This window comes from Pipistrellus kuhlii, unplaced genomic scaffold, assembly GCF_014108245.1.
Source record: "Pipistrellus kuhlii isolate mPipKuh1 unplaced genomic scaffold, mPipKuh1.p scaffold_m20_p_7, whole genome shotgun sequence".
Taxonomy (NCBI): Eukaryota; Metazoa; Chordata; class Mammalia; order Chiroptera; family Vespertilionidae; genus Pipistrellus; species Pipistrellus kuhlii.
In genome coordinates this window covers 24799372-24910193 of record NW_023425573.1, presented here as the reverse complement: position 1 = coordinate 24910193, position 110822 = coordinate 24799372, and the positions used below count along the sequence as shown (strand labels likewise).

Genomic DNA, 110822 nt, shown 5'->3' with positions numbered 1-110822 from the left:
CCATCCATCCATCCACCCATCCATCCATCCACCCATCCATCCATCCACCCACCCACCCATCCATCCACCCACCCGCCCATCTATCCACCCACCCGCCCACCTATCCATCCATCCATCCATCCATCCACCCACCCATCCATCCACCCACCCATCCATCCATCCACCCATCCATCCATCCACCCATCCATCCATCCACCCACCCGCCCATCTATCCACCCACCCGCCCACCTATCCACCCATCCATCCATCCACCCACCCACCCAATCACGCTTGGATTCAGCCCTCTTCAAAGCCTTGTCCCTTCCAGCTCTCTTTCCAAGACCAGCCTCCCCAAACACACAATCTGTTAAAACAGTGTTTGCTAGATAAATGCAGTTCCCAAAGTATTTTTTAAATTGATATTTAGAGAGAGAAGAGAGAGGCATCGATATGAAACAGAAACATCCATCCATTGCCTTCTGCTTGTGCCCTGACTGGGGATCAAACCTGCAACCTGGGTGTGTGCTCTGACCAGGAATCCAACCAGAAACCTTGTGGTGTTCGGAGGCTGCTCCAACCAACGGAGCCGCTCAGCCAGGGCCCATCACAGCATTCGGCACCCCCGGGCCACCTCCTCCTCTGGGACCTCAGGGCTGCTGAGCAGTCAGTCCCAAGGCAGCCCGGGCAAAGGGTTCCCCTGAGTGTGGCTTTGTTCTCAGTCATTTTCAAAGCGAGGACCTTGACCAGCAGCACCGGCAGCACCAGCGACCTTGTTAGAAAGGCAAACAACCTCATTCACCCTCTTCCTGCCTCTTCCTGTCCTCTCCAGACCACCCTCTCCCCTCTCCTCAGCAGCTGAGCTCTCCTCTTCACGGAGAATCTGGAAGCCATCCTGTGAGAGCACCATAGTGCTGCCGGCCAGGCCCCCCACCAGCAGCTGCCCCTGTGGCTACTGTGGTCCCTTTTGGCCCTTCAGGTTGGAGGAGGCAGATGTCTTTGCTCTTCCCTTAGGTTCATTCCACCTTCGTGATGAAGACTGCAAACCTCCCATCATCTCAGATATCTTAAGTCCTGCCCCACCCCCAACCCGTCAGGGATGGCCCTTTACCCCAGCCTCAGCTCTCCCTTCAGTCCTATCAGATCTGGAATGTGCCTGCATTAACCGTGAAAGACAACTGAACCAAACACCTCCGTTAGCCCTTTGTCCCCTCCCCTTGGTACTCCATTCCTCTCATTTTCTCCTTAGCCAAACTTCTAGAAAATTCAGTCTCCATTTCCTCATCCCCCTCCACACTCATCCTAGTGGGATCTGGCTTCTGTCCTCATACTTCCACCTGGTTCTTAATCATCATTTTTTTTCTGTTGTTCCTAATTTGCTAATCCTCACCAGAGGATATGCTCTCCCCACTGATTTTTAGAGAGAGTGGAAGGAAGGGGGTGGGGGGCTCACAGAGAGAAACATTGATGGGAGAGAGACACATTGATTGGTTGCCTCCCACCCATGCCCCGACTGAGGCCAGGGATGGAGTTGCAACCCGGAGTTGAACCCCAAACCCTTCAGTCCACAGGCCGACTGACGCTCTAAGCACTGAACAAAACTGGCTGGGTTAATCCTCATTTTACTTGGGATGCCTTATGGCGGCTTTGCCATGCCCTCTCCTGTGACTCTGCTCCCCCACTCCCTCGCCCTGCCCATTAACCAAGTTGAGGAGGGGGATTGGCCCCAGTGGGAAGGTTTCCTGGAATCAACCCCAAATGAAACAATAGTTCATTTTAAAACTAAAACCCCAAATGTGAACTTTTACATGAGTTTACTTCTTTCTCCAAATTGAGTAGTTCAGTATTGTCCTTAAAGGATAGCTGGTTTGTGAGCATGTAAAGGCTGGTTATTGGAGACCTACGATTCTAGTTAACCTTGGATGCTCAGGGTAGGGGCTTGCTGCGGATGCAGTGACCACAGACAAAGCTATAACCACTGCCCTCAGCGTTCTGTCAGCTCCCAGAACTTAGCTCATCTTGTAACTAACATGTTTTAGCCTGTGATAACCACTATTCTACTCCCTGCTTTTCTGAGTTCAACTACTTTAGATCCCACATGTAAATGAGATAGTACAGGGTCTATCTTTCTCTGTCTGGTTTATTTCACTTTGTATGATATCCTCCAGGTTCATCCATGTTGTCACAAATGGCAAGATTTTATTCTTTTTTTTATAGCTGAATAACATCCCATTGTATCCATGCACACCACATTTTTTAAATCCGTTCATCCATGAGTGGACACCTAGGTTGCTCCATGTCTAGGCTATTGTGGCTAATGCTACAATGGCCACGGGAGTGCACATGCTTTTCCAGACACTGATCTCATTTCCTTTGGATGTAGTCTACCCAGCAGTGGAATTGCTGGGTCCTATGGTAGCTCCATTTTTCATTTCTTATACCTGATAAGTATATTGAAGAGATAGTTCCTCTGAAAAATCAGTAGAAAGAGACAAATCTCTGGAAAATCTAATTAATAATAAGGTAGAAAATATTAATATGAGAAAGAAGATATAACCACAGATAAAGTGGATATTACATGTTATAATATACTATCTATGCTCATCTAAAATAAATATGAATGTTCCAAAGTGGATGATTTTATGGAAAAGTAAAATCTAATAAAAGGGTAATATGCAAATTGACCACCACTCTGACACCAAAGATGGCTGCCCCCATGTGGTCAAAGTTCTTGCCCCCATGTGGACACAAGATGTCCACCACAAGATGACCAGCAGGGGAGGGCAGTTGGGAGGGACCAGGCCTGCAAGGGAGGGCAGTTGAGGGTGATTAATCCTGCATGGGAGGGCAGTTAGGGGTTACCAGGCCAGCAGAGGAGGGAAGTTGGGGGCAACTGAGCCTGAAGGGAAGGGCAGTTGCGGGGGGACCCAGGCCTGCAGGGGAGAGCAGTTGAGGGGGACCAGGCCTGCAGGGGAGAGCAGTTAGGGGCATGGTATATTAGAACAGTGAAGTGCTACCAAGTAGAACTTCTGAGAATAAAGACATAGCTTTCAGGTTTAAAAATCTATTGGGGGAGAAATTGCTTTGGAAAAATAATGCTTTTAAAGTAATAGCTATTCAAACTTAAAAAACATAAAGAAAATAAAACAACAGCCACTGTTAGTACTTTGTTATTTTTTCTCCAATTTTCTTTACTTTCTAAGTGAATGTGTGTGTGTGTGTGTGTGTGTGTGTGTGTGTGGTATGTATGTGTTTCACTAAACTGGGACAACAGAAAGAGAAGAGAAGAGAAGAGAAGAGAAGAGAAGAGAAGAGAAGAGAAGAGAAGGGGGGGAGGGAGAGAGAAAGAAAGAGAGAGAGAGGGAAAGAGAGAGAGATTTCAGCCAAGGATGAGCTAGGGGTGATTTTGACCTTTGGGGAATATTTGGCAATATTTGTCACAACTTGGGTTGTGGGGAGGTAGGTGCTGTTGTCCTCTAGTAGTTAGAAAACAGGGCTGCTGTGTATAGGACAGTCCCCACAACAATTATCCAGTCTAAAATGAGAAACTCTGGCTAATATCTTGCTGCTTTTTTTTTTTCCTTTTTAATTTCAGCATTTTCTCATCTGGTAGGCAGGCAGAATGCTCCCCCTCCCCCCCAAGATATGCATGGCCTCACCTTTGGAATCTGTGAATCTGTTACCTTACACTGTGGAAAGAACTTTATAGAAGCTATTAAGATTATGAACCTTAAAATAGGGAAATTATAATATTCTGGTTTTACCTAAGTGATGACGTGAGTACTTACAGGCAGAGCATGTTCTCTGGCTCGAGTGAGAGAGATGTGGCGGGAAATTCACGGAGATCTGAACCATGAGAAGGACTGGGAATGGTGTTGCTGGTATATAGATGGGGGAGGGGCAATGTGACATGCCTTTAAAACGCTAGTTACTGAAACCAAGGGTACAAGCCACACGTGCGAGACAGGTGCTGGTGAATAAGGAAAGAGGATTATTCCAGTGTCACACCTCTGAGACTATGGGGGACTCTTGTCACAAAGACCATCCTAACATCTCAGTGCGGGCAGAGATTTTTGTAAGGAGGGAGAGGGAAAGCAGAACGAAGGGATCAAGGGAAGGAGGTTGGAAAGTTCTCTATGTGCAGACCAGCACAGTCCCTTTCAGAAGCACCTCGGAACTGGTCAAATGATTGCCTGGAATGCACCATCCCGGTCTTCGTCATCCTAGTTCTATGACTGAAGATCAGCAAATCCCCCAGACGAGGATGACTGAAGGTCAGAGTCTGTATCTTCTGAAGTTAGTTCCTAGGATTCTTATACAAACATGCTGTTTACCTACAAGCTACATATTAGTCAGAGTCAGCATTTACAGAAACAATGTCAAAAGAATGGTGGGGTGGGTTACAATTCTCCACTGCTACACACTGAGAGAAACAGAAACCCCAAGAAAATGGACACCTCAGTCCTATACCACACGGAACTGAAATCTGCCCACAACGTGAATGAGCCTGGAAGTACCCTCTCCCCGCCATCTCTGCCATCCCCCGGAGCCTCCAGGCAAAGAGCCCAAGCTGGTGGGCACCTTGTTTTGGCCTTGTTAGGCAGGAACAGAGGATACAGAGCCCACCTGTAGTGCCGAGTTACAGAACTCTGCAGTAAGGAATTCATGAACATCCTATCTCCTCTCTGTCTTAATCTCCACACCGAATCCATCAGCAAGTTCCCTGGGCTCTGTCTCCACAATCTATCCAGATTGGACCGCTTTGGTCCACACCATCCTCCTGTCTTAGCTGGTCTCTCACCTGGATCTTCCCAAGGTGTCTCCAATTCCCCGCAAAGTCTGTTCTCCCTGCAGCCTCCAGAGGGCGCATTTAAAACGTCAATCAGACCATGCCCTACCTCTGCCTAAAACCTGCTGACTTCCCAGTACCTTCAGAATAGGGTAACACCCCCTCAGCCCCCACCCCCACCCCCGCCCCAACAAGCCCCACAATACGTTCACTCACAATGAGCCCTGGCCAAGGACATCTAGATCCTATCCTATCAAGTGCTGCCTGTATGCTTTCCCAGTTTTTCTGTTTGTGTGTTTATCTTCACAAAAACAGAGAAGACCCTTTGTACATTAAGAATATTTGCTTTTCCCTAGCTGGTTTGGCTCAGTGGATAGAGTGTTTGGCCTGCAGAATGAAGAGTCCCAGGTTTAATTCTGGTCAAGGGCACAACCCTGTTTGTGGGCTCGATCCCGAGTAAGGGGGATGCAGGAGGCAGCCAATCAATAGTTCTCTCTCATCATTGATGTTTCTATCTCTTTTTCCCTTCCACTCTGAAATCAATCCTATATTATGAAAGCCTAGGTGGCAGCATATGCGACATCATCACAAGATGGCCACCACAAGATGGTGAGCTATCAGGTCAGCAGGGAAGGGCAGTTGAGGGTGATCAGGCCAGCAAGGGAGGGCAGTTGGGGATGATCAGGCCGGCAGGGGAGCAGTTAGATGTCAATCAGCTGGCAGTGGAGTGGTTAGGGGGCGATCAGGCTGGTAGGCAGGTGAGCAGTTAGGAGCCAGCAGTCCCAGATTGTGAGAGGGATCCCAGATTGGAGAGAGTGCAGGCTGGGCTGAGGGACACCCCTCCATGCACAAAGTTTGTGCATCAGGCCTCTAGTAAAAATATAATTAAAAAAAAAAAGAATATTAGCTTTATTCATCAGAACTCACTGGTATTTTTTCCATTTTTATACCTGCCTTTTTGTTGCATTCATGGACTGTTTTGACATATAAATCCCTCAAAATTTCCATTATGATTTCTTCCTTGCCTGCGCACGTAGAGAGACTCTCTCCCCTTTAAACTTATATTTTCACCAGTATTTTCTCCTAGCATTGTTATAAACACAGAATATCAAAATTGTTCGTCATCACTTTTAAAGATCTTGACAATTGTAATGCATTGCCTATTCAAGACAAATTTTAGAATGATTTTCCCATTTGTCTGCAAAAGTCTTGGGATTTTTATTGGATTTACTTTAATTTGGGGAAGAGTCGGCATTCCTAACCAGAAATATGATTTTGTTTTCCCATTTACTTTCAGTTTTATGGCCCCCAATAAAGTTTTGTTTTTCTTCACGTGGGTCATAAAACTGATTCCTAGAAATTCTATATTTCTTTCTGGGGACACTGCAGGCCGAGCCTCTGTTCCTGAGGCCGGTACCTGGAGAGCGTGAGAGGCATGTTTGGGGACGGAGAACTGGAGGTGGCAGTGGGCAGCAGGAGGCCCCTCCTGCTTGTGGGAGCCCCGTGGTGCCCACGCTAAGGGTCTGCCTGCCTCTGGCTGCTTTGGGAGATTCGGAGGCGCCCCCTGGCGGCCACCTCCAGGGCTTCTGTTCTGCTAGTACCGTAATTCAATTTCATTTTAACATCACCTCCCCAGACTCCCCTTTCCTGCTAGCTGATGGAGTCACCACCTCTCTTGAAGGAAGGCAAAAGATTTTGAACATTTCAGATTCAACAAAATACAATTTGAAATGTTGACATAAAAAAAAGTTACTCTAACGCCTAATTGACTTTAAAATTTAGCAGCTACAGGTACTTATTCATCCGCTCAACACCTGCTGGAGGGTATGTTACTTGTCAGGCTGTGGGGATTCAGGGGGTGAACCCAGACAGAGAGAGCTCCTTGTGTCTTATGTTCTAGTGAAAGGAGACAAAAACCAATCAAGTAAATAAATGTGATTATTTCCAGGAATAGAGAGGGGTGGGGAGACCAGCACTGGCTAGGGACCAGGCAGACTTCTCTGCGCAGGTGCACTGAAGGGGAGATGAGGAGGGCTCAGTGTGTGAAGATGGGTGCCCTACAGATCAACCCCCTCTTGTCAAATTCTACTTTTATGTTTTTTATAGATGTAGACATTCAATCAGGAAAACAGTGAACTATATGTGTCCTTATCGCCTGTCCATTCTTTCATATTCATATATTTCTCAATGAAGTTATGTCTCACCCACAAGGTGAGGGTGAAGTTCCTGTTTGTCCACAGGGAGGAGAGGGGCTGCAGGCCCAGCAAACTGTATTTGTTTAGGGATATGGCTGTTGGCAGCTTTGGCTTGTGTGGGGGAGGCATTTCTCGTTAGATCTTAAGCTCTCTTTTGGGATGTGCTTAAAAACTTTAAAAAAATATATATTTTATTGATTTCAGGAGAGAAAGGGAGAGGGAGAGAGAGATAGGAACGTCAATGATGACATTGGGGATCAAGCCCGCAACCTAGGTATGTGGCCTGACTGGGAATCAAACCATGACCTCCTGGCTCATAGGTCGATGCTCAACCGCTGAGCCACGCCAGCTAGGTTTAAGGACATTTTTCTTTTTTCTGCTGTAATTATTGTTAGTACAGAAGAGCAAGTCTAGGAATTAATAACACCTAGTATTAGGGGCTAAATCATGCCCCATCCCCATTCATATGTTGAAGTCCTAACTGCCCAGTATCTCAGAACATGACTGTAGGTGGAGATAGGGTCTTTAAAGGGGCAATTAAGTTAAAATGAAGTCATTAGGGTGGGCTCCATCCACCATGACCGGCCACCCTCTCTAGCGGTCCTCTTGGCCTCTACCGATGTCCATTTGGAATGTCTGGGATGCAAGGTTAATTTTCAAAATATTAACATTCTTCCTCAGCAATTTTTGTCGGATGTATGAATGTTCTTTTCTCAAATTATCAAGGTTTCTTTCAGCTCATTATCATGAGCTTTTTCTTGCATTAGAAATAAGCTGGTTTCCGTGAGAGCTGAGGTTCTTTTGAAATTTTCTGACGGAATTTTGGCTTATACTCTGCGGATGTCCAGCACGGCAGCTCTCACCATCTGCTTTGAAATGATTCTCCTCTAATGTTAAAGAGCACATTGTCTCCAGATTGGACACTTGGTGAGCACTCAGTGACTGTTCTTGCTATTATCCAGGGGGGACTTGACATTATGCTGGTGCTACTGCCTCTCCCTTGGTGTTTTCCTAACTTCAGTCAAGCTTTCTCAGCTTTAAGACTTTAACTAGGAGTGTATTGATTACTTCATTTTCTTCACTAATTTAATGTATATTTGATTTCTTTGTAAGTGTTTTAAAATAACTTTTTAAAAAAAATATGTTTTTATTGATTTTAGAGAGCAAGGGAGAGAGAGAAACATTGACCGGCTGCCTCCTGCATACCTCACAATGGGGAGCATGCCCACAACCAGGGCATGTGCCCTGACTGGGAATTGAACCATGACCTCCCGGTTCATAGGTTGACGCACAACTACTGAGTCATGCCAGCCGGGCCGAACTGACAATTTTTTGATGCATGGAACCAGCTCACCCAACTGAGCCACGTGGGGCTAAGTTAAAATAACCCTTTGAGTGACATCAATCAGTTTCTTCAAAAGTCCTTCAGATGAATATTTTAGGATCTCTGTTTCTGGTGCATTCGTTACATCCAATCCTAAATTCCCATCATCCATGTTAGTGTTCTCCCAAGAAGGCCACGTAATGCGTCCTCTTTAGCAAGCAGACACATAGAAACTTGATCTGATTCCCCCCCGTTTTCTAACATTTCATTTTGTTTGATATTTTCATCACTCTCCCTTTCCCTTCTTTGCTTCTTGTGAAAGCAGCTCACACACTCATGAAGATCGTTTTCATCCAAAGCATATGTTAGCCCTGTCTAAAGTGTGTGTGTGTTTTTAATTTTAATCCTTCTGATGTATTTTGAAGGCTGTTCCAGCTGCAGGTACTAGATATTAGATACGTTTTGGTGCATCCTCTAAAAGACTGGATTCTTCTTTAATGCTAGCCATTAGCACAGCTTGTCCTGAATGTTTATATTTCTTTTTGAAGCATTCTTTTCTAAAAGCCTCTATTTTAAGCTCAAGGAAAGACTTAGTGGTTTCCAGCTCTTTGTTAATGGTCTCTGGTTTTTTAAAAAAAGATTAACTTTTTTTAGAGCAGTTTTAGATTCAGAGCAAAATTAAGGAATACAGATATTTCCCATAAACCCCTGGCCCCCATAGATGCACAGCCTCCTCCACTATTAGCATCCCCCCTGCAGAGTGGTACTTTGTTACAGTGGATAGTCACCCAAAATTCATACTTCATCTTAGGGTTCACGCTTGGTCTGTATTCTATGAGTCTGGACAAATGCATAGTGACATGCATCTATCATGTCAGAGTATTTTCACTGCCCTACAAATCCTGGTCATCCTATTAGGTGTGTAAGGTATCGCTGTTGTTTTTATTTGCATTTCTATGATTATATCTGATGTGAAGCATATTTGGTTTTGAGGCATAACAAACAAAATTTGCTGAGAGGAGGAGGTGAGCAAGAAGGCAAGAAATTGAGGGTGATTGTTGATGTAAGAAACTAGAGCTCCACCCTAGCTGGTTTGGCCCAGTGGACAGAGCATCGGCCTGCAGACTGAAGGGTCCCAGGTTCTATTCCAGTCAAGGGCATATGCCTGGGTTGTGGGCTCAATCTCCAGTAAGGGGGGTGCAGAAGGAAGCTGATCAACGAGTCTCTCATCGTTGATGTTTCTACCTCTCCCTCTCTCTTCCTCTCTGAAATCAATATTTTTAAAGAAAAAAAACTAGAGCCCTGAGCTTGGGGGCCTGGTGGGTAGGCCTCTGTGAGTTCCTTTTTGGACCTAGGACTTCTAGGCTTCTGAACATCCATATGCAGCGGTCCTGGGTAGTCCCCTCACACCCTGAAAACCTTTGGCCTTGTATTCAGTTCCATGTACTGGGTGTAATTCCTCCACCTTCCCCAAGCCATTCTTTTTAAAAAATCACTTTTGTTTCTACCATCTCTCTATATAAAAGCCCAGCAATCCTTATGATGGATGGACCAGAACGACTGGTAGCTATGATGCGCACTGACCACCAGGGGGCAGATGCTCAATGCAGGATGCTCAATACTGCCCCCTGGTGATCAGTATGTTCTCAGAAGGGAGTGAGGGGAAGCACTCAGCCAGAAGCCGTGAAGCTGTGGTGGTGGGAGCCTCTCCTGCCTCCACAGCAGTTCTAAGGAATGGTGAGCCAAGTGGTAAGGAGTGAGCAGATGGGCAGTTAGGAGCAAGTAGAAAGGCAGTTAGGAGTGAGGGGGTCTCAGATTGCGAGAGGGCACAGGCTGGGCTGAGGCCTCCCCACCCCCGACCTGAATTTTGTGCATCGGGCCTCTAGTTTCATTATAAAAAAATTTTTAAGTATACAGAAAACTGGAAGAATTTTACAGGGGAAAGTGGTATAACGGGAGAAAAGAGACCAACCTCCTGTGCAAAAAATTCCAAATAATTGATGCTGTCAAGGAGGTGGAGTCCCCCGCCATCCTGGAGTGTAGGGTGCACACAGTGGCACCTTCCTCAGCCAGGACCGTGGTGCTGTGCACCTTTAATGTGATACAGTGACAACGGCATGTGATTTGTGTGGTCCTCTTCCCAAAACCCAGTCTCATTCTGATCATGAGAAAAACACCAGACAAATCCCCGCCAATGGGGATTCTGCAATCTGCCAAACACACCAAAAGCAAGGCAAGCCTGAGAGGAGCCCATGAGGACAGGATGAGTCAATGCCGTGTGGGGTCCTTGAACAGAAAAGGACATTAGGGAAAACGAAGGAAGTCTGAATAAAGTATAGACTCCATGGGTCCATTGATTATGACAAATGTACCAAACTAAGTTAAGACGTCAACAATAGGAGAAACAGGCTGGGTTTATGGAAACTCTGTACTATCTTTTTGGTTTCTCTGCAAATCTAAAACTCTTCTAAAAAATAAAATAAAAACCCCACCACATCCTACCACCTACATCCTACTGGTCACATTTTATAATCTTTATCACACATCTGTCTCTTTTTTTAAAAAACCTCTCATGACTATCCACTCCTTTTGCTCAAAACGACACCCAGGAAGCCCTGGCACACAACACACACAGGGGCTCAGGTCCCTGGGTGTTTGTCACCTTCCTTTTACTCTCCATGAATACCCAGGCTTAGTGGCTGCTAGAAACAAGGAGCTCTACTGCCACCCAGTGGACATTTTGAAGTAAAGCGTTGCCTGCTGGACAAGCTGGAAGAGGGCCCTCTGCCGGGCTGGGCGTAGTTTCTGAGTTTAGGCTGCACATGAACCAGCCCCTTCTCCGGGTCCCCCATCCCAATTCTTACCTAGATTTGGACTTTTTCTAACTCTGCCCCAATTCCAAACTGTGCAGTAATTTTGTATTTGTCAACCTTCTCCATCTAAGTCTACTTCACGTTTCAAGAAAGTTTTTTTGGGGGGAAGGAGATAAATCATGAGGGAATTGGGCATTTTCCAGTCTTTGTGACTGTGAAGAGTAATTTCTGTGCAGAGGTGTGGCCTGTCCAGCTGCTTTTGAGAGTCTGAAGGCTTCAGCTGGCTGGACATTGGGGAATGGGGGACGGCGGCCTGGGCTTGGCCTCAGGCAGAAGCTGTGGTCACGAGAGGCCTTGCTGTGCTGGGCCACACGGTACCTGTTGTCAGCCAAGCTTTGACGCGCATGTGCTTCCCGAGGGAGGTGGGGGGCAGCGGTGCTTTGCATTCATGGCCACCTCCATGCGGCCGACCACAGGCATGGCTGCTCATGCCTCTGGGTTAGAAGAAACCCAACGAGCATGTCTAGTTTGGGTTTCCCCGGAAGTAGAGCCTGGGACAAAAGTTTGAACACCATTTATTTGGGACTTGGTCCCGGGAAGCCCTGGTACAGTGTGAGATGTGAGCCAGGGGAAGGAGTCAGGTACAAGATAGGCCATGAAACTGTTCATGTGGTGTCCTTGGAGCTGCCTGCTGGCGAGCACCCCAGCCAGGGTCCAGGACACCTGGGTGGGGGCTGCTTCTGGCCACACCAGCTTCACATCTGATGCCCTGGGCTGCAATAAGTAGCTTTCAGAGGCAGAAGAGGGTGCCAAGGGGGTGAGGTGGGGCGCTGCTAGGACCTCTTAGTGTGCTCATGGGATGGGGCTCAGCACCCAATCCCACTCATCCCTAGTGTATGCCAGTCCCAGGCGGGATGGACAGTCCAATGGCTGGGGAGAGCGCAGGACCACGCAGTCAGCTGAGCACAAGAAGGCTCAGCTGGACTGAGTGGGGCCCTCATCGCCCACATACAAGTGAGATTTTCAAAGATCTTTGGTGTGTGGAGTGTGCTGGGCAGCCACGGGGTGTGTGTGTGTGTGTGTGGGGGGAGGGGTGTAGAGTTGGGGGGGCATACAGGGGCGGGAACCAGCTGGGGAGCAGCCTTGTCTGGAAGCTTCCCCTGGGTTGGGCTGTGGCACTGTCCACTGCTCCAGCTGCGTCTCCACCAGCTGGAAGACCCAGCTACTGAAAACTAGAGCAGGAATTTGTTATTTCTATGGCACACCAAGTATTTAGGTGATAAAAATGTATTACCAAGAATGGGAGTTCTGATGAGCAAAAAAAAAAAAAAAAAAAAAGCTCATTTTGTAGAGAATATTGAAAAAGATAAAGCTTTCCCCCAAATCTCCACTGTCTTCCTGAAGTTCTACTAGATGAAAAAAATTCACACTCTCCTGCAGACACCTGGTGGTCCTGGGGAAGACCGAGATCCCCGACAGGCCAGACACCTGCCCTTGCCCGAGGACCACACAGGGACCAAACCTGGGCCAGGTCATTGTCATGCCAGCTGTGGAGCGACTCACCTTGTGCAGCCCTCAACACCATCTCTGGTCAGCATGAACTGTGGGAGAAGTCCTTGCAAGGTTGGAAGGCTTTGTCCCTATAAATTATGCCTTGGTGGTGGAGTGTGGGTTGACCAAAGTGAAGTGTTGGCAGGAGAAGCTGATGGTCCTTTCTTGTAGCTGAGGTGAGATGTGTTCGCTCTGCTCCTGAGGCTGGTTTTGGGAGCCAACCAAGATCACTTTCAGATTGTAGAGTGTGTGTTGGGGCGGGTCTTGCCTTGTCCTTCCACCTTCTGGAAACCAGGTGGCCAGAAAGGGCCAATTAGGCTCTGGAAGACGTGGTAAGGACACAGACTAGGCCAGAACACCCTCTACAAATCCAGGAGGAGCTGAAGGGGCAGCGGGTCGCGGGCCACTGTCCTCTGAGAGGCATTACTGGTAAAGTCCCAGGTGGGGTCACTCACCACTTTGGGGGGCTTTAGCCCCAGAACGCACAAACTGTGTGGTACTGCAGCCTCAGAGAGCTGTCGGTGACCTCAGGGGACCCTGACTTTTTGGAGAACACCTAGAAGAGATAACAAGTAGGATGACATCCAGACATCTTGTGTGCTTGTGCATCTTGCCGTCACCTGATAACGGGGTCCCACTCATAACAAGGGTGGGAACAAAACTGAGGGCAGGTGGTGGCTCCAGGGTCCAGGCAGCCCGAGGACACAGCTTCGTCCAGATGCCACTGAACACCGTGCTTCTGTAGTCTGTCACCTTCACGGTAGCCTCACTCTAGCTACTTATAAACACTCTTGCCCAGGGCTTTAGTTTTACCCTAGAGTATTCAGAATAAAGGGTCTCAGAAATGAAGAGAAAGGATGCTCCCAAACCATGGTGTCAAAGCGGTGCTAATAAAAGGCCTGATGACATTTAACTGGAAGGAAGGGTGAGGTAGCTGTGAGCCCTATACAGTGAGTGAAAATCACATTTGACAGCAAAAAGCAAACCCTGGGGGGGGGGGGAGGGGGGAAAGAGGCGCGTGTATGTTGTTTCTGGTTCCAGTTTGTGGCAAAGCTGTCCTCACGCTTCCTGGTGGGGCTGTTCACAGCAACACGAATGCAACGATCTGTATGACAGTGTAAACATGCACAATGCCGTTTCTCCAAAATTTTATTTTAATTTAAATTACAGGGCCAGCCATAGTCTGATAAGAAATTACTTTTCCTCAGGAGAAAGGAAATGCTCTCATGGCATTGTTAACAGGTGTATCCATCTCCACCTCTTTCTAAGGGTTAAAAATCACATGGAATAACTGACTTAAGTAAAATTAAACCTTTATAACACAAAGAGAAACACTTTCAGTATGATAGTTTTGGTAACATGAATATATTAAAGGATCATAACTTCAAATGCAATTTTTCAACTTTGAATGTTTTCACATTTTTGTTTAAAATCAAACAAAACAAAACAAAACAAAACAAAAAACCCAAATCTTAACTATGTCCCGATTCCAATGCGATGCACCACGCGGTGTTGTCTACGATGACATCACGGAGTGGAAGCTGCTTGTCGTTTCCAGTTCTAAGAACCAGCTTGGCAGGAAACCTTCCTTCCACCCGGTGCAGTCACTGCTCCCCGGAAGCCCGACACCCAGCACTGGCCACAGAGCCAGGAGCTACACGGCCAGGCCTGCCTTCCCGAGCGTCTTGGTATTTTCAAATCAAGCAGCTTGGATCACGCCCCCTACTTCCAATGGAAAAACTTGAATGATTTTACACAGATTTTGGTAAAGACAGCCTCAGGAAAACCAATGCCGACTGTCATTTAATTAAACAGAATAAAATGCATCTATATTTTCTGGAGCTATTTTCCTAACTGGTGTTCCTATTGTAGAAGGAGGTCTTGCAACCTGCTGAAGCATCACTTGGGAGTTTCTTTTTACTGGCCGAAAAATAATTCAATTAGTAAGAGAGGCTAGCAAAGAATAATCATGTAAATTTCTTAGCCACAGCCATGCTGAATTCGAACTGGCAAACTCTGATTTTAAGTTGTTAGTTGTGATCTTTGTATCACTAAGATGAACAGATACCATTCTAATAACTTTACATAGATATATCCTAGGAGACGCTGCTCTGCCGTGGTCACAGTAACAAAAAAGTGGTGCAAAATCAGTTACTTTATAAATACTGATAATTTTCAGCATTAAGGAATAGGACATTAAAAAAAAATTTCCCCACAGGACTCCTGTGACGAGGAACTCTTTTGCTAAGAGAAGCCAAAGTTTAATGATTCAGTCCCGTGACTGCTGTACTGGATTACTTACTCTAAAGAAGAAAAGGTGCTCTACTGAGGTTTCCCACACAGAGAATCAGCGTTAATTGATCATAAACAGTATCGTCCATAGATCAAGGAAACTCATTTTAAATGAATAAGGCCAGTACTATGCAGGAAAGAGGGCTGACTGAGTTCCAAGTCTATATTATACCCTATGGATGGCACCCCACTAGATAACGGAATACAAAGGATTGGTTTACTTTTGTCTTTTAATGCTGTGATACTTAAATGTTAAATCAGCATTTTCCTGTGATCTGAAGTATTTCAATTACATATGAGCATTCATTTTTTTGCAAAGATTCAATATTAGGTAATAGTTACATACTAATACAATAACATTCCTCTGCTGTACAAATTAAATCATTTAAAAGAAATGAGCATTCTAAGAATTATATACAAAAGAAACCTATAAGCACTGTTGAAATGAAATGTGAGGTGTCGTTGCTAGTTCTACTGTTTGAAAAGACCTTCCAAAAGGGAAATTAACAAATACCTTCCAACATATCCAGGTTTACGAGTCTCAAGAAAATCAAATGTCAAAAAATTCTAGAAAGCAGTGAAAAGCGTATATACATTTTCCTTATGAAGCGTCACACTTTTAAGAAGTTGCTAAGTTTCAGTATCAATTTATTCGCACGTCAACTTTAACCACCCCAAAAGCTCACATCGTGGCTACAGTTCCCCCGATTCCAAATATAGCGCTGCACGATCTTCCTGTGTGAAGGCAGACAATCTCACCAAGAATCCACGCCCAGCTCTTTAACCTAAGTGCAAACCTGCAGGTTTAATCTGACCCCATCGCGCCTTTGCCCCTCATCATACTATCACCCCTACATTTGCCCTCACGAGCCTAGCTGTGTTCAGAACTCCTACAGCAAACAGGGTCTCTGAATTCTGAAATGACACAAAGATCAAGAGAAAGTCCACGTGTGCTCTAGTGTGCAAGAAAGCAGCAGCTACGTTCTCCAAGATGGACTAAAAAAACAAAACAAGATAAAATGAAAAACCGTTCACTTAACAGCAGACTAGCATAATGTTCCTCATGAATCGGTGAGAGTGCCTGATGCTGACGAGCTAACAGCAGGTGCTGGGTTTGGATTTAATATTTTGGATGTTTATGGGGAGTTAGGCTTCTTGCTGAGCTGGTCTCTTCAAGTCCCTGATCTGTTTAACTAAATAGGTCTTCTCGTCGTTAAACTGCTCGTCCTCGGTCCTGTCGTTCTGAAACTTGCTGAGGAACTCTATGAGCTTGGTCTGGTTCTTGAGGAGGATGTCTAGGATGGGCTGTGTCTTGTTAGGGTTGGCAACAAACACCTGCCGGAGAGAAATCTGTATCAGCTACAGGAAAGAAGGAGGCAGGACACATCCAGAACTTCCCTCCCTGGACACAAAGTGAAGTCGGGATAACTCGGTCAGAGGTTTGTGCTTCAGGATATCTTATTTCACAATTTGAAAATTAAAAAAAAAGACTTACATGCTTTAGCACAAAGAGGACTAGTACTTTCCACCATGCTCTGAAACTCAGTAGTTAGTATTAAAATACAGATGTAGATTTTAGGATAAAATATGCACAAAAGGTCAACATGAATTTTGAAGATAAAAACCTCTACAGAAAGAATTAAAATATGGGTTACTCCTTAACTTTCTGATTAATAATTTTCTATGACAAAGACAAATGGCACACCTCTGCAAATAAACTTATTCTGTTCCCAAGTTGAAATGTTTACCCTGTTTCTGGTCTATTTTTCTGTTTAAATGTTGTACCACACAAACATGAAAATTAACTGAATTGTGTAACTTAGATTACCAAAGTGAGGCTAATACTATTTAGAAGTCTGTAAAGGAAATGAGACTGAAATGAGGAGGAAATTTTGCGTGTGGTTTTAGCACTCTACCTTAAAAACGTGAAAGGCCTCGAACTGGATGTTACGACTTTTGTCTCGGAGAAGATTCATCATTAATTTGAGGTTCTCGGGTTTACTGATGTATTTTGTCATAATTGTGAAGTTGTGTCGGTCTAATAATAGTTCACCGAGAAGCTGAGAAGACATTTAAAGAATCACTCTACATTATCATTAAGATTCTAAGGAAAATCAAAATCTGAAAAATAATTCACTTAATAATTATCATTATTAAGTACAGTATCATTAGTCCCCCCCTCAAAGACCGATGAAGTGAACCAAACTATGACCTAAAAGCTATGGAGTACCTACTGTACGCCACTCCGACACCCACCTTTCCCTTTAAATGGTGAGTCTGACACTGCTCTCTGAAGAGAATATTCAGGCACATTTGGCCCCCAATTTGAGACTGTCAGAACTTGCCTAATCTTTAAATAGCATTTGCATTATCTTCACTAAAATGAAACTATTGAAGAAAATGTTTAGACGTTCTTAATAATTCCTGTTAACTAACCACATACCTTAGCTTAACTAAAAATTAATCTTTTTATTTTTAAATTTTTTTCATTTGGATTTCATAGGACAAAGGATCATGTCCAAAGTTTTCATACACTAACCTCTGCACATGCCAAAATTATCACATCTGATTCAGAAAAGCTGATAAAAATGAAAAGTTTTCTGTACATTCTTCAGCTAAGTATCCTGAAGATACTCCATTTCTTCCTTAGTGACTCCTCATCACTAATAACATCAATTAAGCAGAAAAGAAACTTGTGTCTTTGGGGCTTACTGAATTTACAGAGGTTGGTTATACCTTATCAGTCCTTAATTTTTCAATTGTTGTTGCTTATCCTAGATTTTCTTTGGCAGCCACCTCTTCACGCCATCAGTGCCCACATCTAGTGCAGATCGAGTGTGTGGTGGTATGGCCTGCAGTGGGGGAGGGCCAAGCTGTGGCCCTTGTGGAAGAGGCAGAAGCAGAGTGGGGGAGAGGCTAGTCTTGCTTCCCTGCTCCTTGTGAGCTATGCAACCTCGAGCATGCTGCTAACTTCCAATGGAACTGTTCATTCCTATTTTGATACGGAGCAGCCAAACCCATCTATGGTCCACAGTCTCACTGCTCACTCTGTTCCCCTCCCCTCACACAGCAAGCCCCTGCCATTAAGGTCGCCTCCTGGGGAGATAACACCTGCAGTGTCTTCATCTAACTGACATGATTCTAAGTTTTAAAAATACGTTTCAAATCTAAAACACTGCACTGCTAAGAGAGAAAGCCCTCTTCAAAATTCTGTATTGCATTGGGATCTCTAACTTACAGGGAGGTGGGCAGGAGCCCTGTGTGGATCTCTGCTGAACCCCACCCCTTTCCTCAAAAATTCTGACCATGGGCAAACATTTTCCTCCAAAGGTCTAAGACCCACATGCTAGCATAACCCACTTCCCCCAAATCCAAAATTCAAAGACAGGGTGAAGAGAAGTGAACTACATAAAATAACCATCTTACCTTGAGTGACTGTCTTTTTGTCACATAATTTTCTGAATGAAGTAACTTCTCATACTCACTGAAGAACTAAGACAAAAAAACACATATCAGAGTTATTTATTTACTAGTTTTTTGAAGACGGGTAGATAATGTCAGAAAGTTTGAGTTCCACGCCCTTCCTCTGAGGCACTCAGAGAGGCTCAGGGTGATACCTGCTGATTAGCTTGGTGAAGAGGACTCCTGGGACTGATCTCCTCCCAGCTCTAGACAGGCCCATATATAGCTTAAATCTGGTCCTCTTCTGTCACCCAAACTCCATATTCACAAAACAACTCCCTTTCCCCAACCGTTTCCACATTGTTGAGTCAGCTTATCTTTTCTTGGTGTTATTTTAGCAAATTCATATTCGTTACAGAGGAGAACTCAACTAGTCCAAAGCATAAACACAAAGAAAAGCTACCTGTTCTTTCAACACATGAAAGAGAGTAAATAATTAAGAACAGAAGAGAGAGAAACTCATACTGTATTATACTGTAAGAGGTCCTACAGAAAGTAGGCTTGGACTCAAACTTGAATAATGGGAGGAATTTCACTTAGAAATGGGGGGAGGAAAGGATTCTTAGGGGATAAAAAGGGAAGGACACAGCATGAGTAGAGATCTGCAAAATGCTACAGATTTAGGAACTGGCACTAGAATCAGGTACAAATCTCAGGGGACTCTATTACCAGGAAGTCTGACATCCAATTGATCTCACTGCTGGGCTATCCAATGTCCTCATTTTAGAAATAAGGATGGACTCTGAGTCCCCGAGTGGTAACGGCCTTGGAGGTGACAAGCTGTAAGCTGCAGAGCAGGGGCAGAACCGGGTCCTGCCTCTAGGCAAAAGCTCGTCTCACCCTATCGGTGCTGCCTCCTTTTTTTTCCCTATTTAGTAGCACAAATGGATAGGAGAGTTAAGAAGTCAAATGATATTTTTCTTTTATCTCAACCATGTATTATTATTCAGCACCAAAGTGCTTTACTTTCCTCTTCTAAAGCAAGAAAAGATACAAATGGCAGCGTGTCAATCAAACAGATAGTCTGCTTCTGAGCAGGTAACGCGCTAAACCTGGTTTCAGCAGAGAAATGGTTATGGCACTACCTTATAACTTTACATTAGCAAAATAAACAGTCTAATTTAACCTTTCATTTTTGTAAGTAATAAAACTTAAAATTTGTTTTTATAAAATAGTATTTAATATACTTACTCTATCATAATGTTGTTCCAAAAATTCTGCACTGAGCAACTTATGTCTTGTAAGCAAATCCTAGAAAAAGGAAATATATTGTTAAAAGTTGTTCTTGCATTCAGGTTCTTTTAGAAAAGAGAATCCTAAAACATTCCACGCCATTTTACCTAATAAAAGCTGTTGTTAAAATTACTGTACTTAAATTGAACATGAATTGTATTGAGGACATTGATTTTGTATGAGTAAATAAAATCAATAATCTGAAATTGTGATTTTAATGATTATGATTAGTCACACATCTATAGCTCTTGGCAGGAAAATTTTAAAAACAAACATATAAGGCAATGGAAATATATGTTCAAAGAAAGAGAATAAATAATTGAAGTGAAATAAAAGTAAATAACTGCAACAAAATGTCAAATTTAAACTGCTCCTAGGGGAGAAAAAGAAATTTCTTTAATTAGAAGAATGGAGGTTCCATTTTCTTCCTCCTGAATTTAATTGCATTCAGTTTCATATCTAATGTAACCTTTTGCAGAGGTAAAATGTTTTTGAAAAGCCCTGGCATTTTATAAACATCAGCTCCTAAGTACACAGAATAACACTGCAGGAATGTAGGAACAAAAATCAGTAAGACCTCGAGTCTAAGTGCGCATTACTATAAAACAGAGCTTAGGTCTCACCCCACGGATTCCCCTGGAAACAAGTCAAGGATCATTCATTCAGAAAATATCTACCATGTGCCAGGTAACGTTCTAGGTGCTAGGGTTACAAAGAAGAAAGATGTGGTACCTGCTTCCAAGGACCTGGAAGTTAGCAATGATTAACCTTGGTCTCACCAGGTTGTGTGTGTGTATATTGGGGAGGGGGGTGGGGTGGTGGGGGGTGGGGGAAGGGGTAGAAAGGTAGGGGTAGGGGAACATGTTACAGCAGGAATGGCCAGTCAAAATATTTGGGTCAATTGCCAAAGTCGGTTTGGCTCAGTGGATAGAGCATTGGCCTGCAGACTGAGGGGTTCTGGGTTGGATTCTGGTCAAGGGCATGTACCTTGGTTGCAGGCACATCCACAGTGGGGGGCGTGCAGGAGGCAGCTGATCGATGTTTCTCGCTCTCCATCTCTCTCCCTTCCTCTCTGTAAAAAAATCAATAAAATATATTTTAAAAAATATTTGGGTCAATCAATGCATTACATTCCTTTAGAGTCCCCTACCGGAGAGGTTGGTATCAATAATCTCTCTCTCACCACCAACTTCCTTTAACTTGTATTCTTTGCTATCTATGCTTGAGTTACCAAGGTTACATTGAACTAGAGTTTCCTAAGTACATCCAAGTGCCATGGAAATGGGAAAGCTCTGAGAAATGTTCCATGGTCAAGCTGACATGGAAAGCACCACAGCTCTGGTTGCTTCATGGGGCTCCATCTGGCAGCAGGAGATACTGCAGGGAACTCTGTCGCCTTTTGTCAGCACCCTTCCCTGAATGGCCTCCATGGCACAGGCTTGCCCCTCTCTAGGTACCTACTACCTTCGGAGCTCCACTTGTCACTTCCACAGGGAGCTCTTCCAGACTGGTCACCAGATGACCAGTATGGCTGGTCATCTGTTAGATGACCTGATGAATGCTTCCTGCCAGATTGCACCTTCTGTTAACACAAGGCTCGTGACAGACTGCATATTCTGTAAACACAAGGCTCATGTCTCTTTTAAATCTTTAAATTCCCCAGCACCTATGCAGTGCCCAGCACATAGTAAGGGTTTAATATTTAATAAATGAATGAACCAACATAAGCACATAGTAAGCTTAATATTTAATAAATGAATGAACCAACATCAGCACATAGTAAGCTTAACATTTAATAAATGAATGAACCAACATCAGTGAACATGTTTGGGAAAATGTCACACTAATCAAGGTTCAACGTATGCTTGTTAAGGAGGCTTCTAATTCTACCCTAAAGATTTACAGGTGTTTAAACTGCTGGATAGGTTGTGTACTGTATGTTCAGGAAAAGTCCTACCCAATTTATCCTAAATCCCTCTTAGGGAATAAACCGGCAAAACAGAAACCCTGGAGCTTATCTGAATACCTCAAGAGTTGGGTAAGAAATGCTATGAGGTACTCAGATAGGGAAGGAGAGATGGCAGGGGTAGAACTGATATTATCTCAGTATATTATGGGGCCAGATGTAAAGGAGAGAGGAACATGAGAACGTTAAGGGCATATACCAGCTATGCTTGTTAGGATCACTTCCCTCCTTCTAACATGCTACTGTGGCCTGTTTATGGTGGTCTCCCTGTGTAAGAGCCTCAAGGATTAGGGGGTCTGGCTGGCTCACTGCTGAACCACACATCTATAGAACAGCACCCAATACAGGGCAGACACTGAGAGGCTGGTGGAATGAACTGAACAAACATATGAATAAGCGAATTAAGGGATTAATGAGTCAGGATCTGTATGAGACTGGATGTCATTTTGGAGGCCAGTATGAGGAAATACAGCAAAAGAAGCCGAATGCTTACTGCTCGGTCATAATCTGACCACGGAGACCAGAGGAGGGGGTCTGAGAAACAGTGGCTCTCACTTGGGGCTGTGTTCTTAGGAGCAGGCAGGTAGAAAGTATTGCTCTAAAAAACAGGTCCTAGTAAGGGGACTATTTTCTCTGAGGCTGTATCTCAAGCAGGAGCATGAGGCTCACAGTGGAGCGACACATGAAAAGGGGGACAGCCCACATCTCCCAATTTAGGGGTGTCTCCTTGTTATCATCTGGTTTAAAGAGAACATGAAGCTCAGGAAACCATTGCCAATTTAGGAATCAAATCTCAATGGCCTTGGTAAGAGAGAGAGAAAAGGGGTGCGCTGAGACTACTAAAGTAGGAGCTGGCCCAGGGCCCCAAAGAATGAAAGCCCTTGTTAAGAAAGGCATGGCAGGGCAGGGCCTGGAGGGGACAGTGAACATTAGTGGGAGAGGAGCAGTGCTGAGAGCCAAGCCCTTTTACTGAGCTGGGAAACGAGGAGATGGGGACTTAGGCTGTGCCTCTGTCTACTGAGAGGTGAAGAACTTTACCTTAAGACTACAGCGGAAAGCTATGGATACCCCAAACCAGGGTGTGGGGAAAGAAACAGAGTAGAAGATGAAGAGAAATGGTTTTGAGGTCAGTATCTGCTCAGTAATCTGCAAAGTTTATAGGTGCATGTGGTCCCAGACATGCAGAGTTGCTAGGTTGGCCAGCTGGGGGGTAAAGAAAAGGACTTCTCATTTCCCACCTACCTAAATTCCAGTACATCTAAGGCCTTGGTATAACTTGGAAGAAAGGTCAGGAATCATTTCCCATGTCCAGCAGTTTAAGCAGCCAGCTTTTAGAGTAGTTGAATTTAAAGATTCCTAAAAAATATGTAAGTTTGGGCCCCAAATATCATGTGACAAAGACAGCTCTGGAATCCAGGAACAAATGCTGCTAAGCCAGGGGCTGATTTTCAGAGCAAGTTTCTTGGCTCAATTCCCTGTTTCATGCTTGAATATGTATGCCCAAGGACACAAAACTCAATTCTTCTAACTGTATGGTTCACCTCTGGAGCTCTCAAGAGTTAGAATGTTTTTCCTGTGCTGAGAGTCAAAGCCTATGCCCCAGATACTTCCAGAAACAGGTTTAATCCATTTTCCAGAGAACCCCACTTCAAATACAGCAGTGCTCTCATGGCAAATCCCTACCGAGTCTTCTCTTCTTCAGGCTAAATAGGTCCAGTTTCTTTAACCACTCCTCGAATGACAGGTTCTGAGTCCCCCTCACCATCTAATGTCTTCTGAAAGTCATCTATTTGTCTATGTGCCTCTTAAAGTGTAGCGCCTGGAATGGAACACATTTATGTGCTGTTACCTGGTAAGCTTATAGTGGGGTGAGACCATCAACAGCTCCTTAAGTGACACACTTTGTGCTCACATGTAGCTCTGGGGCAGCAGCATCAAACTGCCAATTTTAATGGATAAATTCAGAATTTTGTTTACTCATATTGGGCTCTTTAGTCCGACTGCCTGGGTTCAAATTCTGGCTTGCCCATGTATTGTCTGACTTTACTCAGCATTTCTAAGCTTCAGTGTCCTTATCTGTAAAGGAGATAACAATATTTCCTTCATAGGATTGTTCGAATGTAATAACTTGCCTATATTTTAGTAACTATTATAGTTGGCATTAACTATTATTATCATGCCTATTCCCCCATCCCATATTTATATGGTTGGGTCCTCAAGTAGACAACTTTGGTTATCTATAATTAACTTTATCCTATAATATTCAGGTCTCTTTGGATTTATGAAGCCTTATTTAGGCTGTTATTTATCTTGCCCTTAATGGCTGTCACTGACACATTTGGTAAGTATGCCTTGTCACCCTCTATCCAAGTCATTAATAATGTTCGACTTGGCTGAGCAGAGATCCATTAGAGTCTCTCTAAAGGGTGATAGTGATCCATTTTCCAGCACTATAAGGATATGGCATTTAATTAGTTGCAAATCACCATACTGAAACTCCCTCCATCTAGCTCCTAATCTTTTTATTGTTTCCATGAAAATAGGTCTGTATAATTATTTGACATCCAGTATATCCTCCTCATAAAGGAATCCTACTATTATTTACAGTACTCATACTGTGTCAGGCCACAATAACCAGACACACTAGTATTATTACCCACATTTCAGCATATGAAGACACAGGTGCAATCAGCAGCAGAGCTGGGAATTGAACCCAGGCAGCCATGTCTTTAGGCCCCTGATCTACTGGCATCAATGAGATTAGTATGACTGAACTTACTCTTAGTGAATCCATGCTGGCTGTGGGCACTCGGTTTCCTTTCCAAAATGCTCAGATATCATCTCTTTAGAAATACTTTCTAGAACCTTACACAGGTATACCATCAAGCTCCAAGCTCCACCAGCCTCTCTGGGGAATCTACCTTCTTTTACTCTGGAAAATTGGAAATATATTTGTTGGCCTTCTGATGCCCCTCCCAATCTCCTAATTCCTTAAAAATAATCACTAACAAATACTGGACCACTGATTTAACTATCTCAGTACCTGTTCATTTGAACTACAAATCTTAGGACACATTTAGAGCAGGTAGTTTTAATTTCCTTTTAAGACTCGGCCCTCTTCCAGGGGCTTTGAATCCAGAGTTATGGATGAGCTGCATTACTGGAAAGTTTCTCTAGTCACATTCTCAAAGGAGAGCACGAACCATGGATCTGTTCTCTTTCTCCTTATGAAAGTATTCTCAGCAAAGAGGACACGAGTAAACTGGGAGAGAGACAGGCCCCTTCCTTCCGCCAGCGCCTGTGGAGTGAGGTTGAGACTGGCCCCTGCCTGACTCAGGTGGAGTTTCTTTTAGGCAGGAATGGGGAGGTAGCTTTGGTCTGATTGCTAGGTCTATTTCTCTTTCTCTTGTCTTGATTTTGGCCTCTTGTCTTTTTCATTTCTTGGAGAGCTGTCTTTAATGAGCTTTCCACTGTCCTTGCAACCAGCAGCAGCTGAGATACAGAATCCAAGCCAGTTTCTCCATGCTTTCTCCTCTGGAGCTCATCCTTAGACAGCTCTGCTATTTCTTAAAGTTTCCTTCTTCCGGTAAGGACTACCACCTGCCTCTGCCCAGTCTTTCCCTCTGTGGCTACCATGACCTGATCCGATAGGTTGGCTTTACCACAGTGATTCCATCACCTCAGTATGAATTTAATTCAAAGAAGCAGCCCTAATTGAGATAAAATAATCAGCAAGGCCAATCAAAATTTTGTCAGACACTGGGAATCACATTTCTGGCATATAATTAGCACATTTCTCTCACCTCTTGGTCAATTTTGCCATCTGTGCCAGGAGCATGCCATTCATGTCCTCCTTGGTCCAGCAGTCTGGCTGCATTCTCCCACACCACTGCCGCCCTCTCTCTTCTCTGCTTACCCTCCTACTCCCAGAGCTGCACTCTTGGGCTCACGGCTTTTATTTCAAACAGGAGTGTCTCCTCGTGCTGACACATGATGCTACCACACCTCCCTTCATAAAGGTCTGCTGCTTTTGAGTGAGGCATTCCCTCCATCCTAAGCAAGAGTCCTACCACACCAAGGGCGGTGGAACTAAGCGTCACATTTACCATTCTATGCTATCATCTGAACTGAATTTCATTTTGCTGTGTACACTGACAGAAATAGCTGAGGTCTTACCTAAGGCTTCTGATACCCTTTCTAATGGCTTTGAGAAAATAAATTCCTAGACCTTTCACCCTATTATTTTATTCTCATTCAATGTGAAATCCTAGTGGCCAAGGTGCTAGGCTTTCATCCTATTTGAGGGACATATTTTACCCAGAAACCAAAGACTGTGCTCACCTCAGGCACTCTTTATAATCATAAAACTGGACATTTACAAGAGAAGCAGCCACTTGTCACTATAATAGTATTCACAGTTTTTGAACATAGCAATCTGCAGGTTAGTACACTAAATTCCGATTATATTAAAATATCAGTTCTAAATACTGACTTAAGATGTCACACATTTTACATAAGGGAATGTTAACAGAAAGATTATAAAGATTACTGCCTTGTTTATATACCTTAAACAGCACAGAAACTTGCAATTCAAAACAAAAATGTGCGTGTTGCACAGTGGTATCCTATATATGTGCATTTAATTTAAACAAATATACAACAGGGAGATAAGGCACAAAGGGGAGAGGCTACAAAATAATTTGAACAGTGCAGCTGATTCTGCCCACCATCACCCCTTGTGGTTAATAAACAAACTCTGGCATGAGCATGAGATGGGAGAGGTAAGTCCCTGGTTCCCTTGGGCCTGAACAGAAGCCAACTACTTCATCTGGTGCTTAACCGAAGAAAATGCTCAACACAGGAGAAAAACCTGGCTGTTATATCTATTACTGTACTTGATGGGTAATTTAACAAAAAAACTATATCCTGCCTAAAAATTATAACTTTTCTACCCTTTAAAACTGTGACTTTATTTGTATAAATACATATACAGGGGTGGGGCAAAAGCAGGTTTACAGCTGTTTGTATGGAAGAATAAACAGTATTTAATAAATAACACAAGAATAAACTTTCACATACACTGTAAACCTGCTTTTGCCACACCCTTGTATATATGCTGTCTTCTTTGTTCCCACTAGGGGGCAGCAGTATATAGACAAGGGCGTTAGAGAAGGTTTAGGAAAAACGGCACACCTGTTAATCGAAGTTGCAAGTATAGTTAGAAGTCTACAGTTTTTATATATGTTACCTTGAATGTGGCAAATGCATCAGAAGCTATGTCAAATGTTGACATTTCGACATATCTGAAGAAATCATAAAACTGTTCTGACCACAAAATGATTTTTGCAAGTGGTTCATGTCTGATGCACTCTCTTAACATTATTCCACAATTTAGAGCTATTTCAGGAGATTCATACCTGCAAAAAGAAAACAAACAAACATGAATTCTCTTTTAAAACTCCAACTGAACAGTTCACATTTTTAGAAAAGGACACTTCAGGAAGTGCCCTGAGTGACTAGAGCAGATTACATACAGTATCTCTCATGTACAACATGTGCTCAGTGAATTTTCTCTAGTGAGCACACACACATTAGTTGGTGAAGACAGCTTCAACCCAAAGAAAAATAACAGCTATGAGAGTGATCATGGAAATAAAAACTCATTTCAGGTAAAAGTTTTGAAAAGAAGCATTTAGGGTCTCATATAAAGGTTAGCTTTACATGTGGGGTGCTCTCAATACTTCAGAAAAACCAAAAGCTGAATAAAAAAACAATATGAAATAGTTCTCTAAATTCATAGTCTATAAAAGGCTCTAACACATGTACAGCACTTGTATTTCACTGTTTCAACTTAATACTTAAAATAAAACTTTCAAGATTACTGGCAACATCTAAGCCCTACAGACTTGAAAGCCTGGTCCTGAGGATGTCAGTCAGGACTCTCTCAGTGGGCAGAGGGGAGTCACATGCAGCCTTCTTCTACATCCATCTTGGTGTTTCTAGAGTCTCCCTTCCCTATGACCAGAAAGAAAATATCATTTCCCTTTGACCCAGCAGGCCTTTCCCTTCTGACATGCACCAACCCCCTCAGACCGGCTGTGCTGTGTTCAGCTCAAACACATAGCTTTTCCCTTTATTTCCTTCCAAGCTGCTTGCATGTTTAATGTCTTTCCCACACAATCTGCTGCAGTCAAAATTCCATTTCCCAACATCCTACCAGCAAAAACCTCTCCTGGACAAATCCACCTTTTCTCCTAATACAGAGTCCTGGCAGTGCTGATCTTCACCTCTCTCTCGCTTTCAAAGAAAAAAAACACACAAAAAACCAAACTCTTCCAATTCTCCTTTCCACTCCTTTGTTCTATTTTTTTTTTTTTTTTTTTTTGGCCTGGCCTCCAGTCTTGCTAGCAAACACCCATACAATCTCCTTGCTTCCACCATGACTCCTATAGATCTTCTTTCTCTTCAGGTCTACATCTGAACTATACATTTCTGTTGTCTCTGGGCAACTTCAACTAAAGATCTACTAATAACTACACATTTTAAAATAAAATCTCATCTCTCTCCATAAAAGAGGCCGCCACCCCTGCTTCCATTTAAGTTGGCATCACTGCTGTATTTTTGATACCCCAGTCTGAAAGTTTTGAAAGAACTGTCTGTGATAATGGTAAAGGATTTATCCGTGCTGTCCATTATGGTAGCTACTAGGCACATGTGGCCACTGAGCACCTGCAATTTGGCTTAAATGACTAAGGAATTAAATTTTAAAATGTCATTTAACTTAAATTAATTTGAAATAAAATAATTACATGTGGTTAGTAGGTACTGTATTGGAAAACACAGTTCTAACTATGACTTTTTTTTTTAATTTTTAGAAAATAAGTCTTCATTGTTGAAAATATTACACATACCCCCCCCCCCCTTTTTTTTTCTAATTGATATGAGAGAGAAACATCCATCAGTAGCCTCCCAGGGAGCGCCAACTGAGAATCAAACCTGCAACCTGGGTATGTGCCCTGATTGGGAATCAAACCTGTGATCCTTTGGTACACAAGACGATGCTCCAAAAAGTTGAGCGACACTGGCCAGGGCCCAACCTTACCCTCTTTCTCTGCTCCCAATCTTCCCATCTCCAGTGCGTTTTAACTGCTTCTTTGTAATATCTTAGTTTCAGTTACTGTTATCTTTTTCCCACAGTGGCATTAATGCAGATCTAGAGAAATGCAAGTGACCCTAACCAGCACCTATGTTCAAGCTCTGTCTTACCAAATCTACCCAACACACAAGTATATCAATAGCACTTCCAGCTTAGGAGTTAAAAATGATTTCTTCTTGCTGATCAAATAAAGACAACTTTAGGGGCTTAATGCCTATCTCGGCTTTGCATTAGATCTATTCCTCTGGCACAGTGTCACCTCCCACTCTGCCATAAAGCAGCCCCTCTTCTTACTGCTGCCCATCACTATGTTCTATTGTGCCCCTGTACCTACTCGCTTTTTTTCTGCCAATTTAAACCATCTGAAAATTCTCTCTTATGTTTCATCTTTTACCAACCCTTGCCTTATTGACTAACCCCCCTCCCCATTTTATCCTGAAATCCTATAGTACTAATTGTTATCTAGTAGCATAACAATTGTGTGTTGTATTATCCTTTTGTTGTACATAGGTTCATATAAAAACCACATGGCTTTGTATCATTTATTATAAGTCAACTAGATGGCTGACTGTGATTAAAATGTCTGCTCGGAAAATGGCTAATCATACAATTTATCTTTGCTGATCTTTAGTAAGGAGACTAGAATTCAGGGGTAATACAGTTTTGTACAACAAGTTGAGCAGGTTTTAATGGCAGTTTGTCGAGCTTATCTTACACGATTAAAGTATAAACCAATGATTACAAGGCAAACAGTTATGCTCTATAACCTGTTAGCACTCGAGTGGAGGGCACATTAACATTTAAATCACCAGAGAAGAAACTGCCTCCAGATGCTGTCTAATACTAGCAAAAAGAGTATTTTCAAATACAAATTAACAATGGCAACCCGAATAGCTGGAAGTATGCATAGCTAGAGCAGATAATCACATCCTATGGAAGTTGTCTAGACTAACTGACCAACAGAAGGACAACAATCTTAAAAGTAAGGTCACAGGGCTCCTTAAAGAAATGGCTATTTCCAGGACCGAAGACAGAACTCACAAAAAGTAAGCCAGGGACATCATGTGCTGAAAGCACAGAAACATCAAAGACTGATGCGGTTTGCTAAAAGGAGTCAACTTAAAGGAGAGGAGCTCTCAATGGTCCAAGAAGGGGTAGTTTGGACATAAAATTTGTGATTTTTTTTTCACACAATAAAATGACCCAGTTACTTCAAGAAATAAATGGTGCATTTTAAAAAGGGGTCAGGAGCTATTACAGATGAAAAGGGAGTTAAATAAGAATTATATCAGCCAAATTCAGTTTGTGGGCTTTGCTTAGAACTTGACTTGGACAAACTAACGGAAAATGCCATTTTTTTGTGGAGTGAAAATCAAGAAAACATTAACACTGAGCATTAGATAATGTTAGATTTATAAATGGTATTACGACCACGTTAAAAAAAATTCTTAGATGTATCATCTTACTAGGGATGCAAACTGAAGTGACATTGTCTGAAGAGGAAAAAAAGGGAGGAATACATGAAACAAGGACACCGTTTAAGAACTGCTGAAGCTGGAAAATGGAGGAAGGGTTTGTTGTATTATCCCCTCCAGTCTGATGTGTATGTTCCACAGTACAGGCTAGAAAGGGTCCCAACACCAGCAGCATTCTGTGTCTTCTCCTCTTCTTTCCAGCTGAGGTTTATGCTCTGCCTATCTTGGATGGATGAGAGCTTTAAACTTTTTCTTTAAATTGTTATCTTAGTATTCTTACTTACATGATGTTTAACAATGTTCTGTTCATAACCTTGGCTATTCTAAAGGGAAAATGTAAACAGAAATAACTAATTTATAAATTTTTTAAAAAAATATATTTTTATTGATTTTATACAGAGAGGAAGGGAGAGAGATAGAGAGTTAAAAACATCGATGAGAGAGAGTCATCGATCAGCTGCCTCTTGCACACCCCCTACTGGGGATATGCCTGCAACCAAGGTACATGCCCTTGACCGGAATCGAACCCGGGACCCTTCAGTCCCCAAGCCGACGCTCTATCCATTGAGCCAAACCGGTCCCGGCGTAATTTATAAATTTTAATAATGATGGCTACTTATATAAAAGCAAATTATTAGCTTTAAAAGTACATAAAGACTCCCTGAAGCTGCCTGAAGAACACTAAAATTTGCCCTAGCCGGCTGGATAGAGCATCAGCCTGTGGACTAAAGAGTCCTGGATTCAATTCCAATTAAGGGCATATACCTGGGTTTGTGGGCTCGATCCCCAATAGGGGTGTGCAGAAGGCAGCCAATCAATGATTCTCTCTCATCACTATTTCTATCTCTCTCTCCTTTCTTCTCTGAAATCAATAAAAATATATTAAAAGAAAAACAAAACACACCAAAATTTCAGACTATTCGCTACATGTTTATACACAAAACTCTGTACTGACACAACAAAAAAATTAGATACCAAAAGTTCTGTATGGCAACATGTGAAGAAGCAACACAGATAGTTAGAAATAGAAAGAAAAAAAAAAAAAAGAAACAGAAAGCTCGTGTCCATGCTTTGACTCATGCTTTGTCTAAGCAAGTTTGAACTTGAGAGAAGTGTTAAACCCCAGAGATAGGAATCAAGTGAGACAAGTGGTACAACTAGTGGTAGGAGAGCAAGCTGATTCACACCAACAGCCATGCCAGTAAAATGCCTGCCTGCCAATTTAACAGGATATCACCAATGTTGGGGCAGACACACACCATACCCAAAGCTGGCCAACAAGCCTGGTGTGAACTGACAGGAGGTTACCTTACCAATCAGGGAGGCTCAGTGATGAAGGATCGGTTTTGTTTTGAAGTTTAAGCTTTTAGGCTTTGGGGATTTTTTTTTTTTTTAACTGACAAATTACCCAAACACAAACGCCTGCTTAGTCCAGGAGTAATTCCAAGGAGATACACTGTGCTTTACCAAATTAAATGGGTTAGTGAGAGGACACACGTAAAAAGCAAAGGGTACTACTTCACAACCATGTTCTTTGTTGACTGACTGAGTTAAGCTATACAGCTCCAATTACTAGGGAGCTTTTACTGCCTTCCAGGGTGCAGGTGTACCCAAAGATGTCTTTAAATACATGATTTAACTGACATTTCATACACTTAACTTTTTAAATCTTAGAGAACAGAAGACCACAGAGGACTTTTATTCTTTAGTTACGTATAATTTGAAAATTTAAAGCCTCGTGATTCACCTACCTTTAAACTTCTACGGACATTTTTTTCAAGTTTAATTTAGCTCACAGGCTGAATTTTAAGGAGGGAAATATGTTCAAGAGTTATAAAAAATCGAGCTGAGGGAACCATAGAGAAAATGCTTTCCCATATTCACCATCCTGATTTTGCCCAAGACCATCTTTCCTTTTTATTTCTCAACTGAGAATATAAATTTTATTACGTTGTACATACCCTTTCAATAACATGAACAAAATATTCTGTTGGGTGCAGATGTATTCAACAGTAGGAGTTCTTGTACCAATTTGTCTTCTGAGAATATTGTTGAAAATTTGAGCCACATCTTTTTTGCCCTATTAGGAATACAATCATTAAAACATTTACCTGACTAAACATTAAAAAGCCCACCCACCCTCCCAGATACACTCAAATCAAGGCATTGAATATTTATAATTATGACCAAATATATGACCTTAAAACAGTCACAGACATTACATTTTCTTTATAGTTTTAAATTCTAAGTTTTAATAGTATACAATTTTTAACCTGAGCAATGTGTTGACAAAGTGAAATCTCACTACATATAATTTCAACCATTTCTCTCAGAATCATGCTCAGATATGAAAAACAAAGCTTTACTCTGTTTACAATGTTCAGGAACCTCATTCCCACCCAAATGGAACAAGCGGCCTAAATAGGATGAGTTGTAAACACTACACATGTTTTCCTTTTATAGTGAAGAAAGGAGCAAGTGTATGCTGTTAATATAATAAAATGAAAGAATTCTATCAATATAAGAAGCTGAGCTTTAATGCTAAGTAGACACATGTCCTATTAAACTAGGCCTACTTAGGAAATAATATACAGATTAATAATGAAGGTGCTAAGTATCACATAATGTTCAGAGGTCAGAATTACACCACTGTACTTGACTAAACAAAATAGACGGACATTACTGCTCTATAATAAAACTGAAAAGCTGTATAAGAAAGTAACAAGTGCAGCACTGGATGGCAAGAGATGTTTCAGAATGGCCACTTGTTAAGAGCCTGACAAGCCTGCAGGAGACATGGAGTGAGCGAGAGCTTTCCAGCACCAAAGATCACCCTGTGGCCCACCTAGGTCAGGAGCTATAATAGCAACTGCTAAGAACCAGTCTTCAGGGGCACACACTTCTTTAAAATTTGTGTCTCCAAAGTCCCAAGTGAATATTAAATTTCCTGTCCAGTCTGGGGACTGGGATGGGTGAACAGAGAAGAAACTAGATGATCCAGTGCATTTCCAACATTGCAGAGGAAATAAAAACTGTTGTTGAAATTTGATACATGATTAAAAATACATGAAATCAGCTACATAAATGGAAATATCAGTTCTACTTGTTCTACAGGATAGAAATAAAACTTTATTCTCTTTTATTATCAATATTATATTGGAGTAACCTCTGAACCCACCCTCAAATCCTTCTCCAAAACTGGATCTGGCTATATTGCCCACTATTTTCTCCCCTGGTTTTGCAAGCACCTGGACAGACATCCAAACACTCAGGATGATAGACACTGGGGCTATCATAAAGCATACCAGAATCAAGAATCAAGAATCATGACCATGCCAGGGCCCCTCAGTACTGTGTGTGTGTGTACACATATATATTATATATGTATATATACTTCTCAGATTGGTACCAAGGACCATTATTCTCACTGTTCCCTGACTAAATAACATGGCATGATCAGCTGTGTAAGTTTGGGTAACAATCTCAAAAGTATACTAGAGCTGGGCAGGAGATGCAAATGGGAAAAGCAAGGGAAAAAAGCAGGCTGCGTGGTTTGCCACACACGCAAGTGTGGATCTCCTGCGTCACGGGTAGTTGCTCCTCTGCTCCAGCTAAGGGGCCATGGAGGACTACAGGCCCAATGTTACCAGAGTCCAAAGTTTCAAGAGAAGCCAGAAATTCAAAATTGTGTATGCCTCCTGTTACTTAAATGACATCATCGTTTAAACATTTAAAAGCGGTGCCAAGCAAAACATATATGATCTCTGTTATAAAGAATCCTCAACAGTTAAAAACCAAAACCAAAATAATAACCACCATAATGATGTTCTCAGAGATTTCATCTACCTCAGAAATTCTAACATTCTAGGTCCATCTTTAGATTGTTTATTCCTTGAGAACCAAGGGCCAGTGAATTATGTAAAACAGCAGCTGTTAATTACAAACAACCTAAATAAAAGGGTATAATGAACACCTAAGAACCTTCCTGGATGATGTGGGAAGATAAGGGGAGAGAAGCCTGGGGCACCCTGAGTCCCTGCCCTGGCCCTGCTAATAGGAGGCAGTGTGGGCATGCTTATAGGTCAGCAACTGCTGAGTCAGGAGCCTGGCAGGCATCTCAGATGTCTCAAAGGAGGGAGGCGCATGGAAAAGGACTATGAATGAGGTGCTGTTAGTAAAAAGCTAGAGGCTGGTTTCTTACCTCAAAGTCAATGAGCTGCAGGTCTGCCACCAGGGTGCTCAGGAGCCCACTATTATACAGTTCTTGAGCGAGCTGTGCCACTGCTTCCGTCTGCGGCTCTTTTTCATTTGTGCCATAGAGAATTTCTTTCATGGCAACCAGATTTTTGGAAACTTCTTCTGTGGCCTGATTTTGAGGGAGAGGAGAAAAACAATTCATTTCAACAAACATATATAGCACACCTATATTTGTTATGTACCCATGGGCCTATGTATAAGCACTAGAAGTGGACAAGCCCAAGACGCCCTCAAGAGCTTAACACTGTGCATGTGTGTACACATGTGTGGGCCAACACACATGCTCAACAGGGAAAATCAGCAGATTCACATGTACACTTGAACACTGAAAACAATATAATGATAGAAATGCAACAGGAAGAAAATACTCAATTCTGCATCAAATGGGAGGGAAAAACAAGGAAGAGGCACATGAGCTGACCCAGAGATTGGAGACACCAAGAAGCAAGAACTGGGGAAAAGGAGACTGTGGGGCAAGAACTGGCATGAGCCAGGCATGAGGGGGAGGGAGAAGCACAGGGTCTGTTAGAGAAAAGGTATGGACGGAGTTAGGGAGTGGCAGCAGAAAATGAAGCTGAAAGAGGCTTTAAAAGCAACAGTAAAATATTAGCGATAAATAAAACGTCACTTCTGGCCAAGATGGAGGAACAGGGGCTAGATTTCACCATTCCCATGAAAAAGACTAAAACATTGGAGCTAAAAAGACTAAAACAATGAGTTCTAAACATTGAACTTCAGGCAGTATAGGACAGTGACCCTTAAGAGAAGGGAAACAAATGAAATGAACCTCACAATTGCCCAAGTTGACTATCAGGAGGGGATTTCCAGGTCACAGGAGAGGAAGCCAGGCAGAAGAGGGGGCCTCCATGAATTGAGCGGAGTTGAGATGATAGAGCTGCGCATCTGCAGAGGCCAAGGAGACGAGCATTCGCAGCAGGGCAGAGTACGAGAGAGGAGAGATCTATGTGGAGGAGAGTTAGACATCTGCAAAGACTCGCTTGCTTCTTCAGCAGAATACTGATAGGCATACACATGCGAGGGAAGTACCCAAGGCCAGGGAGTAGTACCATGGAGCTCACACAGGCTGGAAACAGTTCTCATTCCTAATCAATCTGAGGAAAACCTCCTGTTCAAAGGACATAAAGCAGAGCATTCAAAAGATTTTTATCTCAGTCATTACACAAAATTAGTCCTAGACTAAACTCTATTCTGGTCCCATACAAAGCTTAACAGCAAGACTGAAAAGGAACAAACTGGAAACCATCACCAATAAAGAGGAGAAAAAAAGCAATCAACAGAAACAGCTTTGCTAGCGATATGGGTGGCAGAATTAATAAACATGGATATTAAAAGTTACTATAACTAGCCCGGCTGGCATAGCTCAGTAGTTGAGTGTCGACCTATGAACCAGGAGGTCATGGCTCTACTCCTGGGCAGGGCACATGCCCAGGTTGGAGGCTTGATCCTCAGTAGGGGGTGTGCAAGAGGCAGCTGATCAATGATTCTCATCATTGATGTTTCTCTCTCTCTCTCTCTCTCTCTCCCTCCCTCCCTCCCTCCCTCCCTCTCCCTTCCTCTTTGAAACAAATAAAAATATATTTAAAAAAAAGTTACTATAACTTTAGTCCATATGTTTTGGGGAAAAATAAATAAAGGTATGGAAAACATTTTTTTTTAAAAGACCCAAATCAAACACTTAGAAGTAAAACTACAATGTCTGAAGTAAAAATTACACTGGATCAAAGGATACATTTAACAGCAGATTAGACACTGCAGAAGAAATCTCTAGTAAACATAAAGATAGAGCAATAAGAACTGTCCAAAATGAAACACAGAGGGGTGAGGAGAGACAGCACAGCAGTGAGTTATAGGAAGACTATAAGCAGTCTAATACATGTGTACTTACAGTTCCCAAAGGAGGGAAAGGATAGACAAAATAAATGAAGATATAATGGCTGAAAATTATCGAATCTGATGAAAAATATAATCCCACAGAACCAATAAATTTTAAAAAAAATCCTAAACATAAGAAACAGAAGGAAAACTACACCAAGCCATGGAATAATCAAATTACCTTAATTTAGTGAAAATTTAAAAGCAACCAGAGGGGAAAAGAACACTAGAAAACAAATCAAATAATGACAACAGACTTATTGATAGAAATGAAGCAAGACTAAAGATAGTGGAGGAACATCATTAAAGTCCTAGGAAAAGACAAAACAAAATTACCTTATAATTCTATACCTAGTGAAAATATTGTTCCCAAAACAAAACTAAATAAAGAGTTGCTGATAAGTAGACAAGCTGGAGAATTTTGTCACCTGCACTAATAGGAAATGATTAAAGAAGTCCTATAGGCAGAAGGAAAAATAATTCAAGATGAAAACCTGCACATATACAAAGGAATAAAGAGCATTGAAGATATTTCCCTATTATTTTTTAAAATGTCTTTAAAGGGTAACTGGCTGTTTAAAACACAAATAATTGTATTCTGAGGTTATGACCCATGCAGAACAAAAATATGTGACAATAGCAACTCAAATGTGGGTAATGGAGATATAGTGTTGTAAAATTCTTATTATATATATGAAGCAGAATAATATTTCTTGAAGACAGACTGCAATAAGTTAAAGTTATATACTGTAAGTCCTAAAGGAACCACTAAAAAAACAAAACAAAACAAAACAACAACAAACACAAAAAAAACAAAGAGTTATAGGTAATAACAAAGGAGACTCAAGTAGAGTACTAAAGATATGTGAAAAACATAAAGGCTATAAAAGCCAAAGTATTTGTGCAGGAGGCAGCCAATGGATGATTCTCTCTCATCATTGATGTTTCTAATCTCTCTCCTTCACCCTTTCTCTCTCTGAAATCAATAAAAACATTAAAAAAAATTTTTAAGTATCCCAGATTGTACCTTTTCTGGGCCAGTAGATCAAATCATTTATTAATAGTAAATGTTCTCTTAAATCTAGTTATATGTGCTTTTTCAACTTAATTTTACTAATTTTAATTCTTAAGATATTCTCTTTGACAGGGAAGCATATGACATTTAATAGGCTTCCTGAGTCTATTTTCTGTTGATTTCACACCAGTGACCTTAAGTAGTAGGTCTCAGTCCCCTCTGCTTCTCTGGTTTTGAGGCTCATAGCAATCCTTCATATGCCTCACTTTATACTCTTCTCTGAAATCATATGGTTTTAAATCTAATTTAGATCATATTCTAGGCTCTCTTCTGAGAGCAAAAGATGAATAAGAAAGGGGAGAGGTGAGTGATAGCCAGAGTATGGGGTTTCTTTTGGAGGTGATGAACTGTTCTAAAACTGACTGTGGTTATGGTTGCACATTATGTGTGAATAAACTAAAAACCACTGAATTATACACTATAAATGGGTGAATTATATATATGAGTTATGTCTCAACAAAACTGTTTAAAAAAACAGGGAAGGGATGCCAAAACTGGTTTGGCTCAGTGGATAGAGCATCAGCCTGTGGACTGAGAGATCTCAGGTTCGATTCTGGTCAACGGCATGTGCCTTGGTTGCGGGCACACCCTCACTGGGGGGTGTGCAGGAGGCAGCTGATGGGTGTTTCTCTCTCACTGATGTTTCTAGCTCTCTATCTCTCTCCCTCTCTCTCTGTAAAAAATCAATAAAATATATTATTAAAAAAACAAAACAAAACAGAGAGGGGAGAAGCAAGGAAATAGAAAGCTACTTATGCTAATTCTGAAATAAAAGCCCAATTGGATTCACTTTTAAATTCCTCTTCTTACCTTTCCTGTCACATACATTATGGGTCAGGAGGAAATACTAATGGAATTCCCTCATCTGCTAACTAGTTCACTCACCTCCCCATGTTAATCCTCCCTGCTTCTGGACTCCATCCATCTCCTGCCTTCTCAGAACTCATCCTGTCAGTTATCTCATCTCCTAGATTGTCAACTCCCCTTTCAACTTAAAATGTGATCAAGACTCCCATGAACAAAAATCAAACTCTCCTTTGACTTCATAATCCCCTTCTAGTCACTGCCCCCCATAACATCTACCGTTTTGCTATAGTCCACATATCTTTCCTATTCACTCTTCAATCCAAACCCATGTGACTTCTACACCTAGTTACCAATGACCTGCCTGCCATGAAATGCAAGTCTTCATTACATGTGAGCTCTTGGCAGCATTTGCAGTTGTTGATTATACCCTTCTTTTAAAACCACCCCTCCCTTGTCCTCAGTGACTCACCACCACCCTAATTTTTTCCTTCCTGTCTCCTTTTTGGATCAGCCTCCTTGACTAGACCATTTAAATATTGGAATTCCTCGGGGCAGGGTATAAGGCCCTCTTCTCATTCTATCATCTCTCCCTAAGTGATCTCACCCACACCCACAGCTTTAATTAACACCTCAATGCAGACGCCTCACAGATTCCTATCTCTAATCCAGTTCTTTTACTAGTACATCCAGCAGCCTACTCAAAATGTCTCCACTTGGATGTCTTAAGGCCCCTCTAAACTAACATATCTAAAACAACTCATGATCTTGCTCCAATGCCTGGTATTCTTCCCTTGCTCCCTATTTTAGGGTGTGATACCACTATTGATGTGAGTATACATGTTAAAAGTTAGGAATCATCCTCAACTATTCCTTCTTCCCCACCCTGTCCCAATATATTATTCATCACAAAGTTCCCCTATTCCATCTATTTATCTTCCCCATCCCCACTATCACTACCCAAGTTAGAGTCCCCATAACTACTACCTAGTTGGCCTACTTAGTAGCCTATTGACCATTTCCTTGAATCCCTTAGAAACCACTCTCCACACCACACTTACAACACTTACAATGATCTTTTTATAACGCAAATATGATTGTCATTCTCTCTGCTTATAATGCTTAAATTACTGACTGCTCTTAGGATAAAGAAAATTTCTTCTTAAAAAGGTCCATAAAAACACTCATGGTCTGATCCTACCTTTCTGACTTTATACCTGCACTACAATTACTCCCCGACTATTGTTTTGCTACTCCTCTGGTCACATTGGTCTCCTTTCAGAATCATTGCACATATGGTCCCCTATGCTTTGAATGTTCTTTACCCTGCCCCACCTCTTAGCCAACTCCTATTCTGCCTTCAATGCTCAGCTCAACGATCTCTTCCTCAGAGAAGTCTTTCTAGGTAAATTTTATCACACATTCTCCTACCACCATGTACTTTTTCATAGTGTTTCTTTAGTTGTATGTAATGCTGCTTTACCTTGTGATTCTCAATTAATGTCTGCTTCCTTTTGTTAGGAGCCCAGTGCCTGCAGGTGCTCCACATGCATGAAGAAGGGTTGAACATCAGCATACTTGATCACTGGCATATAAAATTCATATGTAAAGAAATGTGTGACACTGTAAGTCAATGAATTCCCCCTAGATGTAGTATCGATCGATACAAGGACCTAAAGGAAAGACACCTTGAAACCTCTCTCTGAGAAAGTTTGATAGATCCTCCCTTCCCTCAACTGATGGACGGAGCATGGCGTAAACTCCACCTGCAGCACGGACATTCCTGAACACCTAAGTTGAGGGAACTCCCTTCCCTCAACTGATGGACAGAGCATGACGTAAACTCCACCTGCAGCACGGACATTCCTGAACACCAATGTACAGTCCATATAAGGCACCTTATATGGACTGTACATTGAACCACCAATTAGCACCTGATTGTACATTGAACCACCAATCAGCACCTGCCAAATACCCCAAGCCTCCAATTCCTAAGTCCCTAATTATGTGCCTTATATGAAACCACCAATCAGCGTGTGCCAAGTACCCTAAGCCTCATCCCTTCCCTTTCCTTCCCTCAAAAGGGGCCTTCACCCCTGCACATATGCTCTTTCTCCCTTTGGAAAGTAGCCCGGCAGGGGTCTTCTCCTCTAATAAAGCCTGTATCCTGGTTCTCCAGCTCCTCTATCTCATCTTTCAAAGTTAAGGGAGTTTACCTGACAGAGTTAAGTGGCAAGCTAGGAACCTCCCTGTGTTCTCACAGGAAAACCAGTTTGACAGTATAGTCTGTCTATGGAGAAGGGTAAGAATAATACTTTCATCTTTCACTTGCTCTATTTCAGATTTATTTGAATGCTTTACAATTCACCTTTTGTTTTTTTAAAAAGCAAAAAGATAAAAAGAATGAGACAAATATAACAAAGTGCTATGTTGTACTAATCTTCTACTTCTGTTTCATCCCCTTAAGACACCCCCATAATTTTTAATATTTGTAACAAGTAACTAAGTTTATGTCAATGCTATAGAGGCCTGGTACACGAAATTCATGCATAGGTAGGGTCCCTAGGCCCTACTGGTCAGTACATGTAATAGCGAGCGATCGAACTCCCGGTCGGTCAAACTCCCAAGGAGACACTTTGCATATTAGGCATATATATATATATATATATATATATATATATATATATATATATATATATACACACACACACACACACACACACAGATATGTTAAGTAGGTCAACCTTAAAAAAGAATGCCACAAATGATGCAAAATAAAAAGCTAAAGACTGGAATGGGTCTTAACAGTACAAAGCCTGACTCAAATGATTCAGAAATAGATGATAGCATTGGGGACAAGAGACTTCCAAACCTGGTCATTTCCATAGTTAGTCACCATTTATAAAATAATCAACAGCATGATATAAAAGAAAAACGAAAATTCATCAACTTTATTAGCAGTCCTAATAAGAGATTAAAACTCACATTTCAATAATTTTTGTTCCCACTATATGAACAATTATAAGTTAAGCAAAAGCTTTAAAAAACTGTTCAAATATTACTAAGAGATAATCAGAAAAACTTAAGAAATCAATTATTGCATGAAAAAAGGCAACACAGCAAGTATTTATGGGCTGAAGATGCCACACACAGAACAAATAAACTTGACCTTGTTTAATTTTGACCTGGTTCCCTTTGCCAGCATTTACCCTAATCACCCTGTCCAGTCCCCCATCTCTGGCCTGTCTGCATCATGTCAGTATGGTCTCTGCCTCTCTGACCACATCCTCCTTATCTGTCACCTTCCTGTCTGTCCCCTCACACCTACTGAGTCAGCTATTCACACTTATAGTGCCTCCAAACACTGTATCCTTTTCAAGCTGCTGAGATCATCATGTCACCTAATCCACTGGGCTCCTAATACCGTGTTACCTGTCCTGCTAAGACCGCATGTTTCAGTGCTGCCATGTTCTCAGTTCCAGGTCTCCTGATCCCTTAATCAACATTGGATATCCTTTACCAAAAACTTTTCCTATTTAGGCTCCCAGGTTCTCAGCACTGTACAAAAAGTGACACACCTGAGCACTCTTGGTTCACTGAAATTCATGCTGTCCGAGTGCCTTCAATCCAGTCAGAAACATTCCTTCAAACTAGATTGATTTAAAACCAGTAACTCCTGGTAGCAACTATTTCAAAATTTCTCCATTTCCTTCAGGGAGATGTTAGTGTCTCTCTCTCTCTCTCTCTCTCTCTCTCTCTCTCTCTCTCTCTCTCTCTCTCTCTCTCTCTCTCACACACACACACACACACACACACACACACACACACACACACACACACTATTCCACATTACCTATGTTGTACTAATGAGTGCTTATGAAAAAGGAAAGAGGAAAAAGTTGAACATTTCATCCCCCCCCCCACCCTCCCCAATGATTTCAAATAAACAGAGCTTTGGCAAACAGATGCTGAAGTAAGAGAGAAAGAATCTGATGACTCTTAGGTTTAAGCCAGAGATATAGAGACAACACTTTAAAAACAATCAAGAAGAGAGAGACCAATGCTGGGGTAGAGAAAATAAATTCTGTGTTGAAATACTAAGTTAGAAGTGATGCTGCAGTATGGAATCATAGCATCTTAAGTGTTGAAAGAGATGCCAGAGGTAGTCTAAATCAGTAGTTTTTAAGAGCTTTGTGGGTCACTGATATCCTATTCCTACTCCTGCCTGCCATAATTTTTTTTCAAAGTAAAAATCTTATGTAGAATCCCAATAAACAAATTAGAATAAAGTAAAACTAAGAAAGTGAATGAAGGGAGAAAAAGTATCTGGAACCTATTTCTCTAGAGCACATGTGTCAAACACAAGGCCCGCGGGCCAAATCCGTCCCGCCAGGCCTTGCAATGTGGCCCGCACCGCGCTGTCATCACTGCACTCCGCTGCGTTTCCATCACAATGACAGTTTATGACTGTTCAGTAAACCATTCGGCCCGCGATTTAGGCTGGATTTTAGATTTTGGCCCCTTCTCTGATTGAGTTCGACACCCCTACTCTAGAGCATTCTTTGCATATATGTGGAACATTAAGTTTAAAAGCAAAACATATACTTACTTTCCCTGCCTGCCCCCATTTCTAACCAAAATAAGAATTCCTGCTATCTGTCTCATGAGAGTATCATGCTTCTCTAGATAAGTAGGTAGCAAACTTGTGGGTCATATGGTCTCTGTCACTACTCAACTCTGCAACTGCAACAGGAAAGCAACCATAGACCGCAGGTCAATGAATGGGAATGGCTGTGTTCCAATAAAACTTTCTTAACAAAACCGGGTAATAGGCTGACTTGGTCCACAGTTTATTGACTCATACTGTAGACAATACATGGTGAGTAGAGAAGATAGGCCAAAGGGTTCGTGAACCTGAAATTAATTGTAGACAACCATCAAATCCTCTCAATTGTCCCTCAGAAATATCTTCTCATATCTTGCTCCTCCTTCTTACCCTTAGTTTTCCTTGTCACTAGAGTTCTCTTAGCAAGTTCGTCTTCTGCCATTACATCCATCTTCCCAGACACACTTCTAATCTCATCTCATCTCTGACTGAATCATTGCTAATAGGAATGTAAAATGGCATAGCACTCTAGAAAAGAGTTTGGTGGTTTCTTACAAAACAAAACAAGTGTTTACCATGTGACCCAAGATAGTATTCTGGGCATTTATCACAGAGGAAGGAAAACTTAAGTTCACACAAAACTGGTATAAAAATGTTCATAGTAGCTTTATCTGTATTAGTCCAAAACTGGCAATAGTCCAGCTCTCCATCAGGTGAATGGCTAACCATAATGTGGTAAATCCAGAGAATGGAATACTATTCAGCAATCAAAAGGAATTACTGATACACTGCTTGCATGGGTCTCATGGAAATTTAGCTGAGTGAAAAAAAACCAGTCTTAAAAGGTTACCTACTACATGATTCTATTTAAAAAACATTCTTTAAGTAACAAAATTACAAATTTGGAGAACAGATTAGGGGTTGCTAGCAAGGGTTAGGGATGTGGGGGAGGAAACCAGTGTTGTTATAAAGGGATAGCAAGAGGGGGCCTTGTGGTGATGGAACAGTTTTGAATGTCAAATGCGATAGTGGTTACAAAGAAACCACATAGCTATCACTGATAAAGCTGGGTAGAGCTCCTTACCTACCCATACACTCATATACATCAATCTACAATATAATAATTAAAGCCTAAGCGACTATCGCAACCAAACAGATGACTGTACAGGCTGTGTGGGGTGACTAGGCCCACAGGGGGGACAGTTAGGGGTGACCAGGCTGGCAGTGGGGTGGGCAGTGAGGGGTGACCAAACAACTAAGCAGCAGGTTGCGTGAGACAACCAGGTGGGCAGGGGGATTAATGAGGGGTGATCAAACAACAGTACAGCAGGCTGCATGGGGCGACCAGGCCTGCAGGGAGGGCAGTTGGGGTGATCAGGCTGACAAGGAGGGGACAGTTGGGGGTGACCAGGTCAGCAAAGGGGGGGCAATTAGGGGCAATCAGGCAAGCAGTTAGGAGCCAGTGGTCCTAGATTGTGGAAGGGCCTAAACCGGCAGTTGGACATCCCTAAGGGGTCCTGGATTGGAGAGGATACAGGCTGGGCTGAGAGGGGACTCCCCCCACCCCCCATGCATGAATTTCATGCACTGGGCCTCTAGTGTGTGTGTGTGTGTGTGTGTGTGTGGGTGTGTGTATTAAAAAAAAGCTAAGTGACCATCCTACCATCCGGTAGGTATGATGCACACTGACCACCAGGGGGCAGATGCTCAATGCAGGAGATGCAGACTGAGGTGACTTGGCAGCAGCAATTCTCAGGTGACGCACCCCAGAACTAGAGAGGAGGGAGCCCACTTCTTCGTGGGACCATGCAATTTCACCTTCGGCCATGGGTTATGTTGTTGCTGGGGCACTGTTGGCCCCAAATCTGGTTTAGTGCACACTTCCACACTCTGTATGACAGCAACTTTGCAGTCCCTTCTTGCACTCTGGGATCCCTCAGGGATCTTGATAGGCCTGATTGAGGAACCCCACCTGCTGGAGGGACTCCTACTCACTCCGCAGATGCTCTTTCTGAGCCACAGCACTGACCCAGGTGTGGCCAGGGGGGGAGGGACCTTGGAAGGTTGGCTCCAGGGCATGTCTGACTCATCTCACCCAGTCTCACTCCACCAGCCACCTTTTAATTAATTTCCTTTTAATGTGCACAAATCCATGCAACGGGCCACTAGTATATTTATAAAACTGATGAAATGTAAATAAGGCCTGTGGGCTGTTCTCATGTCAATTTCCTGGTCTTTATATTGTATAGTTATGTGAGATGTTACCATTGAGGTAAACAGGGTAAAAGGTAGACAGTAGTTTCCTTTGTACTTTTGTGCAACTCCTCTGAATGAATAATTACTTAAAAATAAATTCTTAAAAGAAAGTAAAACAACAGAAGATTTCTTCAGCTCTCTCAGTATATCTTTAAGCTGTATGCAAGGCTCTTTTCAGTCTACCACAACTTACATTTTAGCCTCACTTTCCACCATTTATATCTTATCACCTCTATAAAGTCACCATGAACTTGTCCCTGTTCTTCTGAATATGCCAGATTTTAGGCTGTTTCACATTCTGTTCCTTCTCATTCTTTGCCTGCCAAACACCTTAAAATCCAGTTCAAATGTCTCTTTAAACTTAATGCTGTCTCTGAAGAGGTACGGACTGCTTCATCCTTTTGATTCCCACAAAATATACTTATTTCCTCTCCTAGATTATAAACTACTAGAACAGGGAAAAACTTTTGATCCTAGTACCCATCTATCTGCTCCAATATATGGGGGCACTAAAATTTCTGTGGATTCAATCAAGTTTGGAATCTTTTACAAAAAAGATTACTTGCATTGTCACTTTTTGCAAAAGACTCTCTTGCTAAATAATGTACATATGCAACTCAGCATAATAAAATTCTCATAATTGAGACGGGAATTACTGTGTATAAAGTTGTTTTTAGAAACCATTTTAAAATAACCTATTTAGGAAAAAATTCCACGTTTCTGTTCACCATTAGCTTATATAATCAAATTTATTATAATTTACATGTAAGTAGTTATTAATGAGAAATGCCTCAAAAAAACCCAAATTTTGGGGGGGATGGGGAAGGTTTAGATAATTTATTATTTATTTCTTCATACCTACTCTTTAGAAAAGAATCAATTTAAACAAGAGCTCTCTGAATATATATATACCAATCTATATGTAATGCCTAATATCAGTTCATCCTCAAAAAACTATTAGATGATCTCAGTGGAAAAAGGAAGTTCTTAAATCAAAGTAAATTAAGATAAAGAATGTGAGATGGAATCTAAAAGTAACCTGAGAAATATTGTTGGTGCCAAATATATAAAGAGAGCAATTCTCCCAACATATTAATTCCTGTATTAACTTTTTTTTTTTTTAAATTCCTGTATTAACTTTTAAAAAGAAGTCCTACACACACGTGCAGGCACACACGACACTCTGTGGGAAAAAAATCTGAGTATTCTTCTTAGCTGAAAGATCATGGACTAAAAAAAACCTATTAATAACCTTCTGGTGTTCAAGATTACTCTAAACAAGTTTAGTAACCATGAGTCACTGTTAAATGGCCACCCTATGAAAAGACTCCTCCCTTCCCCCTCTTAAGTATGCCAGCAAACTTACTTCTCTCCTGAAATGAGTGAATACAGCTATTCAACACTGTGAACACACACATTCACAGTGCTGAAGGGAACCAAGTGTGTGCTGAGCGAGGCAGCCATACCTTCTTTATATAGCATGCAGTGGGCAAAGAGTGTATAAATAGCCACTTCGTATACCAGACCTGTGTGGCTGTCAGCAATGAAAGAACAAATTCCACCCCACCCACTCAATTTCACCCTCATGCCCCAAATATCTAAAAATAAAAATTGTAAGAGAAACCTTTTTTCCCCCAAAGGTATAAGAAAAGTAGTTTTCAAATTATTTAAAAAAGGTATGGCAGCGTTCCTATCTATTTGTAATATACACAATTCTTTTAAAAATATATGGGGTTCAGTGCAGTCAGAGCTGGGGTTCAACGCAGCCTGGAGCTTTTATCTCGTTCCCTCTAGAGAACACCAGCCAGGTACTCAGCCGCCCCCTCCATTCCGGCTCTGTCCTCTCCGCACTCGAGCGCCTGTCTCCATAACTCAGGCTTTTACAGCTCCTCTGATTTTCCTTGTGGTTTTCTTTCCCTCTAGTTGTAGAATTTCCAGTTAGCCACCTTTCTTGTGGTTCTGGATGATGTCCGTTTTGTCTTTTAGTTGTATTTTTGAAATTGTTGTGCGAGGCTGCAGTTTAGGTGTTTACCTATGCCGCCATCTTGGTTTCTCCAACCACAGGCTTTTTATATAATAAATGCTTTGGTGTCATGTCTAAATATCCTTTGTCTAACCCAAGGCCATAAAGATTTTCTCCTGTTTTCTTTCAGAAGCTTTATAATTTTAGGTTTAACGTTTAGTTGTGTGATCCATTTTGAGTTAATTTTTATGTATGGCATGAGGTATGGGACTTTCTGGCATATGTGGCTATCAAATTGGTTCAGCACTAATTGTTAAAACAACTATTTTTTCTCCATTGAATTGCATTTGCACCTTTGTCAAAAACTTCCTATATGTGGGTTTATTTCTAGATTCTCTATTGTGTTACACTGATCTATACATCTGTCTTTAAGTCTATACCACACACTTATGATTACTGTATCTTTATATTTCTTGCAATTAGATGGTGTGAGCCCTACAATTTGGTTTCCCCCCCAAGTTATTTTATTATTCTAGTTCTTCTGCATTTCCATATAAATTTTAGAAGCAACTTGTCAATTTCTATAAAAAGTGTGCTGGGATTTCAATAAATCTATAAATCAATTTAGACAGAATTGACATTTTAACAATATTGAGTCATCAAATCCATAAACAAGGTATTATCTCTCACTTACTTAGGTCTTTCTTTCATCTCTGGTGATATTTTAGTTTTTAGTGTACAAGTCTTTCACTTCTTTTGTCAGATTATCCCTAAGTGTTTCATATTTTTTGATGCTATTCCAAATGTGTTTTTCTTATTTCATTTTTGGGTTTTTCATTGTTATTCTATAGAAATATAATTGCTCTTTATATATTGATGCTGAAACCTATAACCTTAGTAAAAGCACCCATTAGTTCTATGAGCTTTAATAGATTCCTTTAGCTTTTCTATGTAAATGATCATGTCATCCACAGATAAAGACTTTTTTAAATTCCTTCCATGTCTTTTATTTCTTGTTCTTGTTTGACTACACAGGCTAGAACCACCAAATACACAGGTGAGTATAAGTGGTGAAAGTGAACATTCCTATATTATCCTTGATCTTGAGATAAGCAATTCAGCCTTTACCATTATGTGCAATGCTACTTGTAGTGTTTCTGTGGATGCACTTTATATTAGGGTGAGAAAGTTCTCTTCTATTCCTAGTTTGCCAAGTTTTTATAAAAAATGAAGGCTGCGGTTTTTTATTTTCCCCCCGTCTACCGATGTATAAATTACATTGACTCATTTTTGAATGTTAAACTAGCCCTTCATTCCAGAAATAAATTCCACTTGGTCATGATGTATTATCCTACTGTTAGATTCAATTTGCTAACTTTTTGCATCTATGTTCAAGAGAGATACTAGTTTATAGTTTTCTTGTAATGTCTTTGGTTTTGCTATTAGTATAATCCTGGCCTCATGAAATAAGGTAAGAACATTAAAATCTTCTGGATAAGCTTGTACAGAAATTGTGATTTCTTACATGTTTGTTAGAAATCGCTAGTGAAGCCATCTGTCTAGCTTTTTCAGGATGGTATCCTGCAACAGATCACTGGAAACTCAGGGTAATCCAGTGATCAAATCCACTGGGTGTAATTAATCATACAAAAAAAAAAAAAAAAAAAAAAAAAAAAAAAAAAAAAGTCCTGTCCTTTGAGCATCCTGAAGTGTAGAGGGAGTTAATTAAGAACACAAAACTGAAAGCTACTAGGACCAACAGGATAGACTCTTGAGAAGAGTAATTTAACTCACTGCGATACTTAGCCAGCATCATAAAATTCAGAACATACCTGGCTATGATATCCTCTTACTAGCCATAAACTCAACATATAAATCATTACAATATTCCAATAACTGTTTTATTCTATTCAGTAGAAATTAAGAAATCAGAAGAATCCTAAAGTGACAATGTTTCATGTTAGTTCTGCTTTGTATTCTACTTGAATAAATACAAATAGTTATTGAGCTCTTTCTTTGGAAGGCTTATATTCTAACAGATATATTAAACAAACACCGTTAAGTACATTAAAAATAGTAAGTGCTAAGTAGGTAAACAGAGCAAGATCAGTGAGAGCAGTAATGTCAGAGGGCAGGGCTGCATTTTACACAGGGGATTGTTGGATCAAGCGTGACACTGAGCAAACATTTGAAAACAATAAGGGAGTAAGCTGGGAAAGAACATTCTAGGCAAAGGGACAAAAACCTGAAGACAAGAGTGTGACTAGAGTGTGTGAGAAAAGGAAGCCAATGTAGGGGGGAGTACTAAAAGAAGGAATCGTTGAGGCCATAGGCCAAGGGTCGGCATTTATTTTTCTGTAAAAGGGCAGACAGTAAATATTTTAAGCTTTACAGGCCACTTAAGTTTGCATTATTCTTCTTTGTTTTTTAACTCAACCCTCTAAAAATGTTGAAATCATTTCTAGCTCATGAGCCTTTACAAAGACAGGCCTAGGCAGGATTTGCCCTGTAGAACTTAGTTCGAGCCCTTGGAAGGACTTTGACTTTTACCCTAAAGAAAACATCATTTGATTCATGTTTTAAAAGACCAACCAATTAGAAGAGGTCAATGCAATAATCCAGAACAGAGATAATGACAGTTCAGACCAGGCTGGTAACTGGTTAGATTCTGGCTTTTTTATTTTTCCTCCCAGATAAAGTAGATGGATTTGCTCATAATTGGACTTGGGAAGTGTGAAGAGTCACAGATGAGTCAAGACTGTGGCCTGAACAACTAGAAGGTTGGAGTTTCATTAACCATTAGGAGAAGATGAAGAGTAGATATATAAAGTATGTGTTTTACTTTAAAACAAAGTAGAATTCCTATTTCTTAGATTCTGCCATAACTTTGAGCTATTGTTTTTATTCTTCCATAACTTCAGAATCATTTTTGTCAAATTACAAAAAAGATCCTGTGATTTGAATGATTAAAGATTAATGTGAGAAGAAATGGCATCTTAACTATATTCCATTTGATAACACAGACCAAGTATTCATTGTGCCTCTGAATAAGGTTTTACAATTTTTTTCATAAAGGTTCTTGCATACTTTCTGATGAAAGTTTTCTCAGACATCTTATACATTTTTGTTGCTATCATAAATGAAATGCTTAAAAAATAATTTCTAGATAGTTCTGATTGGTATTTAAGAAAGCTATGAATTTTCTATTTATTTAGCTGCTCTAATTTTTGCATTGATTCTCGTGTTTTGTATAGTAATTTTCCTCTCTCTTTGTAAAAACTGTTTTTTATTTCTAAACCATTTTTTTATGCTTCGGACATAAATTCCAGACAAAGCTAAATAACAAGCCATAGCAAACACTCTAGTTTTAATGGAACAACTTTAAACTTTTCAGTCTTTCGTATGATATCAAAGTGCTTTTCATGGTTTTTAATTTAGTGATTAGATTTTTTATTTTTCCACTAGAGGCCCAGTGCAGGAAATTCGTGCACAAGTGTGGTCTCTAGATCTGGCAGGTGATCAAAGCCTGAGTGTCTGGTGTGGAAGGGCAGGTCCCAGATGACCTCCGGGCCCTGGGCAGCACTGGGCTCCTGAGTCCCCATACTTCCCCCTCTGCCTGAGTCCCCATGCAATGAGATGCAGTGAGCATGGGTGAACACCGCAGGCTGGTGCGCTGAAGCTGGGCAGGCAGCACACTCTCTCCTGGCCAGCCTCGCAGACCAGCTCCTGCGCAAACCCATGGGGAGCCCTTACGGTCCCAGTGGCTGCAGTCTGGCTTACTGGGAAGAGGCCACATGGGTAAGGGACGGGCTCCTTGGGTGCTTGGCACCTGAGTGCACAAGCCCTTGCGTACTGGGGGAGGGTAGCAAGGAGAGTGGGAGTGAGCTTGGCGGACACCCCGAATTCTCACTGCATCTCTGTCCCTGTCATCCCCGCCCCCAAGTAGCCGGCAAGAGGTCACAGCCCTCTATCCAGGCATCGCAGGAGGTTGGTTGTTGCCCCCCCCCCCCCCCCCCCCCCCCCCCCCGTTCTCTATCGCAGCTTAGGGCTCGCCCCCAATCAGGGCATTCTGACTGCTGGTTGCCAACTAGAGGGCAATCAGTAAAGCGATTGGGCCCCTGCTCAGACCTGCCTTGGCCTGGTGCTGCCCGCTCACCTGCTCCACCATCCCACTGTTGTCTCACTCAGGATGGGCAATACCTCCACTGCCACTGGTTGCCAGCATGTTCTGCACCGCCCCCCTAGCAGTCAGCGCACGTCATAGCGAGTGGTTGAACTACCCGTCAAACTCCCAGTTGAGGGACAATTTGCATGTTAGGCTTTTATTATTTAGGATTGTTTTCAGGTCTCAGTTCCCTCTGATCACCATTTGATTTAGTTGCTACTTCCTTTTGAATCTTGATAAGAAAGTGAATCAGAAATTTCAGGGTTTTTCTCCCTATTCTTAATCTATTTCAGAATAAGTAGATTTTGCATGGGTAGCTCTTCAGAGTTGCCACATTCTTTTGAAATAAATTTTATTTAAAAAAAATTCAACTATTTTTCTTTGCCTTATTATAATAGCAGAAATGTCTATTTGTGATTAGGTATAGAGCAGGAGTTCCTGACATTTTGGGCCATATAATTCTTGGGGGTGAAAGAGGGGGTCTCATATTTAGCAGCATCTCTGGCCTGTACTAACCAGATGCCACTAGCAGCTTCCCACTGGGTTATAACTGAAATGTTTCTAAACATTGTCAAATGTCCTCTTGGCAGGCAAAATTGCTCGTGGTTGAAAACCACTGATTTTAATTAAGTACATGATATGAACTACATCAGTGACTAAGCTTTATCATTATAGGATTCATCTCTGATGTCACTTCCTCTGTAAGAATTCCTCCATATAACCCATCTAAGTTAGGACACTCTCCCTACCCAACGCTACCATACATACACACATGCTCTTTTCATTAAATATCACAGCAGATTTCAAAGTGTGGACCCCTTTCAAGGAGTTTGTGGGGTCAAAACTGTTTTCAATCAAACTAACACACAATTTGCCCTTTTCCACTATATTGTCATTTGCACTGATGATGTGGACCCTTAGCCAGACTCAAAGCAGTGACACCAAACTATACTATCTTTCATTGTAGCTTTTATCACAATGCATTAAACTGCAAAAGAAAGAAACATATAGGGAGGGGGGTTCTGAAAGATGAATAGGGCTGAGGTGGAAATGGATCAGGGGTGGGATGGGGAAAAATCAGACAAAGGCATGAAAAACAGTATAGCTGATTATGTGCTTTAGTTACTTTCAATGGACAGAGGCAAGTTAACCTGTTAACCGAGCGGGACCTATAAATATGTCAAACGTAAACAATTTCGGGAACGGGTAGGACATATGAATACGTCCTTGAAATAAATGTTGCGCCCTGAAAGGGACGGTATATATTTTTTGTAATCTTTAAAACTGTTTGTAAAATTTATAATTTTTTAATTCGATGTCTCCATTTTTTTGTTGGTATTCTTTTCTATTTGTTTGTAATTTTATATTTTCCTTTGTGCTTTATATATAAATAAACGAAAAAATATATTTCATTTATTTTAATTAAGTATAGATAAAAATAAAATAAAATGAAATTACGTCCACCGGGTGTGACATACTGACACGTCATAGCGAAAGAGTATGCGCCCGTTATACGTTGCGTAATTAAAAAGGGAACTCCTCGGTTATTAAGATGCTAGAACACAAGAATAAGGGATGGGTTGAAATTCACCTAGAGAACAGAGATCAGGTCACAGAGTTATGTGCCATGCAAGGAGTCTGCACTGAAGGTTTAAGGCAATGGCAATATTTTAGAAATAAGGAAGGTCATGAGGATCTTCACTAAGTAGGATTGGAAGGCATAATCAATTCATAAACCCCTCAGGAAGTAGGGGTTCATACTATTAGCGAAAGATGACGTCTTGAAGGAGAGCAGGGAGACAAGATTGGGATGAGTCAGATTTGGGCTGTGGCGACTGGGTAGAGGGAGATACTCATCATGGAAACAGGGAACACAGAAAGAAAATAAGAAGAGGTTAACTCCCTAGGAAGACTATTGGTGAAAACACTGATTTTAGGAATCAGATAAATCATTTCAACAATGAAAAAAACAAAATTATTTTTAAATAAACTTGGAAAACTCAAATGAAAAAAGTTAGAAATACGTTTGGTAGACAGCAGCGCAGGAGAAAACCTGGTGTTTAAACAGCAGCAAATGTCGCATTTTAAAATCCAAATTAGAATTTATTAATTTTTTTAAATCACCTCATCATTTATTTTATACTTACTCCTAATCAAAAGATTGAAAATATAAAATAATGCCAAATACATACCTTTTCTGCTTTTTTGTCAGAAATGTCTTGCTTCTCCAGCACAGCCATGCTCTCCTTCAGGTTCTTCACGATATCTGCTGGAGACTTGTGAGACTTCCCAAATGGGAACGGCATGGCGGCGGCGGTGACAGGCGCCTTGCTGCACTCTGCCTGCTGTAGCTGGGGACACAATACAAGGTACAAGTAAGAAGAAAGTAATGTCAATTAGAAGACATACTTTCTAAATCAGTAGGAACTGGGAAATCTACCGGTATATGCGAGAAATGATAATACAGTTATATCTTAGAATTGTAGAACACTTCTACTTTTCAAAAACATTTTTTATCACCTGTTCTTCCAACCACCCATTTGAGGAGGAACATGCAGGTGCTGACAATTTAGGGGCTATCTTTCACATGGCACCTAGTTCTGCCAAGCCAATGCTGAGAACTAAGTGGCAAAACCAGCTCAGGTCTGTTTTGATCCAAAATACCCTTAATAGATATCTCTATTTTATAATTGAGAAACTGAGTCAAGAAGCCTCAAAGTGTAGGTAAGGAGCTTAGTCAGACAGCACTAGCAACAGGCCCACTATCTGGGTCTCTCCAGGGGCCTCTCTTCCAGTGTCCATGCTGTTCCTCCTAAGTAACCTGGTGGGCACACACTTCCACAGCCCACCCACTCTCCTTTTCCTCCTCTTCAGTTAGTCACAGCATAAGAATTGGAGAGAACCTTGAACAAATCTCCCATCAGATCCTCAAATCCTTTAAGTGCCAGTTTCAACATGTACTCTTTCTACCTAGATACAACTATCTCTTATGAAGGGACTCGCTGGGCAACACCTTGCAGATAATGAACTTCTGAAAGTTCTTAATTTTTGTGGGCAGCAGAAAACAACATTCCCACCAAATCAACCACAATATTACATGGTACAAAAGGAGACATCAGTCTGGCAGGTGTGGCTCAATAGTTGAGCACCAACCTATAAACCAGAAGATCATGGTTCGATATCTGGTCAGGGCACATACTCCCGGTAGCAGGCTCGATCCCCAGTGGGGGGCATACAGGAGGGAGCCAATCAATCATTCTCTCTTTGTTGATGTTTCTATCTCTCTCCCTTTCTCTGAAATCAATTTAAAAAAGACATATATATATATATATTTTTTTTTTTTTAAAAGGACACATCAACTATTCCAAGTACTCACCTTGAAAAAATAAAGTTAACAAGACAAACAATGTAAGTAACTTGGGAACATGTCAGAAGTGACTCAGTGGTATGAACCAGGAGGTCATAGTTCAGTTCCCAATCAAGGAATATGGCCAGATCGCAGCCTCGATCTCAATCAAGTAGGGGATGTGCAGGAGGGAGCTGATCATTGATTCTCTTTCATTACTGATGTTCCTATCTCTCTCCTCCTCACCTTTCCTCTCTGAAATCAATAAAAAAAATTTTTTTTAAAAAAGTTATTTCACTAAATAAAATAAGTTAAAATCATAGGCATTAAACCTTGTATAAGACACCAAAAGATAACACTTTTGAGAAGATCCTTACGGATCACTTAGGTCAGTGGTTTGCAAACTGTGTTTCAAACTCTTATATTTAACTACCCATGATTCCTATCCCACCTCTGTCAAATTAGAGAGGCAAATATGAGATAGCTCAACCCTACTTTGTTGTCCCCTCCCCATATCAACATAAAATTTCTTTATTGCATAGAATTATAATACTTCTTTTGAACTTTGTCTAAGACTTCATTTGAAAAAAAAGTATTTGAATGTTTTTCTCTAACATTTGAGATACAGTGACCTACATATCTATTTACAAGTAAGCATTCAGGAGAGAAAAAGCATGCAAATAAATGCTAATGTTAAACTTACAATGAAATCATGGACAGGTATGTTATTTAGTGACTTATGGATGTGTTTGATTTGAGCATTCTCTATACCCAAATATCACCTACCTAGCTCTCCCTTTGTCAGCTTGTAAACCCTTCATTGTTTAATTCACACTTCATTAACCAAAAGAAAATGCCCTGAAACATAGGTTCTCAAAATTCAAAGGTGCATAAATTTACTTCTGAATATCTTTTCAATGACAAGAATTGTGGGTCAATTATAGGCGACTTACTCCCGTAGGATTGTTACTTTTTTTTATTTTTATTTTTATTACCTGCCTACATGCAACACAAATCCTGGATAATTATTTTCCATCATGCTTTTCTTAACTTTTTTTGCTTTGTTTTGTTTTAGGGGGGTGAGGGGCAATGCAGCTTGATTCTCCATAAACATTGCGGGTCCACATAGTCAACTCTCCGAAAATATCTTTTCTAGTTGTACTCTACAATGAATGGCAGTGATGCCATAGTCAATGCTGGGTGGAGGGTGGGAATGAAACAGTATTTTGCAGGAAGTGTTATGGTGCTATGCAACAGAGATATTTTCAGCTCTGGCTCAATGGTGGAAGGAGTGACTTTCCAGGGCAAAGGGGGTTTTAAAAAGTCCTACCATACGCCAAATACTGATCATAGTACAGAGTACAGCTGCCAAAGAGAACACAGATAAGGAGAGGCACAACACATTACTCTTTGTAGTTAGTACAACAGACAGCCAAGAGTTTGCCGAACATATAAACTAATAAGACTGTATTTTGAGGAAATACAGTGAACAAAAAGTACCCGAAACAAGAAGTGGCCACACCTCAGCAGGATCCAGTCACAGTGGTGAAGCTATTCATGACATGCTCACATTCGCTCCTTCTTCTCCTCTCCCTTTTTCCCTCATACTTCGTATATTCCTTTATGACAGTGTTTCTCAAAGTATGGTACGCGTACCCCCAGGGGAATGAGAAGAGTTTGGTGGGGGTACGCATTGCACCGGAGTTTAGTGGGTATATGCACTGCACCGTGCTTAGCTGCGCCTAACTCTATGTTCTCATGAGTACGAGGGGTACTCAGCGTTACGAAAATTATAGAAGGGGTACATATATGTCAAAAGTTTGAGAGACACTGCTTTATAATATATTATTTTAAAAATATAGTTAAAAAATTAAGTAAAAAATAAAAACTATACAAATAACTTTATTATAAAACATATAAATAAGAACGATATAGTTCTTATTTTGTTTATTGATTGATTAATTTGAGAGGAAGAGAGAAACATTGATTTGTTGTTGAATGCCTCCTGCATATGACCTGACCAGGAATTAAACCCACAAACTTGAGCATTGGAAAGAAGCTCCGACCAACCGTGCTATCTGGCCAGGACTATATGGTTATTAATTTAAATTATTGGTGTAATAAATAAATCCTTTGCTTTCTTTCATTTAGGTCCTCAAATTCACCAATTCTTACACAACTCAACCATCAAAGATTTTTCAGGGCAAAGACAAGGAAATAATACCCCTTATTAAAACTTTTGCCTTAGAATATGTTTCTTATGTCTAAGTTTGCCATGTATTAAACTTAAATATTTTATACTAATGTATGCTACTCAGTGATCCAACTTTTAAAATAATTGACAACATAGAAAAGTTTAAAATTAATGAATGGCTCTTGGGTGAAGATCAAGTGGGTAGAACATTGCTAAAATGGTAAGAAGAGTCATGCTTTATGAAATAAAGCTCTTATAAATATGTTAACTTAATATGCATAGAGATACTGAGTATTGATTGTTACTGAATTTATGAGTGTAATAAAGAAAACATAAGGAGCTTGAAGCAGATGTTATGAGTAATATGGTGAAATCATGGATGTGTCATACAAGTATGCTTATTAAAGTTGTGGGAAAAGATACCAAAAACAATCAATCCAAAGAGTTAGATAGTGGAGAAGGAAAGGGGAAAGAATGGCATTTTTTTCTTATAAGCCCTTTTTGTAACTATTTGCCTTCCTTCAATTATACGCATGTATTATTTTTTACACATGTATGATTTTGAGAAATCAATGAATTATCTAAAACAATCCATCCTTAAAAAAATCAATAAAATATATAAAAAAATAAAATAAAACAATCCATCCATCTTTAATACATAAAAGGTATTATCTGTAACACAATTAAATGGAAAGCTAAATGAAAAGTAATGCTACCAATGAATCGCATTAATTGTGAAAGCTGGATAGAGCCAGTGAATCAGAAGTGTTTTTCAAACTTTGATCATGATCTACAAGTAAGAAATGTATTTAATTACATACTTGTGCATGTGGATGCATGCAACAAAGCTAAAACTGACTTTTTTCTATTGAATTCAATTTCATTTAAAAAAAAATACATGATTGAACAGATTCATGAATCACTAATTGATTAAAGTATATAAAATATAAAGAGGAACAAAAAACTTGGAACCAAAAACAAACTTAGTTTTAAAAAGAGTTGAGCTTCAGTGCTTCAACTCTTGCTTCGTTCAGTCTCCTCATTTCAATCTTTACTCATAAGAACCAGAAGTTAATCCCTCTATGGAGCACTAAATGACTATCCAACAATGCTCAAATAATAGTAGCAACGGCACCACTAATGGACTCTTTAGGCCACACCGCTTTTTCCCAGAAGTAAAGAAATGCCTTCAAAAGAACCTTGTCCATCCTCAAGCAATACAGAAGCAGTACCATTCAAAGTGCTCAGGAACCTAGAAAGATGTGAAACACAAAGACACATATCTGAATTTCTTAATTGAGAATTCCAAATGTATGGAGATTGTCAAGCTAAAGGTAGCAATGGTTAAAAACAAGGACTATGATGGCTAAAAGACACCTTTCACCATAACAATCTGCCTGCCTTTCTCATTTCCCCCTGCTTCCTTTATCATCAGCAGTATTTAATTAGAAGTATTAGGGAAAAATTAGGAACTAAAAATAGCAAGAACCCATTGATTAATGCCCTTCAGTAATTTTTCATTGCCCTTTTAATAAAATCAAAATTCCTTGCCAGGACCCTAGGCTTTGCCCATCTTCAACTCACTGCACAGCCCTCCGGCCTCTCATTACAGAAGTTCATCCATACTGAGATCCTTCAGTTCCCTGAATATGCCTATTACTTCTAAGCAAATATGGTAAGACCTTAATTTTTAAATCTTGATGGTGAGAACATGGGCTTTTATTGCTACTCAACTTTTCTGTATATTCAATTTTTCTTTCCTTAATAGTGTTTTAAAACTGCCTAAACTGTGTTTTGAACATAACTGGAGTTCATTTAGAAAATAGACAAAAATAAATATAATTGAAAAAATTTCCCCGTCCTGCTAAAAAAAAAAAAAAAATTAGTTCATAATAAATCTCAACAGGACTCCTTATGCTGAGCCAAAATTATTAATGCAACTGGGAGAAAGCTAGGCACTGCTAGGATTCTAAAGAGGACTTGAAAACCACATCTCTCAAACTGGAGGAAAGCATGCTCCTGAAGGCAATCAGGGATGTACACGTGAATCCCAAAAAAGAAAAGGAGCCTCGGAGGGCAAGTTTAACTTGAAAATTTGGGGGGTGAGTGAGGAGGGTAGGGGTGAAGAATAATTTAACATTCTACTTTTATATTAAAATAGACATTTATGGAATTTATTAAGTCTGCATGGAAGGAATTTGCATGTCTATTTAGCACTGCACACCTCTTAGCTTTCATGCATCACTCTCCTCTAATTGTATTCCTGTCTCTCCCAATGCTCTTTCTTTCTGCATTTAATTCAATGACTCATCTTTATGTCCTTCAAGGTTCCACCCTTGGCTGTCTTTTTACCCTATATTCTTTTTTTTTTTAAGTACACTATTATTTTTATATTTTATTGATTTTGTACAGAGAGAAAGGGAGAGAGATAGAGAGTTAGAAACATCGATGAGAGAGAGTCATCGATCAGCTGCCTCCTGCACACCCCCCACTGGGGATATGCCTGCAACCAAGGTACATGCCCTTGACCAGAATCGAACCCAGGTCCTTTCAGTCCCCAAGCCGATGCTCTATCCAGTGAGCCAAACCGGTTTCGGCTTACCCTATATTCTTAGAAATAATCTCATCTACCCCTGGTTTCAGCAACCTGAAATCTATTTCATGCCCCAACCAATCATCCTACTGCTACTCCTTATTCTGGTAGATGTCTTCCAGAGAACTCAAACCTCATTCCCAAACTCTGCTTCTTTTTCTGTTCCCCTTTCAAGGGAACAGATACATTATTCACCCAATCACAAAATGTGGTCATCATACTAGACTCTCCACAGGTTAACTCTTCCATATACAATTAGTTCAAGATTTTAGTCAATTATATTGTCTACATCTCTCTAATCCTACATACATCAAGTGTGTGGACCTTCACTATTTTCCACATTGGGCGGGAGTTGTTGTCAATGGGGCCAATATCATCTGTAGGGGATGTTTGAAAAATTTATTTGTCAATGACTGTCACATCCACTAACCACTAAAATTTATTGTGTGTGTGTGTGTGTGTGTGTGTATTTAAAAGGCAGCATTGCTTTTTGTTCACATAAGCATAGCCTTCTGCTAACTATAGCCTTGCAGGGAAAGGGGTTAGGTTATCTACTCCATCTGCACTCATAACTGAGAATTAAACTTCTAGCTTTTGGGTCCCTAGGCCTGTCCTGCAATCAGGGTCCAAAAATGGTTATGTTGCTTAGTATGCAAAATTCAAACATTAAAGGACCAAATAAGAAAGAAAGTGAAAGTCACTGCAAAGCCTTTGGAAACAACTGATACTAACAGTTGGGTATGTATTCTCCTTTTTATTACTTATGCTCTATATGTGCAGTCTTTTGTATTAGAAGTCTACTCCTTTCTTCAAAATCAATGAAGACCAGATGATACTAGAAATGGCCACTTCCATTTTAGAAAGCACAAAAGTTCAAGTCACTGCTCTGTTAATACTCTTAAAAGTACAAGCAGCTCCACCCCATGAAAGTGCTAAACATTCAGAAAACTCACTGAAAAATCAAAACCTAACACCATTAGAGTTAGGACTGTTAGGCAAGCTGATTGCTTTTGGCTTGTGCAACATACTCCTAAATCTAACTCTATTCACCTATATATTACAAATACTGAAAAGTAGTCAGGACATTCAAATACTAACTGTGCTCTCACACTATATGCCACAAACTCAAGAATTACATCAATAGTACCTTCTCTAAAGAGGACAACTTTGTGGTGTGTGTTGAGTAGGCAAAGGTTTTAGAAATAATAATGAAAAACTGCTGAATGAGAACACATTCCTAGACAACTGAGTTCATAGGCCTGGACACTAACATATGTTAAATTTAACTCATAAACTTGGTGGTCAAATGCAAAACTGCAAACAAACAAAACGCCATATCTATAATAATAAAAGCGTAATATGCTAAGTAGTCCGGACAACCTTCTGGACAAAGCCATGGCTATGAGGGAAGCCCGGGTCCCAGGTGCCAGAGGGAAGCTGGTGCTGACAGCTGTGGGAAGGAAGACCTGCTCTTGCATGAATTTCATGCATCGGCCTCTAGTCTATATATAAAAAAGCATAATATGCAAATCGACCAGATGGTGGAACAACGACCGGTGGCTATGATGCACACTGACGACCAGGGAGCAGATGCTCAACAAAGGAGCTGCCCCCCAGCTCACAGGCCCCAATCGCCTGCTGGCCAACCTCTCGGTCCCTCCCTGCAACCAGCAGGCTCCTATTGCCTGATGGGAACAGGGAACTGGGGGTGGGTGACAGTGGATGCAGGCAGCAGGGGGATGGGGCTGGCTGCTGGCAGCCAGGGAAGATGGACCCTGATTGCAGGACAGGCCTAGGGACCCTAGCCGTGCACGAATTTCATGTGCTGGGCCTCTAGTACAATAATAAGATTGTTGCATACAAGAACTATTAAGGTTCTTAATTAAGCAGTCACAGAAATGTGCAATTTCAAAATAAATGCTGAATATCTACAACATGACAGATATTGTGTTAGATGCACTAGACCAGTGGTCAGCAAACTGCAGCTCATGAACCACATGCAGCTCGCAAGCTGCAGTTTAGTTTGCCACCCTGTTGACTAATGAGTTTGCTGACCACTGCACTAGACTATCCATATGAAATGATCTTATCCTAACTTTTTTTAAATTTTGGCATCTGAAAGTTTTGATTCAGCTTTTGAATGCAGAGAAACATCGATGTGAGAAAAACTGAACAGTTGCCCTGACATACTGACCCCAATAGGGGATTGAACCCACAACCTAGGTATGTGCCCTGATCAGAACTGAAACGGCCACCTTTTTGGTGTACAGGATAACACTCCAACCAACTGAGCCACCTGGCCAGGGCAGGATACATGCTCTTCTTAAAAGGAAATAGATATAATAACTCAGCTCTATTAAATAAACCAAGAAGCAGCTCAATTTTGACTAATTACCAAAGCTACGAAATACATAGTTCATCAACTATGTCAAAAACAAAACTAAGTGTTCAAAAGCATTTAAAACTTAGGAATGTGTTTTGCAATTAGTATATCTTGACCAGATTTTCTGAGACCAATGATGTTCAACACTGGATACTATGCAGGAATCAGAGTGACACTCTTTTACAGCCTAGATGATAGAAGTATTTAAAAGAATGTAAGATCTAGACAAACAGTTTTGGTTCAGTCCTTGGGATTCTGTTTCAAGAGGAATCTGCAATATTAATAAGCACCTCCAGCAACTCCCCTGCAATGATTACTTCTAATTACTGCTGTAAGCCAACCTGCACTAAGTCACTTAGAGTGAGACTCTCTCCAACTCTTACTTTTGTCTCTCCTGGGGATTTTTCAATAGGAGAATTATATATTTTTGCATGTGATATGCTCCAATAATTTCTTCAAAGAAAAGTGACATGATTATAATAAAAAATAGCAGCTGCTATCTTTGAGTTCCAACTACACATCAGAGATCTGGCTCGAAGCTTCATTTGAAATAATTCATCAAGTTTGACAAAGTATAACTTCAACACTAGCATTGCTTAGTTGTGGGACAAAGTCAATCAAGAAATCATAGGCCCCAGGTCTTCCTTTGAGAAGAAATCTTTGATTATTCATACAAAATGAAGTTGGTGGAAGGCAAATCATAATCTAATTGTTTTTGTCTAGGGCACATGTGTCAAACACAAGGCCCGCGGGCCAAATCCGTCCCGCCAGGCCTTGCAATGTGGCCCGCACCGCGCTGTCATCACTGCATTCCGCTGCGTTTCCATCACAATGACAGTTTATGACTGTTCAGTAAACCATTCGGCCCACGATTTAGGCTAGATTTTAGATTTTGGCCCCTTCTCTGATTGAGTTCGACACCCCTAGTATAGGGCAAGAGTGAATGTTACTGATGAAACAAACCCTGAAAAGAAAAATAAAAATCACTATATCATGAATTCCTGAGCTTTCTCCAGTTATCAAATAATTAAGCTACTGAGTGAAGGATGAAATTATAAATCCATTTTTCTTTCTTATATTTACTACTCACTTTGCCACAGGTTGTATAAAACATAGCCCATATGATCATTGGTAAACATCATGACCTAACCAGCATTTTGGTAAATAAGAAAAGCAAATAGCCAATTCTGTTCTTTAAAAAAGATAACTCCTTAAAAAGAAGACATAGTTCAAACTTGACCTGTAAGCAAATAAAAAGCTGAAACAAAGTTAAAATAAAAATAAAAAAAATTTTTTTTTAGAAAATATTTTGTTTGCCAAGCAAGACATATTAAAAAATAAACTGCTGTGGTTCTAAAAAGTTACACCTGAGAAGAATGAAATGATTTTTATTTTTTCCTTTTAGTCATTTTGATGAAGATACAGTATTCTGAAAAACACACACACAATTTCCTTTTTAAAATTTACAACCTTAAAACTCATTTCTAGAGGATCAGATGTAAACCTGGAAAATCACTCCCCTTCAAGGTCCCAGCTGCTATTTCTGTTCTGGCCCAACGCCCATAAAAGCACCAACATGCCAAAAAACCAGCCTTAGCGAAAGCACCATAGTTGGAGATTTGAAGGTTTGTTTTCTTTTTAAAATGCTCAAAGGCCACCTTGTGGTGGTATTTATTGTAAATAGACTTTTTCCAACAGAAGTATATTTAGAGCCGCAGAATAAACAATGACATGTCCCTGTAGAGATCACGTGGAACATTTTGCCCAAGGATGATTTCTCTGAGACTTCTAAACAGTCATATATCCTTTCCACCCCTCCATGTCAACACTCTAGTATATGGAGTCTTGATCTGGGTTGAGAAAAATTCAAGATGAAATAAAAAGGCTATAAAACATTTCATTTTAGAGGAAGTAATTGAAATTTAGGTGACAAATGATTGGCATGAACAAATATAAAAGCTCTTGCTTGCCTTTTGGAGAAAAGTTCCCAATGCCATAGCCAAAACTTAGCTTGCGGACCAAAAGATGTGATCATGCCTCATCTTATGGCACACATTCACTAGGTGTTGTTCCAGGACTTAGAATACAGCTATGAGATGAGGCATACACACAGGAAGACTGAAATCTATATAAGACTGCCCTGTCCGGCCAGTGGTTAGAGTGTCAGCCAGTATATTGAACAGTAGTGCTTGATTCCTGGTGAAGGGAATGCACCTGGGTTGTGGGTTCATTCCCTGCACCCTTTTGGATTGTGTGTGGGAGGCAATCAGTTGATGTGTCTCTCTCACATCAATGTTTCTCTCTTTTTCCTCATCCCCAACTTTCTCTTCCTCCCTTCCACTCTCTGAAAAAGCAATGGGAAAAATATACCCAGGTGAGAATTATACACACACACACACACACACACACACACACACACATACACACACACACACACATATATACACACACACATACATATATATGTATGTAATTCTCACCTGGGGATATTTTTCATACATATATATATATATATATATATAAAGAGAGAGAGAGAGAGAGAGAGAGAGAGAGAGAGAGAGAGAGAGAGAGAGAGACAAAAGATTAATACATGTCACCTGACTATGAAAAGAACTCATAAGATAATCTGGGTAGCAAATTTAGAGGATATAGTGGACACCGTGCTGAAGGTCTCAAACTTCAACAGAGGAGATGCTTCTTTAACTGTGTTTTGTACAAAAAGTAAATTTGGAAAAGAGTAAGAAAATGTATTACAATTAATTTAGAGAGCTTTATGTAACAATCTAAACAATCATAAGGAACAAAAAATATATATATTTTTTATTTCATGAAGTTCTGGTGGGTAATGAAGTATTGAGCAAAAAGGAAGGCAGAAGGTGGTGAAAAACTCACCAAAAACCCAAGTTGTTTACAGAATAACCACATGCCTTCATTTATTGCTCAAAGAACATTCCACAACTTTATGGAGTGGTACTTTCCAGGTAAGTGTTGACATCACAACATAGTCACTAGGGAAAATTTGCTTTTTTATCTGAAAGCTGTATCTAAAATGCACAGCAAACACACCATTTATATCCAAGGGAGCATAAAAAGTTAAGTTTTAGGTATAGGTCCCAAAACATTCAGAAGAGCAACAATAGATACATTTACTTACATTAAAAAAGCTATTTCCTTGTACAGAAATTTTAAACATGACATTTGATTTTTTCCCTTTACTATTTCAGCAGAATGCTAACTCAAGTGAATGTGGTGACTAAACCAAGTATTTATGAAAGTGTTCTGAAATCTGCAAAAAAGCATACACATAGACATTATTGCTGTTTTTTTATCTACTCATTTGCTGAGGGCACTTGGGCTGTTTCCAAATCTTAGCTAGGGGTGCATATATTCTGATTGGTGTTTCAGGTTTCTTAGGGTATACTAGAGTAGAGGCCCAATGCATGAAATTCATGCAAGACCAAGCCTTTGCGGCTGCCTGAATCCTTCCTTTGCAGCTGAGGTGTCTGCCTCAATCCTGTGGCTGCAGCCCTGGCTCCCTCCAGGAAGGACACCCGGTCTAATTAGCATATTACACTTTTATTATTATAAGATTATTATAGATTCCTAGAAATAGGATCACTGAGTCAAATGGGAGTTCCATTTTTAATTTTTTGAGGAAACTCCCTACTGTTCTCCACAGTGGCTGCACCAGTCTGCATCCCCACCAGCAGTGCACTAAGGTCCCCCTTTCTCCACATCCTCCCCATCACTTGTTTGCTGATGACAGCTATTCTGATTGGTGTGAGTTGATATACCACATTGTTGTTTTAATTTGCATCTCTGGGATAATCAATGACTTTGAGCATCTGTTCATGTTTCTTGGCCTTCTGTATGTCCACTTAGGAAAAGTGTCTATTTAGGTAATTTGCACATTTTTTAGTTGAATTATCCCTCTTCCTTTTGTTAAGTTGTATGAGTTTCTTATATATTTTGGAAATTAACTGCTTATTGAATGTATCATTGGCAAATATATTCTCCCATGCAGTGGGCTCTCTTTTCACTTTGTTGATGATTTCTTTTGCTGTGCAGAAGCCTTTTATTTGGATGTAGTCATATATGTTTATTTTCTCCTTAGCTTCCTTTGCCCTAGGAGAGGTAAACATATTGCTATGAGATATGTCTGAGATTTTTCTGCCTCTTGTTTCTTCTAAGATTTTTATGGTTTCACAATTTACATTTAGGTCTTTTATCCATTTTGAGTTTATTCTTGTGTATGGTGTAGGTTGGTGGTCTAGTTTTTTTTTTTTTTCCATGTACCTGTCCAGTTTCAACACCATTTGTTGAAGAGATTGTCTTTACTCCACTGTATGCTCTTGTCTCCTTGTTAAAAATTGAGTGTAATGGTTTGGGTTGATTTCTGGGGTCTCTGTTCTGTTCCATTGATCTATAGGTCTGTTCTTGTGCCAGAACCGGGCTGTTTTGATTACGGTGGCTTTGTAATATAACTTCATATAAGTTATTGTGATTCTTCCAACTTTATTCTTTCTGAAGATTGTGGCAGTTATTTGGGGTCTTTTTTGATTCCATATACATTTTTGGAGTGTTTGTTCTAGATCTGTGAAATTACTATGCAGCAGTAAAAAAAAAAAAAAAAAAAAAAATGAACTCTTACTATTTGCAACAGCACAGATGGAGCTGGAGATTATTATGCTAATTGAAATAAACCAGTCAGGGACCTGGAGATTTTTATGCTAAGTGAAATAAGCCAGTCCTAGAAAGATAAGTATCACATGATCTCACTCATATGAAATAAATTGATGAATAAAACAGATTCAGAGACATAGAACCATAAACAGACTAATGAATTTCAGAGGAAAAGTGGAGTTGGGAAGGGGAGAGATTAACCAGGGAATTTATATGCTTATATGTTTAGCCCATAGACACAGACAATACTATGGCAAAGGCTTGGGGGAGGGGCAGATAAAGAGGAGGGAGCCAATGGGATAAAGAACAACAAAAAACAAAACAGATGCTATAATACTTTAAACAATAAAGATATATTAAAACACACACACACACACAAATAAAAAACAAAACGAAAATAGACAATACCATTTCTGTGCAGGCCTCAAAAATCTACCTTCTTGGTTTTTAACTTGATCCCCAAATGTTGAGGTTATTGATAACCATATTACCATCCTGTCAAAATCTTAGTTCAAACAATGTTAATGCTAATTAAAATTCTGTTTTCTATAGGTATTTTTAGGGATAGTGGAGCGCATAGATTGAGCTTGTACCTTAAAAGTAGGAGATTGGTGATCCAGGCTTTGACATTTTCTCAAACTAAAATGAAATTAGCTATGAATCGCACAGTGGTTTTAAACCTTCCTATAAGGTCCGGAGCAGGTGAGCATCCCATCTTCGATCCAGCCCATTTACCTCACTTCTATCAGTTTTTAACTTATTTTTTTATTTGGGCTCCTATGTCAGAAATTTAAAAACTATACTTTATTATATTAAATATTATATTAAATACACTGTCCATTAAATATGTCTGCAGGTTAAACACAGTATTATTTTCTGAGAAAACACTGACCTAGACTTCAAGTCAATTTATACAACTAGATTTAAAATGAAGTCCTAGTCCTACATGGTTTGGCTCAGTGATAAGAGCATTAACCCTCCGACTGAAGGGATATGGGTTTGAGTCCAGTCAAGGGCACATATCTTGGTTGTAGGCTGGATCCCTGGCTCTGAACCAGACAGGTGTGGGAGGCAACCAATCAGTGTGTCTCTCTCACATCTATGTTTCTGTCTCTCCATGCTCCTTCCACTCTCTTTAAAAAAAGCAATGGTAAAGATATCCTCAGGTGAAGATTAACAACAACAAAAAAGAAGTCCTGGATAAGCTCTTCAATTTTCAAAGGCAAATATTATAGTGCCACCCACCAACTCAGCTAACTGTTAAAGTAGAGTGGTTAATTCGACTTCTCTAGTATCAATTTTAATAAAAAGTTCAGTGATATGAGTAAGTACAGAGCATCAGAAAAGTAATGACTTAATTGCACTCCTGCCTTGTATTATTATTATTATTATTATTATTATTATTATTATTATTTTATTTAAAGAGAGAAGGGAGAGGGAGAGACGGAAACATCAAGAGGAACATCATCGATTGGGTGCCTCCTGCAAACTCCCCCCTGGGTATTAAGCCCACAAGCTGGGCATGTGCCCTGCCGGTTTCTGTGTCGTTCCTGGGTAGATGTTCAATCGATGAACCATATCAGCTAGGCTATTCTTCATATCTTGTACTAAGTAAGATACCTCACCTTTTACACTCTACAGAGAAATGAAGAGACAAGTGTACTAAGGACCAGAGCCTGCATTACAAAGGATCCAGAGGGTTCCAATTCCTGGAAAAATTATGCTACTCTTAAGTGGCTGGTTTGTTTTGTTAACTCATGTACACAGTCTTGGAATTATCTTGCTGTCTTTGTTCTGGCTAGTCAAATTCTGGTATATCATCTCCCTAAACAGTCCTTTCTGAGTTACATGGCATCCAATAACAGCTATTAGAACTTCCCAGTTTCTCTTTCTTCAATAGTTCCTGAGAAGCTACGTTTAAGAGGAGGAAGAGTGAATTCATCAAGGTTAAAATAAGATGCTTACATTTACAATCTCTCCTTCTCTGCATCTCTTTTATTTGACCACCATCAGAATTGATTGTCCACTTATCTAGTGTTTTAACCTTCAATTTGTTTAAAAAACAGGATGCTTAATGGGTTAAGAGCATAACCTCTCATCAGACCCATGTTTGAATTCCAGTTCTGCTGTGTGCCAAAACCCTTAGGTAAAACATTTACCTTCTATGTCTCAATTATTTATAAAATGATAGGAATACTGTTAAAATTTTAACTTGCATAATATGCCCAGGGTAGCATTTAAGGAAAAACACACACACACACACAAAAAAAAAAACACATATAAAACAGTTATCAGTTTGTGTGAGCTGGTACTATTCCGAGGTGAATATTAACCCTTCGTCTATCATCATGTAAAATTTCATAATTTTAGTTTGTTTTTTTTTTTTTCAGTCATTTGCTTCCTTAGTCAACGGTCTGAAAAATATTCATATAAATTTCTTTTTAAAAAAATATATTTTATTAAATATATTTAATAAAATAGAGAGGAAGGGAGAGATAGAGAGTTAGAAACATCGATGAGAGAGAGTCATCAATCAGCTGCCTCTTGCACACCCCCTACTGGGATATGCCCGCAACCAAGGTACATGTCTTTGTCCGGAATCGAACCTGGGACCCTTCAGTCCCCAAGCCAACATTCTATCCACTGAGCCAAACCGGTTTCGGCAATTTTCATATACATTTCTTATTTCTACTTTATGTGTTTTAAAACACATTCTTGAAACTGATTTCTTTACATAAAGGGTAGCTTACTTATAAAAATAGATTTTCCCAAAGAATAACCAATTGTCTATAATATCTGGCTAAATAATCCTTTCGTGCACCGGGTCACTAGTGTGTGTGCGCGCACTACAGGAATTTAACCGGGAGTGCTACTGCTCCCTATGACATGTGCTGACCACCAGGGAGCAGCATGGAATGAAGGACGGTTCCACTGGCAGCCAGGGAAGGAGGGCCCTGGCAGGCAACCGGAAGGGGGATGCCAGAAGGTTCCAATTGGCCCTGATCAGCAGCTAGGCCTAGGGACTCTACCCGGTCACGAATTTCATGCACTGGGTCTCTAGTATAACACATATTCTTTATCTGTAAGTGGACATTTAGGTTGTTTTCATGTCTTGGCTGTTGTGAATAGTGCTGCAGTGAACATAGGTGTGTAGTTATCTTTTTGAATTTGATTTTATATTCTTCGGATAAATACCCTGAAGTAGAATAGCTGGGTCATAATTTTTGAGAAATCTCTACTGTTTGCCATAGTGGCTACACTAATGTACTTTCCCATCAATAGTGTACGAGGGTACCCTTTTCTCTGCATCCTCTCCAGGACTTGATAGCCATTCTCATTGTGGTTTTGATGTGCATTTATTTCCCTAATAATTAGTGATGTTGGCATATTTTCATGTGCCTTTTCACTATCTGTATGCTGGCTAGGGGGGTGGCCGCGGGTGGTTGGACAGTGGGCCCCAATTGGGCTGGGGGGTTGATCAGAGGCAGGGCCACCTGGGGGAGGGACTGTGAGTGGTTGGCCAGCCGGCCCCAACCTCTGGTTGAACTCCAGGTGGAGGGTACAATTTGCATATTAGCCTTTTATTATATAGATGTTACCTCAATTAAAAAACAAATCTGTTCTCCTCCCCACTGATGTGTGATTTCGCTCATGTAGTAGGTGCATATATACCATTTATTGAGCTCCCTAGTGACTTTAAAAAAAATTGGACTATACTTTCTGGCCAATAATTTAACTTGGGAAATTTTCTTGCCTAGCTTCATATTCAAGAATATGGTAACCCTCTATTCTTAAGTTTTTCTTTACTCAATTATGTTTACAATTTTCCTCATAGAGATCTCAAAGATTTCATATAGATGTCCCCACCTGAGGCATTTCACATTTTGTCCCTTTAAAATTTTTCTCCCAACATTTTTATAATTGGGTATTTCTAGCAAGAAAAATGCTACCAAATTAAAATATCTTTATATGGTAAACAGCTATTTTACTGAACCTTTATTTTTTATTTTTCCAATTGATTTTATTGGTTTTGCAAATACTGCTATTTTCCACTATTTTTTCCCTAATATTCTTGCACTGCCCAGGGTAATACCCTAAGTGTTATTGGGCATTCTTATTTCATTTTCTGATTTCAATGGGGAATTCTGTCAGTTTTCCCATTAGTAGGTTTGCTGTTGGTTTAATGTAGCTATTATTTTATCTTCTACAACTTTTATAGAATTCAGAATGGAGAAGAACTGATGAATTAACATCATTATCTTGGCACATATTGGGATGAAGTAGCATGAGTCTTCAATATACAGTATAGTGATGCTGTACAATAAGGGTTCACAGCCAAGGCTCTGTGACTTAATATCAGGTTTAACCTTGGGCAGATTATTTAACTTTTTGGCCTGTCTTCATCTGTAAAAGGAGGGTAATAACCTCTTTCTTAGGGTTGCTGTGAGAATTAACAGAGATAATATACTAGAGCAATGCCTGGCACACAGTAAATACCAAGTGCTGCCTGTTATTTGTTCTCTTAACTAAAATAATTTCCTATTTAAACTTGGTGTTTTACTTTGGATTTTCATGGCTATTTCCATACGAAAAATTGGAACAGAGTTTTCATCCTTTGTATAATGTCTTATCAGGTTGCTTTTCTTATATTTTATTAGGTTTTTAAAAGTTATGGTAGTTTTATAACATGAATTTGGTATCTTTTTTTCTATGATCTAGAATAAATCAGATGGTTTATTGATACTCTCCCCCCCAACCCCCAAATATAAAGAACTCATTTCTTTATAATCTAGGTCTGGAGTACCCTCTTCTTTTTTGGTTGGGAGGCCATGGCCTTTAATATATACTTAATATATTCCATGATTGACAATCTATTCAAGTGTACAACTTAAGACAATTCTGAAAAGCAACCAGTTCTCCACTTGTGTCTTACTTTTTAAGATTTTTTTAATTGATATTTTAGAGAGAGAGGAGAAAAGGGGGGGAGGGGAATATTAATTTGTTGTTCCACTTATTTATGTACTCTTTGGTTGATTCTTCTGTGTGTTGTGAATGGGATCAAACCAGCATCCTGGGCATATCGAATGACACTAACCAACTGAGCTACCCAACCAGGGCCTATATCCTTAGATCTTTCAAAGTTATCCACAACATACACATTTTAGACCCAGTGTCTTTTCTGGTCACTCCCTCCTAGATGTACTCCTATGACTTGTTTCTTCTCCATTTTTTTAAATTTTTATTTCTTCCTCCTCCCAATAATAAAAACCTCTGTAACAGATAGTTTTGCCTATGGCAATAATTTAATTTGGGAAAATTTCCAAGTTAGTTGTATATAATATCCTATACCAAGCGCACTCATTCTTCTGTTTTCCTTTTACTACATCTAATTTTTAAAATGGCGAAACTTTAGAGGAGCATTTGAGATCTTGTTCCCCAGCCTATGTTGTCAATTTGACTCAAATAAACTCATGCAAACTTTTAAAAAAGGGGAAGAAGGGCTTTCATAAGATAAAAAAGAAAAAGCTAACATTCTTCATCCTCACCTCTCTTCTGTAAGTTTTTAGCTTCTGTGAGGAAGGAATGCACTCTCCTATTAGCTAACCTTCTTCCCATTAACTTACTATGAGGTCTTCAGGAACAAGAGCAAGACTAGCTCTTGAGTAAATAAATGGGTTATAATAAATCTTAAAAAACAGGGATGCATGATTTTTTAACATATAAAACTAGGAAGTACTTACTTTACCATGTGCGCATACAGAAAAATGTTACCAGTTCTAGTTCTTGCCTACTTGAGAAGGCAAGGCATAGGAATGTGGGTCAGTGTCTGCGACTAATGTTGCCATATACAGCTTAGGAAAAGTTTCTTGCATAGCTATATTCTAATACAATGAATGTAAGTAAAATTACCTTATAAAAATATCAAAATGACTTTTAAAATCCTAGATATTTCAACTTAAATTTACAATTTAACATTTTTCAGATCTCAAATATGAAACTATGAACCCTTACAGATATGCATATCCTGTCTTCACCCTTATCCAAGACATTTAACAAAAACCTATGATGAAAGAAAATAGTAATGGATGGTAGCTTCCAAAAACCAAAACATTTTTAAGGACTTCCTTCTGGGATTTGTCCAGTAATCAACATCAGGTCTAGTCTCCATGGTTTATAGATCTCACCCTTACACTTTTTTGAAAAAACAGTACATTAGCTTCTTTAATCTTCCTGCACAGCTCCCTCTCTTATATCTCATCAAAGACCAACAACAGTAACTCAGTTCTCTGAGAGTTCTCTGTGTCCTAGATATCATACATCCTGACCAGAAGACTGGAACTTGTCTGTTCTATAACAGAAATTTCCTATGTTCCAGGATGATTCTATATTCTAGTACGATGTGGGAGAGGCAACAGAGTATGGTAGGTTACAAGTGTACACTCTGGAACCAAGGTTTTAAGTCTCAGGCCCCTTCATAGGTGTATGATTTCAGACCAATTATTTAGCTTCTTTTTTTCCGTTTACTTACTTGAAAATATGGGGATGAAAACAGGATTACTATAGGATTAGATGAGGTAAATATATAGGAAGGTCTTAAACTTTATACCAGCAGGTAACTTATATGTGCTATGTTAGCAATCACTGAAGGTGAGCAAAAGTAGGTTAATAACAATAATAATAATACAATAATCCTATGTAATAAAAGCTAAATATGCAAATTATCCCCTCAATGGGAGTTTGACAGGGAGTTCAACTGGAGGGTGGGGCCGGCAGGCCAACTGCCCACAGCCCCGCCCCACTGCCAGCCTGGGCCCACACTTAAGCACAAATTCATGTACCAGGACCCTAGTCCTATATAATAAAAGGCTAATATGCAAATGGACGAAATGGTGGAAAGACCGAACAGCAGAACAACTGAAAAACTGGTTGCTATGACGTACACTGACCACCATTGGGCGTGAGCTGAACATGGCAGGCGTCAGCCACGGTGGGATGGTGGAGCAGGTGAGTGGAGGCACCAGGCCAAGGCTGGGTGCTGGTCGCTGTCATTGGGGCAACTCTTTGGTGGCTATTGAAAATTCTTTGCTCCCTGCATGCCATGGTACTACCAGGTGCTCACACCTATTGCCAGTGCTGGCCCCGATCACTCAGCACTGTCAGCGGTGTTAGGGGTGGCTGCCAGCCCTAATCATCCCTAGGGGCTTTCCTGAAGGGCAATCGGGGGCAACAGCCACTGCTCGCACCTGTTGCTGGTGCTGGTCCCAACTGCTCTGTGCCATCAGCAAACGGGAGCAGCGGTGGCAGGTTCGAGGCTGCCAGCAGACAGTAGACCGGGGCCACGGTGGGAGAGGCCAGGCAGGGGCATGGAGGATGGGCACCTCGCAGCCCACAGTTCCTTTCAAGGTGCACAAATTCGTGCACTGGGCTTCTAGGTTAATAAATAATAATACAAGAACAAACTCTGTGTTTCACATACAACTTTTGCCCACCCCTGCATTTATCCTTTTTACTTCATTCCTTTTGTTTACAAAAGTAGAGAATCTTTATGCTATCTTCATACTGAATTGGCATGCCTCAGTGATGCTGACTAGAACCTCTCATTTTATTATAGCAACTTCAGGACATAATGAGGACAAATAGGCAATAAAAGAAGCAAACAGGAAAACATTTAACCAAGGCTAAACAATACAAAATACCTCAGTAGGTGACACATAAGTGTATGAGGTAGCCAATTATGTTCAAGACAACAGGGAACAGTGTACAAACTGGATTTAGCTCCCACCATTGTTAATTTCCTCTAACTGTCCCTTTTCAACAAAATTAAACCCCCAATAGAAATATAAAATACTGATAAGGGGATTAAAAAACTGCAGAAACTGGGATAAAACATGGAATAGCAATTTTTACCTTGTCCTTCAAGTGAATTGAAACTATAAGCATTCTTATTTAGTTACTGATGTAGATATGTACATATTAGTATTTAAGTACATGCTAAGAAGATTCTTCTAAATTTAAGATGCTATTAAAAAATGAATAAATTACATACAATAATACAGCATAAAGCTCAACAACTAAGATCACAACCAATGATACATCTAGCTACATATTAGAGTCCAAGTTTACTTAAAGATTGATTCAACACTTTCAATGTCTTAAAATACTTTTGAAAGTATGTGTATGGTGCAACAGAAAGAGCTCTAGAGCTTTAATTATCATAAAAGCGAAAATGTATTGGGCACTTAGCATATCAGACACATTGTGCAAAGTATTTCTTACTGAATCCTCACAACTACTTTATGTGTAGGCTCTACTTGAGGCAAAAATGGCTTTTCATAATGGGCCAAAAAACACAAACAGAAACAAAATCTGGAAATTCTAAGGTTAGAGTTTTTCCTCTTATCTTTAGGTTGAGCTTTAGTTTTCTTACTCAGTCTAGTAAGGTCTAGGTATTGTTTCATAAAATTTCTTTTCCAGTTTGGACAGTGTGCTAATAATGTATGTGCTGGGTCACTGAGCAAAATGTAATTTCTCAGTGTGGGTTGAAATTAAAACAAATTAAAAAAAAAAAAAAAGGATCGAAAAGCCACTCATTTAAGATGTTCATTGTAAAAAAAAAAAAAAAAATGTTCATTCTAAACTGAAAATAAGTTATTCCAACCTTAGTTGGATTCCAGACCTGATAGAAGTAATTATCCTAATCACAAAGTAAATTACTTGAACCCTGGCCAGATACTCAATGGTTAAAGCATCATTCCAATATGCAAAGGTTACAGGTTTAATCCCTAGCCAGGGCACATATAAGCAGCAACCAATTAATGCATAAATAAGTGGAACAACAAATCAACGTTTTTCTCTCTCTCTCACCTTACCTTTTTCTCCCTCAAATCAACAAATCTTTTTAAAAAGTTTTTAATTACATACTAATAAGTATGTAAATAAGGGGATTTCCAAATTGTTTTGTAATAAAACCTTCCTTCAAGATGTTTTGAGTGTATTTTCTAGAGGAGGGGGTATTCTTTCTTCTTTTTTTAAAAAATATATTTTATTGAGCCGAAACCGGTTTGGCTCAGTGGATAGAGTGTCGGCCTGTGGACTGAAAGGTCCCAGGTTCGATTCCGGTCAAGGGCATGTACCTGGGTTGCGGGCACATCCCCAGTAGGGGGCGTGCAAGAGGCAGCTGATTGATGACTCTCATCAATGTTTCTAACTCTGTATCTCTCTCCATTCCTCTCTGTGAAAAATCAATAAAATATATTTTAAAAAATAATAATAAAAATAAATATATTTTATTGAGTTTTTTTTTTTACAGAGAGGAAGGGAGATGGATAGAAAGCTAGAAACATCGATGAGAGAGAAACATCGATCAGCTGTCTCCTGCACACCCCCTACTGGGCATGTGCCCATAACCAAGGTACATGCCTTTGACTGAAATCTAACCTGGGAAGTTTCAGTCCACAGGCCGACGCTCTATTCACTGAGTCAAACCGGTTTCAGCAAGGAGGGGGTATTTTTGTGATCAAATAATCTTGGAGAATTGGGAAATACTGTACACAATATTTCCTTCCTAGACAATCACAATGCACATTATTAAAAACTCTGGCATGCTTTCTCTCAAGTATGCCCACACATTTCCCCCACTTCTTTCCTTAGGCACGTATCCTTCGCTTTCTTTCTCCTAAGCTCCCAGGGACCTTCTTTTGACTTTGTAACTTGTTTTGTGAGTTCGCTTCTTCTGCCTCTGTGACTTTCTCTCTTAAAGACTAAACAAACTTCTTACACTGTGAAAAATACATAAATACATACATACATACATACCCTGACAAATGCTACAGAAACACAATTACACAACTACCATCAAATTTCAAATCTGATTGTTTTTAACACAGTGTTTTCCTAAACACATATTTCATTCTGTAACTTCTCCACCAACAGCTCCTAATTTCTCATAAAACTAGTGTTCTGCAAAGCACAATGTGGGAAACATTGTTTTATATAAACTTATTGGGAAAAGGGTCTTCATGAACTTCAGCTATTGAGCAAATAAGCACAAATACAGCAAAAGATAAATAAAATTAACAGAAAATTGTAATTTGGTTAAGTATTTTACCTCTGCTGAGCAGTTTTATCAGAACATTACAGAGTTGTATCATTTAATAAATATGTACAGAAACAATGTATTATACTTTAAAAATATGAAACAAGAAGACTAGAGAAAATATCTGAAGAAAGGTAAAAAGAAACCTGCAATTCAAATAAATTATAATCTACTGTACAAAACTTACATAGGAAAACCTTGTAACTCACATTGGAACAAAGGCTGAACAGAGAAAAAAAACCACACAGTAAACAGAGTCTAAAGATCCGCAAAGATTATGTTAGTGAGTTTGTCTCCCTGGTGGAGAATCCAAAGTAAATGAACTGGCCGATAATATGCCATCAAAGAAGGGAACGGCTGTTTACCTAGACTAGGAGCCTTTTGAGATGAGCATATAGGACAGAATCCAGCTTAATGGAACAAATTAACCTATAATATATATTTAAGGAGTTATGAGTGTTCAGGTGTGGTGAACATCACCATCATCTCTTATCTCTGATAGAATCAGGGCTAGAAACAATCCTATGATCAAGGCTAGCATACCACCTTTATGTAGGTAGAGGCTTAGTACCAATTATGGCCATGCACACTATCTCATGCATGTTCTTCACATCCTCAAATTCGATTCTACCTTTTTGGTCCTTTCTTTTCCATTTCCATTGCCTTGGTTAAAGTTTTTCCATTCCTCAAAACAAAGAACTCACAGAACTTCATAGCTTATGGTACTTAAAAGGTGACAGTAAAACTTGATGTGAGGCTTGAGGATTTTGTTAATCGTTAACTTACTAAAAGCTGTACTTTACAACTATATAACATTTAGCTGTTAACTATTTATTCATAAGTATGAAAATAAAAAATTTAAGGATACACATTTAGATATTACATTCCCTGAAGCAGAGAACTACCCTACTATGGTATATCACACCAGGCACCTGACCAACCAGGAGAAAAAAATGTTAAAAGTATGGTTACATGCCAGAAAGTTCTCATAAAGAAACTGATTTCAAGACCACAGACAAAAAGGAGCAGTACTTAGAACAGGGAAAAAGGTAGTCAGAAAGCCTACATATAGGATCACTGAAAATAAGAGCAAGAGACTTGAAGGGCTTTCAGTCTGGTCCCACTCATAGAATGATGGGATGGCTGATGATGCCCAGAAAGGTAGAATGACTTGCCCAGAGTGACATAATTAGTCATTGAGTCGGGACCCAGGCCAGATCTTTCAATTCCCAGGCTTCTGCATTTCCCACTATAGCTCAAGGCCTCCCATCTCCTCTACAAGACTAACATGGAAAATAAACATTATTGGACTAACTAAAACTATAAACCACAAATCAAATTATGACCCTATACAACTAGAGTACTTAGAATAAACCATCTTATATTGTATTACGACACGTGATTACTATCTAGAAACCTATTGAAATCCTCATTAGGCTATATTTACAAACCTTCACTGTAAAGTATTAAATAAAAAATTACCAACAAGAAACAAGGAACATATGAAAGAAAATAAAACATATTTTGGAGGCAGATCCGGGTTCAAATCCTAGCTCAACTGTGCAATGTCTGTGCGATCCTAAACAATTTCTCACTTTCATTTCCCATCTGTAATGATGCTGGGAGACAAGACTACCTACCTCAGAGGTCTGACCTACAATTAATGGTACCAAAATGGTAATTTTCTCCCTCAATCTATTTTTGTCCATCTCCCTTGACTATTTCAACTTTTAACTTCATACAACCACCCCCCAATCACTTTCCAGCTACAGTCATAATTATAGATGTTAGTATATTCAACACCTTAAAACAAGATTTATGAAACAAAGAACACTTAGGGTGTGAACATAATCTTTGTAAATGTTAGCAAAAAGGTTGAAATAAGACATTACTGAATAAAGTACAAAGCAATTTTTTCCAAGCCAACTGGATAAAGAATATAGGAGAACCAGGCTCCATCTAGTCCAGTCCTGTGGCTAATAAACTGCATGACCCTAAGCAAGTGACTCCACTTCACAGAAAGTACCAGTTACAGCTCAAAGCCTCACACTGCTCAAGTTACAGTGGGCCTCAGTGTTCTGAACTACAGAAAAAACTTCCTGACTAGAGGGTTTCTAAAGTTCTCACGTTTCTTCCATCTGAGCAGTGTAGCATCAGTACCATCACAGAACTTGTCCCCACTTGGTATGTGCCTGGCCCTGTTATAAGCACATTAGATGGAGTAACCCATTTAAGTCCTCTTATAATCTTTGGAGATATGATTCTATACCACTCCTATCCAAAAAACCTAAGCTAGAGAGAAGTAATGTGCCTAAAGTGACAGAGCCCAAAGCAGGTTGAGGGTTCAACCATCTAGGGCAGTGGTTCTCAACCTTTCTAATGCCTCGACCCTTTAATACAGTTCCTAATGTTGTAGTGACCCCCAACCATAAAATTATTTTCATTGCTACTTCATAACTAATTTTGCTACTGTTATAAATCGTAATGTAAATATCTGTGTTTTCCAATGGTCTTAGGCTCTACAGCAGCGGCTTTCAACCTGTGGGTCCCACAGGTTGAGAACTGCTAGCAGACTTAGTAGCAAAATTACAGTTATGAAGTAGCAACAAAAATAATTTTATGGTTAGGGGTCACCACAACATGAGGAACTGTATTAAAGGGTTGTGGCATTAGGCTGAGAACCACTGAGCTAGAGGGTCTGGCTGCATTTGTGTGTCTACTGAATCTCAGAATTCTGTAAATTGCAGAGTAAGCCTTGACTAGAGACATGTAAACAAAAATCTGTTCATGCTATTTTTTCCTTGGGCCTAAATACAGCTGATACATAATCTGTGGAGGGAGAGAACAGTGACCAAACATGTTAATAGCACACTGTAAAAGAGCAATCTACAATTCATCAGATAAAGTTATAAAGTAGCCACTTAATTAAGATCAAGCTACAAAATGTGTATGTTGCTTCTCCAACGAATATTTTATCAAAAGAATCAATGTTGTGTCGAAACGGGTTTGGCTCAGTGGAGAGAGCGTCAGCCTGCTGACTGAAAGGCCCTGGGTTCGATTCCAGTTAAGGGCATGTACCTTGGTTGCGGGCACACCCTCAGTGGGGGGTGTGCAGGAGGCAGCTGATTGATGATTCTCTCTCATGGATGTTTCTAACTCTCTATCCCTCTCTCTTCCTCTATGCAAAAAAATCAATAAAATATATATATATTTTAAAAATCAATGTTGTGATGTTTTGCATGATATTTTCTTGGTCATCAATAAGTTATCTGCTGGATAATGCTCCCAAGGATTACCATCATACCATTCAGCCACTAAACTTTGGTTAACTAGATTTTCTCATCTTTGTAACTATGCATATGAAAATGCATGTATGCATATAAACAAACACACACAATCTCAAATTAGACACCATCTACTATATTAAGGATTATGCAAACTGGTATGTGCTAGACCACATGTGTCAAACACAAGGCCCGCCGGCCAAATCCGTCCCGCCAGGCCTTGCAATGTGGCCCGCACCGCGCTGTCATCACTGCACTCCGCTGCGTTTCCATCACAATGACAGTTTATGACTGTTCAGTAAACCATTCGGCCCGCGATTTAGGCTGGATTTTAGATTTTGGCCCCTTCTCTGATTGAGTTCGACACCCCTATGCTAGACACTGCCAACATAAATGGCTAGGGGAGGCTTTACCTCCCTCCTTTAGGACCACTTCACACCTAAATGACCTCTTACAATTCTCTGCATATCATTCCTCCTTACTCTGCCAGCTTAACCACACAGTTACTACCAAGCCACAATTCTGCCTTCATCAGACTTCTTCCATCTCTAGAGAAAGATAAAAGCACAGTGGGGCCAGGAAACTCAGTGAGGTAGAAATAACACACTGGAGGACGATGTACACGTATGCACACTCTAAAACAAAATGCTGCTGGTAACAAGCTGTTAACCTTAATTTCATTACCATTATATGTCACTCAGTCCTTCACTAACCCGTTTCACAAACTTGGAAGGTCTGAGAAACAAACAGAATATTTATTTCCTCTCAGACTGGTCTACTTTACAAATTCTGGTGGTAGAGATATTTGCCTCACTTTACCTCCCCCTCCCATACTGTATGGAATGATAAAGGTAATGATTAGGGCCCAGTTGGATAGGCATTAGAGTGGTGAAACACTCAAAGAAAGAACTCTGATACAGCTCCATTCCTTCTTAAATTCAAGATGGATCCAATACCAATCTTCTCTCCAATAAAAACCAAAATATAGACTGATGAGTCAATTATTATGCAGATTTTTAAAAAATATATATTTTATTGATTTTTTACAGAGAGGAAGGGAGAGGGATAGAGAGCTAGAAACGTCGATGAGAAACATCGACCAGCTGCCTCTTGCACACCCCTACCGGGGATGTGCCCGCAACCAAGGTACATGCCCTTGACCGGAATCGAACCCGGGACCTTTCAGTCCACAGACCGACGCTCTACCACTGAGCCAAACTGGCTTCGGCTATTATGCAAATTTTAGGCTACTTGGCTTGATATGCATCCACACAAACACAGGATCTTTACACCTCAATAACTGAACAACAAAACAAGTGACAAGTAATCCAAGCTAAAGGGTCAGATATCTGACCATTTCCCCCACAATTTCATCACATAACAAAGTTTTACTAACATTTTGCCATTATCCATACTAACCCATCTATGACACTCCTATTTTTTAACACAATATTCATAAAATCAAATTCCTAATTAAAAGGAGCCATTGATAAGAGAAAAATAGATTTTAAAAATAAAACCACCACCAGAAATGTAACTAGAACACATTACCTGAAATGAAATTCTACCCTATACTGAGTTTTATTTCTGTGTGCTGTGGAGGTCAGGTGGGGGGACAATTTGGATTTGAATCTGTATTTTTATGGCAGATGGTGAACCTGAATGATCAGTGATCAAATCCTCTTGGAAAAAAGGCTCTTGGGCAAGGTAACAGAAATATATACCTACAAAAGATGATCAAAAGAAAAACTTTAGCTTTCCGGTGGTGACGACCTCCCCCGACAACATGGCTCTCGCTGAGGATCTCCGCCATCCCTCCCTGGAAGAGGAGAAGAGGAAACACAAGAAGCAGCGCCTGGTGCAGAGCCCCAATTCCTACTTCATGGATGTGAAATGCCCAGGCTGCTATAAGATCGCCACCGTCTTTAGCCACGCACCAACGGTAGTTTTGTGTGTTGGTTGCTCCACTGTTCTCTGTCCGCCAACAGGAGGAAAAGCAAGGCTTACAGAGGGATGCTCCTTCAGAAGGAAGCAGCACTAAAAGCACCTCAATCAAGATGAGTGGGAAACCATCCCAATAAACACTTTTTGGATAAAAAAAAAAGAAAAAAAATGAAAAAGAAAAACTTTAGTAAATATTCAAAAGTGATAAAGGATGCCTGTGGCATACAAATTTGCAATATACAAATAAAGATTCAAATAAAACCAAATTATAAAACTAAATCCCATTTTTAAGCTGGACTTTCTCGGCTAATTCTTCTATATTGACTTTACGAAAATGTATACAATCTAGCTCAGCAGCTCACTTTTTATGTTATTAGAAACAGAGACCTCATTAAACATATTAGAATGAAAAGCACATGGGGGATAAAAACTGGTTTAAACAAGAACCTTCAGTATGAAATGATAATGAACTAAAGTGAAGTGCCTGAAATGAAACAAGAAGTCCCTTTTATTACAGCAGTAAATTATTTCATGACAAATTCCATATTTACTTTAGAAATGTCAACGTTGCCGAAACCGGTTTGGCTCAGTGGATAGAGCGTCGGCCTGTGGACTGAAAGGTCCCAGGTTTGATTTCGGTCAAGGGCATGCATATACCTTGGTTGCCGGCACATCCCCAGTAGGGGGTGTGCAAGAGGCAGCTGATCGATGATTCTCTCTCATTGATGTTTCTAACTCTCTATCCCTTTCTGTTCCTCTCTGTAAAAAAATCAATAAAATATATTTTTTTTAAAAAGAAATGTCAACGGAAAACTAAATGCATCTAGCCGGAACCTCTGTAATGTCATGATTAAAGGTAGTTAGCCTATAAAGAACATTTGTGAGAGTGGGGTGTAGAAATGGGAGACACATTACATTGTGTGGGAGATATACCAGCTATGAAAGTAATCTTTTTATAAAGCCTTTTAAAAAAGTACATCCTCTCATTTGTCGTAGATGTGTAATCTTTTCCATACCCGATGACAAGATGTGTCCTAAGTAATATCTATTCAACAAGCAATAGGACTTAAATTATACAGAGAAGTTAATAAATATACTTCAAACAAGAAACCTTTACAAAAAATTCTGTCCACAACAGCAGTTATTAAATAAAATGCATGACTATTGCATTTTAACTGACATAAATAATGCAACCTTATCAGAAAGAAAATAATACATTTAAGATGACTTCTCTTACTTGGATAAAAATATTTTTACATGAAGATATTTAATGGCAAGAAAAAGCTTAAAAGTGTTACATACAACCTACAAAAGCTTATTTCATTATGTAAAGAAAAAAATAAACATAAGACTTAAAAACAAATATGCAAAAAATGTTAACAGTAACCAAATCTAAGTGATAAGATTATATAAATTTAAAAAACTTTCCAGTATTTCCTGCATTTAACAACTTTTTTTAATTGAAAAAAGTTGATGTTTACTTGTCATATAAGCAAACAACAAATACCTGCTTACAAAACTAACACAGGTTCTAAACTGTTTCCATAGATTCTAGACTTCAAAGACAGCTAATTAATTGCTAGTAATGTTTTTTTAAATGTACGAAATAAAGCTAGAGAATTTTGCTTCTGGCTCTCCTATAAAGATTTTCAGAACTAAAAAGAAAGAAATTTTACCTTTCTATAAAAAAGGTTCCATGTCCAACTTTCTATCCCAGAATGTTAGCAACAATTTGATTTTTAAAATAATCAATTTAGATTGCTTTGCACAAATGTCATCTCAAAGAAGTTATGTTCAGGTCAGTAATTTCAAAGTGCAGACACCTAATACAAATGCAAGAAGTGCTGATGCATTTTAGTGAACTGCACCAACAGAAACACCTTGTGTGGAGATGCGTTTCTTTTAAACACATCCTTCCACTACTTCTTAAGTGCCTGATATCTAATGAAGCTTTTTGCAAAAGGTACTCAGCTTAGACTGGACTTTCTTAAAATCTGGGAAGCTGTCAAAATCGACCTCAAGCTGTATTTTATTCAAGTCACAGAATGCCAACTCTTTACTGGGCCTCCTTCTCCCCCTTTCTTTCACAAGAGCGCCTTTAATACCCCCTAACTTACATTTCCGGGCTCATGAGTCACTGAGAGATGAGCTCTAAGTTTCCTGTAGAATGCCATTCAAACAGCTCCTCTCCAGCATGCAAGGACCAAGTCCCCCAAAACCTTTTTAGCACACTCCCCCCCCCCCCCCCCACCTCCGACCAAGGTCCTGGGCAACAAAACGAATTATCCACTATTTCTACACAAGGCCTTTTTACCTTTGCCCTCCAGCTTCGCCATCCCTTCTCTGCACACTAGTCCATTCTGCAACCCTCATTCCCAAATCCCATTAAAGCCTTGAAGACACTCCCTAAGGCACAGCCTCGCCCAGGAAGCCTTCCAGATTTCGGCTAGGCGGAAGTTGACTGACCCGTCCCGTCTCCCCCGGATTCCTTTCTAGCACCTCGCAAGTTCTTTCATAAGACTTTTTATCGCCTCCTTCCTGGTATCGGATTATCTGTGTACTGCTCTTATCACCCACACCAGGGCGTCAGCAACTCGCGGGAGGAGACTGCGGGGCCAGGCTTCACCTTTGAATCCCTCCCTCCCGAGCGGGCGACCGGGGCGCCGGCACGCACGCAGCGCGCTCGGGCGGGTTCAACCGAACTCGGGAACCAGTAGTCAGTTAGGCATTTTCCCGAAAGGAATACAGCCCGGCGACCGTACCGGCCCCGGGATAACAGAAAGTTCACCGGGGGCCCGGTTCGATGGGAGTGACAGCTGGCCCGGTCCGCACCTCCCTGCCCTCCGGCCGGGACGTCCCCACGCCGCCAGCCCAGACCCCGCCGCCAGCCCCTGGGCGCGGCGTCGGCGAGCGCAGGAGGGAAGGCTCCGCGAGAGGCCGGGCCGCAGCGGCCCGAGAAAATGGAGGCAGCCCCGGGGCCGGTGACGGGCCGGGCAGAGCAGGCGGAAGCCGAGCCGGCGTCCGCGCCGCAAGCAGGGCAGGGCCCGGGGTCACTCACGGGGTTGGGTTGGGCCGGGCGGCTCCCTCTCAGCCTCCGCGTCGTCGCCGTCCCCGTCCTCGGCCGCCGCCGCCGCCGCCTCGGGCTGCTCGTTCGGTCCCCGCGACACGGCTCGGGCGCTCGGCCCCTCCGTTGTCTTCCGCCGGCTCCTGCTCCCAGCGACGGGCTCCCGCGGCGGCGGCGGCTGCGCGGGCAGATGGCGGCCCTGGGGCTCCCGCGGCGGCCGCCTCACTGCTGTGCTCGATCGCCTGGGCTGCGGCTGCAGCTGCAGAGCCGGCGCCGCCTTCGCCTTCGCCCGGCTCCCGGAGTCTCGGTCTCCCCCAGGCCGCGCCGCTCCCCGTTCCCGGACAGAGCCCGGCTTTGACGTGCGCACTGCGCAGCCGCGGAGGGCGCGACGTCGGGCGGCGCCGCAACGCCCCCTTCGGCCTCTGACGCCCCCTGGCGACAGGGCGGACTCAGCGCCGGAGTCCCTGGCCCGGGTGAATAAGGCAGTGAACGTAGAGAAATGCAGAAGCTGAGAATAGGGACTTCCTCTTCTTTTATCTGCCACTTAAATATTGGTGCTCATCCCCTTTTTCTGTGTGAGGACGGTTCTTGGAGGAATCTCACGCTCACTTTCCACAACCACTTCCTCAACTCTTAACAGAGCTTTATTTCTGCTAAAGACCAAGAGCCGACTTTGTGTAGATTGAAACTGTCATCCTTATGAGGGACAGATAATTCTCATTTTAGCGTCCTCTGAGAGAGAGTGTGGACAGTGATAGTATGATCCAGATTAATAGGATTCAACAGCCTGGATTTAAATCCCAGCTCTGCCGTTAGTCTCCATGGGCTATTTCCTGTCCCTGTGTCTGGGTTTTTTACACACATGTATAAGAATAGAGGAACATAGGCTTAGGAGGATGAAGGAGAAAAGGCATTGCAGACAGCAGAGTCTGGAACATAGAAATGTTGTATATGTTTACTTTTGTTTATTTCTGTTGCTTTTTTTTTTTTTTTTTTTTTTTTTTTTTTTTTTGTAGTTGGACAGGAGTTTTGAGAGTCTACTATGTGACAGGCACATTTCCAGGTGGTGGGATAGTAAACAAAACATTCAAACATTGGATGATTTTCAGTACTATGGAGAAAAGCAACACATGCCAAGGGAGGGAGAGAGTACAGGGTATTATTATTTATAGCTCTCCTGTACAGGTAGCTGCTACATAAAAAAGAGCATGTTGTGCCCTATGTGTATGGAAAGGCAGAGGGAACAGCAAAGACCAAGGCCCTGAGGTGGGATGCCATAGACCCCAGCCAGGTGAGATTCCTGAGGGTGGGAAGAGAGCAGAGATGACCAGAGAACAGGAACCATATAGGCTGAAATGAGACCTCTGTTGTTCACACTCTGAATGAGATGGAAAGCTGTTTGGAGGGTTTTGAGCAAAGAAAGGATGTGGTCTGACATTTTAAAAGGACCACTCTGGTTGTGCTGTGAAGACCAGTCTGAAGGGCATGAGGCTTCAGCTGGTAAACCTGTTAGAAAACTTTTGAAATAATCCAGTTGACAGAAGACAGGCTCCATCCAAGAGTCAAGACTGGTTGGGTTCTAAAGGCATTTAAAAGGTAGAGTTGCCGAAACCAGTTTGGCTCAGTGGATAGAGCGTAGGTCTGTGGACTGAAAGGTCCTGGGTTCGATTCTGGTCAAGGGCATGTACGTTGGTTTCGGGGCACATCCCGGGTGGAGGCTATGCAGGAGGCAGCTGGTAGATGTTTCTCTCTCATCGATGTTTCTGGCTTTCTGTCCCTCTCCCTTCCTTTCTGTAAACAATCAATAAAGTATATTTAAAAATACATACATATATATATATATATATATATATATATATATTTAAAACGGTAGAGTGGGCAGAATTTTATTTCTAAGGGTTTGTTTGTTATTATTTTATTTAGCATCTGGAAATTACAATTTGGTAAAATGGGGAAAACAAACAGAAGCAGATGTGAAGAGAAGAAACCGGGAATACATTTGAGGGCATATTAACTTTGAGCTGCCTGTTAGACACCCAAGCTGGAAGGTGGATATAGAAGCTAGGGTTTAGAGGAAAGGTCTGGGCTGAAGATAGAATTTTGGGAGTCCTCAGGGCAAGTAAAATCTCAAGACTCAATGGGACAATTCTAGGGAGTGAGTGTTAATAAAGGGCAAAGCCAAGGAAGAGCAGGAAGCCCCTAATACTTGAGAGTTCAGGGAGATGACAAGGAACCAGCAAAAGCTGCTGAAGAAAGAGCCAGGGTAGCAGGAAAAGACACAGGAGATCAAGGGATGGAGGATGGATCAATGACCCTGATTCTGGCTAATAGTTCAATCAAAGTTGCTATTGGTGATTGGCCATTGGCGTCAGGATCATAGAGGTAACTAGTGGCCTTGGCAGGAGCTGTTCCAGCAGAGGTGGGTGGAAAAGCCTGACTGGAGTGGTCTCTAGAGAGAATGGGGCTCTAGAAAGAGAGGACATGAGTGTAGAGGACTTTTTCATGAAGTTTTATTATAAAGAGGAGCAGAGAAATGAGGTGGTAGCTGTAAAAAAATATAGGATCAATGGAATGTTTGTTTGCTTGTTTTCTTTCTGTGTTTTTTTTATTTATTTAATTTTTTAAATTTAGGATGGGAAGCAACATCATCAGCTCAGAGCCTGGAGGGGAGGAGCTGCTGGAAGTTTGAGGGAGGAGGAGGAGTGAAGCAGGAAGGGTCAGCAGGGTTATTCTGTGTTTTTCACCAGCCACAGGTTACTGGGAAGGCGTTGTGTTCAACCAGGGTTATTTTTGTTAGGGAACTCCGTGGAGAGAGAAAAAGCAAAGGAAGGAGAGAGTGCATACAAGAAAGTAATAATAGTAATGGCCGACTATTGAATCCACGCCAGACAGGAGGCAGTGAGGAAATGGGGGTGGAGGTGCAGGCAGTAGGAGGGAGACATTCTGTAGGAGTTGGAGGACCCATGAAAGGGTGGGTGAAAGGACTGTTGAACCAGCACAGTTCCCGGAGTGAGCTGGAATGAGGGAAGTGCTGGCTAGAGAGCCAGGTTGCTTACACGGTTGTTAGGGAAGGAGCAGTTTTCAGTAAATGACAAGGCCTGGGGCAGCGTCTCAAACTATAATGTCCACAGAATTAGCTTAATTACTGAGGCCTCCTGTTGAGATGCAGATAGTGATTCCATTGGTCTGGGAAGAGGGTGGGAGGGTGCCGATTATTTTTGTTCTTCTTATAATCTTGATACAAAACCTCAATAAAGCAATTGACACAAAAAGAAAACTAGACTATATATATTGCTAGTAAATACATAGGGAAAACCTAATTAAAGAGTTTGAAAAATAAGTGAAATATCAGCATGTTAAAAGCAAAGTCCATCCCAACCACAGACAATTATCTCAAGCATATTAGAAGCTGTTAGAAAAGCCCTAGTCGTGTAGGCCAGAGAGAAGTCAGCTGACAAAAAGTCCTGAGCAGGCTGGTCCCCCGACCGCTCTTGGCTTCTTTCCAGTAACCATGGCAGGTAGGTGCCAGGCCTTCCTGAGAGGCGGACTGGAAGTTTTATCTATTTTTGAGACCTTGTTCAATAAGGACTTTATCCCTACATCTTTCTTTCCATTTTTCTTTCTTTCCATTTTTCTTTCTTCCTTTCTTTCTTTCTTTCTAAAGATAGGAGTCCTCTTTTATTGTAATTCCAAATGGAGGCCTTGATTGTGCTGACATCCCACAAAAACAAGTCAAGACCCAATTTCTCACAGAATGAGTGACTGCATCGGGGTGCATAACCCCATATGCAAGTTTTTTATGCCTTTACTGAAAGGTCAGAGCAGGTTTCCAGCAAGACAGCAGAAATTTCTGCAGCAGGAACAATTTCTGAAACCAAAGCAGAAGAAGCCCTGTCATTTGACCACTTAAATTTACCTGTTCTTCTTTCCAATGGGCACAACCTCTTTCAGGGAAATTCCTTCACCTCTTTACCTTTATTTTTTTAATATATTTTATTGATTTTTTACAGAGAGGAAGAGAGAGGGATAGAGTTAGAAACATCAATGAGATAGAATTATCGATTAGCTGCCTCTTGCACAACCCCTACTGGGGATGTGCCCGCAACCAAGGTACATGCCCTTGACCGAAATCAAACCTGGGACCTTTCAGTCCACAGGCTGACACCCTATCCACTGAGCCAAACCGGTTTCGGCACCTCTTTACCTTGAAACCCTCTTCACAGAGGCACTTCAACTCTCCTGTGCCGAGTCCATAGATCTCAGGGTCAGAAGGCAGGGTCGCCATTCTCCGGAATCATGGTTGGGCTTGTATAAATCTTCCATCATTATTATTTTCCTTCCTCTCCTCCACTGAAGCTAGGTCATGAGATGAAGGCACCTCCCTTCCTTAATCACACCACCTGTGAAAAGACTTTGGAGCCTGACTCACAGCTTCCCTCCTACTCCACTCCATACCTAACTTCTCCTTGGCAACATAAGTACCACTCATCTCATGTGTTGGATCATAGTTCCCTCCTATTCTACGCTCCAGTGACCTTCACTTCCACTCTCCTTCAGCAATCACTCGGGTAGCCCCACCCGGGGTCTCTCTGTCGTACCTTTGAAGCTTGAACTTTATAACTCTTCTGTTTAATTGCTCCTCCCATCTACCCACCCTTCCCATAGCCTCATACCCACCAAACCTGCTCTAAAGCTCATTGAAACTTTGTTTACTCAACAAATACTTTCTGAGAGCACATAATTACTGAGCACAAGCAGTGGGAATGAGACAATGAGAAACTCAATGAGCCTGTAGTCCAGGCAATACTAAAGAGTGAGACATGAAGCATGAATAAGATTTAGCCAGTTGAAGATGAGGAGAAATGCTCAAGCAAAACCATTCAAGTAGCACCCAAAGCCAGAAAGCACAGTGAATTTGGGGAAGTGCGCATTTCCTCCAATCTGTAGAGCTTAGAGGAGGAGAATTTCTATTGCTATCACCCCTCCCCCCAGCTTTATTGAGATATTATTAACATATAACATATATAAGTTTAAGGTGTACAATATGATGATTAGATACATGTTTTAAAAAATTATTTACTGACTTTAGAAAGAGGAAGGGGGAGCGAGATAGAGAGGAAGAGAGAGAAACATAGTTTTGTTTTTCCACTTATTAATGAATTCATTGGTTGATTCTTGTATCTATATGACCTGACCAGGGATCAAACCTGCAACCGTGGTGTATCAGGACAACACTCTAAGCAACTGAGCTACCTGGCTAGGGCTAGATACATGTTTATATTGCAAAATGATTACCATAGTGAGATTAGTTAATACTTTCATTTCCTCACATAATTTTGATTTTGTGTGTATGTGTGTGGTGATATTTAAGATCTACTCTAATAATTTTTTTAAAAATATTTTTTATTGATTTTGTACAGAGAGAAAGGGAGAGAGATAGAGAGCTAGAAACATTGATGAGAGAGAGTCATCGATCAGCTGCCTCTTGCACACTCCCCACTGGGGATGTGCCCGCAACCAAGGTACATGCCCTAGAGCCGAATCGAACCCGGGTTCCTTCAGTTCCCAAGCCGACGCTCTATCCATTGAGCCAAACCGGTTTCGGCTACTCTAATAATTTTCAATTGTCCTATATAATAAAAGGCCAGCAACCATAACTGTGTAACGACCAGAACGACCAATTGACCAGTCTCTATGAGGTGCATTGATCATCTCTTGGTCCCTCCCCCAGCCTGCAGGCTCCAATTGCTGGATGGCCAATGGGGAACCATGGGGAACTGGTGTGGGTGACAGTGGGGCAGGACTGGCGAGCAGGCAGAAGGCAGACCTCTTGGTCCTTCCCCCACAGCTCACAGGCTCTGTTCACCCAGATGGCAAATAGGGAACCACGGGGAACCAGTGTGGGTGGCGGTAATGGGGCAGGACTAGGGACTGGCAAGCAAGCAGAAGATGACCCTGATTGCAGGCTAGGCCTAGGGACTCATGCATGATCTCATGTGCTGGGCCTCTAATCTATATAATAAAAGCCTAAGTGACTATTACAGCAGAACAACCAGAATGACTGGTCACTGTGATGAGCACTGGTGGTCAGGACACTCCCACAGGGGGGCAGCCTCTCAGCCAGAAGTCAGGTTCACAGCTGGTGAGCACAGTAGTAGTGGCAGGAGTTTCTCTTGCCTCTTCAGCAGCTAAGGAGCAGGGAGTTGAGTGCTAAGGAGCCTGCTGCTAAGGAGCAGTGAGCCGTAATGAGCTGAGTGGTAAGGAGTGATCAGGCGGGTGGTAAGGAGTGAGGGATTCCAGATTGGGGATCGGGCCTTAGTCATCAAGCAGCCAGACATCCCTCGAGGGGTCCCAGACTGTGAGAGGGCAGGCCGAGCTGAGGGATTCAGCATCACCACCAGTGCACGAATTTCATGCACCAGATCTCTAATATAAAATATAGTCATCATGCTGAATATTAGATCCCCGGACCTTATTTATCTTATAGCTCGGAATTTGTATCTTTTGATCAGACATCTTCCCATTTTCTCTACTTACGGCTATTGGCAACCGCCATTCTGCTATTTCTATGAGCTCAGCTCTTTTAGATCTGCATATAAATGAGAACATATAGTATTTGTCTTTCTCTGTAGAGCTTATTTCACTTAGCAGAATGCCTTCAAAATCCATCCATACTGTCACTAATAGCAGGATTGAGGAGGGGAGTTGGCAGAGGTAAGGTTGGAGTGACGAGCAAAAGTCCGATAATGAAAAGCCATTTCATCCATGTTGAGAAGACTGAGTTTCAATATGAAGACAGTGAAAAGAGGTTGGATGAAGTGGACATTGAAACTAAGCCATGGAATGACAAACTTAGATATGTACTTTAGATTTAGAAATGCCATTCTCATCCTGTGTGCCACATGGATGAGAAGAAGGCCTGATCAGTGGTAGTGGGGTCAGTAGGAGGCAATGCCATCCTGGCAAGAGATAATGGGGCCTGAGCTAGGACTATGGCAGGGGCATGGGCAAGAATGAAATAATTAGAAAGAAAGTATTTAGAAGACAGAATTTGGTGATTTGATGCATATATATGGTAGAAAAGAATGAAGAATATGGGATGGAAACCAGGCTTTTGGAGAGTATGGCTAGTTAGTTAGATAGATGAACATCATCTAGGAGCAATCAGAAGATAGGGGGGAAAACAGGAGAGGGTTATGTCCCACAGGCACATTTCCAGAGAAAGAATAGTTTAGTGATGCAATAGGATCAAGTAATACCAAAGTTTGAAGTTATCAGTTAGATGTGGCAACAAGAGCATTTTAGTGATTTGGAAAGAGCTGTACCAATGGAGTAATGGGTGAATAAACACTGGGATGGCAGTGGGTTTAGGTGTAAGAGATTTGAAATAATGTGCGTAGGTTGTATTTTCAAGACAGGAAAGTGGAAAGGAATGCCTGGTGAAGAGAGGATCTATAAGATAGCTGAGACGTGGGCATGTTTAGATACCGATTGGGTCTGGCTGATGTTGCTCAATGGTCGAGCATCAACCCACGAACCAGGAGATTATGGTTCCATTCCTGGTCAGGGTACATGCCTGGGTTTCGGGCTCAATCCCCAGTAGGGGGTGTGCAGGAGGCATTCAATTGATGTTTGTACCTTTATCTCCCTCTCCTTTCCTCTCCCAGAAAAAAAAAGAAAAGAAAAATTTGAATTATTTCTCTTGCCTTGTCCAATGGTCAATCCTTACCAAATTTTTAATTCTTCTAGCTTTCTTCAATATACAACTACAATCCTCCAATCTAATGTTTTAATTTTTTCTTCCACTCACCTGATTAGGCATCACCAAGAACTAAAACTTGATTGCTCAGATCCCTATCAGACTCCAGGCTGCTTTGCCTTTCCCTCCGAATTTAAGAAGCACTGTGAGCTGAAGGCTGGTGATTTGGCATTGAAGGAACCAACACCACAGCAGACCATGCCCAAGGTTGGAATTCTCCCTGGACAAGCTGCTGCTGGACAACTAAGGAAGTCCAACAAGATGGGTCATACATGCTTTCTATGAGGGATAACAAGACTATGCACAGCATCACCAAGAGCGTAGACATCTTAGCTTCAAGGAATTCAAGAAGGTTCTGTAAGTAAGTCTCATCTCCATCCTTCCTCATGACAACCATTAGACTCTAAGATGAGTCCCTTGTTTACCTTCCTCTAGAAAACCCCAGGTTCCTTTCCTTTTCTGTGAGATGTTCCTCATTAATGGATATTCTCCTTATTGCAGTAGCTTGAATAAAATCAATAAAATGTTCTCCTTAATGACCTGGTGAAATTTGTGCTCCAGGGAGGACTTCCCCTGGATGGCACCCAGCAAGTCACCCTGACTTGTCCTGACAAGCATCTGTGCCCTGAGGCTCTGTTCAGCTGTCCAGTGACTTACCCCTATGGACAATCACCATCTTAACAGCTCAAGACATGAGTAAACTGGCAACCTGGCCCCAGTTCTGATTCTGGGAGGTCCTATTTTAGCTGGAGCTCCCAGTTTTCCTTTATTATAAAGACAGCAGTCCTGCCTGGCCTGCATGGCTCAGTGGTTGAGCATAGGCCTATGAACCAGTAAGTCTCGGTTCGGTTCCCAGTCAGGACACATGCCTAGGTTGTAAAGTTGATCCCCCGTGAGGGGAGGGCAGGAGGCAGCCAATCAATGATTCTCTCTCATCGTTGATGTTTCTATTTCTCCCTGTCCCTTCCTCTCTGAAATCAACACAAATACATATTTTTAAAAAAGACAACAGTTCTGATGGGTGCAGTCAAAAACATGCTAATGACTCTCTGTAGTAATGTTTCTTCTGGATTGTCATGATTGAAAGACCTGAGCTTCAAAAGATGAATATACTCATTCAGCTATGCTTCTAGTGTTGTTACTGTTATAACTTGGTCTACTGAATACCTGTGATCAACTCATATCTACAAACTATAAACATTAAATAGGAAGAGAGAATATTAAAGTAGGAAGAGAGAAAAGGGGAGGCCAGACATTTTAAGACATTATAAGCATTGCCACAGTGTCTGAGGAACAGTACATGAGGTACACAAAGTGTGTTGGAGATGACCCAGATCAAATCCATCAAGCTGAAACTTGATTTCCTCTAGGCAATTTCACCAGGAATCTGCAACTTCATGCTCCACAGGCTTCAATACAGGCATAGCTGACTGAAGGGTGACTAGGGACCTCTTGCAACACGAACTCTTGCTAACCTTCTGGAAGAAGAAGGATTTAGGGGTCAGGGGAATGGGATGAGGCACCAGAGACACACTCAAGCAGTGGCCTTGGCTGGAATCCAACCTTCTCAAGATTCTGCTACAGTTGGAAGAGAGCCCAGGGAAGCTGCCACCCACTGCTTCCAGAAAGGATTGTTCACACCTAGAATGGTACAGAAGACAGGTTCTCTCCAGTCCAGGTATGGTCCAGATGACAGCATGCCCTGGCATATGCCCGGACTAGTGTAGCTAGGATGTAGGGGATGGACTTGGTACCTGGCCACCACTTGCCAGCAGGGCCCCCAAGAAGGAGCTGCAATATCTCTGGCTATCTTAGGATCAATGCAGAAGATGTTATTTCTATTGCCACAGTGTCTGAGGAACAGTACATGAGGTACACAAAGTGTGTTGGAGATGACCCAGATCAAATCCATCAAGCTGAAACTTGATTTCCTCTAACGGAGGATCCATGTGTCTAGTCACAATTCCAGCGCAGTTTCTGCAAATCCTAATGCATCCAGCCATGCTGATTGCACATTCACAGCACGCTCTACTAGCCACCTCCGGGACCATTCACATAAATCTCCAGGCACTTCTCCAACAGCCCCGGGCCTAGGGACTGACTATGCTGTAAGCAAAGTTTCAAATTAAAAGCTATAAAATCACTTTCAAAATGTATAAAATGCAAACAACATAACATTTTTTATTAGAAGTGTTTATAGTTTGTAGATATGAGTTGATCACAGGTGTTCAGTAGACCAAGCCTATTTTATGCTGATCATACCACAAACCACTCCAGAGCACTGGCTAGGTTATGGGTAGATGAGATACCTCTAAAAACAAAATCCCATCCCATTCTCCAAAAATTATTGTATGTCTCTGATTGAAATTACCAAGCAAATTAACCCTAACACTATGGGATGTTTTCAAATAAAAATTACCTTAAAACCAGCCCGATTTCTATCTCAGCTTTGAAATGTAATTTTCACCACTGACTGCTTTAATAAAAATTATGTCTAAAGAAGTCATCTTGACTAAATTAAAGGACAAATTACATAATGGAAAATATTTATAAACATGTTGCTATTTGCCAAGCTATCTTATGATAAAAAACTCAGTTCTGAATTTTTATAGGATCTTTATTTTTTTAATGTAAATTTGCTATACAACTTTATACCTTCACTTAGCAGAACTGGACACACTTACCTAATCGTGCACGAATTGTACACAAAACTAAGCATCTTCACGTTTGCTCTCTTCTGCCATAGAGTTAAATAACATTTGTCCATTCTATTCCCAAAATAATCCTATCTAATAATGAGGGAATATGCTAATTGACTGTCACACCTTCAAAGATGGTGGTGCTCACAGCCATAAGATGGTGGCACCCAGTCCCCTCAGGCACAGGGCATGCCGGGGCCCACTCCCAGGCAGGTCCAGCCACTCTGTGTGCCTGCCTCAGGAGTCCCCCAGTCCCCTCAGACCCCCAGCTGCCCAGGGCTGGCCCTAGGCACAGGCAAGCCTTAGATGGCTGCTGCCCAGCCACCCAGGGCCACCCAAGGTTCAGGTAACCAGGGCTGGCCAAGGCTTGTGCTAATAGCAGTGGCAGCATCAGAGGTGTGATGGGGCATCGCCTTCCCCTGATTGCTGGGTTGCCTCCCGCCCCTGAGGGTTCCCAAATTGTGAGAGGGGGCAGGCCAGGCAGGGGGTCCCCCTCCAGTGCATGAATTTTCATGCTCTTGGCCTCTAGTTCATTAATAATTCCCTTTCTTTAAAATAATGTCCTGAGTTGATACTTAGCCAAGTTTCTTTGTAAGCTTATTTTTTAATGTCCTTCCCTGATTCTTATCATTTTGATCTGAAAAAGCCATTTGACATCCTATAGAAGTTCTCCAGATCAATACAAATCAAACCCTGATTTGCCTTTAAATATTATCCCACTCCATTAAGAAATTAAATCCTTAAGGGGCATAAATGGTGGTGGGGGGAAAAAAAAGAAAAGAAATTCTTTTATAAAAAGCACTTCAAAAACTGAACTAAACTTTCAAGGGTTAAACTCAAGTACAAATATCCAGATAGTCACACACTAAGACAACTTCAACAATTCTGATTAATGCAATTCAAATAGAGCAAATCACTGTGGTGGGGGTGGGGTGGGCTGGGGGTGGAGTTGGGGGTGAGGATGGACAGCATGGGGGAGGAGCTGGATCTAAACCAGGAATACATTTGGGCATTCTTTCCTAGCAGGGTTCCTTCATTTCTTTCCAAATCAGTGGGGAGCTTTGCACCAAACAAAGGTCTCTATCTTTTCAGTGAAAAAGAAAAGCTTTATAGTTTCAACTTCCAACTTTATAATAATCAAAGTTCATGGCTTCTCGACTCTTCCAGCCTCTGGTTCTCTGAGGCTAAGGATTATTTGTTATCCTGGATGTTCTTTGCTCCTTGCTGAGTCATCCATGAGGCCTGATCTTGCATTCGGGCTCGCTGCCTTTCCCCGGCTTGGTGCCAGCATCTCCTACAGTTCAATTGTGATTGTACAGTTACAATGAAGTCATCAGTTAATATTCCGGTTTTAACCTACTTCTCTTGGTGTTCTCTTTTCCCCGTTCCTCTGCGCCCCCTCATCTAGCTTTTATTCTAGTCCCACCTGCAAAATTAGCTCATTTCACCCAACAGGTCATGCAAGGGCACTTCCTAAAGCCCATAATGACAGTTGTACCGAGTCTGAGGATAGAAATCAAGCAATTCACAAAGAGTCTGAAGACTGTTTTTCTTTTTATATCATGAAATAATAAGTTTAAAATAGCAATTATTTTGAGACTCTACTATGCTCAGGTCCTATGCCAGAGGCATTACCTACGTTAATAGCTGATATTAAAACAAAAGGGAAATACTGCATTTTATCAAATATAGGACACTTGGGTTGTAGTACTCATAGCTACATGTTGCAATGTTAAGAAAAAAGCACTCTGTAAACAATATTATAACCTGCCATCGATTGCAAATTGCACCATCATTTCAGAGATGTTAAAATGTGAAAAGAAAGGGCAACTTAGACTTGATGATGAAGAATTAATTTTATAGACAAGGAAGCTGAAGTTTAGAGAAGCGGGGTGCTGTGGCCACAACCATGGGGCTGGAGAGAGGCAGAGCTGGGTTTTAGATGCGTCCAGAGTCCGCCACCTTTCCAGAGGTTTGAAGCCTTTTTTTCTGAGTAGTGCCTTTTTCCTTTGCCTGTCTGTTCTCAGGCAACGGTGTCTAAGCCCTCTGTCCTGGAAAACAGGCTCCCTTCAGTTACCAGACAGCTAACAGAACTAAAACAACTGCCTTTTTGAGATCGCTTCCCCTCTTCGTGGGCCTAATTATAGAGACTGCAGATTCTGCTGCTGCTGCTGCGTTATTTTTGGCGGTGGTAGGGTCAGGGGGTTAGGAGTGGGTGTTGGTGATGGCTATCGACCTTCTCCTTCTCCCCACAGTTCTTGGCTTCCCTACTTCTTGCCCCAAGGCAGCTGAGGGAGGGCCACAGGGCTTGCAAGTGAATTAATAAAAGCTGGTTTATTAATTCCTCCCAAACACCCTGTGCTATCAGATCTTCTTGCTCTTTTCTGTCAAATGAGCTGCCCCTCGGATTGTTAAGTCAATTTTACCTCTTTCACCTTTGAATTGATGCTCTGTCTCTGGAAGTGAACCAATTGCTGAGCCCACTTGCCCGCTTACTCGGTTCAGTTATTCAGTATTTAGCGAACACCTACTACACACAAGTAATCTGAAGGTGACTGATAAACCAAAGCACACATACAGTTTCTGCCCTAATGGGGTTCATAGCCTAAGGAAAAGGACTCATGTCATCAAAGAATCTTGTAAACAGCCCTAACCAGTTTGGCTCAGTGGATAGAGTATGGGCCTGTGGACTAAAGGGTCCCAGGTTTGATTCCAGTCCAGGGCATGTACCTTGGTTGTGGGCACATCCCCAGTAGGGGGTATGCAGGAGGCAGCTGATGGATGTTTCTAACTCTTGATCCCTTTCCCTTCTTCTCTGTAGGAAAATCAATAAAATATATTTTATAAAAAGAAGCTGGTAAATAAATGACAATTGTGATAAGAGGTTTTAGGAAGAGCTGTGGCAGAGACGGGCAGCACTCACCAAAAATTCTGTGTGCTTCCCTACATTTCCCATCTCCCCTCCTTAGAGTTTGGGTTGGGGCCATGTGATTAATTTTGGCCAAGGACCTTGAGTGGATGTGATGTGGGTCACCTCCAGGGAGAGACTTTAAGAGCTGGCGTGTCTTTTTCAACCTTCTCTGCTCTGCCTTGATGACCTTGGGCACCGTGGAGAGGGTGTAGCTATGAGATGAAGGAAGGCTACCCAAGTCACATTGAACTCAACAATTAAGGGAAATAAACCGCTGTTGTGCTTGCTCACTGAGGCCTCAGGTTAGACCTGGTAGCAGCTGCAATTACCTTAACTAATACAGAATTATTTCCTGCGAGGGAACACAGAAAGAACTGACCAGGCAAAGGGCCAGGAGAGGCATCCTCATCCTTAGGAGAGTGATGCTTAGGCCAGGGTCCAAAGTAAGCGTGGGAGTTAGCCTGGGAGGAGCATTCTAGACTGACAGCTCATGTGAAGGCCCTGTGGTTAGAGGGTGTGTTTGAAGGAGTGGTCAAAGGGCAGAGGGACAGGAGGAGCTCCGTCACATCCTGGCCACACACTGGAACACCACTGCTGCCCAGGTCCTCTGGACTACCATGGGCTGCGGAACGGGTCACCTAGGTTTGAAATGAGAACAACTTTACCCTCCCATCTCCTTGGCCCTCACAGCCCGTTAGAAGCCACTTGGGCCGTGTCTTGCCCATGGTTTGCATCTATGTTACCTTAGTCTGTTCTGCTCAGAGGACCAGAGGGCCCTGAGGAGGGGGTGGGGGCAGGAGTCCTGGGAAGCTCTTACCCAGCATTGCTGGGAGACAAAACCTGAGTCTCAACCCTTGGGGACAGGGTAAGTTTGCTCTCACAGCTCAGAGGACCTATTGCAGCAGATCTCATCGTTGCCTGACCCCCTTCTTCTCTGAATCCGGTTCCATGCGGCAGTGAGTCCAGGCTCAGGGTTTAACTCTATCATGGCAGTCTTGTCCTCACTTCTCCTGCATTCAGGAAAGGCCACATGTCTTAGTTCTCTCAAGGAGACTAAGTGGGAATCTGGTGGGAGTGAGGAAGTGTTTTCTGGAAAAGTGTTTGCTTTCTTGATATCCCGGGACATACGTGGCTGGTATCATCTTCCTTCCTTGACTGTAGATGTGATGGCTGGAGCAGGGGCAGTTATCTTTGAACCATGAGGAAAAATAGGTGACAGTGGCCATCCTGTCTTCAAAGCGATTGAACTATTAACATCTGTCCACTCTGGATTTACTATGTATACCCATCCCTTGCTCATGTAAACCACTATAGTCACTTTCTGTTGCTTGCAGCTGAATGTCATTCTGACCTGAGATACCAACCCAGGAGCCTAGCCTCAGATTTCTTTGCTTTCCTCAATTCTAGTGGCTCTTATCTCTGCTCCATTTTAGCACCATCTTACATTTTGATCCTTGACCTATTGTCACCTGGCGCCTGAAATACCTCATAAAACTGCTAATTTTCAGACCCAGACTCAGATCTCTTCTTGTTCCTCGGTTGACTGTAGAAGAAAGCTGCTCATTTACAATTGGAAAGGGTCAGGCTCCACAGGCAAGCTCTCGTTACTATTTCTTCCCAGTGTTCATCCTGGGCTGAGCACTGCTACTGCTCCCACCATCCTGCTTTCCTTGTGTTTCACACAGACCTGCCCACCTTCCCAGATCTCCAGGAGGAGGCATCCCTCCTCAGGTTCAAGTTAGCCCCTCCCAAGTGCGCTGGATTGTGTTCCCTCTGATGCCGCCAGGACTTACTCCACCTACTCCCATCTCCCCCTGATGTCTTCAACCTCCCTCCCCTTCACCCAGAAACATACTCAAGCTTCCCTCTCCTCCAAAGCACCTTCCTTGGACCCTGTTCTCTTCCCTTTCCTTTCACTGAGCTTGATAAAAGAGCCATCTTCACTAGGAAATTCTATCCCTCCCCACTGCATTGCTCACCACCCCACAGCATTCTGTCCCTACAGCTCCACTGTAACTACTTTAGTCTCCAGTGACTTCCAGATTATCAGGCCAACCGGATACAGCTCAGTCTTTATCTTTCTGGACTGCTTTATTGATCTGATACCCTCATTCTTGAGACTTCCCACTTCTTGGTTTCCAAGACAGCCTTCACCTGGTGCTCCTTCTATTCATCAACGATTCTTCGGAGACTCCTGGATAGAGGCTGGGGTCTTAAGATTCCAGTCTTGCTCTTTGGGGTTCTATACTCAGTTCGATGCTCTTCTCTGTAATACTGCCTCACTTCTCATCCACCTTAGAATTTCTATCACATCTATGCTGCCAATGCTCTGATAGATATCTTCAGCCCTGATACAGCATCTAAGGTTTAACATGTTTTCTTTTACCCATGGAATGCATCGTTTACGGCTCCATGAACATTGCCATATGGCTGACCAACCACCAAGCCCAAGTTCCTCAGTGTGAAATATGTGCCCTTAGGTCTTGGCTCTCGATCTTCAGTCTTACTCACTGTGTAGTCATCCCCAACTCGCAGGATGTCCCAGGACATGCCACGATGCCTCATACCTCTACCTGTGATACGTGCAGCCTGGAACTCCCTTCCGCTCCTTGCTTCTCAGCTTCATCTTACTCATCCTTGGTGCTCATCTTAGGCATCATCATTCTTATCCAGGAAGCTTCACCTGTCTGGTGTCCTCAGGCAGAGCCACATGCCCCTCTCCCAGGCATGCCTCCACAACCACATGTATCTCAGTATTCTCTTAAATGGCCAGACCCAGCCAGCCTGTTGTCTGTCTCTCCTGTTCTCTCTCTCTTTTTCTTGACAACCCCCCCCCCCCCCACCTTCCCTTATCTCTGTCTTTTTCTCTCATAGCCTCCATCCCTCGGTCTTCGCACACTTGCTCTACCCTCTCTTGGCAGCCGGGGAGCTTTGCCTTGCGTGTGGCACTGACTCCAGCTCTGTGTTCTCCCCCAGATGCAGTGCTCATGAGGCAGCTTCCAAGCAGCAGCAATACCTCTGGGACTCTGGGACTCACTTCCACATCCCAGGAGAAAGGGATTGGGCTATCTTGGATGAGGGATTGTCTGTGGGGAAATTGGGGTTAGGAGCAGGAGAGGAATTTCTTGGAATACAGGGTGCCTATCTGAGCTGTGGCCTGGAAGGAAATGATTCTAATTTCTAGTATAACCGATTTTTTTAAAATCATGGAAATAAACTTCTAGAAAACAGCCCTAAAGCTGACCCCTTTCTTCCTGTCCAGAGTCAGCCTCTTTGAATGGATTATGGTTCTTATGAGGCTATCTGTGCAGGATTGACTTCTAGTACATCTGGCTGTTGATGCCGCATTGGGATTCAGACTTTCATCAAAAATCCGTTCATTAGTTCTTTGCCCAAAGTCCCCTTTAAGGGCTGGCAATATTGGCTCGGTCCCCAAATTGCTTTCAAGAAGGGCTATGCAGGTTGTTTGGGTGGTCCTGGAATCCCGTGGGAGCCCTGCCTTGACTTTCTTGGGCCCTCACTCCTTGGAGACTGGTTGGATGATCTGGAGAGGAGAGGCATGGGTTCAGACACCCAAGGGGTCTCAAGGGGGAAGTGGCTGTGCATGTGGCAGGCCTGGTGGAGAGGACAACTCAGTACGTACCCTGCTAGACATGAGGTCCAAAGAGAAACACAACCAAATGCCTGTCTTTCCGGAGCATGCAGTGAAAAAAACACCCATAAATGACCTCCCCCTGTCTCCTCACATTTGCTGCTTTGTTTAATCCTCATAGAACTTCGAGTCTGACATGCCATGTAGTTTATTTTATTTATTTTCTGTCCCCCTTCCACATGCTCTAGAAAGCAGATTCCATGATGGCAGGAATTCTTTTGTTTCTTTTGTTCCTTGCCACATCCCTGGGACCTAGAACAGATGCATAGCAGGGACATAAATATTTGTGGAAGGCATGGATGAAGTATAGAAGTCAAGTCTGTGCAGGGTGCCAGAGAAATTCATACTAGAAATTTGGAGATGGCTTTCTGCAGCGAGGGTGCCTAACCTGAATCTCTAAGCATCAACCAGGTGAACCTAGGTAGGAAGAGGAAAGAAGGCACCACAAGCAAAGACTTAAAAGGAAGGACCAGCATGGAATATGCTTGGACTGGCTGTCCTTAGTGCAGAAAGGCTGCTGGGTGTAGCTGTGGGCGTGGCCCAGGCAGCTGGGTACTAATCAGATGAAGTAGAGCTGAAGTTCCAGGTGCCCCAGTGTTGGGATTCAGTGTAGGACTAAGAGGGGGGCCATGGTGTCTGATGGTCTCTACCAGGAACCAAAACAGTCAAGCCCCTCTGCTGTCAATCACACTGGACCACAGAGCTGGGGACACTTTGAGACATCTGAGGATATTGGTCAGTAGACAGACAGAGGGGCTAGGACCTGGTAACAAGTGCCAGAGATGGCACAGGATTCCAAGTGTCAGTGAATGGGTGGAGACTTCAATCCAACTCCTGGCTTTGGCTGCCATTGCTACCGGGAAAGGCCCTGCACAAGAAGAAGGTTTCCTTGTTCTCACCGGGGATGGAGCCGCTGCTCCACTTTCAGCCCAGGCAGCAGAGGAGCCCCACCCTCAGCCTCCCAAGGTCTGAATGCCTTGCTAAGCCTTGGCTGCTAAAAGCCACTCTGGGAGCTCCTAGGCCATCTGCAGGCTGAGCCCTATATCCTAAGCTTTCCTGTTGAACCTGGACCCTGAGTCCTGCCACTACCTGTTCTCATGGGAAAGTTTCCCCTTGAGGCCTTTCCTGCCACCAGTCCTCCCTTGGGGCAGTTTCATTTCATCAGAGATGCTCTTGTGGTGAAGTTCAAACACTCAGGGTCAGGGTGTGCGTTGCTTTTGTTCTGGGAGGCTTCCTGACCTCTATACAAATGTGCCCACTTGCTCCAGGCCAGCTCAGTAGAGCCAGGGGACAGAGTGGTGATCTTGAACACCATGGCCCCTGCATCTCTGGAGACTAATGCACCCCTGGCTCACCCCACACAGCTCCCACTGGGGCAGAAGGCCCCTCTGAGGTAGGCTTGGAGCCTGCTCTTGGTTCCACCTTTAGTGCTTTGCTTATATCCCTCCCCCATTTTTTCTAGAAGCTCCTAATCTAGACTGACAGCTCTTCAAGGTCTAGATTCCAGGAACCAAAGGGTGGTTCAGGCAGAGCTCAGATGTGGAGTGGGCCTCCCCTAACCAAGCTATCCCCTCAGATAGGTGCAGATGTGACTGCATCCCAGGCAGGTACAGAGAGCCTCCCCCAGAGGCCTGTGTATGGACGAGGGGTGAGGTAGGGTGTGGAGAGGAGGAAAAGGGGTCCCTCTACTTTTTGTCTGCTCTTGTTTGTATCCTATCCACCTTCCCCTAATTGGGATGACTCTGAACTGCTTTGACCCCTTCCCCTCTCTCTGCCTCTGCTTACTATTTCCTGGGCTGGAGCGGCCAGCTCTCCCCTGGCTTCCAAAAGAATGGGGAGAGCCCAGCCGGGGTAGCTCAGTGGTTGAGCATTGAACTATGAACCAGGAGGTCAGCGTTCAATTCCTAGTCAGAGCACATATCTGGGTTGCAAGGGTGGGGCATGCAGGAGGCAGGTGATCAATGATACTCTCTCATCATTGATGTTTCTATCTCTCCCTCTCCCTTCTTCTCTGAAATAAATATATATATATTTTAAAGGATGGGAAGAAAACATTTTGTTAAAAGTTAACTTGGGAGGGAGAGAAAGAGTAATTGAGAATATCGTTTTATAAAGCAATAGTCTGACTTTCAAGGCTTTTTTTTTTTTTTTTTTTTTTTTCCTTTAGATTTCCTTTTTCTTCTTAATTTAACTTCAGTAACAAATCCTACAATTTCCCCGGGCAGATCAATGGAGCACCGTCCAAGGTGGAGATTCAAGGTCTCATTAATATTGTTCAAATCCACTGCACACTTTCCTACTCATTCATTTCTCATGTTCAAAGTTCTCGCTCTAAAAATAGAAGTTATGTTTGTCTGTTTGAGGAAGAACTGACCTCTCCTCTTTATTTCCTTCATTATCTTTCTGGATAATGAATAAGTCAGATAATGAAGGAATCTGTTGGGGGCAGCCCTTTGTTTGCTCATCTCCAGTTCCATCCTCCCGGTTTCATTTCTGGCCTCTCTTGTATCCCACACAGCTGTCCTACGTAGCACAGAAGAGTGTGGGGTGTCTACCTCCGGCCGTCTGCTGTGGAAAATCCGTTCCCTGGGAGACGATGTCAGGACCTCAGACACAGCCTGAACAGTGGAGAGCAGACTCCCTGCAGTTGTCAAGGGGACACAAATAGGTGGGTCCGGATACACTCCCCTGCACTCTGCCTTCTGGACATTTGCATGGGGGGAGGGGGAAGAGGGTGATAAAGGAGAAAGAAGCCACATTTCTGCATACCTGCTGTGCTCACTGAGTATTATGGAGCACCTGTTGTGTGACATCCAGAGAGAAGGCTAGGAGAGACAGCTGGGTCCCTTGGTCTGTGGGATGCCCTGTGTAGGGGGAGGCAAGGCTTGCACCTGGAGTAGAACCATAGCAATGCTGATGCAGCAGTTCCATCCACCACCCTCTTCGGTGTGGTGGGAACCTTTGCAGCCCCCTTACTGTCTTTGGCATCTAGTGCTAAAAAATCTGGGGCTCGGTTCCTGAGTGACCGGTTCAGATACTGCCTCTGTTTTACTAACTAGTTGTGCCACTTCTGTGCATCTCTCCGAGCCCCAATTTCCTTGTCTATAAATTGGGGATTATACAATACTAGTACTCCCATCACAGGGTTTTGTGAAGATTAGGTGAGATTGTTTGGAGGCGCTGAGCTTAGTACCTGGCACCCTAGGAGTCAGAGAGTCTGGTGATTCTGATCTTTACCTGCCCCGAGTTTGAAGCAGACTTTGTCTGGGAGCTCTGAGCTGTAAGGTAAAGATGGGGAGGGTTTGGGAGCTCTGGTTAAAGAATAAGATTAACCCACAGGGAGACAAAAGAGGACAAATTAAGGGCCAAATTGGGATACTTGCCACAAATATATTAGGAATTTATATAAGAAGAAAAGCTGGGAGGACTTAGATGGCTAAGGAGGTCTGGTCTCAGAGCAACTGGAGCTGGTGACCAATAGACCAGAGGGACCTCCTTTGATTACGTGAAGGCCATTCTTTCCAGGCCAAGTTAGGACTGATTCACCCTGGGCCCCATTGCAGGCCCAGAAGGTGGGCTCTGAACACTTTCCACTGCCCACGGCAGTTTGCACTTGGATTTATGAAGCACCTACTATGTACTAACCATACATTTGCAGGACAGCTCCAGCTTCACAAGACGTCGTTTTGGGAACTGTAAATATATAACTTGGAGACTTGCTGTTAAATATATACCTGGAGGCTTCCTGTAGCAGAGCTGAAAAGCTCTCTTGTTTTCCTATGATGAGAACCAAATTTAGAAGTTTCTCAGAACAAATCTAGGCTTAGTTTGGTATGGCTGTCCTCTGTAACCCCTGACCCTCCCTTATTTTTCTAGTCTTGCACAGCTTCTTTATTTAGAAAAAGTATTAGGTACAACCTTTTTTTTTTTAATTCAAATACCCATGAAAGCCGGTTTTGTGGTTATGTGGGAGAACAGATAATTCTGGGAGATAGAACTGGAGCCTTTAGGGCTGACTTGTCACGATGTCTGGACTCACTATCAAATGTTTCAAATACAGAGAGATAGAGAATAAGGCAGAATTCTAACAATCTGTGGAACCTAGAGTCCAGAGTTAGGTCCTAGACAGAAGGTTCATGCCTGTTTGTCCTATTCTTTTCATCTTCCTCTGTGTTTGGAAATTGTCAAGTGACGAAAACTCATTGAGCCACAGAGAAAAAATGAGGTAAGAACAGCCCTCCCTCCTGGCTGGTGGGTTTCGGCTCTAGCCTGGGGCACTTCCCTTTTCATGGTGGGAGACGGAGAGTTTTCCTGGCCACACTTCAGAGTTCTTCAAAACTGGGCATTCCACTGCTCACCACAGGCCTCCTCCTTCTGCTCTGGCCTGGGGCCACCTCCCTGCCTCTGACTGGCTTTGTCCTCCGCCTGCTGGACTTCCTGAGGACCCTGCCCTGACTGTTGTGGCCACAGAGAAGCAGCCCCTAGAGGAGGCTGAGCAGGAACGGAGCAAGAGCCTCTTACCGTTAAAGTTTCTAGATGTGGGTTCTCGTAGGGACCTGTTGCTTAAACTTGAGAATTCCTGAGCCAGCACCGGTTGGTCCCAAGTCTTGGGCAGAGAGCTGGGGAACAGGACCGAAGACGGGGTCCCTCTCCTTGGTCATTACTGGTGGCTGTGTGGGGTAGGGGGTAAGGAGGTGGGGAGGCTGAGGGGCAGGTCTTGTGGAGGAAATCTGGTTGCACTGGACTTACTGAGAGATTCGTGCCTTGTTGATGGGGTTTCAGGGGTGACTTAAACTTCACTCTTTTGACCTTATTGCTAACTTTAGACCCAACTTCTGTGTAACATGTGATGGCGCTAGGTAATTAAGTGCTCATTCATTCATTCATTCATTCCACCCACCCTGACAGAGTGCTAATTTTAGACGCTGTGCTGGGGACACAGGGCTCCACTATGCCTTCAGACTACAATTGCCCCAGACACTGGGGGAGAAAAACTCTCTGCAGGAAGTAGTGGAAAGGGCAGGTTTCCTCAGCAGGGTGGGAATGCACAGGTAAAAGGGGTTGAAATTAGACAGCCTTTCTTAGGGCACAGGTGTGGGGGATACCATGAGTGAAGGCACCATCTGATCAGTGTGCATTTTCTGGTGGATAGAGATTAATGGGCCTCGGTTAAGCTGGGAAAAACCTAAAATTAGCCTCACCAGCTGGGCCTGGGCTGTGCGGGACTCCTTATCCCCCTGGCCTCCTCAGGTTTCAGAAAGCACGAGTGTGTTCAGGGACAGCGTGTTTTGCCCAGGTCACAGCAGGCAGGACAGGTCACCCGGGGCCAGGCCAAGCAAGTGTGCAGCTCCCAGCTGGAAGAAGGCGGTCTCCCATGGGGGGAGAGAGGGCTTCCCAGTGCTGCAGGGTCTGGAAAGAGGGAAGGGGGAGTCCCTACCTTTCCCCTCTTTTCAACAACACTTCCTCTTTCACTTCTTTATTCCCCTTCCAGATCTGCAGGCTCTGCTGTGTGGCCAGGAGCAGACCAGAGCGCTGTCTGGGCCAGCAAACCAGAGGCTGCATGGGGCCAGCCCAACCAGGGGGCAGAGGCCTGGACACGCACCTTTCTGGGGCTCTGAGGAAGGAGCCAGGACATCTCATCCTCACCCACTGAGCTCTGTGCCAATCTCCTTTCTGACTTTGTCTGCGATTCTCTCCATTAGTCACCACCAGCAGAGAGGGGTTGCTGCTGTTTGAGAGGCTAATCTTGCCTTCGAAGGTGCTGGAGTTGATCTGGGCAGATAAGGAGCTGCGAGTGGCATGGTGTGAGTGGGGGTGGGAAGTTGGTAGCCCAGTCTGGTGGTAGTGGCGTAAGTGGGGACTGGGGAGCTGGGCAACCTTTTCAGTGTCTTCATCGCTTTCCCATGAAGTGCCTCACCCCATGTGAGACACCCACAATGTGGGTCCTGTTATGGGCTAAATCATGTCCCTCCCCAACTCATTTCTTCAAGTCCTAACCCCTAGGACCGATGAAAGTGACAGTATTTGGAGATAGGGTCTTTAGTTATGAAAAAAAAAAAAAAAGAAAGAAAGAAAAGAAAAGAAAGGTAATTATGTTCCCTCAGCTGGTGTGGCTCAGTTGGTTGGGCCTCATCCCGGACAACAAAAGGTGTAGGTTCGATCCCTGGTTAGGGAGCATGAGGGAGGCAACCAATCGATGTTTCTCTCTCACATGGATGTTTCTCTCTCTCTCTCTCTCTCTCTCTCTCTCTCTCTCTCTCTCTCTCTCTCTCTCTCTCTTCATCTCTCCAAAATCAATAAAAAATAAAATAAAAAGTTAATTATGTAAAAATGAGGGTGGGCCCTAACCCAATAGGATTGGTGTCCTCATAAGAAGAGGAGATTAGGACACAGACACACAGAGGATGAGCAGGGGAAGATACCGCCTGTCAGCCAAGGGGTGAGGCCTCAGAAGAAACCAACCCTGCCGACTTGACCTTGGACTTGTAGCCTCCAGGACTGTGAGAAAACAAAGTGAACCAGCCTGTGGTGTTGTTATGGTGACCCTGGCCAACTAGCACAGTCCCTCTCACCGGAGTGCCTGCCTGGTGCCCTCTGTCTCTCATCTCTCTTCAGTCTGGGGTCTTTTCTCCTGGGTGACCAACTACAGCTTTCACAGGGCTGGCCACCCCTGGTTGTGAAGGCTTCTTATCTGGCCAGCTTGTTACCATTTGAAGTGTTGGAGACAGGTCATGCTAAACTCTACCAGCTGATACAGAAGTTTCTGGAGAATGAAGTGCAACTGAGCATGGGCAGGAGGGCCCAGGATGGCTTCCGAAGGAGGTGGGATGAGAGCAAGCCTCTCAAGCCCTCTCGTGAATCCCTCACTCTGAGCTAACAGCAGCTACAGCCATTCTTTAGATCACATATGTCAAACACAAGGCCCGTGGGCCAAATCCGTCCCTCCAGGCCTTGCAATGTGGCCCGCACCGCGCTGTCATCACTGCACTCTGCTGCATTTCCATCACAATGACAGTTTATGACTGTTCAGTAAACCATTCGGCCCGTGATTTAGGCTGGATTTTAGATTTTGGCCCCTTCTATGATTGAGTTCGACACCCCTACTTTAGATCCTTCATCACCTCCATGTCTGTATTTGCTGTGCCCGGTAAAGCACCTCATCTGCAAGAGAGCATCATTTATTGAGATGTTAATGTGAGGTTACTCTTTTAAACACCTGCCTTCACCCCTTTTCAGCGCAGCACCATGCTTTGTGTGGCTTGGCCTTGGGAATTGGTGGAGTCTAGCATGGCCCATCTCCCGCGTGGCAAGCTGGCCATATGCTGGCTACTGTCACATTCCCTTGGGGCTCTGCAGGATTTTAAGTTTGTTGAATTAGTTGCCAACATTTAAAATTACATGAAATTCGATTTTCTGGCCTCTCTTGAAATATGAAACAATAAGGCCTGCATTATAAGGTGATCACCCATCCCAGTTTGCCTGCCATTCTCCCAGTTCTAGCACTTTCTGGATTTCTGGATTCCAGAATTGTAGGACTATAGATTTCTGTTGTGGTGCTTTGCTAGGGCAGCCCTAGACAACTCATCCAGGCCCCGTTATTCCCTAGGGCTTGGTGGCTCAGACATCCAGCCAGCCTGCCCAGCCCCAGGAGACACTTGCCGTTTTCAATTGCAGTAAATCCCCTGGAGTTAAGCCAGATGTTGATAAGATCATTCTAGTGTCCTGGAGGGCAGGAGGGAGGTTGTCTTGGAGAGTGGAATAGACTCCAGCCTCAGGGTAGATAGTATGCTGGTCCTTGAGCAGCAAGGATCCCCATACCTCACAGGGGAAGTGGTCAGGCCTGGTGTGGGGGTCCTAGGTGGGGTACCTAGGCTTGACAAAGATTCCCCCATCTGAAGGGGCTCTAGGCACTGGGAATGAAGAAGGGGAGCACACCCAGTGAGCTTGGATAGCGAAAAAGTCAGGGTAACCTTGATGTACAAAAGACAGAGGCATCACAGAGCTTCCTGGATTCTGATGAGAGGAAAAGGAGGTTCCAGTGGAGAAATGAAAATCTTGCCAGCCCTTCAAAATAGGGCCAGCCTCGCCCTAGCTGGTTTGGCTCAGTGGATAGAACGTTGGCCTTCAGACTGAAGGGTCCTGGGTTCGATTCTGGTCAAGGGCACATGCTTGGGTTTCAGACTCGATCCCAGGAGGGGTCATGCAGGAGGCAGCTGATCATTGATGTTTCTTTCTCTCTCTCCCTTCCTCTCTGAAATCAATAATATATATATATATATATATATATATATATATATATATATATATATATATGTAAAAACAGTGTCAGCCTCAAAACTCACTTTATTAAGGGCAATAAAGAGAGTGTGTTATTTATCTTTAATATACAGATAAGGAAACTGAGGGTTAGAAAAATTCAGTCTTGCAAGCTTCTAATGCTAGAAAGTAGCAGAGCCAAACCACCCACAACCTTGGCTGCTGGAAGGGCTGTTTCAAACATGCCATGGCCTCTGTAAAGCCTACCGAGGTTCTGTCAGGGCCCACTGTCCCTGTCGCTGCCACCCTCATTCTCTGCTGGGGCTTTAGGTTGACACTTTTACTCTGATTCTCTTCATGTTTCCCAAGGTGATTTTAAGAAAGAAAGTCTGAGGGACATGCAAGCCATCCAATGCAGAGGTTAGTAAGACCATGATCCCAATGTCTGTTCCTGAGGCCTCATTTTCATTTATTGATTGATTGATTGACTGATTCATCCTTTTTATTTGCTCAGCACATACTGGTTGAAATTTGGCCAGTATTAAACAAAGTAGATCTGGTTGAACCTCCCTCCAGGAGTTTGTAATTGTTTCTCAAGGTGACCCTTGCTTGCTGTGGAGAAGAGGAAGCAGGTTGGGTTAGTGTCTGTTAACACAGGAGGTAGAGATAGCCTCATGGTTGAAAGATGGCTGCTGCACCTTCAGGCG

General features: G+C 41.9%; 2 protein-coding genes and 1 long non-coding RNA gene across 9 annotated transcripts; 1 reads left to right on the top strand and 2 right to left on the bottom strand.

Annotated features, from left to right (window-relative positions):
• Window positions 1-8536: 8536 nt before the first annotated feature.
• On the bottom strand, window positions 8537-12137 carry LOC118709800. Its single transcript, XR_006740444.1, has 2 exons — window positions 10257-12137; window positions 8537-8905 (listed from the first exon to the last, which is right to left on the bottom strand). It is a non-coding gene; the product is annotated as an uncharacterized LOC118709800 (long non-coding RNA).
• A 1642-nt stretch (window positions 12138-13779) lies between these two features.
• Window positions 13780-85208, bottom strand: CAB39 (calcium binding protein 39). Of its 7 annotated transcripts, none has more exons than XM_036422073.2 (9): window positions 84833-85204; window positions 53444-53602; window positions 34434-34598; window positions 32194-32312; window positions 26850-27018; window positions 19594-19653; window positions 18367-18432; window positions 16857-17000; window positions 13780-16275 (listed from the first exon to the last, which is right to left on the bottom strand). In XM_036422073.2, the coding sequence occupies exons 2-9, from the start codon at window positions 53555-53557 to the stop codon at window positions 16087-16089; spliced, it is 1026 nt and encodes a 341-aa protein (XP_036277966.1). In that variant the 5' UTR covers window positions 53558-53602; window positions 84833-85204; the 3' UTR covers window positions 13780-16086. The 7 variants fall into 7 exon arrangements, with proteins under 7 accessions (XP_036277966.1, XP_045431217.1, XP_045431219.1 ...); XM_045575261.1 differs by having other exon boundaries at window positions 53444-53603; window positions 84839-85204; XM_045575263.1 differs by lacking the exon at window positions 16857-17000 and having other exon boundaries at window positions 84833-85207.
• Window positions 81583-103157, top strand: LOC118709799 (40S ribosomal protein S27-like). Its single transcript, XM_036422080.1, has 4 exons — window positions 81583-81891; window positions 85576-85582; window positions 89627-89632; window positions 103147-103157. The coding sequence occupies exon 1, from the start codon at window positions 81617-81619 to the stop codon at window positions 81869-81871; it is 255 nt and encodes an 84-aa protein (XP_036277973.1). The 5' UTR covers window positions 81583-81616; the 3' UTR covers window positions 81872-81891; window positions 85576-85582; window positions 89627-89632; window positions 103147-103157.
• Window positions 103158-110822: the final 7665 nt, after the last annotated feature.

What these genes read in the sequence shown, in the direction of transcription:
- CAB39 (XM_036422073.2), bottom strand. Translation starts at nt 53,557, where the DNA reads ATGCCGTTCCCATTTGGGAAGTCTCACAAGTCTCCAGCAGATATCGTG. An exon ending in CAAAAAGACAGTCACTCAAG is followed by an intron (nt 17,001 to 18,366) that starts GTAAGATGGTTA and finishes ATGTCTTCTCAG; the next exon opens with CTTCTCGGTGAACTATTATT. An exon ending in AGGCCTTTCACGTTTTTAAG is followed by an intron (nt 16,276 to 16,856) that starts GTAGAGTGCTAA and finishes TCTCTCCGGCAG; the next exon opens with GTGTTTGTTGCCAACCCTAA.
- LOC118709799 (XM_036422080.1), top strand. Translation starts at nt 81,617, where the DNA reads ATGGCTCTCGCTGAGGATCTCCGCCATCCCTCCCTGGAAGAGGAGAAG.